At 34.9% G+C, this 144179-nt stretch overlaps 2 protein-coding genes and 1 long non-coding RNA gene across 3 annotated transcripts; 2 read left to right on the forward strand and 1 right to left on the reverse strand.

Annotated features, from left to right (window-relative positions):
* The first annotated feature begins 2572 nt into the window (after positions 1-2572).
* Positions 2573-6975, forward strand: LOC145037110 (SMAD/FHA domain-containing protein). Its single transcript, XM_078985682.1, has 12 exons — positions 2573-3041; positions 3375-3460; positions 3614-3693; positions 3823-3878; positions 3984-4032; positions 4132-4278; positions 4359-4454; positions 4541-4654; positions 4721-4851; positions 4938-5179; positions 5977-6714; positions 6795-6975. The coding sequence occupies exons 1-12, from the start codon at positions 2632-2634 to the stop codon at positions 6842-6844; spliced, it is 2199 nt and encodes a 732-aa protein (XP_078841808.1). The 5' UTR covers positions 2573-2631; the 3' UTR covers positions 6845-6975.
* Positions 6976-35964: 28989 nt separating this feature from the next.
* Positions 35965-112338, reverse strand: LOC145035859 (uncharacterized). Its single transcript, XM_078984361.1, has 13 exons — positions 111338-112338; positions 104678-104704; positions 104549-104575; positions 104421-104447; positions 104301-104327; positions 103359-103385; positions 90726-90845; positions 88470-88576; positions 54132-54501; positions 53286-53504; positions 51597-51706; positions 36265-36681; positions 35965-36163 (listed from the first exon to the last, which is right to left on the reverse strand). Exons 1-13 carry the CDS (start codon positions 112247-112249, stop codon positions 35965-35967), a joined length of 2589 nt encoding a protein of 862 aa, XP_078840487.1. The 5' UTR covers positions 112250-112338.
* LOC145033888 (uncharacterized) lies at positions 109520-110687 on the forward strand. Its single transcript, XR_013677763.1, has 3 exons — positions 109520-109598; positions 109677-109923; positions 110507-110687. It is a non-coding gene; the product is annotated as an uncharacterized LOC145033888 (long non-coding RNA).
* Positions 112339-144179: the final 31841 nt, after the last annotated feature.

Here is a 144179-nt window from a genome sequence, read left to right on the forward strand (position 1 = left end):
TTTAATTATATTTAACCTCTACAACATCTACTATAAGATTTATATCAACAAACTTATTAAACCCTTATAAATCATACAAAAATATATAGAGATCAACATACATTAGGTATACATAAACATTATTATCCCCTAAAACAAATCGTGTTGTAAAAACCATTGATGCGATAAAACTCATTTTCTCGACACTTCATATTTAAAATCACAAATCTCTTCAAACACATGATTTTTTCTATCACAACCTACTTGTATACTACTAATATAGTTATAATGTGTATAGATAAGAGGAAAATAAAAAGACATTATATATTAATAACCATATGTTAAAATCTCTTGAATGTGTAAATATTTAAATAATAACATGCATAAGTCTAATCTTTATATACAATTATAAAAGCTCAAAATAGTAATAAAAATATGCTATAAATGTGATGTTATATATATATATATATATATATATATATATATATATATATATATATATATATATATATATACACACACATAAACATTTTAGTCATCAATGACTTAGATAACCCATCTCCACGAAGTCTTTCTTACCTATTTTGCTTCTTGTCTTGATCTTTTTGGAAAAGAGAAAGAAATCCATCTTATCTTATTTTCCAAACATAATGAAATAGTATTCAGTTATTGTGCTTGGATTTGTTCATTATCGGTTAGTTGTCATATAATGAAGAAAATCATCTTTCGCTTACTTTTTTTTTCATATATAAGACAATATTACCTGTAAAAGAAAAATCATGTTAAAACAATAAAACAAATCTATGTTTTTGTTTGAAAGAAGAGCATGCATAATATAAAAATAGACCTTGAAAACAAATTTGTTATCTTCAAATAAATCATTTTGTTTGAAGCTTCCAATCTACCATATAATCACCCAAAAAATTATAAATCCTACCAAAATAATCTACCAATGTGAACTATATATATACCAAGATTAATCAATTAGTGTCATAAGTACCATTAAGTATAAAACTCTTAAATGGTAATTAAAAATCATTATTACAAAGAAATATGAAAAGATATAAGTTTCAAATCAATGTAGTGCTTAGAAAAATGCATCCATTATAAGATACATATATATATATATATATATATATATATATATATATATATATATATATATATATATGATATATGATATGATGTTGGATTTTGCATGTTTACATGGTGGATTACTTTGAGGTGGCATGTATTAGTTAGCTAATCTTTTTTTTTTTTTTTTTTTTTTTTTTTTTTTTTTTTTTAACTGAGAATTTGAGGAGTAGAAAGAGATGAAATTAAATGTTGGGCTTAGTTTTGGTTATACTCGAAATTACAAGGCCCATTATAAAAGTTTTCAGTCCATTGGGCCCATATGTGGGTTTACGGCCCAAAAATGATAAAGAAATGACTTTACAACCCAATAATATTTAAGAAAGTTGTTTACAGCCCAATAAGGCCCATGAAAACAATGTGAGACATTTTAGGTCTAATAAGGCCCATAAAAAGTCTTATGACCCAAAATGTTATACTTTAATGAATGTATGTCTAATTAGGGCCCATGTAAGGATTCTTGGCCCAAAATAACCAAATTGAGAGTTTACTGGCCCATTAGGCCCAATAAAAGGATCCTGATCCATTCTGAGTTTAAACCGGGATATTAGGGTTTCAAACTCATAGTAGAGTATTGAGATGTATTGAATTAGGTTTTAGACTTCACGAGTGAGTTCCGATTTAACTAGTTGTTTTTGGAATGATCATTTATACAAAAACTTCAACTTATGTTACAAGTTACCTTGGAGTTGATTAAATGAATACATAATTTTCTAGCCAAAAATACTAGTTGTGACATGATGACTTTTAAAACCCTATGGCACATGAGTGGGTCAAACTAACCAATAAACCCACACTTTGAACCATCATGTCGACAACACTCAAATCTTCAATCATTATTCAAGTTAGTCTAGGATACAATCTCTCTTGCTGGGTTTCCACAAGAGCAAATCATCATTTGGAACTTAAGGTTTTTGTGTTTGAGGATTGAAAAAAAAAAAAAAAAAATGCAAAAAAAGAGAGAGATGAAATATACCATTTAATGGATATATTCAAGTACATTGATATAAGAAGACCTACATACCAAAGGGCTTCTAGCCCAGCGGTACCCGGTGTTGCCCTCCCTCCTTGAGGTTGAGGGTTCAAGTCCCATCGTGGACATAGGTGGATTTAAGGTGTAATTTAAGAGTAAGTTAGATTTGCCGTTTAACAAAAAAAAACCCTACATGAAAAGACAATTTTGACTTCGCATGGAAGCACGTGTAAGTAACTAGCCAACATAAATTAACAAGGTGAGAGGAAAGGATCTAGTGATGCAAATGGCACAATGTTTCAAACTATCAAGGACTAACCATGCTCAAAATTATTCATAAGGACTTGAGGTGGTATTTTTTAACAACTATAAGGGCCATTTGTGTAATTTTCTCTTTTCTCATTAAAGAAAAGGGATATAACTTAAGGTACAACCGTTAATGCACAAGATACCATGCTTTGATGCAAATCTAACAGAAACAGAGGCCTAAAGCTATTTAAACAACGTTGGTCATCGCCACCTCCTCCGCTGCCTGAAACCCGAAAATGACGACCGACATGGGTCCTCCGCCTCCCCGTAACCCTACCCCCACCACCAACTCCGGTCAACCTCCATCGAAAGAGAAACCCACCAAAACAGTAGACGGCGTGAAGAAGACTCCTATGGGCCCTCCGCCTTCAATTCAACCTATTCCCCCAAATATCGAACCAGAGGAATCCGTACAACCTACAGAACCACCGCTTCCTGAGGATGATGCCGCCGCTGCACCTCCCAATTCCGCGACCGGTGAAGTGGATAATTCACCAGAGACTAAGAAGAAAGAGCAGAAATCATCAAGCAATGTCGGTGGTGGAGTAGCGGTTCCTTATACCATTCCTCCATGGAGTGAACCTCCCTGCCACAATTTCTTCCTTGAAGTGCTTAAAGATGGCTCTATAATCGATCAGTTTGATGTGTAAGTATCCTAGATGGCTCTATCATTGGCTCAATTCGAAGCGTAAGCTGTTCACAACGTTTTGGATTAACAACTTGTAGCCATTTTCAGCATAATAAACCTAATCGCAATAGCTTGCAAGCCAGTTCATATTGAGAAACTATAGCTTTACTGAGAATGTAACAGCTGTTGTTCTATCTCATTTTTATGGCTTAATCAGTGGAACAGTGGCTTCGCATTATGGATCAGATTCATTCTCAAGATCTGTGTGCACATGTGTTTTAGTTGCATCAAAATGCTTGCTCTGTGTTTGATTTTGATCTTGCTGAGTTATACCTGTTTGTTATTGACTAGGTATGAGAAGGGAGCTTACATGTTCGGGAGAGTAGATCTTTGTGATTTTATCCTTGAGCATCCAACCATATCTCGATTTCATGCTGGTGAGCATCAGTTTTTATCTTCCCTGATACAACAGATCCATTCTCCCTGCACCCTTTTGACCCTATTTTTGTTCTTTTCAATCCTCGATTAAGAAATCAAATCGTTATGATCTTGATAATATCAACTTAATCACATACTTCCTTCTATGCTAGTTCTCCAGTTCAACAAATCTGGTGGAGCTTTCATCTATGATCTTAGTAGTACACATGGAACATTCATAAACAAGAACCAGGTACTTAAACTTCCATATCAAGTTTTCAACTTCATACCTCAATACAACCAACTATTGTAGATTGTATGATGTGCATTCTAATCTTTATATGTTAATATTGTTAATTTGTTATCCCTTTTCACTAATTAGGTGAAGAAAAAGGTGTATGTGGAGCTCCATGTTGGTGATGTTCTTCGATTTGGCCAGTAAGTTCTTGCATTTTTATGCTATTCCTTTATCATTTTGTGTCACTTGTTTGGATTCATTACTCATTACATATTCTTTCCCTTTTTTTTCTTCTTTGGATACAGTTCAACTCGGTTGTACATATTTCAAGGACCAACTGACTTAATGCCTCCAGTAAGACCCTTCAACTATCTCATTCACTTGAAGCATATTTTCATTTCATTGCATTCTTCTTATAGAAGTTCATTAACTGTTTCTTGTTTATTCTAAAAGGAAAAAGACTTACAAAGTGTTAAACATCTTAAAATTCGACAAGAGAAACGTGACATGGAAGCTTCACTTCTAAGAGCAAAAAGAGAAGCAGCACTTGCAGATGGTATTTCATGGGGCATGGATGAAGATGCAATTGAAGAAAATGAGGTTTTTATTATTTTGAATTAAAAACACATGTGGATTTGTCTCAAAATATCATTATAACTAAAATGGAAAGTGTATTTAAGGATGATCTTGAAGAAATAACATGGCAAACATTCAAGGGACAACTTACAGAGAAACAAGAGAAAACCCGTGAGAAAGTTTTGAAGAGGCTTGAAAAGGCAAGTATACTTTTTTTTTACTAACATTTAAATTACCAAAACTACCCTTTTGTTTTCTTTAACTAAACTTCATGAATGGAATCCAGATTGCTAATATGAAAAAAGAAATAGATGCAATACGTGCAAAGGACATTGCACAAGGTGGTTTAACACAAGGGCAACAAACTCAAATTGCTCGTAATGAACAGAGAATGTCTCAGGTATGATGGATTAATAATTTAATACTATATATTAATATTATTCATTTTTTTAATGAAATTGCTTAGGTGGCAGAAGAGCTTGAAAATTTGGAGGAAACTCTGAATGAAAGTATCCGTGAAAGTATGGGTGCACGTGTTGGTAGGGTCCATGGTAAGAAAAAAGGAGCACCTGAAGATGATGAAGATGAATACATGAGGTATTTTTTATTTTATTCATGATTTACATTTTTTTTTTCCATTTTTACCCCTGAGTTGATTAAATGAGAATAACGTGATGTGGCAGTGATGAAGATGACTTCTATGATCGAACAAGAAAGAAACCATCAAAACAAAAAGGTGCAGAAGGTCAAGCAATTGAAACAGCAGATTCTCTTTTAGACAAAAAAGATGCAATCGATAAACAAATTGAAGAGAAGAAAAAATCAATTCTTGATGAGAAAAATAGATTGATTCTTGAGAATGATGAGGTGGCAGAAACTGGTGATGAGCTGGATGCATTCATGTCTGGACTCTCCTCTCAATTAGGTTTGTAGAGTTCTTTTGTTGGCTTTGAATCTTTTTGATTTGAACTGTGTTTGATATTTGTTGGACTAAGACTCCGACTGATGTCAGCTTTTTTGTCCCATCCAAAAAGGTGGGACAGGCACTGACAAGACAAGACAAGACTGTGTTTGACATGCATAAGACTGGTGCCGACACTGTTACGAAATTCAATTTTTTTAAAAATGTGGGACAGGAGTATCGGCTTTGATCTTACGTTTGTGAAAAAAGACGTTAATGCCCTTATCCTCATCATTGAAAATAGGCCTAGAAAGCTTGTCCAGTCCCATCATGAAGGGGGGCATTTTAGCAATTTCAGTTTTTAAAAAAATATGGGACATGAACATCGCCTACGATCTTATGTTTCTGGAAAAAGATGTTAATGCCCCTATCCTCATTGAAAATAGGTGTAGAAAGCTTGTCTAGTCCCATCACGAAGGGGGGTATTTTAGTAATTTCAAGCTTTAAAAAAATATGGGACATGAACTTTGCCTACGATCTTACGTTTGTGGGAAAAGACGTTAATGCCCCTATCCTCGTCTTAGAAAATAGGCCTAGAAAGCTTTATCTAGTCCCATCATGACAAGGGTATTTTAGTAATTTCAATTTAAAAAAAAATATGGGACATGAACTTCGCCTCCAATCTTTCGTTTGTGAAAAAAGACGTTAATGCCTCTATCCCCATCATTGAAAATAGGCGTGTAGAAAAGCTTGTCCAGTTGTCCCATCATGACGAGGGTATTTTAGTAATTTAACTAATTCTCTTTTGTCTTATCGTATAGTCCATGATAAAACAAACTCACTCCAGAAAGAACTCGACGCGTTACAATCAGAACTAGAACGAATTGTATACCTGTTAAAAATAGCGGACCCCACCGGGGAAGCTTCTAGAAGAAGACAATCTGTTGGACATGAAGAAGAAAAACAAAACATTTCAAAACCACAAGTTGCAACGACGAAAGTAGAAGTAAAAACACAAAAACAAAATTCATCTTCTGCTGATGTCACCACAAAACCAAAACAAGTAACCGCTGATGTAACCACAAAAGATCCTACACAAGTCAAAGAAGAAGTCAAAGCTAGTGTATATACTGTTCATAAGCCACAATGGCTCGGGGCTGTAGAGAAAAAAGAAACGAAAAAGGTCGCTGACGTGGCGGTTGTGGTGGAATCGGAATTGGAATCGGATGAGTTTGTTGACTATAAAGACAGAAAGGAGGTGTTGGGGCAGAAAGAGGAGGACACGGGACTTGAAAATGCCGCACCTGGTTTGATTATACGAAAGAGGAAACAAGTTGCAGTTCAAAAATCGGAATGTGATTCCAATTCCGATTCCGGAGTAGACATTGCGGCGGAAGACGCTGTGGCGTTGTTGTTGAAGCACACGAGAGGGATTCAAGCAACGGATGATGAAGAAGAGGCGGTGAAGAAAAAGGGGAAAAAGAAAAAGGTGATTGGTCCTGAGAAGCCTTCGTTTTTGAATAGTGAAGGTGATTATGAATCTTGGGTGCCTCCAGAAGGTAAATAAATAAATAAATAAATAAATTTGGTTTAATTTGGTTTAAGTTTGTGATGTTTGATGTTTGTGTTTGTGTCTCAGGTCAATCGGGGGATGGGAGGACGTCGTTGAATGATCGATTGGGATACTGATTATGAATGGTAATTTGTGGTGTCGTATAAGGGTAAAAATGTCATTTTATATGTGAGGTTAACGGATGAAGTTAGATAGAGAAGAAAAGTGTTGCAAAATTATATTTAAGGGTGAAATTTTAAGTTAGAAACCCAATGCGTAATTTTCGTATAAGCATAGGGACTAAAGTGTAGTTTTTATGTCTTGTTTCTCATTATAAATCAAAATTTTTACTATAATATAATGTCGTAAATTAACAATTTAGTTTTAGTTTAAAAAAATATATTTGTCCCATGGTTTTTTTCTTCACCAATTTGGCATTTATTACTTAAGGGAGTTGATATATCCACTTAGTTTTTTTCTGCATCCACTTAAAAAAAAAATTGTAATTTTCGTTTTATGCCCTTTTGAAATTTACCTTTATTAAAATCCAGTAAATTTATTTCAACTTTGAAATTGATTTTTTCCTAGATTTTGATATTACACATTATATTTGGAAACCTACTCCTTGTTCGATTTGTTTTATTTTTTCATTTTACTTTTATTCTTTTGTTTTATTTTTTCATTTTATTTACATTCTTTTGTTTTATTCTAATTTGGTATTATTTATATATATTTAAAATAAAATATATACAAATATCAGAATTAAAGTAAATAAAAAGTAAAGTAAAAAGACAACCAAAAAAAGGATGTAATTGGCCGATTGGGAAAACAAAATGGGTTTACAAAAGTATATAAAGGTTAAAACTAAAAACCGAGACAAAAATCAAGTTAATTAGCAAATAAATCACAATTAGAGGGTTTCAATAACCGGTGGTTTTCAAAGGGCATAAAAGGAAAACATAATTTTTTTAAGTGGATAGATAAAAAATGTTAAGCCAAAATATCAGCTCCCTTTACTAAATAGACTTAATGAGTGGAGGATTTAATTTACTTGATCCCTAAAAATGTGCTTAATGGGTTAATGTGAGAAGATTGTGCATTTATCCACGGATAGCTTCTTTTTACGTGTTATGGTATGCACTTATGTATGTATTAACGAACGGGTATTTAATTGTTCCCACTTAAAGGCCATAGAGTGTTCTAACAATGAAAGAGTGTTTTAGGGAATAGTTTTAGCTTCTTAAATGTAGTTTTATTTAAAAATAAACGAGTTTTAATTTTATAATTTAACATGCGTCTTTTTTGAAGATGAGCAAAGTCTCTTTAGAAGATGATTGAAAGTTTATTAGGAGGGTTTAGATCATTTTTAAGTAAGACACTATTGAAAATTTAAGTTGCCAACAACTCCAAAAATGTAATAATTTTTGTGATTTTGTTTTTCCAAAAGCTATATAAGGTTTAACATGTTATACTGTTAAGACGCTGTTGTGGATGTTTTAAACAAATAAATTATCGCTATTTGGTTGCACTAAATTATCAATGAGTTGAATCCTCATTGACATAACCTATTGGTCAATGTCTCTTTGCGTAAGACACACACTAGTCATTAAACACAAAATATAAAAATAATGGGTTTTGATTATTAAATAAAACTAAAATAACAATGAAATAACATAAATAATATTCAATAATAAAAAACGAATTCAGTTATGCTACGACTTTCTTAATTATGCAATCAATACAAACCTGATTATTTAAAATGTGTTCTATCTAAGCTGATATTGAAAACTATTAATTTGTACAATAACTGCACTCAATCTTCAAAATTCTTCCTAGTTCTCAAGGTAATCACGTTCACATTATGCTTTTCACCTTCCTCATTTTCTGGTTCACTCTGGTCTTCATAATTCTTCTACTTCTCAAGGTAATCACGTTCACATTATGCTTCGGGTTATTTTCGGTTTGCTCCGGTAGTTTACCTTGAGATCCCAATCGACTCATAGAAGTGGCAAGTTGAGATACCTGCTGTTCCAGATTTTTGATGCTTGATTTGGTTTCGTTTTGGAATGGGTGAGTGATGGTGGCTAGGATTTTAACGATATCTTCTAAAGCTAAGCGATAGTTGCCATATTGCTGATTCGAAGGCTTTTGCTGAAAACTCTGATGTTGAAAATTCTGTTGGTGCTGATTCTAAAAATTCTGCTACTGAAATCCAGAAGAGTGTTGAAATTGCTGTTTATATTGAAAATTATTGTTCTGCTAAAATTTTAGAGGTTGATTAAAAATTTTCTGCTAGTAACCTCCAATAACTTTTAATAGAGCAACATCTTATACTAGAGGACATATGTGAGTGGAATGTTCAGTTTTCAGGTAGATTCCACATGACTTTTTTGTAGACACAACTCCTCTTTTTTATTTATTTATTTTATATATATATATATATATATATATATATATATATATATATATATATATATATATATATATATATATATATATATATATTATTTTTGTTGTTGTTGTTGTCGGCAGCAAAATGCTTTCGTTAATTAAAAAATATAGGCTTCTAGATGATGTGAACTAACTTAGGGGTGAGCATTTGGACCAGACCGGACCGAACCTGGCCAACTATTGGACCCGAACGGTTTCAAAAAATATTGTGGATCGTGGACTGGACCAGACGAGGCTTATCAGGTCTAGATCTAGGTCAAGGTTTTCTCGTTCTTGGATTGGTACAACTTTACAAACATACAATACAACTTGTTAAAACGAGTTTTTGAGTTGATACAACTCGTTAAAACAAATATGTTTTGGGTTTGATACATTACAATTCATTAAAATGAATACATTTTTTCGGTTTAATACGTTAAAATGAATATGTGTTTGACTTTATCATATTTCATGCATAACTAGCTAACTTTATATATAATATTCTAATTTGCAAAATTAATTTTCCAAATAAAAGCAACTAACATTTAAATCAAAGTTAAGATTCTTAACACAAACATACAAAAGTAATTATCACAACATCAAAAATCATAGTTTAAACTTTAAAATCAATGCAACTAACAAACGTTATAATCTAATCTTCCATTGACATCTTCCTCATATCTTTGTCATCCAAATCTAGCATATTTAAAGCTTGTGTTATCTCTCCATAAACAAAAAATGAAAATATTGTTAGTATTTAATAAAAAATAATACAGTCTAAAAATAACTGAAATATTTCAACTTTTATATTCCAACTTTAAAGGATTGTAATTTATTGAAATATAACACCAAAAATGACAAAAGTATAGTCTAAACTCATTTACAAACTCTAAATTACACGTTGGAAAAAACCACATGTCAGTCCGATTTACAATGAGTGCAATATGCTTGTTTAAAGATTTTCACATAATATAAAAGTTTTAAAAAATAGTTGAAATATTTTAGCTTTGAAAACCCAACTTTGAAGGATTGTAATTCAATGAATACAACACCATAAACGACAAAATTATAGACTACACTCATCTTCAAACTCTAAATCACATGCTGAAAAACACCGCATACCAATCCGACTTAAAACGAATGATATATGCTTGTTTAATGATTTTCACATAATACAAAAGTTTCAAATAATAGCTGAAAAACTAAAATATTTCAGCTTTGATATCCCAACTTTGAAGGATTGTAATTCATTGAATATAACACAAAAAACGATAAAATTATAGTATAAATTCATCTACAAACTCTAAATTACACGTTGGAAAAAACTGCATGCCAATAAAACTTAAAGCGAATGAGAATATTTGTTTAACGAAAAAAATATTTTTTAAATCAGGTCCGAAACTGGTTTTTACCCAGAACCAGATGGACCAAATCGGTAAAAAAATCGAACTAGTTTGATGAAATCCTAGAACCGAGAGCCGGATCAGGGGTCCAAAAAATGTCCAGGTCCGGTCCACAGGTCCAAATGCTCACCCTAAACTAACTTCTTTGACACCCCTTGGCTGGTCATCATACCACTCTTCTTCATTACCAGAATGTTTCAAATCAATAGCAAGTTTTCATATCAGCTCCTGGATTTTGGTTGGTGTGTTAAACTGTTGCCGCGCACGATTTAAGCAAATAATATTTTCACTGCTTGGTTGCACTAAATGATAACACGAGGAAGCATGGTCGAATCCTTAAGGACACAATGTAATGGTCAATGCTTTTTGCGTATGGCACATACTAGTCATTAAAACATAAGATAATAAAAATGAGTTTTTGATTATTAACTAAAAACTAAAATTGCAGTGAAGTAAATTAAATGAAATCAGTAATAAAAACGAATTCAGTTCTGCTGCGATTTTCTAGTCATGCAATCAGCCCAAATTTGATTATTCAAAATGTGTTCTATCTAAGCTGGTACAGAGAAAAACTAACAAGCTATAGTATAATATCTTTTACCTAAGTTAAATTAACCAAAATAAGCTCTTCAGTTAACCCTAAGTTTTTACTCTCTAATTAAACAAGCTCTTAATTAAGATCATAAAAGTTGCATTAAGTTTTGTGTAAAATATCTAGCAATACTCAATACTTATCACAAGCTCAGAAGCATAAAGTTCTGAAAAGCATACTTATCAAAAACTTTGAAGGATTGTAATTCATTGAATATAACACAAAAACGACAAAATTATAGTATAAATTCATCTACAAACTCTAACTTACACGTTGGAAAAAATTGTATGCCAATAAAACTTAAAGCGAATGAGATATGTTTGTTTACATAATTTTTTTTTAAATCGGATCCGAAACTAGTTTTTACCCAGAACCGGACGGACCAAATCGGTTAAAAAACCAAACTAGTTTGATGAAATCCTAGAATCGAAAACCGGATCAGGAGTCCAAAAAATGTCCAGGTCCGGTCCACAGGTCCAAATGCTCACCCCTAAACTAACTTCTTTGACACCCCTTGGCTAGTTATCATACCACTCTTCATTACCAGAATGTTTCAAATCAATAGTAAGTTTTCATATCAGCTCCTGGATTTTGGTTGATGTGTTAAACTGCTGCCGCACACGATTTAAGCAATTAATATTTTCACTACTTGGTTGCAGTAAATGATAACACGAGGAAGGAAGGTCGAATCCTTAAGGACACAATGTAATGGTCAATGCTTTTTGCGTAAGGCACATACTAGTCATTAAAACATAAGATAATAAAAATGAGTTTTTGATTATTAACTAAAAACTAAAATTGTAGTGATATAAATTAAATGAAATTAGTAATAAAAACGAATTCATTTCTTCTGTGATTTCCTAGTCATGCAATCAACCCAAATCTGATTATTCAAAATGCGTTCTATCTAAGCTGGTACAGAGAAAAACTAACAAGCTCTAGTATAATCTCTTTTACCTAGTTAAATTAACCAAAACAAGCTCTTCGGTTAACCCTAAGTTTTTACTATCTAATTAAACAAGCTCTTAATTAAGATCATAAAAGTTGCATTAAGTTTTGTGTAAAATTTCTAGCAATACCCAATACTTATCACAAGCTCAGAAGCATAAAGTTATGAAATTTTAGTTTATATCAGAGTTAAACCCCAACACAGAACCAATATGCTACTTGTTACTTATTACAAGTTGACAAGAACAGTTACTGATTCTATTAACTGATTAACTAGAATGATTAAACCCAAGCTAGGTGATCAGACTTACAATAATTAAAAATCATTCATTAAGTTTAAAAATAAAACAACTAGATAGAAGCACACAATAAAAAACAAATATGATAACTCATCACTTGAAAAGTACGAGTCTATTGCAGAACTGAAAACTAGGGTTTTAGCCAGACATGGCTAAAAACGAGTCTAAAATGTCACACCCCAAAACCGGAACGGCGGAAAACGTTCGGGGGTGGAGGACGTCATGTAAAGTATCATAACAATGCAAAGTAGTAAACAAGAAACAACATCATCCATTGCATTAATAGTAAAGTTATAATACATGTGTGTTCTTTGTAATGTATTAGACACCAAAATGAATGATCAAAATAAATGACGAGTCTTGACTATACTCCGTCTTCTCAAAACCTGCCATCGGTACCTGTCTAGTGATGACCTGAGAATACAAGTTATTTTGAAAGCGTAGATCAACATTTAAGCTGGTGAGTTCATAAGTATTTATGTTAAGAGAATGCTTCTTGTTTCTTTGAATAGATGAATGTTTCCCAGAAAATCATATATTTTCTGTAGTACATGAAAAAGTAGTTTTGTTTGTATAAACTTGATCTGCCTGTAATTCAATGTTCTGTAATTGTACTTATGCTTGACTAATTATACACTAACGTATTGGTAATATCTTTTATATGAGTTATTATAACCATATTGACTAGATGGCCTGACCCAATGCTATGAATGCATTGAAAACTGTTGATAACAATTGTCACTCGTAGGCGTGTATGCCTGACTGTAGCTAGCAGCCTGAGTGTGGGATTGTCAATCCCAATATAGATCTACACACACATTGTTTCGATCCCCTACTGGAGATTCTGGTTATAATATCAGGACTTAACTATATTGTTTAAAATAAAGTAAACAACCTGTACCAAATGTCTCATAAAAAGTATATAAACGTTACATGTATTATAGTTATGAAAACCCAGTCATTCTGAAATGAATGATTGATAGTATGTTATTTACTAGTATTCTTAACTTGTTATTGAATAACTATGTACTTTAGTATACTTGAGTTGTGTAAAAATGTTCTATGAACCATAAGTTATACCTATAATAATTTATATGTACGTCCTGAATTGTACTGGGTATGAATGTAAACACATTGCTCAGCTTGTACAAAGGGTCAAGTGAATGATGAAACTAAAACTTTTAAAAGATGTTTCGTAATACATTTTAAAGAGTTTTCAAATAAATAATAATAACTTGATGTCAGTTTTAAATTATAAGAAATCATTTATTTGAAACACAGTTGAAGTGTATGAAATCCTTTGTTTGAAACATAGTTATAAATCACATGTGATTGATTATATAACTAACATGTTTTCTACTTGTATCCCCCCCATAAAAGCATTTAAATTCATTTAAAATATAAGTTAAGGGGTATGAACTCACATGTAGTGAGTGGTTTGGATGGAAGTGTTAGACAAGGTGCTAGGTGTCAAGTGAAGACTTGAACACACACAATGATCCTATTTAACATATAAAGACATATATGTGTATCTAATTAGTGATTATAACCACAATTAAGCAAGTATAAACACCCTAAAACGTGGAAAACACTTTGGTTCAAGTGTTAGAGGGTCATAGTGTTGCATCAAAGGGGTGTAAGGCATTGCTTTAGAGTTCACGGCCCAAGGACCAACTCCCATGGAGTTTACGACCTAGGGTTTACGGCCATAAAACCATGGTAACTCCTACCATTTCGAAGTTTAAGGTCTATAGCTCAAGTATGAAGGGTTCTAGTCCAATATCCAAAGACCTAGGAAGTAATGGTGGCACATATGCAACACTTAATGGTGTTTACGACCCAAGGTTGCCTTGGCCGTAAACCCATGTGTTCTTGGGCATTCTTGGTGTTTTTCAATGGTTTAACAAGTAATCTAAGCATATAACTAGCTAATAGGAGTGTACTTACTTATAGGAATCTCATAAGAGTGTTTAAGGTCTAAGAATACTAGTGTGCGTTCTTAGTGTTTCGAAGAAAACTTGAAGATCTATGAAAAAGAGAAGATTTCATGGATGAAATCATGTATAACAACTAGATGAAGTGTTATAACAACAAATATAGAGAAGAAACACTTACATTTTGGAAGATTGGAAGGAAGATGTTCTGATACTTGAGAGAGAATTGTGGTTGTTCTTGAACTTGGAAGTGAGAAATGAGGAAGGAAAGGAGTAAACTCATGCCTTAAGCATGAGTTCACGACCATAAGGGAGTTTACGGCCCAAACTCCCCAAGTTTGGCCGTAAACACCATGTTAAGGTGTTTAATGTTTGATTGATACACCAAAAACTCTAGAAGGTACTTCCTCTTGTTCGTTCTTTTGAAGAATTAAGATTAAATCAACCAAACGGACTCTAAACCGAGCTAAAACTTAGCAGAAATGAATTAAACTTTTTATTGAAGTGCTTGACTGCAGGGTATGTACAAGTAGAAATTTCGGGTTGTCACATAAAATAGTAAAAAGAGAAATCAAAATACTAATTCTTATTAAAATAACTGAGAGTCACGATCCATAGTCTTCAGATCTTTAGAAATTGCTGAGATCGGAGAGAATTTGCCTCAGAAATCGTATTCTTTATCGTCTGGAGCTTCAGGAATCGACTAGGGTTCAAACTGATCGGAGGGGATGTATTTATATGCAAATTAGAGCTTCCGGAGCAAGAAATTGAAAACCACGATCACGTTTATCAGAAAATGCGATCGTATTTTTTTTATATGATCTCATTTTTCCGAAATTTTCCTCAGATTGATTTTTTTTGACCAACAAACACCTCGACCACTTTATGTGATCGCATTTTTGGAGAAATGCGATCGCGTTTTGATTTTTTTCAAACACAAAAGTTGTCCAAAATTTTGTCTAGTGTCTGGAAAATTTTGAATCTTGTCAATTGGAGCTATGAGTCATAAGAGATGGTCAAAATACTGGCAAGGGGTCAAAGCTGCCGCAAACATCCTTTAGGCTTTAGAATATAACAATCTATCTTAGTAAGATCAATTCTATCAAATTTTCTTGATCAAAATAGCTTCCAAGCTCCATTTAACTCCAATGCTATATCAGACACATCCAAAGCTACTCCCAAAGTACTACTCCACTCGAATTATCTGAAGACAACATAAAAACATGAGTAGTACGGGAATTCTAACGAATGACATGAGCTGGAAATTATTTAAACTAATGACATGTAAATTTATAATATATGATGCTAAATACTAATATAAAACTACCCTAAAAGATGCATAAAATGGCATCTATCATGGTGTCATATTGCCTAAAGATCCACCATTCGAAGAACTTATCAACCATCTTTCCATGGGTGTCAATCCTTCATAGAAATACTGATACAACTGATAATCACTGATTCCATGTTGTGGGCAACAAACAAGGAGCTTTTTGAAAGCGCTCCCAATATGTGTGTAAAGGCTCGCGTTTTCCTTGTTTAATTGCAAGGATCTCTCTGTGAAGGCTTGAAACTCATGCTTCTTGGAAATATTTCTTTAGGAATAGTTTTGCGAGCTCATTCTAGGTGGTTATGGAGCCAAATGGGAGATCATAGAGCCATACTTTTTCCAAGTATTGGACTAAAAATAGGAGTGCTATTAATTTTATCTAGTCTTTTGTAATAGTATGTGGCTTCATTTCAAAGCATACTACATGAAACTCCTTGAGAAATTTGTGTGTGTCTTCAATCTCAAGGCCTCAGAACATGTGAAAGAGGTAAATCAACCTAGATTTCAGCTTAAAAATTTAGGCATCGGGAAAGGTAATGCAAAGAGGTTGCTGAGTAACCTATTGGGTGGCCCACTCTTTGAGAGTTTTCTCTTCGGGTTATCCTTCACTCATGGCTGATTTTGGGGAGTTGGGTTCTGAGGGTTCGAGTGTTTTTAATTTTTCAGAGGGTGCTTGCGAGTATGTTTTAAATGGGCTTTAGGAAGGTAAAGATGGTGGTGCTTTTCGGAATGATGAAAAGGTGATTTTTGGTTCATTCTACAAGGGACTACCTTGTGGTTCAGTTTTCTCCGAGGCTAGAGAAGACGATGAAGCAAAGAAATATGTTGAAAGTTTTTACTGAGTTGCTTATTTTTTCAATTTTCTAGCAGTCCTCTCTATCTCTGGATCAAACTCTGCTGGTGTACCTGTACAAAAAGATATAGGAATAAACTATTAGCAGTAACGTGTCCCTGAAAACGATGCCAATTTGTTAAGACGTTGCTGCGAGCTTCTTAAATAAATATATTATCACTACTTAGTTGCACAAAAAGAATAATACAGGGAAGTAAGGTCAAATCCTCAGGGATACAACCTAAAGGCCAATGCCTCTTTGCTTACAACACACACTAGTCATTAAATAGAAAATGTAAAAGGGGGGGGGGGGGGGGGGTATGATTATTAAATAAAACTAAAATAGCAGTGAAATAAAGCAAATAAAATTTAATAATAAAAAATGAATTCAGTTCTACTACGAATTTCCTAATTATGAAATCAACACAAACCTGGTTATTTAAGATGCGTTCTATGTAAGATGGTACTGAAAACTACCAACAAGATCTAGTAAGTTCTCTTTTACCTAGTTAATTAACCAAAACAAGCTCTTTAGTTTATCCTAACTTTTTACTAACCTAATTATACAAGATCTTAATCAAGTTAGAAAAGCAACATTATGATATGTGTAAAATTCCCAGCAATATTCAATACTTCTCACAAACTCGGAAGCATAAAAATATGAAATTTCAGTTTATATCGGAATTAAATCCCAACATGGAATGGATCTGATACTTGTTACTTATTACTAGTTTATCAAAACAATTACAAATGTCAACAACTAATTAACTAGAATGAGTTAATCATAAATTAGGTGATTAGGTTAAAAAGAACTAAAATCAAACATTTATTAAGATCAAAACTTAAATATCTAGATATAATCATACAATAAAAACCAGATCTAATGATTGATTACATAAAAGTACTAATCTTGTAGAACTGAATCTAGGGTTTAGCCAGACGTGGCTAAACCCTGATATAGAACAATGAAAAGAGAAATCAAATGATTGATTTTACTAAAATAATTGAGTTATATGATCCACAACCTTCAGATCTTCACGATGTGATAAAAAAATGTGCACAAATCGCCTCCAAAAACCGTCTTTGGTCGTATGGGAACATGTAGGGTATAAATGTATAAGATAAGAGGTATTTATATGCAAGCCATCAACGTCAGGAATGAAAATAGAAAAAAACACGACTGTGGTTTGGCAAAAACACGATTGTGTTTTTGTTTCGAGGTGTCCATAATTCCCCATTAATGAAGTACATTGTTAAATGTGACAAAAAGTGAAAAACACAATCGTCGTTATGGAAAAAAACACGATCATGGTTATGGAAAAGCACGATTGTGTTTTGTGTTCGAAGTCCCGAAACTTGATTTTTGGCCTAGAAAAATTGTGAAGGTTAAGCATGATCAAAACCACGATCATTTAATAGAAAACATGATATTGTTTTTCCTAAGACGTGTGTTTCGGACTGTAACACCCGTTTTCCAGATTGGATCAGAGTAGGGCAAAAAAGTGTCAAAGGCATGAGTTTTAGGAAAAATCATAGGTCACAACATGACCATGAGGAGGGAACGACGTGGCTAACCAAATGAAGATCACGTGTTTGGAGGGTTGTCATGACGTGATATGTATTTAGTTTGTTGGGTTTTGTATACTACAACATCCTATGTACCACATACAACCCTAAATGCCTTGAATCTATGTTTTTCATAATTATACATGTAATAGTGTTTCCAAAGCATTAAGCCTATGACTAGCATGCAATTGAGATAAACAATATAAAATACTAGTTAGGATGACATACCATTTGTTGTAGCTTGAAACCATGTAGTATTTGGCCTTAAAAGCTTAGCACCAAAAGTATGAATGCCTCAAATGGCTTACAACACACCTAGGACAAAGGTGACTCCTGAGAGAGAATTTCCATGCACTAAAACACCTCCATGAACTCCAAGATCTAGAAGTAGGCATTTTTAGGTTATGGAGCATATATTTATACGTAGGATTCCAAGGGTCATGGGTATAACCCAAATCCATACCCATGGGTTTATGATCTATGGTTCATGTGGCCCAACTCTTTTTGTATCCATACATAAACTTAGTCCAATATGGATCATAAGCCCAACACATATAAATATAACCAATTACCATAATTAGTCCTCATATATTTAATTAGTCTCTTTTGATCACTAAATTAATTCCAAACTAATTCTTGATCAATACTAATTAAATCATATGATTTCATATTAATATATTAAAACTTATAATATATTAATAAATCATATATAACCTCTTCTCAAAAGTCCATCCTAACAAATTGTCCTGATGATATGCAACCCAAATAGACCATGTTTCTCTTGGGTCGAGTACCTACATTTAACAGTTACGGGCTTAGACATCTATTCCAATATGGTCATGACGTGAAAAGGGCTACAACCTAAGCCCATGATATTTTAGGGTGTCCTTCATATTTAAACCCCATTAACTTGAAATTAGGGTTTATTATCAGCCTCCATCACTCTGAAACCTCATAAAACCCTAACCCTAATCCCTCTTAGTAGTTTTGGCTCATTTTGGTGGTTTTGGTGCTCTTTGAACTTAGTAGAAGGAGATTTGGAACAAGGATCAAGCAAGGAACACCATCTCATCTTTGATATCTCCTTCTGGACCATTTGTAAGGATTCAAGCTTCTACCTTTATGGTTTATTCTTTTAGATATAAGTTGTTTAAGTCTTATTTTGTTCATGGTTTTGATTTGAGTGAATGGATGGAATAAGTGGGCAACTTTATGGCCCTCCTGATTCCCTAGAGCATCATATCTCATGGATCTAAGAATTGGATGTGGTTTGTGAACCTAACAGGAGTTTATGGTCACTTTATTGCCTTTTCACCTAAACTGGATAGAGGACATGCATGGAGAATGCATACCCATAAAATTTTCATTTTAATAAACCTATAAAGTCCCTTAAAGTTTTTGGAAAATGGGTGTTGAAGACTTAATGAATTAAGGACTTAAAGCATTTAGTTATTGCCTCAGACTGTGGTCATGACGCGACACGAAGGATGTCACGACGTGATAATGGAGGCTTTTGAGATTATCTTATCCTAATGAGTTCACGACGTGACCAAGGAGGTTTCACGTCATGATGCCTTTTGATTGAGTTGTTCGTGACCGAGTTGGCGCATGACCGAGTTTGGAATTGAGCTGAGTGTGTTCTCACGACATGACCAAGGGATGTAAACTTGTGAGGTGCAACTGTTGGTATTTTTGGTTGTTGACTTTGACTTTAACTGTTGACTTTTTGGTATGATTGACTTTTGGTCAAATTGTTGGATTCATGGTATAGGCTAAGGTAGGACCTTGTATGTACTGATAGGTGTGTTGTAGCATCGATTACGTAGCATTGAGCTGATTTCGTGAGTTAGGTGAGTCTTTTCACTATACTATGTAGGGTGCTACTTGTTATTATGATATTTGCATGGAAGACCCCAGGGGCAGCCTATGGCATTTGTATGAAAGACCATGAGGGTAGCCTATGGCATTTAAGGCTCTGTTTCGAGAAGTTTCTTATTTCAGGATTGTGGGAAATAAATGGATCAAATGGAGGCCTTAGGTTCCAAGGAAATAGGGTTTAGACTCTATTGGGTGTTGATAATATGGGTTATGTAATCCAATCCATTGGTGTGTGTTGGAGCATTATAGGCATAGCGGGAAAAGCGATGCTTGGACTTCTTGCATGAAATAAGGATTTTCGTTTGAGAAGTTTCTAGTTCAAGATAATTAGATAATGTTGTAAAGATATTTAGTACCTTTTTGAGGATATAAGGATCGTCAAAATCGAAGCTCAAACGAAGAACTTATGGCCTTTAGAAGTTAGGTAGTTTTCGGGCAAGGCCTAGTATGCTAGGCGTACATGGTGTACGCCAGGTGTACTAGCTGGTTGTAATTGTGAAGGGATAACCTAGTACACTGGGCATACTAGGAGTACGCATGGAGTACACACTCAGGTTCCAAACCCTAAGTTGGGGGTTTTGATCCATATTTAAGCTCCTTAACTTACTCCAACCCTTTCCATTCTTAGCCTTCGTACCACCATAAACGTTCTCACTTGAACCCTAACCCTAGATGGAGCTTGGTGAGCAAAATAAGGTGTTCTTGTGTGCCTTTGAAGGAAGAAGAAGGTGGGGATTGTGCTTAGAAGCTTGAAGTAACCTTGAATCTGGAAGTTCTCTTTCCTCATTCATCTCCATAAGGTATAAAGTTTGTACCTTTATGCCTCTATTAGTAGATCTAGTTTAATGGTTAAAGTTATGTCCTTTTTGTCCCATGATTTGGTCCATTTGACTATGGGTTGTTCCTGGTCTTGTGAGGTGCATTTCCAGGTGTATAAGAGGATATTAAGTCATAAAAATATGATCTTGGCCTTATGCTTCTTTCCATGCATGCATTATGAAGTTTAGAAGGTTATGATAGGTCAGGGTTTTGGATTTGGACCCTTTCTAGCCATGTAATATCATAAATTTGGAAATGTTATGATTTAGGGAATCATCTAGACTTAGATCTAAGCTTTGGATAAAAATTCTTAATAGGTAAAGCACTTTATAAGAGAATGGGTTGCTGGGGGGTACGTTGGGTGTACCCAACTTGTACGCCATGCGTACCAGTTAAGGGTGACTATGTTGGGTGTGACTAAGTATGTAGGGCATACTCAGTCGTTTTGAATTTCGTTTACTTTTGTTTACTTTTGCGTATTAGGCTATATTTTGGAATTATAGGGTTTGGACCTTGTTGGGCCAATAGTCTTTTGATTTTGGGGAATTATAAGGCTTTGGGCCTTCTTGGATTGGGCCCATAATAGGCTTTAGGTGCCATTTAGGATTTTGGGCCATGTTGGGCTCTTGGAGCTATTGGAATGGGCTTTGGTTATTTGGCCAAGTGAGGAAAGGGTAAAATGATCTCTTACCCTGGAATTGGATAATTGAATGAGATTCATGATTTTGGGTTATAACTTAACTTACTAATTGGGTATATTTGATTGGTTAGCATGAGGATTTTTCTGGATCAACAGTTCAAGCATTTGTCTGGGACATTTAACCACTTCAGGTGAGTTTTCCTCACTGTACTTTCGGGTTGAAGGCATCATGTCACATCCAAAAATTTTACGCTAAATTTAAACTTTTTCCAATCATAAATAAAACCAAATAGTATTTGCTTACAAAAATGTTTTCAAATCATTATTCATCAGAGTGTCCCAATAACCAGATCATAAGGATGAGGAGCAACACGGTCACGCCTTCGCCTTGCTATAATCTCCTAAAGTACCTGAAACAATAAACTGAAAATTGTATGCCCGAGGGCTTAGTGAGCTACCCCCAAAATACCAATACGACACTGATAATACCATATCAGTAATAGATAATCAACAACATGCATACTGGGCCATTGGCCTGACTGGACCGCCCTATAGGGCCTACAGTCTATCTGAATCTGTCCTGAGCCTTCAGCATGACTAGACCACCACGTGGGCCTACAGTCTCCCTGGACCGCTTATAGGGTGTGTTGGCCTTCAGCACAACAAGACCGCCTCAACCCAAGCAACAAGCAAATAACCCATATGCATATAGATAACATATATTGGCATATACAACATCAAAAATATCTATTTCACTGATCATCAATCATAGAAATCTCTCATAACTAGAGCACCGACCTAGCAGGTCACTAACATACCCACCCCTACGGATCATAAGAGCATAGCATACTGTCTATCCTGATTCAGACCTAACAAGTCATAACCACATGTAGCATACATAACAAAAACAACTAAAGGGACGGCCTTGATGCCTTAGACCCTATCGATATAATGAGGATAACTCACCTTGCAAATGTCGACTCGGTAGATGAACCCCAACCCTCGGATCACTGTCAAAAACTCCACCACCTATTTCCATAATATAATCATGCCCATAAGTTCCTAACCTTTCAAGGTACCCCAAAAGCCAACTAATCAAACCCTGGTCCAAGTCAAAGTCATCAGTCAAGGTCAACAGTCCATGTTGACCCTAACTCACCGCTCGGCTACTCGCCGAGTTCCTTAAAGTACTTGTCCACTCGCCGAGTCACCGGAGTGACTCGTCGAGGTCCTTCGGTTTACGATCGAAACACTAAGGCCACTTGTTGGGTTCCTTCTTGCAACTCGACGGTTACACACGCATACATAAATTGGGGAAACCTAAACCGACTCGCCGAGTTGTTCAAACAACTCGTTGAGTTCTATGGCAATCTTCATCGGACTCACTAAGTTGTTCATCTATCTCATTGGGTCCAGGCCTATCTTCATATGACTCGCCAAGTCGACCTTGCAACTCGCCGAGTTCCTTCAGTCCTTAAGCCATACAGACTCTTTTAAGCTATGCAGTGGCTCCAAATTACATATCTAAGCTTCTAAGGCATGCATTTCATGTAAAGTTGCAAAATTTACGTGCATGCATGGCTAAAAAGGCTCTTAATGTCAAATCCAAGCTCATAATGGGAGTTTCATACTCAAGGAGGCTTCATACATGACCATGCTCAGAGCTTTATGACTCTAGAACCCAAGGAGGGTCCAGATCTGAAGTTACAACTTCATATCTAGCTCATATCCTAGACTGTAATCTCAGTCAAACCATAAAAACCCTAAATCTCAACCAAATGAGGTCTAGAAGGAAAATGAAGTAAAGGTGATGACTTGATACCTCCAAATGATGCTAACTGAGGTAGATTTCTGATTCCCACACCTTTTTTGTTCCTAGTATCTTGCCCTCTAAGTTGTTCATTTCCAAAAACCTTCTTTCTAAAGCTTAAGACACACAAGGATGAAGCACCACACGAATTAGGGTTTTCTGAGCTCTCAAACGACTATAAAGAGGCCAAAGGAGGCGTATGCTTCCTTAAATAGGGTGAAAACACGCGATCCCACCCTGCTGCTACTCGACGAGTAGGGTAACCAACTCGTCGAGTAGATCTTAAAACCAAATAACTTTCATATAAATCAATACCTGAGTGTAACGCCTGTGTTTCTGGGCCTGTCATTAATGTTGACATAATAGTCTAGGTTAACCTTTGTAACCCGTTTTGAAATAATAGAAGTGTATTATTTGAGTATTATGTGTTTTGTGGTTAATTGCTTAATTATGTGGTTTGATTAATTAAGAATAAAAATAAACGTCAAAATTTAAGTATAAAATAAACTTGATATCTTTGGATAATGTTGTAGTAGTTGAAACAAGGTTTTCGAAGATATAAAGAATGCCGAAATCCGAGTTATAACGAAGAAGTTATGACCTGTCGAAGTTTCGCGACAGAACCGGCAATGCTAAATGACGTGAAAAGTGAAATTTACGTTAGAGCGATATTTAGCCTTAGTGATCTAAACAAGAATCGAAGATCTCGTTGTTAGTATCGAAGCGATAAAAAGTTAGGCGAGAACGGACGTCAAACGAAGAAGTTATGAATTTATAACGAAATTTTCTGTCCCGGCCTATTAAAAATAAATAATAAAAATACATGTCAAAATTAGCCGACGGAGTCTAAACGAAAGTTGTGGAGCGTAGTCTCACCTTCGCGTGGATATAAAGAACGTCGAAAACGGAGTTCGTATGAGGAAGATATGAATTTTCGAAGTTTATTAAATAATTAATAATTAAATTTAATTATTAAATCTCGGTATTATCCGAAGGCGAGTCATCGGACTCATCCGAAGTATGCCCCGCGTACACCGAGGTATGTCAACATTCGCACTCGAGTTCTTCGGTAAGTAAGCAATGACGTTTCGGAGCAGTACGCCCCGCGTACTCCAAGGCTCCAGCCTCCTATAAATAGGATGCGAGGCTGCCGAGTTCCTTTGCTATTTTTCTCTCTTCTCTCTCCCGTTTTACCTCAATTTGCATGCCAGAAGTACCCCGAAGCCCCGGTAATATTCTCGAGCCCCGAAGCAAGTTTCGAAGCCCCGAAGATCCCGAGAAGTGCGATTTCCGAGCCGAAGCTCTGTCCGCGAGAAGTTCGATTTTTGTAGAGATCTTCCAGATCTGCTGAGGATTACTACTTCTACAAGCCGTAGTGCTATCCGATCATCTTCTGATCAAGTGAGTGTGTAGTTACTTTCTTCTAACGCATAATTATGAAGTATTTTATACGAAATACGTGTTATGTGTATAATTTTGTTGTTATGTGCGTGAATGTATATTCACTCTCTTCAATCTCATAGATCTGATTTGTTTTCTATGAAATACGTGTTATGTGGGTGTGCCTCATTTGTTATGTGAAATATGTATTGAATGAAAATGCTATACAGGTTTTAAACTATGTATAAAAATATATATTTTTATCTACTAATATGTTGGGTAGAACATGGGTAGATAGTTGGTGTGTAATAAACAGATGAGAGGCCTCGATGTTGTTGTTGTTGAACTAGTTATTCAGCGGAGTATGGATAACCACCACAGACTCCTTCTAGACAGTCCCGTGGAATGCTAGCAGGTTCATAACCTGTAGGTGTTGTGAACGATGTGTTCACCGGTGTACTCTATCCCCCTCATGGTTGCCTTTAGGATATCTATTGTTGAGGAAACCCCTTAGCAGTAATGTCCATCCCGATGAAAATCCTAGATTAGGTCCCTTGAGATAGATGTTGTTTTAGGGACGTAAAGTGAGGATAACGGGAATGGGTAATCGGGATAGTGACTGGTTGGTGAAATTAAATATAATTTATTTATTGTGGGTTGAAAACCCTATATGCTCACCAGGCTCCCAAGCCTGACCCACTCAGTTTTATTTGTATTACAGGAAATTAAATATAATTTATTTGTATTATTTCCGTACCTAATGCCAACGAAACTCTCCAAGATTGAGAGGTTTGCTAATGGACTGCCCGCCGACTTTGGTCCAACAGTCAAGATAGCAACTACTCTGAAAACGGTTGTTCGTGCAGCTAAGAATGTGGAGGCCCAGTAGAAGGAAAAGGGTCTGGAGAGGATAGAGGTTGGTGAAAAGAGGAAGTTCGATGGAACTTCACGGTCCAATAAGAAAAACAAGTTCTCGAAGTCTGGTTCGAGGGCAAGTGGAGGCGAAGCCAAGTGGTGCGACAAATGTAAGAAGAACCATCATGGAAAATGTGAGGTAGTGGCCACATGCTACAAGTGTGGAAAGCCAGGTCACTATGCCAATGAATGTACCCTCAATAAGAAAGTTTGTTATGGTTGTGGTGAGGAGGGACACATGTCGAGGGACTGCCCGAAGAAGAAGGAGGCAGCTAGACCCAACATTCCGCCAAAGCCAAAGGCGAGAGCATTCCAGATGACACTGGAAACCGCTAAAGATGAAGCTGATGTCGCTTCAGGTACCTTTCTTGTAAACAAATTGCCTGCCCAAATTTTATTTGATTCTGGAGCCAACTACTCCTTTATATCGCATGAATTTGGTAGAAAACTAGCTTTTCCTGTTGATAGGCTAGATAATGCCTTATTAGTCGAAGTTGCTAGTGGCAAGTTTGTACCTGTTAGCCATCGTATGAAAAACATCTTAACCGACCTTAATGGGAATAAGTTTCACGAGGAATTATTACTTATCGAACTTAACGGTTTCGACATCGTTTTGGGAATGGATTGGCTTAGCGCCAATGACGCCGAGATTTTATGCAAGAAGAAGATAGTGAAAGTGAACCCGCTTGGGAAGGAATCATTTATGGTGTATGGGGACAAACGCCGAGTGAATTCTGGAATCATTTCCCTAATGAAAGCCAGAAAGTGTTTGACCAGGGGATGTACATCATATTTAGCATTCGTGATTGATGCTAAGAAGGAAAAGAAGGTGATGCAGAGTATTCCTATGGTGTGTGATTATCCGGAAGTATTTCCCGAAGATCTTCCTGGATTACCACCTGATAGACAAGTGGAGTTCAGAATTGACTTGTTACCAGGAACCACGCCAATAGCAAAAGCACCTTATCGATTAGCACCGACGGAGATGAAGGAATTGATGATGCAACTTCAGGAGTTATTGGACAAAGGTTTCATTAGACCTAGTTCATCACCCTTGGGAGCTCCGATGTTATTTGTGAAGAAGAAAGATGGAAGTATGAGAATGTGCATCGATTACCGAGAGCTGAATAAGGCAACAATAAAGAATAGATATCCGTTGCCAATGATTGATGACCTATTCGATCAACTACAATGTTCGAGCTATTTCTCGAAGATCGACCTAAGGTCAGGATATCATCAGCTGAAAGTAAGAGAGCAGGATATAGAGAAGACTGCATTCAGAACCCGATATGGATACTACGAGTTTTTGGTTATGTCGTTTGGACTAACCAATGCTCCAGCAGCATTCATGGATTTAATGAATAGAGTTTGTAATCTGTTCCTTGATAAATCTGTGATAGTGTTCATAGATGAAATTCTGATTTACTCGAAAAGCCAGGAGGAGCATGGCAGACACTTGCAAGAAGTGTTAGAAGTCTTAAAGAAGGAGAAGCTGTATGCTAAGTTCTCCCAATGTGATTTTTGGATTCGTGAAGTCCAATTCTTGGGTCACGTGGTCAACCAAGAAGGGATAATGGTTGATCCAGCGAAGATCGAAGCTGTGATGAAGTGGGAACAACAGAAAAGTCCCACGGAGATCCGAAGCTTTTTAGGATTAGTCGGATATTACCGAAGGTTTATCCAAGGTTTTTCTTCGATTGCTAGTCCATTGACAGCTTTGATCCACAAAGGAGCTACTTATGCTTGGAGTGAGAAGCATAAAGAAGCATTCGAGAAGCTAAAGAAGAAACTATGCGAGACACCGATACTTTCTCTACCCGATGGAGTTGAAGACTCTCCGTTTATAGCGATGCATATGGGGTTGGATTGGGTTGTGTTTTGACCCAAAGGGAAAAGGTGACAGCATATGCGTCTCGACAGCTGAAAGAGCATGAAAAGAACTACTCGACTCATGATTTGGAGTTGGCAGCGGTAGTTTTCGCTCTCAAGATATGGAGGCATTACCTCTATGACACGAAGTGCAAACTTTTCACTGATCATAAGAGTCTCCAATATCTCTTCAATCAGAAAGAGTTAAATATGGGGCAACGACGCTGGCTAGAGTTACTCAAGGACTACGACTGTGAGATACTTTACCATCCCAGCTAATGTTGTTGCTGATGCTCTCAGTCGGAAAGTCAATGTTGAGAGAAAAAGGCCAAGAGCGTTCAGAAATGAAGTTGTCTCGACTATTTTGGAAAGTATAAAGAAAGCTCAAAGTGAAGCTTCTGAGAAGAATGACCGAAAAGAGGAATGTTTGGGCAAGACGTTGGTGTTCGGTGTAAACAGTCATGGACTAAAGGTGTTCCAGGATCGGATATGGATACCTAAGACAGGAGGAGTCAGAGATCTTCTGATGGAAGAAGCTCACAAGACCATTTACTCGATTCATCCCGGTAGCACTAAAATGTATAGGGACCTAAAACCCTACTACTGGTGGCCGACGATGAAGCTTGATGTTGCAAAGTATGTGGCTGAGTGTGTGACTTGTGCGAGAGTAAAGACACAACATCAGAAACCGTACGGGAGTTTAGAACAATTGTCTGTGCCTATGGGTAAGTGGGAAGACATTGCTATGGATTTTGTCACTAAACTGCCCAGAACAAAGAATGGTCACGACATGATTTGGGTGGTCGTTGATCGATTCACTAAGAGTGTGCATTTCATAGCAGCCAAGGAGAAATGGTCTATGGAGAAGCTTGCAAATTCTTATGTGAAGGAAATTGTGAGGCTTCACGGTGTTCCGTTAACGATTGTATCGGATCGTGATAGCCGTTTCACCTCGAGGTTTTGGAAAAGTTTACAAGAGGAAATGGGTACCAAGTTGTGTTTAAGTACAGCTTACCATCCGCAGACTGATGGCCAGAGCGAACGAACGATACAAACGCTTGAAGATATGCTAAGAGCATGTACCTTGGAATTCCTAGGTAACTGGGATGAACATTTACCGTTGGTAGAATTTTCCTACAATAATAGTTTCCACTCGAGCATTAAGATGGCACCTTACCAAGCTTTGTATGGACAAAAGTGTCGTACGCCGTCTTGTTGGCTTGAGGCTAGGGAAAAGCAGTTTATGGGACCGGAGATGCTTCATCAAACTGCTGAAAAGTTGAAAATAATTAGGGAAAGAATGTTAGCAGCTCAGGATCGTCAAAAGAGCTATGCTGACAAAAAGCGAAGACCGATGACTTTTGAAGTTGGGGATTCGGTTTTGCTTAAAGTCTCGCCGTGGAAGGGACTTATAAGATTTGGTAAAAGGGGAAAATTAAATCCAAGGTTTATTGGACCGTTTAAAGTTCTTCAGAGGATTGGGAACCAAGCTTAAAAGCGCGAACTACCAGAAGAACTGAATGGAATTCATAACACTTTTCATGTGTGTTATTTTAGGAAGTTCACGGGGGAAGTTCCCGACATGATTCCACTTTCGGAGTTGAGAATCGATGACAACAAAAGGTTGATTGAAGAACCAGAGGCAATTGTTGACCGAATGACAAAGAAGTTGTGACGCAAGATGGTCGAGTTAGTGCTTGTCCGATGGAAACACACGAATAGGCCGAATCTCACCTGGGAGACGGAGAGTGACATGATGGGTCGCTATCCGCATTTGTTTGTTGATGTGTGATTCCGGGGATGGAATCATTCTAAGGTGGAGAGAATTGTAACGCCTGTGTTTCTAGGCTTGTCATTAATGTTGATATAATAGTCTAGGTTAACCTTTGTAACCCGTTTTGAAATAATAGAAGTGTATTGTTTGAGTATTATGTGTTTTGTGCTTAATTGCTTAATTATGTGGTTTGATTAATTAAGAATAAAAATAAGTGTCAAAATTTAAGTATAAAATAAACTTGATATCTTTAGATAATGTTGTAGTAGTTGAAACAATGTTTCCGAAGATATAAAGAATGCCGAAATCTGAGTTATAACGAAGAAGTTATGACCTGTCGAAGTTTCGCGACAGAACCGGCAACGCTGAATGATGTAAAAAGTGAAATTTATGTTAGAATGATATTTAGCCTTAGTGATCTAAACGAGAATCGAAGATCTCGTTGTTAGTATCGAAGCGATAAAAAGTTAGGCGAGAATGGACGTCAAACGAAGAAGTTATGAATTTATAACGAAATTTTCTGTCCCGGCCTATTAAAAATAAATAATAAAAATACATTTCAAAATTAGCCGACGGAGTCTAAACGAAAGTTGTGGAGCGTAGTCTCACCTTCGCGTGGATATAAAGAACGTCGAAAACGGAGTTCGTATGAGGAAGATATGAATTTTCGAAGTTTATTAAATAATTAATAATTAAATTTAATTATTAAATCTCGGTATTATCCGAAGGTGAGTCATCGGACTCCTCCGAAGTACGCCCCGTGTACACCGAGGTATGTCGAAATTCGCACTCGAGTTCTTTGGTACGTAAGCAGTGACGTTTCGGAGCAGTACGCCCTGCGTACTCCGAGGCTCCAGCCTCCTGTAAATAGGATGCGAGGCTGCCGAGTTCCTTTGCTATTTTTCTCTCTTCTCTCTCCCGTTTTACCTCGATTTGCGTGCCAGAAGTACCCCGAAGCCCCGGTAATATTCTCGAGCCCCGAAGCAAGTTTCGAAGCCCCGAAGATCTCGAGAAGTTCGATTTCCGAGCTGAAGCTCTATCCGCGAGAAGTTCGATTTTTGTAGAGATCTTCCAGATCTGCTGAGGATTACTACTTCTACAAGCCGTAGTGCTGTCCGATCATCTTCTGATCAAGTGAGTGTGTAGTTACTTTCTTCTAACACATAATTATGAAGTATTTTATACGAAATATGTGTTATGTGTATAATTTTGTTGTTATGTGCGTGAATGTATATTCACTTTCTTCAATATCATAGATCTGATTTGTTTTCTATGAAATACGTGTTATGTGGGTGTGCCTCATCTGTTATGTGAAATATGTATTGAATGAAAATGCTATACAAGTTTTAGACTATGTATAAAAATATATATTTTTATCTACTAATATGTTGGGTAGAACATGGGTAGATAGTTGGTGTGTAATAAACAGATGAGAGGCCTCTTTGTTGTTGTTGTTGACCTAGTTATTCAGCGGAGTATGGATAACGACCACAACTCCTTCTAGACAGTCTCGTGGAACGCTAGCAGGTTCATAACCTGTAGGTGTTGTGAACGATGTGTTCACCGGTGTACTCTATCCCCCTCATGGTTGCCTTTAGGATATCAATTGTTGAGGAAACCCCTTAGCAGTAATGTCCATCCCGATGAAAATCCTAGATTAGGTCCCTTGAGATAGATGTTGTTTTAGGGACGTAAAGTGAGGATAACGGGAATGGGTAATCGGGATAGTGATTGGTTGGTAAAATTAAATATAATTTATTTATTGTGGGTTGAAAACCCTATATGCTCACCAGGCTCCCAAGCCTGACCCACTCAGTTTTATTTGTATTACAGGAAGTGGCGCAAGGGCGTAAGATGGATGAATCATCGAGTTGTTTTGTTTACAATTCTGTATATGTATATATTTGTTGAATGACTTGTAATGTTATCGTTTATGCTTTATGGTCTGTATCGGAACATGACACCCCGAGTTTTAATTATATAATGAAAATGCATCTCTTGATGAAATGCTTTGATAAATATTATTTTATCATGTTTTGTTTTGGGAACAAATTCCGCAACACTTTTAAATCAAAAGGATTTACTCTGAAATTATTTTAAAAAGCATAAATGAAATCAGTCTTTTCTTGCCATGATTTTGGGGATGTCACTCTGAGAATCGGGGATTTACACACCATGGCCTGTCCATTGGATTGATATCCCGATTTACCGTATGTTGTTATGCTGTAGAGATATGTTAGATATGTATCCTAGTTTATAGGATGTTGCTATGTGGTAATGATCTGTAGATATGCCAGTTTTCCTGTTGACTGATTATATGTTTATCTATTATGTAGATGTCAAACTATTATGTTGGGTTGAGGTTGTACTGCTTTGTGCTGTAGCTAACAAACCCATGATCATTCCTGATATAAGCTGAGGGCCCAATTGGCATGCCAAACTCTTATCGAGGGCTCAGGAGCATTCCGGATATGAGCTGACGGCTCGATTGACATGCCAGACTCGTACCGAGGGGCCGAGGGTATTCCAGTCTGATGACTGAGTGGAACTGTTGCATATTTAGTCTGATGATTGATTGTGTCGAGGGTATTTCATTCAGATGACTGAATGGACCCGTTGTATATTGGCATTCCGGTCCGATGACTGAATGGGTCGGGGGTAATCCAGCCTGGTGGTTGTGCACTCGTGGGTATTCCAATCCGATACTAATTGGACCCAAAATGCTTGTTTGTATATGTTATGTTGTGTGGTGGTACTTTGATGAAACTCACTAGGGTTCGTGCTTACAATTTCAGTTTATTGTTTCTGCTACTCCAAAGGATCGTGGGAAAGCAAAGACGTGATCATGCACATCTTCCTATTTTTACGACATTGGATCTTGGGAGACTCTGATTTTTAAATAATGTTTTGGAAACAATGGTTTTGTAAATACTTCTTTTTAGTAAATGAGTTGTTTTGAAAAGTTTAAATTTGTTGTAATTTTTGAGACGTTGCATGGCATTCGCATGAAAGAGCATAGTGGTAGCCCATGACACTTGGATGTTAGACTATGGGGGCAACCCATGATATTTTAAGGAAAGACCATGGGGGTAGCCCATGACACTTGAAATTAAGACCATGGGGGGCAACCCATGAAATTTTAGGGTAATACCATGGGGTAGCCCATGGCAATATATGTATGGTATGTGGTATTTTGGGGAACTCACCAAGCTTTGTGCTTATGGTTTGTGGTTTAAACATTTTCAGGTACTTCCACTTCCAAAGGGAAGGGTCCGACTTGATTGCATATCATCCCCATATGGTTTTTACGCATTGATTGTTATTGTATTACTCTGATGTTTGAAAAATACATTTTACTTTGATTGGTTTTAAACAAATGGTTGTACGAATGTGATGTTTTAAAAATGAAAAATCAACTTGGTATTTTTGGGATGTTTCACGGATGTGAAATCTTCAGTTTTAGTAAATCCAACCCATGTTCCATATTCCTCAAGTATTTTAGCTCAATTAAGCTCCAATTATGAATCCAAACTGCTTCTAAATCACCGCTCCACTCAAAATATCTGAAAACGACATACAAACATGAACACTATGGGAATTCTGACGAAATACATGAGCTGAACATTATTTAAACTAATACACACACAAATGCCTAAAATATGATGCAAAAATGCTAATACAGACTATCATAAAAGATGCATAAAATGACATTTATCAAATATCCCCAAGCTTAAACCTTAGTTACCCTCAAGTAATAAAAAGATTATAACACTCTAAATAGATGGAAATATGTAGATGAACTAAAAAGAACTTAGAATAAAACTAAAATAAGATTAGAGAAACTAAAAAATTAAACTTTAAGCTTTTAAAACACTTCACTCTTTTTTTTTCACATGATTAGACCTCACATCGAGGAAGCTCCAATGAAATCACTACCTAGACGACCATTATAATACCTTCCATGTATCCCAAAATTCCAAAGTTTGGAAGACCTACGACCGTGTGAACCAATAAACTTTATATAATTTTTATTTGAACTTTATACCTTAATTAACCATGTTCTAAACATAACATATTTTAGAATTTTGTTTCCTTTTTAATTGTAGCTCAAAAACCAAACTCAACCCATCCTTAAGAACCTTGTGATGGCTAAATCAGCTTTCATCGAAGCAGTCAGCCCTCCTATAGGGCCATAACTCTATGCTTTCACTTTTTTTTTGAGAGTATCATGTACTATAACACATAGTTCTTCTCATGCGCCAGATTTGTATGTGGTTTTAATCCCTCCGAAAACTAAAATTACTGTAATACCCTGATGTTTTTTTTCTTTCATTCTTTATCTATTTATATAACTAAAAAATAATAAAAAAACCCACCCCTCTATCTCTCTCTTAATAAAGGAACCCCCCCACACACAACTACACCCTATTTTTATCTCCCTCAACCCTTTACAAACACTAAACCAACCACCCTCTTCATTTTCTATGATCATCTTCTCCAACTAAACCAATTGCGTGTATTACTGTTTCGAGGTTTAGATCTCATTTCCATTATTCTTATAAGACATAAACACCATTACTGCTCTAGATACAAAACCATGGGCATTTTCCACACTTTCAATAGATAACTTTAAGCCAAAAAGTTATTTACTTTTAGTAGCTTTGGAACATTTATTAAGCACTACTAGATCGTACATTTCATATAAACAAAATTTATTTAGAATGTAACGTTCCTTTGTAGACAAGATTTAATAACTTATTGGCTAAAATGGTAATTTGTTTAGACCATAACATTGAATTCAAACATATACACATGAATGAAGGAAGAATAATAAATAATGAAGCAAAGTTGTAACGTCTAGCCTTGAAAATCTATGAAACAGAAGAACACTGTCCCTGGACTAAACATGCTTAGGTACTGGAATCGCCATCCATGGAGATATTATGTAACTCCTTCTATAGGAAAGCATTTCCTCCGGATGCGGCTGAGCCTTCCAAAATCATTTGGTGCTCTGTCCTATTAAGATCAGAGGCCAGAGCTATTGAATCGAACTCAGAAAAGAAAGGTCCTTGCAACATGCAATGGCTTTGTATCTTTAACAATCCAGTTCAAATGAATCTGAAACCAGGTTTGTCACATCTAGCTTTAAGTTCCTGGAAATCCTGAAAAAGAATCAATTTTTGTAGACATATTCTTCATGTCTAACCAATGACATCTATTTTTCATCTCCAAAAATTAGTTCTCCATCAGTCCATCTCGAAAACCTATTGCAAGAAGAAACCCAAAACACGAACACATACATATAATGTATCGATCGTCTTCCTACCACTGCCATTATTTGGCGATTGGCTAATGTTGTAGAAGGTGGCTTGAAGGGAACAAATGAGGTTGATGGTGGCAGTGCATCCACTAGAGAAAAAGAGAATTGAGGGCTTGGGTGCAACTTCCTCGATGCTCTTCTCCCAAATCAACTTCTGATTGCTTGATCTAATTTTGTTTCTATGAATGGAAGAGAGTGGGGGTGAGGGTTTTTCATTTCATCCGCTCAATTTCAATTTCCTTTTCTCAATTGCAAGTATGTTAGAGCTGTTGGATTCCATGGATTTAGAAAAAAATAGAAGAGAAAGGGAAATGATAAGATGGGTAGATCACAAACAACTATTTTAGTTGCAGGGAATATGTGTTCTTATTGTATGTATATGTGTTCTTGACGAGAGAGAGAGAGAGAGAGAGAGGGAGAGAGAGAGAGAGAGAGAGTGTGTGTGTGTGTGTATGTGTGTGTGTTTGTTTGTGAGAGAGATAGAGAGATAGGGGTGGGCCATTTCTACTTAAAATCTATTAAATAATTATAAAATATCAAAAACCCATAAAAATAGGGAAATAGGGTATAACAGTCTTTTTTACTTTGGACAAGAACCAAAATTACAAGCATATATGCCCAAAAGGACCATCAATCCAAAAAATTGAGTTCGGATAAAAAAACCGTAAAAAATTCATACCATAAGGACCATTTTTGTAGTTTTGTCACAAAAAAATGTTAACTTAAACTACACATACAATATGGTTTTGGAAGTGTAAGATGTTTTTTTTTTGAAAAGGTAAAATATTCACAATCTTCTTTTATATCTATAAAAAAGATATGGATAAAAAACTATAGTCTATTAAAAAAATATATTTGTTTTGTAAAATATGAGTATCGGTAGATGATTACTCTTTATTTATTTATTTATTTATTTATTTATAAGAAGATAACACTTAGTTAGCGAGTTGTAGCAAATAAAAGAAAAGAAAGTAAGGAAAGAAAAGAAAAGAAAGGAAAAGGGAAATAAATTTGTCTTTCGTGTTCCTGAGTTAGAGAGAAATGGAAGGAAAATTAAGCATTTTGTTCTTTCTCTCTAAATCTTCCAAATCGGAATGAAAGTTAGGAGGGAAAATGATCATTTCATTTCCTCCCACTTCCTTCCTTCAATGAAACACGAGAACTCCGATTTCTTTTACTTTCTTCTCACTTGCACTCATTTCCTTTATCTTCTCTCATTAACTTGAACTCGGGAACGTGGTGTTCGATTTTGTTTGAAGACATGTGGTGTAAATGCAAAATAAATGCATCATACTCAATTTATCCAACATCATTTTAGTTTAATTATAGAAGATATCACTTAAGACCTTACCTTATAAAATATATAAAATAGTACCATACATGGATCTCAAAACTTATAAGTCAAAGAATAACAATTCCATGTTTTTTTTACTGTGAAATGAAGATTCAAGCGGTTGGTATACAAAGAAAACAAATTAGAATACATAGACCTATTCTCCCAACAAAAGATATAAGATTTTATATAGGTCGAAACTCAATACCTTGTATGGTAAGCTTAGGGATCCATAAATATTCACATAGTTTATATTTGGTTATTCTGTCTAACCAAGTCATATGTATATCTATCATTGGGTGATAATCAGGGCATAAACTAGCAAATTTGGTCGTTATCTCATCTGCATTTGCATGGGGAAAAGCCGGTACAGATGTAGAATTCCTGAAAAATATGTATTGCTTAATATGTAATATAGAAAAATGAAATCTTTGTTATTATAGTGCACTTTTTGAAAGAATTGTTTTATGATAATTAATACATACCGTGGTCTAGAACTTTGGACCATCTGCTCATGATCATGTGTAATGAATTCCCCCAACCTCACCTCCCACCAACCATCTTCTCTCTTTCTTGGAAATTCTATCATTTCGGGTTTATTCATTGTGCCACATGATCTTAGTGCACCATCCGGTTCAATTATTGGGCTTTGAGGTAAACTCAAATACACAAATTTTTCTTGATTATACCTTCTGTGGTTATTTCGGAAATCATTATCACCACGTGGTAGTTTTAACATGTGTTGTTTGATAGTCACTCTCAATGGATTTTGCAAATGTACATGTATCTTGTACACGAGGTAACACGCATAAGTAGTCTTTGATGACAAAAGAGGACTCCTGATCTTGAATGACATATGTATGCCATATAGATTAGACTTCATTTGTAATACATGTCTGAATCTACACTTAACAACATGACCAATTTCAGTGGCATTCGAAATATCAAGATCTATTTGTCATATTGTAACTCTATGTGTATCGGGAATTATATGATCCACTCATGTGTTTATTTTGTTCTACTTCTTCAAATACTTGTATTTTGTAACTAGATACTATATATGGTTAAAAAACCATTAGATTTATACATAAACATATTAAAGTCTTTGTCTAACACTCCAATACTTCAAAATATTTAATTGTAATAGAAAGTACGACAAACTATACAGGGTAATGGATGTATATAAATAGATAGAAACGATCCCAAAAAAAATATTGGATTTCCTTAAATAACTCAGAGTACCAAACCTTCCAGTTTTGGATGATAGGAGTAGTTATCTGATAGACATATTTGTTATATTTATTTTTGGCTATTTAGGCATTACTTGTATATAGTATAGGGACCATATTATAAATTGTATATCTATATATTGAATTCAATACATGCAACTTTAATTCAAGGTTTCCACAATATCGATCATGGTATTACCTTAGGTTCTTTTTGTTTTTTTCAGAGAAAAAAACTCTACAGTCTGCAAACTATATTTGCATACCTCTACAGTAGAAGAGGTTGATCAAACGTCTTATGTCTGTAAGAATATAACTATTTACTTTTAATGTATGTATGTTGCTAAAATAAACTAAAATTTAAATAATATGAAAATGTAAACTTAAAAGAGTTTTTCAATATTGAAATTTAAATAGTTTTAGTGGTTCCATCAAATTCAGTTTTATTTCATTTCACTTTGGAATCATACAATTTATTTAAGTGATTGCACATTGGAATCATACACACCCTTTATTATTTATTCATAGACACCAACAAAATAATCAAATACATATTTTATCTTTGGCCAATATTTCTATAACAAATCATCTTTTGAACTTAACATTTTTTGACTTTATTATAAATAGTTAATAAATCTAGATCAAATTTTATGTATTATTTTATAACACGTTTAATGACAATAGGATAATTATATCATTTTTTAAATGGTATGTTGTATTATAAAAAAATGAAAGTAAAATGTTATGAATTAATGAATATATTTTATATTTTATGTATTTCATTATAGTTAAAATGAGAAAAAATTACAAAAAATAGGCATTTGAACAAAAGTTATTAATGATTTTAATAATTGTTAATGCTTTACTCTTAATAATTTAATTTTAGGCGCACAACATAATGTATGTGAATACAAATCTAATTATATCATTGATATAAAATAACTAAAATGTGAATATGTCTTTTTTAGGCTAGTAGGTGTCTGAAGATGGTAAAAGACTCCCCTCCGCATCTAAGCCAAGAATAAGACGTACACATTTTATTTTTGTCTACGGTCATCTAAAAAACAAACGATTCGCGAATGCTAATGTCCGCGTGACACATATAAAAAAAGGCCAAGAAGATCACAGACAAAAAATAAATAGAACCTTACTGTCTACAACATAGAATACATCATGGAACCCCAAATTTTGCATGTTTCTCCTTTACGACACTCTTCGATGAGATTCCGTAGACTCTTGTTGTTGCCATCGTCTTCTTGTTCCTGCCGTCGTTATTCTTATCTTGTTATCTTCGAGATCAATCATCAACACCACATGTCATAGCTGCTACTTGCGTCTCTTTACCGTTGCTGCCACAATGTGTCTTTACAATCATCTCAAAACGAAAACCTTCGTTACGACCAACCATGTCCACCATCATCTTTACCGCTTCACACATGATCATCCATCCTAAAATCGTTAGACTATTGATAATATATATTATCAACCTATAATTAAGCTTTTCGATTTTCTTTGAGCTATGTCTATTATATTAACATCGAACATCTCACCTGCATCAACTCCCACTGCTTGTCAATTGATTTTTGCACTTATTAATGTGTATTTCACAATTTTGATTTAAAATGTCCATTGATGGCTCAAAATACAAACTTTGGAGATGTATTTTTCTTGATATGGGCAAGGAAGCTATAAGATACATGGATATATTACTTGAAAGTCCCAACCTCAAGGTGATGATGATGATTGGGCGGCCATTACCTCATGTATTAAATCTTGATTTTACTCTACATACGATTCTAATCTCTTACAAATTATTTCAAGTGATAGCTGCACATCCAAAGACTTATGGAACAACCTTGATGAATTCTTCCTCAATAACAAGATGTGCCACATGCTACAACCTCAAGAACAATTTCATAACTCTTAGAAAGGTCCTTATTCAAATACTAAGTTCTTTCACTCCCTCAATAACTTAATCGGTTGTGACTCCAATATTGATGAAGTAAAACTGGTTATGCAAATTCTTTGATAACTTCCTCCTTCCTACCATAATATTATCGATGTCATCACTAACACAAATCCATTTCCATCATTCCTCGAAGCTAAAAACATGCTTCTGATTCATGAAGCGTGCGAATAAACTATTGATCCTTCTAGTGATGTTGCATTTTCCTCCATGACATGTTTATACTCCTCTACCACATTACACACAAAAAAATCAAAAAATAAGTTCGATATAGGAAAAATAACGGGGGAGTTGCTTTCAAGTGGGTAGTGGGGGGGGGGGGGGGGGTGAGGGGTAAGACTAACGTTCCTGCTAGCTCTAACTCTTTTTTAGGTACCCAAGGCATTTTGGCTCACTTTTAAGCTTACTTTGGCATGTAAAATCAGCATATAACTTCCTCACTTAAGCCATTGGGTTCTCAGAATTCCTCCCTAGATAGCACCATTATTTGGTCACTTTTAACAACCTCCTACTACAATATAGAATCAACAACAACAACCATTTTTTGCTCTCGATTTTCTACCACATCAACTATCAACCAACATCCCATTCTCTACGTTCCAGCAAAAACTCCCTCTACTACCTCTAACACTTTCACAACAATATTTCCTACCTTGAAGAAGCCTATTTATGCCCCTTCATCAACTATGCATAATCTCTATCCATAACAACGTTCATCAACTTCATTTGGAGGTCATGTTACTCAACTTTAACCATAAACATAAATAAATCCTACATTAGTTTTCATGCCATGTATGTAAGACCTCCACCAGATAACAACTACTACATGTGACAACTCTCAAATGACATTCAATCAAGGTAATATGTGCTCCTTAACCCCATGTACTTTTAAATTCATTATAGTTAGGTGTACTTAGCTGTGTTGACCAAGTTTGACTTTTGAACTTTTCTAACTATGACCAAGTTTGACCTAAGGGTATTTTGGGTGTTTTGAGTTGTGTTTGAGATTGGTCTCTATTTGATGTATAGGTAACATGTAGAGCTGATATTCAAAGTAGGGACCTATTCAACTATTTGTTCAGACTAAGATGTGAGTTTTCCTCACTGTACTTATGGGTCGAAGGCACCAAGGCCGGCTCATTGGATTGGTATCCTATTTTACTGTATGTTGCCATGTTGTAGTGATCTGTTTGATTTGTATCTTGGTTTATTGTATGTTTCTATTCTGTAGTGATCTGTTAGATCTGTATCCTGGTTTAATGTATGTTGCTATGCTGTAGTGACATGTTAGATCTATATCCTGGTATATAGGATGTTTCTATGCTATAGTGATCCGTTAGATATGTATCCTGGTATATAGGATGTCACTATTCTGTAGTGATCTGTTAGAGCTGTATGACTACTTGTATCTGCTAGCTATTGACTGTTATGGTGTATGTTGATATGTGATAGTTTACTAGGTTGAGGCAAAAATACTGAGACTGAAGGCCAAGGCACCCAGGGTGGTCCAAATAGACTGAAGGCTTGCGAGACGGACCAGTTAGGCTGAAGGCCCGGAGAGCGGTCCAGATAGGCTGAAGGCTCGATGAGGCGGTCCAATCATGCCGAAGTCTCTAATAAAGGGACAAATAGTCTATAGGCTTGTGAGGCGGTCCAGTCATGATGAATGCTCATGTATGCATGTTGTTGTTATGTCGTGTGGTGGTACTTTGGGGAAACTCACTAGGCTTTGTGCTTACGGTACAATTTATTGTTTCAGGTACGTTAGAGGATCGTGGGAAAGCGAAGGTGTGATTGTGCACATCTTCCTGTTTTTATGACATTAGATTTTAGGATACTCTGATTTGAATAATATTTTTGAAACATTGGTTCTGTAAACACTTTATGGAAGAAATGGATTGTTTTGAAAAGTTCAAATTTATGGTGATTTTTGGGATGTTACATTGTCGTTTACCTTTTACCTTATGAGTTGATTTCCTATGACGTCTTGAATTCCTCAAGTACAAGTCTTAGTGGTTTGAAGTAATATATTCTCTTTGTTGATGATTTTTCTCATTTCTTATTGGTCTTTCCAATTCCCATTAAGTGAAAAATCTAACATTTTTTATGTTTCAATTTTTTTCTTGCGTATGTTGTTAATCAATTCAAAACTAACATACAACTTTTCCAATGTGACTTCAGACGTGAATTTAACATCCAACCTATTCTTGAATTCTTTTAGACTAATGGAATCAAGATTCGTTATTTATGTCCCTAAATGTCTCAACAAAATGAGAAAGTCGAACGTACCATTCAGACTATTAACAACACCACTCGTACCTCTCTTCTCATCCTTCTCTTTCACCTAAATTTTGGGTAGAAGCTCTCCATTACACATATCACACTTTCAACTTTCTACTAACTACAACCCTTAAGTTTCAAACCCTGTTTGAAATTTTCTTTGGTTTCTTTCCTTTTACTCTCACCTCCATGTGTTTGGGTGACTCTACTGCCCCAAAATCAATGCCATTGCTGAGCATAAGCTTTCACCTCGCTTTACTGTATGTGTTTATCTTGATTCTTCGGTTGATTATCATGTATATTGATGTCTGGGTCTCATCGCACATAAGGTGATCATATCCTATCATTTGATTTTTTTTGATGAAACTCACTTTCCATATTATGATTTTCACCATCCTCAGTCTTTCTCTGCATGTGACTCTTTTTATCCCCGATGACGATCATTCTTCTAAATCTATCATTCTAGCGACCTACCCCTCTGAGCATATTGATTTGTTTCTTATTCCTCCTTCTCCCACTCGTTATAATTTTGTCTCTAGATCTTCTATGGAAGTTCTGATTTATTCGATACATTCCTATATTAGTGTTGCCATGGTCACTAGATCTCACACTAACTCCCATAATCTAAAGCATATATTGAACCTTTATACCATTAACAATGTTTCTCCTATTATCGAATTTACTTCTCAGGACATGTGTGATCCTCAATAACAATCAACCATGGATTTTCGATGTCATCTTTACAATCCAATCACCTTTAGGATATAGTTACCAAGCCTCCTATGGCTAAGATTGTTGGTTGTCGTTGGATCTATCCCCATAAATTGGATAACATTGGTTGACTTGATCACTATAAAGGTTGACCTATTGCGTAGGGTTTTCTCAACAACAGAGGTCATATTTTGATGACACTTTCAATCACTTTTTCAAAAAAGATACCATTCGTATATTCCTTAGCATTTCGATCTCTCATAGATGTCCTATCAATAAACTCAATGTTAATCCCTATAGTGACCAGACTGTTTACATGTGACAACGCTTGGTTATGTCAATTCTTAATTTTGGGGACATGTGTATTGCTTTTGAAAAGGCTTATATAGTTTATATAGTCCATTCTTTCATGGTACCAAAGATTTTGATGTCTACATATCTTCCATTGGATTGACTACTGGCAAATAAGACAACTCCCTATTCACTTATCCTCACAAGTCTGATATCATCCACCTTCTTTTTTATGTAGATGACGTGATACTCACTGCCTCCTCACCTTTCCTTATCACTAGGATCATGTCTCTTCTTTCATATAAGTTTCCCATGTCCGATCTGGGTTCTTTATTATTTTCCCTTGGCAATCATGCTTCTCGTAGTGCTTTTAGGTTGTTTCTTTCTTAAAAAAAACTTTGATTAGGACATTTTTACGTGAGATGACATGGCCACATGTAATCCTTACAACACTCTATATGGAACTACATCAAATCTTTTCGTTGATGGTGAACCCGTTCTTGATTTGACTCTTTGCCGAAGTCTTGTAGATGCCTTTCAATATCCGACCTTTACTCATCCTGATATTGCATATACAGTTCAAAAAATCTACCTCTTCATGAATTAATTGCATGTACCTTACCCTTTAACCATCAAATGCATCCTTCAGTGCCTTAAGGGTACCTTATTGCTTGGTTTTTATACTTGTCTTTCAGCTGTTGAGTGCTTTGTTAGGTACCTTAATGCTGATAGGGTTGGTTTCCCTTTAATGATTCGATCTACCAAGGTAGCAAATATGGTTGCTGAAACTGGTTGGCTAAGGAATCTTCTCCGTGATTTATATTGCCCTCCCTCTCATGCTATCATCGTCTTTGGTGATAATGTTATTGCATTGTATTTAGATTTATACCTAGTTCAACACCAAAGAACCATACATATGGAAATATATTTAAATTTTGTTAGGGAGTATGTTATGATTGGTCATGTTCATGTTTAAATGTTTCATCTGTCCATCAATATACATATATTGTTATAAAGGATTTTCGTACACAATTGTTTCTTGACTTCAAAGATAGTTTGAACATTCAAGAACCTTTTGATCCAATTATGGGGGTGTGTGATACAGATTTGTTATATTTATCTATGGATATTTATACATTACTTGTATAGTATAAGGATCCTATTATAAACCATATATCTATATATTGAAGGTAGTACATGCAATCGTAATTTAGGGTTTCCACAATATCGATAATTATCTTTTAAATTAGTTTTTTTTTAATAAATTATGTTTCTTTCAAAAAACATATTCAACTTTTAGTTAACAAATGCAAGACAAAATGATGGTCTTAAACTACTTGAAAAAGAGCCATGTGCATTTGAATACTATTTGAGTATCGGGAATTGCACCTGAAACGACCATCTGTATAGATACTACACGGTGTTACCTATAGATACATGCATGCTCATCGTAGCACATATTGTTGGTCTTATACTTACTCTTAACTCGAAGTGTATAAAGGGAGATAATTAGTTGGACCAATGCTCATGGGAAAACTTAAAGGGTGCATAATTTGTAGTTTTTGGGATATGATTTTATTGAATTTTAAAGCACGTTCGAGGAATGTAGAATATGTATGAAATAGTATGGATGACATCATTAAATAAGTATCCAAATAAATACAAATTAAGGGTGTAAACGAGTTGAGCCGATCTTGTAACATCCTAATGATGAGGTACTTTTAATTTTGACCCTATAATTGAATAATATTTTGTTTTTCCCTTTGAAGTTGAAAAGATTGCAAGATTGGCTATAGTGGAATGGTGGTAATTTTGGACTTGAAGTTAGTATGTTGGGTGTACGATGTGTATGTTGAGCGTACTAGGGATGGGCATATGCGCAAGACGTCTAAACCCTAATTTTATGGGTTTTGGCCATATATAAAGACCATTATAACTTCATGCTTCATAATCTCAGTACCCTCCCTCTGTGAAAAACTTATTCAAGCAACCCTAAGTGAGAATAGTCCATTTTTTAGCACATAGGAGTGTTTTGGAGGTATGTTTAAAGAAGAAGGTGGTGAGAAGAACTTCGAGCTTGAAAGCACTTTGGATCTGAGATTTCCTTCTTGTTTGCAACCTCTAAGAGGTATAAAGTTTTTAACTTGATTATTCCATCTTGTAGATCTTAGCATTTCACTCCTTTAATTCACCTTTTTGTCCTAAAATGAAGATTCTTGAGCATTGCATGTTCTTGACCCATTAAGTTGTCCTTTCATACCGTAGGAAGGGTCTTGATTCATAGCAATGTGGTCTTGATGGTTGGCTTTGCTCCATGAATTATATAAAAGGTCTTAATTGAATAAGATGTTGAGTTAAGCACTTATTGGACATGTAAATTCATAAAGTTGGAAACTTTATGACTCTTAGTGAGATTTTGGCATTGGATTTGCAATTGGATGCATTAAGTCGAAATATTAAGCTCTTAATGTGAAGCTCATACTCAAGATTGTTTAATAAATGAAACTTATAATTGAGCTCGTTTAATAAATGAGTAGCACAAAATTAGCTTAGGCCATTACACTCATATGCACTATTGACGTCAGTGGGGAAGACCAAGGAGCATGAAGAATCTTGGTGCTGGAGCAAGGAGGTTCAAGGTAAAGTTAAGATAAAACAAACTTGATTTACGGGGTATTTATTAATTAATGAGGACATAAAGAGAACCAACAAAAAAAGATACAATAAGGCTAAACGAGACAAGAGAAAAGCAATTGCTAAAGCAAATTACATGACATATAAAGAGATATTAAGATATATGCATGAGATTAGACATTAAGAAAAGGGAGACTGGTATCTACAAACTTGGATATATATATATATATATATATATATATATATATATATATATATAGAGAGAGAGAGAGAGAGAGAGAGAGAGTAAAAATTAGTTAATATAAGACCTAGAGAGAGAGAGATACAACCTCCTGTTACCTAATTTTTTAATAAGAAATATGAGGAAATAAGTTCACACAAGAGAGAGAGAGAGAGAGAGAGAGAGAAAGAGAGAGAGAGAGAGAGAGAGAGAGAGAGAGAGAGAGAAAGACATAGAGAGAGAGAGAGAAAGGTAAAGTGAGAGAGAGAACTTTGCTTATGTGTTTTTAATAGGAAAAATGACTCAAAATAAAAAAAGTGGCTATCTCTCTTTTCCTTCAGTCACACCTATTCTCAGTTCTGCTTCCAACTATCGAGCTTATACGTATACAAGATTGAAAAAGAGAAATGTCATATGATAATAGTATATGGTATATAAAAGGGAAACACACACATACATACAAACACACATATACATACATACATACATACATACATACATACATACACACACACCTACCCACACACATGCACACACACACACACACACACATATATATATATATATATATATATTGTTAAATGTAAGTTGAGAATTGAAGACCTAAAATAAGAGTTGGAGCATCCAAATATTCAATGGAGCATCTAGATATTGAATAGAGCATCTAGAACTCAATGGAGCATCTACAAATGAATGGAGCATCCCGATATTCAATGGAGAATCAAGATTTCAATAGATCATCTAGATTTTAATAGAGCATTTGGAAGCAGAATAGAGCATCTAGAAACTTAATGGAGCATTTAAAGGTGAGATGGAGCATCTAATAGAAGACTGGAGCGTTAGAAGAAGCACCATGCGTAAGATGTTCCATTGGTGATGCTTGGTGTGCTATTATACCACATGATGCACCATTATGTGCATGGATGGTTCTTATGTAATGTCTCTTAAGGTTGAAGGTTATAGTAGTGGTTGCATGGCATATTGTGATTACTTGACACCTTTTATGGGCCTATAGATTGATGAGTTTGACACATTAGGGTTTTAAGTCTGGTCCCTAATCTATACATAGGGATGCATGCTAAATCATTAACTGGTATCTTTGTATCTTGTATCCTTAGTGAGTAGGTCCAATCTCTGCTAAATTGTACTTGTAATCTATACATAAAAACTATTGAATAAGAATACTCTTTCCTCCTTGGGAATGTAGTTCACCTTGATCGAACCATGTAAATAATTTGTCTTTATATGTGTGGTTCCCTGAGTTATACATTTTACTTCCTCACAAGTGGTTTAGAGCTTGGCAAGTGGCATCAAATTTGTTCTAATTCTTGACAAGTGACGTCTGATTCATAACAAGTGGTATTATAGCTACTGTTTGTTTTTGGTTGATTGAATATGGCATATCACAAGTTAAATTTGGAGAAGTTAAATGGTTCGAATGATTTCACTTTGTAGAAGGTAAAGATGCAGACACTCTTAGTACAAGGGATTTGTAAGACAAAATTGGAAGGAGAAGCGAAACTGTCGAAATATATGACAGTTGAGAAAAAGATGATATTATTGAAAAAGTGCACAAATTTGTTGAGTTTTTAAGATGAAGTATTGCAAGAGGTTGTGGATCAAAAAAGTGTTATTGGCATTTGGGAGAAACTCTGTGAAAAGTATCAAAAATGTATCTAAAAAATAAGTTGTATCAAAAGTAATGTTTATATACTTTTAGGATGTTCGAAAGTACCTAAGTGAAGGATCATATGCATAACTTTAATAGGATCATCTTGGATTCACAAGGCGTGAATGTAAAAATTGAAGATGAATATCAAGAACTTATCCTTTTATGTTCACTGCCAAATTCTTATGAGAATTTTGTTGATACCATACTATATGGTAGGACGATGATTACTGTAAATGATGTGAAGTATACTTTGTTTTCCAAGAAATGAAACGAAAGGTGCCAGTTTGTGAAGATGTTTATGGTTCCATTTTATTCGAAGGCAGAGGAAGAACATCAGATAAATGTGGAGGTAATAGAGGGAAGTTATGTTCCAGATCTAAAGCTTTGGCTAATATTAGATGTTATAATTGTAAGGAAAAGGGCAATTTAGAAGAGATCATCCATTGCTAAAGGATGGGTATCACGAAGATGAATCAAACAAAATTAACAATGTTGATATAGTTCAAGAGATTTTTGATGAAGGAGATGATGGTGAAGTTTTGACTTAATGTACAACTAATTTTGTAGATGTTTGAATCTTGGACTCAGGAGCATCTCATTATATGAACTACATGCATGACTATTTAGAAGCTTTTAAATAGTGGAATGGAATAGTTAAGATGGGATATATAGTATCAAAGGCAGTGACACAGTGCATATTAAGATGCATGATGGTATGGTCAGGAAAAACTAGATTGCTGGTTTGTCTCGGATCTTCAAAAGAACCTGATTTCTCTTGGCACTTTGGAGAAGGATGGGCTGAAGTTTTTTGGTGAAGAACACTACGTATAAGTCTCCAAAGGTGCTCTGGCAGTTATGAAGGCTAAGCTGCAACACGAAATTTATTTTCTTGAAAGTTGCATGCTGAGAGGAATCGTGACTGTATCCAAATCTTTGGGTTAGTTTAATGATAAAACAGAGTTGTGGAACTATAGGTTGCGACAGATGAGTAAGAAGGGCATGAAAAGCTTGAGTAAACATGGGTTATTTAGTGGAGAAGTAACTAGAAAGGTTAAACCTGGTGAAGCTTGTGTTTAAGAGATATAACATAGGGTGTAGTTTATTTTAGTTCAACAATCAAGAAAAGAAATCCTCGAGTATGTTCACTCAGATTCATAGGTTTCCTCTCCAGTAAATTCTCATGATGGATGTCAATACTTTGTGCCTTTTATCGATGACTACTCATGGAAGGGTTGGGTGTACTTTCTAAAGACAAAAGACGAATATGAATTATTTGGGCGGTTCAAGGAGTAGAAGACTATGGTTGAAAAACAAACTCAGATCGGTTAGAATAGAAAATAGGTTGTAATTCTACAAGGCTTCTTTTGAAAACTTTTGAAAATTAGAAGGTATAGTGAGGCATCACACTGTATGACACACACCGAAACAAAATAGGGTTGCAAAATAGATGGAGTAAACATTGATGTAACGTGCTAGATGCATGCAAATATTTGTTGCTTTATCGGAGCAATTCTGGGTGGAAGTAGTAAAACAATTCTTGCTATCTGGCGAATTGATCTCCATCAACTATAATGGGTTGTAAGATTCCTCTAGAGGTATGGTGTGGAAAACCCTCTAATTATTCTGGTTTACAAATGTTTGGATGTCGTACTTTTGCTCGTGTGAATGATGGTAAACTAGAGTCGAGGGAAATGAAGCGCATATTTGTAGGATATACATATGGAGGTAAAGTTCATTTTCTATGGTGTATACATGAAGGAGAGACTCCAAAATTTGTTATTAGTATAAATGTGACCTTTGATAAATCTGTTATATGTAACTAGAGAGGAGGTGGTATAAGTGTTGCGGGGAATGACCAAGGTGCTAGCTAGAAGGTGAAGTTTCCAAGACACTTAATCTTCAACATTTGATCTAATAGGAGGAGGTTATAGGTGTTCGAAGGATCATCGTGGGTCTGGTATAGGGTTATTGTAGAGGATAACCCGCTTTTTTTTTTTTTTTTTTTTTTTTTTTTTGGAATTTTTACTCCTAAGACCGTAACTATGGTAACGTCAATAAAATCTAAATAAATTCCATAATATTATTTTATTTTTATGCATTTTCATTGATTTTACATCGAACCATGTGACGAATTTGTGTTATTATGATAATTGTGTGTTAATATATTCATCATATGTTGTGGATATATTCATTAAATGTTGTGGATATGAGATATGCAATTTCTTATTTACTGTAGGTGGAAGATTTGCTCAAGAGCTATCAGAAGGTATGCACATTACATGTAGAATTCCACATTGATTTCTTTTGATTAAACCGATCACTAAAACTCCATTACCAAAATTGCTAATTATAAGAAGTGGTTGATATCCTAAACTCCATGACTGTTCTTGATGAGCTTCTTTCTATCTCTAATGAAATTACAAAGGGAACATTAGTGTGATCTATAACCTCAAAAACACTATTTGGATCAACCATAAACTAATTTAGGAGATGTAAATTTAGGAATATGGTAATGTTAGAGTCCAAACTATGTTTCTCTTAAGGTGACACTAATAACATCCAATTTTCTGGACGTAAAATGGAAAATATTTACATATGTTGTCACATCGCGCAATACATTTTCAGTCTAGGTGTTTTTCTTAGAATTCCTTACTTGTAATAGCAGTGCACTTACATTGCTTCAAATATTCAGACAATTGTAAAGGAAAGACAATATCAAAATTACCTTTCTTGGGTTGAACTAAGCATGACCCTTGAAAGTACCTAGTGTGTGTGTGTATATATATATATATATATATATATATATATATATATATATATATATATATATATGAGTTTTGTGGAAAACCAATAACTAGGGCAACATATGCTAGAACCAATAATCAAATGACACATATCCATTTCTTTATTCACAAGTAATGTATTGTGGAAGTTATTTATGTAGTTACCCTAAAGTGATGTGTTGTCATGTTTTCATTGGTTCAAATATGTGTTACATTCTTCTTTCCAACTACAAACTAATGTATTGATTTTGATTATTTTTGTTTGAAAAAGATTAAGGATGGTAATTGAGTAGCTTTTGCTTTTTAAGAGGATACTTGGTTGGTAGATTTTCCTTTGAAGACTCGTTTTCCAAAAGTATTTGTATAGGATCCTAATAAATTGTGCTTGTGAAGTCTAAATTTCCACTTTCGACAAGAATTTCATACAATTTTCCATGTCCTTATAGATAATCTACTCACACTTATGTTTTAACATATTATATCATTGTGTGAAGTATAAAGTTTATAGAGCATGTCCGATCTAATGATAAATCTATATTATAACATAAATTATTGTGAGTTAATTATTCTATTAATTTTGATGTTTTATTAAATGATATCTTTAGTGGTCATTTTTCTAATAATTAATTTTTTTTAATGAATTTCATATATTAATCTTTATCCATATTAACTCCGTTTCAAATTAATTATCCACATTTAATTTTTGAAGTATTTATTTTTCAATATTGACCTTAAATATTTTTATTTTTAATAGATAATACTTGATGCAAAATATATGAATTGATTGTATTTTCATTTATAAGTTTTATATCAAGTAATGAAAACCTACAAAAAAAGTCATTAGGTCTTATAATCGATTTAGTCATAATATTTTTTTTATTCAATTAAGTCCACAAATCGATAATGGTATTCAATTTAATCATTTTACACGGTTAACAGGCCATCCAACTTTCAAAAATGACACTTTTGCCCAAATTTCAAATTTGATCTAAAATTTATACTTTTGGCCTAAATTTTAAATTTTATTAGAAATTTGGTAAAAAATTTACCCTTTTGGACTAGATTTCAAAATTTTATTATGAATTCATTATAACTTTAGTTTTGTATTTTTTTATTTTTATTATTATTATTATTATTATTAAATAATTTTTTTCTCAAAAAAGAAAAATCAAAATATGTTTTTTCTTTATAAGAACATATTTATAAAAAAACATATTCACATATAAGAATCTTATATTTTTTATATAAAAACTTTTTAATTTTTTTATACGAATCCATTATAGTAGAAAAGTTTTTTAAAAAAGTTTTATTTCTATTCGAATACAAAAAAGTTTTTTCAAAATTTTATAGGAATCACATAACAAATCTTATATCTATTCGTGTACAAACCAGTTTTTATATAGAAAATATAAGATTTTTTATGTAAAAATATGTTCTTTCTTTGTATAATCATGATTTTTTAAAGAAAAGACATCCGATTTTTTTTGAGAAAAAAATATAGTAAAAAAACGAAATTTAGGAAGAATTCATAACAAAATTCTGAAATCTATGTCAAAAGGGTAAATTTTGGACCAAATTTGTAATAAAATTTAAAATCTAGGCCAAAAGTATAAATTTTGGACCAAATTTGTAATATAATTTGAAATCTAAATAAAAAATGTAATTTTTAAAAGTTGTATGACCCGTTGACCGAGTAAAATAGTTAAATTGAATACGATTACCGATTTTTAAGACTTAAATTGAATAAAAAAAGATATAAAGATTAAATCGATTATAAAACTAATATGTAAGGACTTTTTTTTGCAAAATTGAAGAAAAATTTAAGGTTCAAAAGTCAAAATAATACAATTAATTTGGTGTGTGTATATATATATATATATATATATATATATATATATATATATATATATATATATATATATATATATATATATATATATATATATAGAGAGAGAGAGAGAGAGAGAGAGAGAGAGAGAGAGAGAGAGAGAGAGAGAGAGAGAGAGAGAGAGAGAGAGAGAGAGAGAGAGAGACCTTGATTCATTTTTGTGCCTAACTTTCAACTTGTCCTGATTGGAAGCTTGTATAGACTCTGGCGAAAGCATAAAACATTTCTTGCCATTTGATTTGGTTATCCAAAACCACTACAAATAAGTAGTTTTCAATTATATGCTACACATTACACTGTTAAACTGGATCTCTTATTCCTTTGCATGCTTAAGAAAAATGAATATATGTAACAAATATATAAATGTAATGTGCATATGTTTTTACTTGTGAAACAAAATATTCCTGCGACTCCCGAATTTTTTCCCGGTCCTATATAAGCATCATCGTAAAACGAATCTAAAAAACACATGAATATATGAAAGGTGAATATTTGCATTTTTTTTTCCAGATATATATATATATATATATATATATATATATATATATATATATATATATATATATATATATATATATATATATATATATATATATATATATATATATGTTTTTTTTTTTTTTTTTTTTTTTTTTTTTTTTTTTTTTTTAAATATTTGTACATATATGCATCTTTCGTATATGTAAATTTTTTGAGATTTTTTATGATGAGAATTGTATTGGACAAACTTAATGCATTAAGTCATTTAAAAAAAAAGTATAAACAATCTATATATATATATATATATATATATATATATATATATATATATATATATATATATATATATATATATATATATAATATATAATAATAATAATAATAATAATAATAATAATAATAATAATAATAATTCTTGCAAATTTGTTTGCACCAAATTAATTTGAAGGTCTATCTCAACTCAAGAGTTTTCAAATATATGTATACTTATGATTTTAAATTAAAAGTAATTAGTCAATATAAATCAAGAAATTTTTAACTTATGCTTATTAATTGGTAATATCTTTTATTTTCCATTCATTTATATATTGTAGCTACATTAGTAGTATGGTTTTCCTCATTAAAATAAATTGAATATATTTGTGATCAAATATGAAGAGGTTAAAAAATATATTTTTTTGTATCAATAATTATTGCAACACAATTTTTTTGGGATAATAATTTTTCTATATATCAAACGTGTGTTGATTTCTATATATTATTTTTGAATGATTTATAAGTGTTGAATACAGTTTTTTATATAAATGCTATATTAGATGTATTAGTGTTTTTTATGTTAAATAATATATATATTTTTCCATACTATCTGTTATTCTTTTATAAAAATGATTTTTTATAAAATAATATTTAAAAAAAAAAATTTAAAATGTATTTGAATTGACTTTTAAGACTTTCAAGAATTAAAAGTGAATGTGACAAAAAGATGAGATTTTATGATTTTTAAGAAAACTCATTTTTGTCCATGACAAAAAATTTCTATAAAAAACTTTTCTATTTTGCTAATTTTTTTTAACCTTTAAGAAAAATTAAAATTCCAAAAATTATTTTAAAAAAAATGCCGTACACCCCCATATGATAAAATCCAAGCTCTATAAATTTCAATATAATATATCAATTTAATTAATTTAAATATGTTATTGTGAAATTTGTGGGCCACACATTCTTTTACTTTACTGTTCTTTTTCTTCTTATAATCTTATAACTGTGGGTATCGATTGCCACCCTGTTAATTTTAACAACTTTGCTAACATGAAAAGTAAAAAGTTGAAAATGGATAGAGGTTAAAACACACTCACCACGTCCATATCACCTTCGATCTTGATATGGACTCCCTTAGTAAGCATGGAGAATGCCTCCTCTTTGGTTTCACCGATGAATAAATCTTGAAGCCTTTTCACCATATTTTTCCCTAAATATACGAATTGTTCATAGTCACTTGGCAAATGACGTGTCCATTCTATCTCACTTGTTAGAGGATTTTCCATATTTTGGTGTTTGATTATTTCATCTTCAAACTGTAAAAATGAATATTCTAGAATGATAAGACCAAATCAAATAAGTAAATCAGAAAAAAAAAAAAAAAAAACAATGAATTTTATCTTATTTTTCTCGGTAAAAATTTAATCTACTCTTAATTCGATCTATACGGTAAAAATTTAATCTACTCTTACCCGATGAGTCAGAAGCCATTTGATGATGTATTTTATATTATTATAGAGTGAAAATATGGTTCTAAGATCGCCTTATTTACAAATGTTAATACTAATAATATCCCAAATAAATAAAAAGGCCTTTGGCCGAAGGTATCATATTGAAAAGAGGTTCACTCAAGCCCCTATTAGTGTATCAAACCAATATTAATATATCCAAGGTTGGTGTGATATAGTCATATATCTGTCTTGGTATATCTAAAAAATTACCCAAAAAAGTGATTTAAGTATTTTTTTTCCCCATACTTATGTAACTTTGCTATTTCTTAAATTAATCATTGTCTTTCAAATAAACTACCAACTCTTTGCACGTCTTTATAATTTAACCGTACGTAGGCACATGTAAAATAATATTAGTAGGCCAAATGCATCAAGAAAAAACTCATGATCTTTTCATTAAGAGATGATCATATATATAAACATATAACATACCTTTTGTATTGGCAAAAACACAATACCTTCGACAATAACTTCATCGTCACCCAAAAAGTTAGCCAAACAAAATCCCTGTAGTGAAACATTGAATTCTACATCATGTTTAATACTGGTGGTTTGAAAGAGTTCCAACATCATCCATCCGTCTTTATAATCTCCGCAATATGATTTATAAGATTGACTTTGGTTGTTCAGTCTATACTTTAGACTCCTGATTATTGGATAGTCAGGAGAATATTTGTGTTTGCATCGGAGGTAAGCTGCATATGTTACTCCAGATGATAGAAATTGTGTTGTAATCTTCACTTGCATATTAAGCTTTGATGCATCAAAAATCTTGACTACCATCGGGAATCTGCTTGTTGGACTACATGCAACTACATTAGGTCCTTCAATAATATATCTACGAAATTCCTACTATAAAAAAGGAGTTAATTTGTTTTTGGATATAGATATTAAAATCAAGTACATACACATATTCATTACATACATATACAAACTCAAATACTCATACATATACATACATTATACACGTATACGTGCCCCAATAATGTGTGCCTACTAGCTAGGTGCAAAAATTTAAACATGAGATCATGAGCTCAAACCATTGCAAACTTAAAATATGTTGCGTGCGGAGGTTGAATTGCTTATGGTTGTCTAAGTAGGTTGATTATTGGAGTCAGCCGGAGCATGGCTAGTGATTGGCAGAATAAGTATGTGTACTTATTGGCAATCTGAAGGAGCGGGAATAAGTAGGGCTCCTTAATATAACAATAAGTAGGGTTTCTTATTGATAGTAAGCAGCTAACATTGCTTAAGTAGTCAACAAGCTCTCAAGCAACAAGACAAATTTTTTTGGAGGGCAAGTCTTTGCCTCGAACGTTCAGTGGGGCTTGTTTTGTTAGCATTGACTTCGGCCCATGACATTTTTTGGCCCATTAATATTAGGTCAACCACTCCATATATAATCTCATTTAGTAACCCTAATGTACTGTGCGGAAAAGACTTTTATGACATGACATAAATAATCTCTCCCTCCCTCTCTCTCTCTCTCTCTCTCTCTCTCTCTCTTTCCCTCTCTCTCTCTCACATGTTCGCCATGGACATAGCCGATCACCCTTATTGTGTGAATTGTGAAATCGGCGTGTCTTGTTCTTCTTGATATTATATTTATTACTCTGGTAAGATCCTTTATCCTTTGTCGAAGTGTTGTTTTAATAACCTAACAACCAATATCAGAGCAAAGGCAGAAGTGAAGGTTAAAATCGATAAATTTGAACCACACAAATTCATGTTCTGGAGAATGCAAATCGAAGATCATCTCTACCAGAAAAAACTACATCTACCAATAAGGGAAACAAAGCATGATGATATGGAGCAGGAGGACTAGGATTTATTGGATCGACAGACACTTGGAGTGATATAGTTATCCTTGGCAAAGAATATATCTTACAATATTATCGATATGAAGATCACCTACAATCTCTTGAAGATATTGTCCAATATGTATGTAAATCCCTCTGTTGCAAACAAGGTGCATCTAATTTGTTAGTTGGTAAATCTAAAAATGAAGAAGGGTAGCTCAGTGACTAACCATGTGAATGGGTTCAATTTAATCATATCAAGGCTGATTTTTGCTGATACTGGATTCGGGGATGAGGTCTTGGCATTGTTGTTATTATCATCTTTATCTGATAGTTGGTCTGATACAGTGAAGAAAGTTAGCAGTTCAGTTGGAGGTGCTAAGCTGACCTTTAAAGGTATTCGTGATCTAATCCTCGGTGAAGGTATTCGTGATCTAATACTCTTTATCTGGTGCATCGTTTCACGTCAGTTATTCCAAGAGTGTGATACAAAATTTTAGGCACTACAAAGGGGAGGTTTAATTGGAAGCTAACAAAATCTTGGATATGACAGGTGTTGGGGATGTTGTCCTTAAGCCAAATTTAGGTACAAATTAGACTTTGAAGAACCTCAAGTACATTCCATATCCGATGTAACACCCGAATCAGGTATGAGTTTATGTTGTGCATGTTTAACCTTAGAGGCTTGCTTTTGTGTTTTAGCTTTTCCGTGGCATGGTGGGTGGCTGACCACGTCATGATAATGCCACATCAACACAATGTGTTAATCATTAATCCCATGACATGTCGCCTCAGTGGGATCAAAACCGTAGGCCTTGGGTCTAGAGCCCTATTTAAAGAACGACGGGGTCATGGTTTCCCCCAGCTCCAACCTCCATCTCTCCAAAAAGAATTCCCTCAAAACCCTAGCCTCCTTTAATGTAATAAGCCTCTTTTTGTGTTTTGTGCTATTCTTAAAGGAAGATCATCAACCTTTGGAGATTGATATTGTTTCTAAGAAGTGATCCAACAGCTTGTGCATCTTCTGTACCTTTGCAAGTGTTCAAATTCCTAGCTTGATGGCTTAAACTTCATAGATCTAGTATTTTATGGAATTTTGAGTCCCTTTTGATGGTTTAATTGGAGTTTATGCAAAAAGTCTAGGTAAAGTTTGCAACTTTATCAACCTTGAGTGTCACTGGAGTGTTTTATCTATTAGAATGGTGTAGAACTTGCATGGAGTGTTTTATCTTTTAGAATGGTGTAGAACTTGCATAGAGTGTTTTATCTTTTAGAATGGTGTAGAACTTGCAAAAAGTCTAGGTAAAGTTTGCAACTTTGAGGCCATACAATGAATAAATGTCATATATTTATATTTTTGTCCTAAAATGGTGTAGAACTTGCATGGAGTGTGTATATTCATAAAGTTTTAATTTTTATGACTCATTTTAGTGTATTAAAGCCTCGTGGAGTGTTTGAGGCTTGGTATTAACGAATGAAGGACTTAAAAAGATTTGAGTTTTCCGGGTGGACCATAGCATGGCTAGGGGCTGACCACATTGCGGTGGGCGAAAGACTCATATTTGATCTATCTCTCATTACCACAATGTCATGGTAGGTTGTTACGCGAGTATTTTGCATTTTAGATACCACAAAATGGCTATGGAGTTGGCCACAGCGCAGTGACTAAGCTATTAACTTTGATTGTTGACTTTTGACTAAGTTTAACTTTAGGTCAATCTTTAGGGTTTTAGGTCATAGGCAGAGGGTTGATCTTTAAATACATGTTAGGTGATTCTTAAGCATGTATTCGCCTGTTGTGAGCTGTAGAGGTTTTTTTTTTTTGCTTTGTTTATGAGGTGAGTATTCTTACTGTGTTACTTATATCCAATGACTGTTTATAAGATGTTGATAGCTTAGGGTTGTTGATAATCCAAGTTGTTGTAAGTGATAGCTCAGGGTTTCTAATAATCTAAATGACTGCATGTGTAATAACCCATAGCATTGCTAATAACGTGTAAGTGTCTTATATATTTAGTTATGTTGTATGTGATACTCTTGGGAACTCACTATGGTTTGGCTTACATTTTTGGATTTAAATGTTTGAAGTATTTTTGAGGATTAAGGAAAAGAGAAGGTGTGACTGTACACATTACCAGTAGACTTCATGATTTTGAGAGATGCTATGTTATGATACTCTAATTTTGATTATGTGTTGTGAAACAATTACTTTTATAGCATTTAATTTTTATGAAAATGGATTTTATCTCTTTTAAAAATTGAAAGTTTCATCATGGTTTTTGGGATGTTACAAGTTGGTATCAGAGCCCTAGTTTGAGGGATTTGGATGCACACTCGTGTGATTCTAAAATCAAACTAAGGATCTGCGAAAATTTTACAACTATTTTTTCTTTAAAATTAATTTTAAGAATGAAGGATGCAATGTGTACAGTTAGCTGAAGCTCAAAGGAAAGTGATCCCCTAAAGTATCCAAACTTGTTATTTGCTGATATGCGAATTACTAGAACTGCATACTAGTGAATAGGCTAAGGATCCTCAGTAATTGCATGATAGAATTGTCTGATTATTGTGATGAGTGGTAGCCTAGGGGATTTCTTAGTCATGTTATTTGCAAATGATGTTATTGATGTGTGACAACCCAGAAAATACGTTGCCAACTGCCATTGGGAGCTAACATTATCAACAACATGTAATTGGAACCCTATATAACCATTCAATATATGAATAAATATATTCGATTTTGTCCTTAATTACGTCGACTAATGGGCTCAAAACATAAGTGCGAGAAAAATTGTGTCATGTTATAAGCATGTTAACATTTCTAAAATGTATGTGTTATTGAAATCCCAAAAATATCAACTTCTTAAAAATCCGACGAGGCATGAAAGTGATATGATTTTTTATAGTAAATAAAAATCCACCACCATTAATACTTACCACGTCAAAAACTACGAGGATAATGATTGAATGCTAGTAGAAGTCACCGAAAGGAGAAACATAGTACTACTTAAAATAGAAATTTTGAAACAAAGAAAGCCTGAATCGGAGCCCGCATAAGAGAGTTATGATTCTTATAAAATCATAACAATTATAAAATATAAGCTAAAATCAAAAGTTTGAATTTGCCAAAATGACCAAAAAGAGAGCTATAGTGTAGGTCGAGACCTACACGAATATATGAGAGTCGTTGAAAACGAAGTTCGCATGCGAGAGATAAGAATTTTCAAAGTTTAAAAATCGCCCACACGTGCACCTATGTGCAACACGACTTTCTTTCTGACACTTCAATTCCTCAGGATACAGATGACGTGACACCAAGAAAGGGAGACACGTGTCTGCTCTCAGGTTATTCACGCACAACTTGCATGAAGTGCTCTCCAAATCCCCCTATAAATAGCAAGCTTCAACATATCATTTCTTACACCTTAAAAAATTACCATTCTCTTTCTCGATTCTCGTTTCGATACCATCCAAGCGATCCTTGAGTCTCGGGCTTTCGACTCTACCTTACATGCATGGTTCACACTAAAAGGGTAACTTCACATCCTTTTTACGGTGGGGGGGATACATGTTATATCACAACTATTTTCATAATTTTTACTAATTGTATATCATTAGTTATATAATTATGCTTAGGACATTAGGATAATATTATGCTTGGTAGATACCATGCACGACTTTTATGTATAATATTATGTCTAGATGTTATGATGATGAAACATTTATGGATATATTTTACCTAGCTAGGACGCTAGCCAACCTATAGCCACCCTTTGGATAACTTTACACCTAGTGGTTACACTACCAAAATACCCAGCTAAACTGAATACTATAACTTAGTTTATATATATATATATATATATATATATATATGTATGTATATATAACAATAATAATAATAATAATAATAATAATAATAATAGTAATAATAAGTATCTCGTATAAATACAACAACAAAGAACATCATTATCGACCAATGGAGGTTGCACACAAACAAGTGTTAGATGAGACACAATTCATCTCTTAGCTAAATGACCTTTAGCTAGCCTCGGCGTATATTGATAAATCTTAAGTAAATGAGAAAAAGAATGGAGGCTGCACACAAACAAGTGTTATGATTGCCACTCCCACATATGGTTGGTAGCTATAACCTGACGGCAGGTCGAATTGGGCATAACTTTCTAAACTATTTTCGACATCAGATGAAGTGTCGTAGTTTTCAAGTATTATTCTATACAGTCACAACTCGATTATAGGAACACATCGTAATATTGTTAAAGATCAAACTACTACTCTTTAAGGGACGCCTCAAAAGGAGTGGTAGCATACGTAAAGTAAAAAAATAGTAAAATAATACTAGGATGGTATTTATATAGTGAGTATAAGAAACCAACTATTCAAGTATTCTAAGGAATAAAACACAAGAAAATAGGAAATTGTAATCTACATTTTTCCTATTCATAAACAAAGATCCAGATCTAAAATATAGGTGCGAAACTATCTAAACAACTACTAGGATAACCCTAAGAAAATAGTTTTGCATACCCAAAACCACTAACACAAGTTTAGGAATACAATAATGCTGACATAACAAACTCTACATATTATTTTAGAGAATACAAAACCTGTGGACTCACCAACATTATGTTGACCTTTTAAACCACATGTATTCCTAGGAGACCGATGGAAACAAAAGATCTTACAACAACTACTAAAGAGGTGACTAGCAGTCTACAAAGAGGCATATTTACCAAGATAAATCATTATGTACTAAATTTGGTTCCTTATGTAAAATAAAAAATGATAAATGGAAGTGATACGTATGTTATAAAAGTGTGTATAAATTCAAGTGCAATCTTTGTCTGTGAACCAACATCCTAATGTCGCACCGTACGGTGTTTCCGCTGCCGGACGAGGGTGTGATGGATGTTAGTGGTCAAGTGTATGCCCCATGGTTGTACATAATTAAGATTTTATAGTCTTAGAATACTTGATATGGCCTTAATTCTTGTTCCTTGTTTGGTTGTTGGCTTATGTGTGACAACCCGAAATTCTTATTCGTACGAACTCTACTATCCAACACTTCAATTAAAAGTTAAATACTTATCTGCTAATATTTAGCCAGTTTAAAGTCTGTTTGAGTATTTTAATTAATTATTCATGAATCGGACGGATAAAAAGAAGTGACTTCTAGTTAATCGGGAATGTAATGGAACGATCAACACCTTGAATTGGTGTTCACGTCCAAACAAAGAGAGTTTGGGTCGTGAACTCTCTTAGGGATGAAAACTCATGCCTTAAGCATGAGTTTACTCTCCATTCTACCATTTCCCTTTTTCCTAACTCAAGAACCAAAGCCATTCTCTCTCAAGTAGCATACCGTTCTTCACCCAATTTTCCGAAAATGTAAGTATTACTTGACTTGATTTGTTTTTATAACCTATCTCCTAGTCATTATACATCATTTCATCCATTCAATTGTTGATTTTCATTAGATCTTCAAAACACCAAGAACACCAAGAACACACACTAGTGTTCTTGGACCTTAAACACCCAATCGAGCTCCGATCTTGTAAGTGCACTTGCTATAGCTTCTTGTATGCTAAGTTTGATCCTTATAACACTTGAAAATCATCAAGAAACCATAGAACAAAGGAGTTTACGACCAGGGATGATCTTGGGCCGTAAACCCCTTTCAAGGTGGTAAGTTGGACCTTAGCTCCTTCCTATGCCTTAGGTGCCAACCTTGATCCTTCCTAGAAGTGTTTAAGACCTTAAACAACAATCAAAACAACTCCCCATAGGAGTTTACGGCTGTAATCACCTAAGCAAAGGGTCCTTAGGCCGTGAACTCTACTAGGTAGTGTTATTTTGCCCTTAATGCTATCCTAAGGCTTGGACTTGATCATTTGATGCCCAATCATGACTTGTAAGACCTCAAAACACAATTTGGCACTTAGTATCATGATTTTATGGCCATAAACTCATGGGGAAATGGTCATGCACCGTAAACTCCATATAGGGATGGTTCATGGGCCATAAACTCCAATGCCATGTCATACAACCCTTAGCTGCAACCCTTTGGTACCTGCAACACTTGAATCAAAGTGTTTCCATGACCTGGGGTGTCTTAACTTGATTAATTAGTTATTAATTGACTAATTAGATTACATATATGTTTACTATATGATAACTAGGGTCATTGTGTGTGTACAAGTCCTCACTTGACACTTAGCATCCTACATCTTCCGATCATCCAAACCACCAACTACAGGTGAGTTCATACCACTTAATTAACCTTTTAAATGTTTTTAAATGTTTATAAATGCTTTATTGGGGGGGGGGGGGGTGAATACAAGTTGAATCATGTTTAGTTATTCTATCAATCACATGTGATTAATAGCTAGCCTGCAAATGGATTTACTATACGTTAACTGTTTTACCAAACAGATTTCTTCAAATGAATTTCTTAAACGTTTTTATATGTTTAAAACTCTTTATTAAACTGTCTTACACACTGTATGTTTCCTTTTAAACTCTTTTACAACTGAGTTTCAAACAAAGGTCTTCCTTATACTTAAACTGTCTTATCAAACAAAATACTTTCAAATCGTTTTACAAACTGACATCAAGTCGATCTTTTCTTAGATATTAATCTTTTTCAAAGGTTTTACAAAACTCCTTTTATGCTTTTATATTATCAAATGCATGCCCATATATGTATAGTTATATAAGAAATGTTTAATGGACTTAGGAAGGCTAACTCACTCTATGTCCTTTTCCTCGTTGGGATGTGGCTATGGGGTATCGGTTATCCATCCGAATGTCATCTAAATATTAGTTATATATTATGTATACATATGTAGACATAAAAGTGCCTTCATGTCAGTTCATTACCTTTGGCTAGCAAAGGTATACCTTCATTGATACTTGTACATTACTAGTAACTATTATAGGTATAGTTAGGAAATACTATTTGTTATTCCTATTGCAAGGAATTACACCAGAGTCAGTTCATACATGAGTCTATACTAAATGCTATATGAAGAGATACACTTATATGGACACACTTACTTGAATACACTTACATGGATACACTTACTTGAATACACATACATGGATAATTTTACCTAGATACCTTGTTAAAAGCATGCCTGTAAATGTATAGTTACATAAGTAATGTTTAAAGGACTTAGGAAGGCTAACCTGCTTTATTTCCTTTTCCTCGTTGGGATGTGGTCTGGTAAGGTATCGGGTATCCGTCCGAAGGTCATTTAAATATATAGTTATATATCATGTGTACATATACGGACATAATAGTTCTGATCAGTCAGTTCAGTACCTTTGGGTAGCTAAGGTATACATTCATATATCCCTAGTAAACTATTATAGGTGTAGTTTAGGCTAATATATGATTTAGTAATTAATATGGATTTCGACCTAGCGATTCGTTGCGGAAGTCACCTTTAGTTCCAAATGTACAATAGGAACTACCAATCATATTATTACTTACTTACAGTGGGTCTCGTGAGAAGACTACTTACTTACTAGACGGGACTAACCATTCCGGCACCCAACTGTTAGCAACAGAGGTAATGAACATCTACGGATGCCTACGGTTAATACTTATACTAGGGTACCATTATGGGACTAACCATTCCTACAACCTGCTGTTAGCTACAGAGGACAATGATCATCTATGGACGTTCAAGGTTAATACTATTACGGTAGTCGCGATGTCGGGTTGATCCTAATACAAAAGGATAACACTTACATGGCTATATTTTCCTATTACTTTTATTTTGTGATACATTCACATAAACGATGAGGTAGACTATATATATTGTTAATAGTAGTCATACAAGGGAAAAACCAGCTTTGTTACTTTCAAAATAGTCTAGTCTTGGTAGAAGACTACTCTTTATACTAATAGAAATCATAGGGATTTGCTAGGGTATTCAAACGCTTTCAACTACTTTCAAACAGTTCATACTTATACAATCTTTTTCCAAATGTTTACAAGTCTTTACTTTACAGTTTTACAAATCAAAGACACATTAATACTTATGAATTCACCAGCTTTATTGCTGATACTCGCTTTCAAAATACTTGTATTCTCAGATCACAAATAGACAGGTACGACGACCGGTTTTTGTGAAGACGGAGAAATCAAGACTCTTATTTTATTTTGATTGTTCATTATGTTGTCTTATACTATGAAAGAACACACTTGTAACTAAAATTATACTATTAATGCAATGGATGATGTTGTTGCCTGTTTACTACTTTTCGTTGTTGTGATATATTACATGACGTCCTCCACCCCAGAACGTTTCCGCTGTTCCGGTTTTGGGGTGTGACAGATTGGTATCAGAGCATTGTTTATAGTGAATTAAGTATATCAACCCATAAAAGATATACTAACTATAAATACAATAGGATTAAAAATACTCTGACTAAGAGTTTATAATTTTAAATAATTAAATATTTAAGTAAGTATACATGCCTGCTACAAGGAAGCAATGGCAGGCCTGAGGATGTTAAATGGAAGGAGGATATGGACCATGAGATTCTTTCCATGTATGATAACCAAGTATGGAACTTGGTTAATCATATGTTTGGTTGAAAGACAGTCGGCTGTAAATGGATTTTTAAGAAGAAGACCGACATGGACGGGAAAATGCACACCTATAAAGCTAGGCTGGTTGTATAGGGCTTTACTCAAACCCAAGGGCTTGACTCAGATGAGACCTTTTCACCAGTAGATAAGATAAAGTCTATCATGATTATGCTTGCTATAACTGCTTTTAATGATTATCAAATTTGACAGATGGATGTTAAAACCACTTTCCTTAATGGGAAGCTATCTAAGGACGTTCACATGAGTCATCCAGAGGGTTTTATACATGATAAATTTCTTGATAGAGTGTCTATGCTTGAGAAATCCATTTATGGATTGAAATAAGCATCTCGTAGTTGGAATTTTTGCTTCCACAAGAGATTCAGGGAGTTTGGGTTCTCTAGAAGTGAAGATGAGTCCTATATATATATATATATATATATATATATATATATATATATATATATATATATATATATATATATATATATATATATTTGCCAAAGCTAGTGGGAGTATAGTGAGTTTCATAATTTTGTATGTTGATGATATACTCCTTATAGGAAACGATATTCCAACCTTGCAACAAGTTAAGTCATGGCTTGGGAAGTATTTCACTATGAAGGATCTAGGGGAGGTTTCCTATATTCTAGGAATAAGGATTCATCAAGATAAAAATAATAATCTTATTGGTCTCAACCAGAGTACATATTTGGACACAATATTAAAGCATTTCAATATGGAGAACTCATAGAAAGTGGAATTGCCCATTCGTAGTACTAGCAAGTTGAGTAAGACTTAAAGTCCAAGTACTGATGAAGAGATTGCTGACATGAGTCGAGTCCAATATGCTTCGACGGTAGGATCGATCATGTATGCAATGAAATGTACTCGCCTTGACGTGTCTTATGCTTTGAAAATGGTTAGTTGATTTCACATAAATCTTGTCAGAGCCCATTGGATTACATAGAAGAATATTCTTAAGTATCTACAAAGAAATAAAGATATGTTCCTAGTTCTTGGCGGCAGTGATACGTTAAGAGTGAGTGGTTACAGTGACACCGATTTTCAAACCGACCAGGACAACTTTTTTTCGCAATCTGGTTTTGTGTTCTTACTGAATGGAGGAGCGGTTACATGGAAATGTTTTAAACAAGACACGGTGGCTGATTCCATGTGTGATTCTGACTACATTACATCATAGAAGGAAGAAGCTTGGTTGAAGAACTTTATTGGAGATCTCGGAGTTGTTCCAACTATTCAAGAACCCATGGAATTGTTCTATGATAATGAGGCTATAGTTGCTTTGACCGAAGAACCAAAGGATCATGGTAGATCAAAGCATATTGACAGAAAGTACCATTACTTTCTACATTGGGTAGAACAAGGACACCTTCTGGTGAAGAGAGTATCTTCAGAAGATAATGTTGCAGATCCTTTGCAAAGGCTCCGAGCAGAGTCAAACACTACCAGCATGTGAGGAGCATAGGCTTAAGAGACGGTATTAGTTTTAGTAGTTAGGTGATATGTTTGAAACTTGTAACAAAATAAATGTAGTTAATTTAGTGAATGAATAATAGATAATTATTTATGAGTATCATATTGCCTTATTCAATTATTTATTCCTGTGTTTCTTTTTGCACGCTTGCACTTCCTAAGTAATTTGAATTATTCAAACTTCCATAGTTGTTCATACTTTTGGATGTAAGTAGTGAATTAAGATTGTCATCAATTGATTGTAGATTGTCGATTGAGGTTAAGACATTGCAATTTGAATTGCTATAATATTCATGGGTACTTTGAAAATAGGGATTCTTAATATTGGATAAACCCATGCTTAGCGATTACTCATGGATCTTTTCACAAGTACTTCAAATATGACAGTATCTTCTATTCTTAAAATAGAGATATTTTGTTCATTGTTTACAAATTAGTTATGCATTGGTTTGCTTACACATATCTCATAGATGGATGTTATAAAGGGTAATTCCATGTGCAATTTGATGTGTAAATTGTATGTCTATTTAGTCAATGTAATTCATTCACTTTTCCTTAACTAGAAAAGTGATACCATTGGACCCCTTGATGATTTGATGTTGACTATATTGTGCTGGGTCTAACCAAGACTAATTGATGGTTTCAATTTGAAGTCCAATTTAGTCTTTACAAAATGGGAAATCGGGAAGTAGAATTTTGTACAATAAGGTTGGTTATGATCCATGTCTGATGTGCATATGATAACTTGAAGAAATAAAGAATAACCGCTCACTTATCTTAGGGCCAATAGCTGATTTGAATTAGAGTTTAGCAGTGGCTTTGGAAAGCAATCTTTGTTATTTATTTCAGGGTTTATACTTATAATTGAAGTTACATAATTATCCAAGTGGGAAACTATTAGACTAAGGTTTCTAAGTCAATAACTAAATTGGTATAGTCTTGAATTAGAGGTAAAATCCTTTTTGGGTTACCTTCAAAACTAGTATTTGGATAAAAATGCTTTTGGAGGAAGAGGCTGAATTTCTAATTTATTATATGATTATTAAATTAGAATAAATAGTTTATTAATATATTATATGATTAATATATTAATGATAAATAATAATAATTAAACTGGAATTAATCATAAATTGATTATAATTGATTTTGGGATTAATTGAATTGATTAAAAGTGTAGGGACTATTTGGTTATTTATTGAAAGTTGAACAGGAAAACTCTAGAAACCCATGGGATGGGAGTGAACTAAATTTGGCCAGGAATAACCTAAAATTTTCATTCATGAGGCTTATGAAAAGAAGATAAGCTAGCTTGATTATAATATTAATTAATGTGGGCCTTATCCCCAAAACCCTAGCTTTAGTCTAAAGTTTCCTTCAACTATATAAACCCCTCCCTGGGTTTTATTATTTTCATCTACTTCTTCTTGCCTTCATAGAGCTAAAATTTTTCTCAAGCCACCTCTCTCCTCAAGACTTCTTCCTACTAGGGTTTTGGGTATAAGCTATTAGAGGCATTTATTCCTTTGGTGCGAGCTTTCCAGGAATTTGAAGTAGGATTCTACTTTGATTATTTGCAATAATAATCAAAAGGTATGTAACCCTAATTTGATGTGAATTTCGATTTCATAGCGTCTCTGTAAGGGGTATTTTTGATATTCATAGTTATTTGCTATTAATAGAGAAAACATAGATCATTTCTAGGTTGCATGTGAACTTAAGGGTTTAAGTGTTTTTCCGCCACATGTAGAACTTTTATAGCCTAGAAAACCCACCAGTGGTATCAGAGTCTCAGTTATCTATTTGATTGTTCACTTAAGTGAATTAATCAAATTAGGGTTTATGGAAATTAAACCCCAACTACTTTGCTGATCTAGTTAGAGGACTTCTTTCAAGAAGGGCTTGAATCCAATAAATTGTGTTTCCACTAGAATGGTGAAAATGCTAATGCTTAGATTGGTTACAGGAGCTTCTTTGAAAAGAATCAATCAATCAAGCTTGGACCCATGCTATTTAGAGGCCTTCAAGAACCTGTCCAGACTATCATCTTACTCCCCGGAGATGATTGTTTCTTTTAATATTGCTTCTTAGTTCGTATCGCTACAATAGATGAGGCCATTTCATTTATTCATAAACTCGTATGTAGTCAATGAACGGCACCGCTCGATTCTACTACCTAAGATGTCCCTCCCAGTACCTGCTTGAGTTAGCGTAAGAGGCTCATAAGACCAAGGAGTTAGCCACCTTCCTGGTGAGAGGAAAACTAGACCCAGAAAGGGATAGAGCTCTGAAATAGTGAACTGGGTGGGAACACAATCGATGTGTCATAAGAAGGCAGTGATGAAGTTGGTGATTGTCGCCTATTAGTATTAGAGATGAAGATAGAGGAATGCAAACTAGCTAACTCCTCTATCAGCGGAAAGAGAGAGAGCCAATACATGACAGGGGGAGAGGTGAAGCAGCTTTCTTAGATAGAGAAGGTTCATAGTCGAATCGCAAAATGAACCTGTCTGTAACGATAATGACTATATGCTTAACACACCTTCTGCTCGATCTTAGCTAATTGACCTTTTTTGAATGAGAATTCATCAAGCGGGGTGGAGGAATGGTTAACTCATCAGGCTCATGATTTGAAGACTACAGGTTCGAAACCTGTCCCCGCCTAATCACTTGAGATCTTTTTTTGGGTGGTGGAAAGATTTTTTATTTCAAAATTTTGTATTAAGACGGATTTGATTTCAAGCCTTCTCTTTTCTTTGCTTTATAGAATTTATCTTTCTATCTATCAGTGAAGACTGAATTTAGGATTTGGCAATTATTGATGGAATTCCTTCCTTCTTTCTTGAAGTGACAGAATTCTTAATTTATTTCAGGAATTTCTTTCAGATATGACGGAATTGAAATCGCCGTGAAATCTTTTAAATTTTGACTTGGCTAGGGTTTTCTAAAACCCTAGCCACTACCTCCCTATTTTTGAAAATTATATCCTTATCCCTAGTGTTTCTAGTTTCCTTAATTATTATTTTAATAGGAATTACAATTTAAATAATTAAATACCTGATAAACCCTATCCTTTTTCGAAACTTAGTAGGATAAGAGATTATGATTAAATTTGAATTATTTAATTAATTATTTAATCGGTAAATAATTATTTAATCCATGTATTTAAATTATTTAATTAATTGTTTAAATGGTAAATAATATGATTTAAATTTACTTAATTAATTGTTAAATTAAGATAAAAGATCAAATCTATATTTAGTTTTAAATTAATTTTAAACACTAGAATTTTAAAAAAGTTTTAAAATACACCTTATACTATATATATGATTAACATTTTAATATATATATATATATATATATATATATATATATATATATATATATATATATATATATATATATATATATATATATATATATATATATATATATATAAGACGACTCAGTCAAATCGCTAGTACGCCTCATTCACAGAGGTATACTATAAGGGGAATATAAAGAAGCGACCTATAAAATGATTGTTGAATAAGTGTCCACTCTCACCCACCACTCCCTTGTATTGTGGATGGTCGTTAGCCGAACGGATTTGATAGGATATTACCTCTTAAAATTATGATGCTATTAAAGTACTAGAACCTTTTAAATAAATCCCTACTCTAGTTACTTTAGGACAAAACATGAAGTGTATGAAAACAGACATCACACCTATATGTCGTTAGTGGAACGTGCGTTATTAATTGGCACGTTAATTTGGGACTATAAAGTTGAGTGATGGACGAATTGAAAATTATCATTGTTAATGGTGCGCATATGGTTTACCAACACATTAATTTGAGATGATAAATGACATCGAGGTTGTCAAGCGGGTTTACATGGTTATTCATATCTTATTTGTGATCACACGAGTCACAAATTTGAAGAGCATAATATTAGATTAAACATGCCATTGATAAGATTCAATGAATATCAAACGATCTAAGAGTTTCATGCTAGATTGAAATTGCTAAATTTGTATTACCTACCTTGATAAATTCAAATTTTGACTACGACATTCCTCTCCTTTACTGTGAATTATATTTTGGATCCTCCCCTTGAATATTTATTTTGGGTTAAAATATTAAGGATTTATATCACTAACTAAAAACTATGTATCTTTTTATAAATGTATGGAAATGGTGATCTCTCTACTACTCAAGTCGGCTCCTTCAACTCTAATTTCTCTCTACTCTCGATCTTGTCAAAAGAGAAGCTCATTGGCCCTAACTACATTGACTGGATGAGGAACTTGAACATGAACCTTCGATATGAGGGTAAGAAATATTTCCTCGAAAAGCATCTTGCTGAAATCTATGAATCCACTACTACTCCTAAGGAGATTGTCTCCTTCAAAAAACGCTCTGATGATGCCACAAAGGTTGCTTGCATCATGGTGGCCACTATGGTACATGAACTGGCCATGTTCTGTGAAGAATAATGGCCATACGAGATGGCTTTTAACCTTACTGGATAGTTCAACAAGAATCCGAGACAAGAGTGTTTCAAAGTGTTCAAAGCTTTCATGAAATGTAAGCTCAAGGAAGGAGAGTTTGAGGTACGTGATGGATCTGGTAAATTTGAATATATGGCAGGGTAGATGCTTGATGTGGTGAAGGATTATAACTATTAGATCTTCTATCACCCGGGGAAGGCCAATGTAGTGGCTGATGCTTTAAGTCGCAATGTGACTAGTGTTCCTATTAAAAATCTATTTTTGAGGATAAACATCCCTTCACCACTACTAGATTTGATTATAGAGACACATACCTAGGGGATCAAGGAGGAGAACTAATAGGAATGGGTTCCTGGTCCAGTGTTGTAGGGTTTGGATTCCAGTTTTTGGTAGGGTTTGACAAACATTGGTTAAGGAGGAGCACAAGTCTAGGTTCTTGATTCATACTGGCACAATGAAGATGTATTAGTATATAAGACTTAGTTATCGGTGGCCCTGCATGAAGAGGGATATAACTTGGTACAATGATAGGTGCTTGACTTGTCAAAAAGTCAAGGTCGAACACTAGAGGCTCATGACAAGCTGGAACCTTTAGAGGTTCCCTTACGGAAATGGGAGCAGATTACCATGGATTTCATCACGCAGTTACCAAGGACGACTAAATGGTTTGAGGCTATTTTGGGTGATCATTGACCTCCTGACCAAGAGTTCTCATTTTCTTGCGATCCAGGAGAGCTCTTCGGCCAAGAAATTGGCTGGCATCTAGTTCAAGAGGTTGTTTCTTGTTATGGTGTGCCTATTTCTATAGTTTCATATCGATACGTTCGATTTACTTCTAGGTTTTGGACAAGGTTCCATGAGGATTTGGGTACTCAACTGCATTTCAGCATCACCTATCATCCGCAGACAGATGAGCAGAGTGAGCATACCATTTAGGCACTTGAAGCCATGTTGAAAGCCTGCATCATTGATTTTGGAGGGAGATGGTATTCTTATCTTACCTTCGTGGAGTTTTTGTAGCACAACAAATATCATTCTTGGTGCACCTCCTTTCAAGCTCCTTTATAGAAAGAAGTGTTGGACCCCGATTTGTTGGGAAAGGTTAGACAGAGGCTCATAGGGAGCACTGAGGTGGGGATTAAGACTACATAACTTATTTATCAGTTCAGATAGAGATTGTAGACATCTTAGAGTTGACAGAAGAGTTATGAAGACCGATGTTTATCTGATTTGGAGTTTCAGGTCAAGGATATGGTGTTACTAAAGGTGTCTCTATGGAGGGGTGTTATTCATTTCAGGAAGCAGGGTAATCTAGACCCCTGATTCATAACACTATTCTGAGTGATTGATAGGGTGGGCAAGGTGGTGTGTCATTTGAATTTATCGGAGGAGCTCAACTAGATTTATAATACTTTCCATGTCTCTTAGCTTCAGAAGTGCTTAGTGAATGTTTCAACGATGGTGTCTCTAGACAACATCCAGGTTGATGAGCGCCTAAATTATGTGGAGAGACCGGTAGCCATCTTGGATAAAAGAGTAAAGGTCTTGCACAACAAGGGAGTGTCCATGGTAAAGACATAGTGGCAACACCAGAAGGGCTATTTGTAGACTGGGGAGCACTAAGAGGAGATGCGCGAGCACTACCCAGATCTGTTTGCATCTATGAACTTCAAGGACAAAATCTAATTCGTATGGGTGAGAACTATAACACCCGAACTAGGTATGAGTTTATATTGTGAATGTTTAGCATTAAAGGCTTGGTTTTGTGTTTTAGCCCTTTTGCAGCATGGTGAGTGGCTTACCCAACTGTGATAATCATTAATTTTGCGGTGCAGTGCTACAATGGGCTCAAAACCCTAGGCCTCAGAACATGAGCCTTATTTAAAGAATGAGGGGGATAGGGTCCCCCCAACCCCAACCTCCATCTTTATTAGAAACATTGTCATCAAAACCCTATCATCCTTTAATGTTTTAACATTTTTTTATTTCTTGTGATTTTTCTTGAAGGAAGATCATCACCCTTTGGAGATTGAGAGTGTTTCTAAGACTTGATACAACAACTTATGCATCTTGTAGAACTTTGTAAGTGTTCAAATTCCTAGCTTGATGGCTTAAACTTCATACATCTACCATTTTATGGGATTTGAGTCTCTTTTGATGGTTTAGTTGGAGTTTAAGGTAAACTTCCATATAAAGCTTGCAACTTTATCAACCTTGAGTGTCCGTGGAGGTTTTAATCTTCTAGATCTTGAGCTAAAGTGTGATTTGGAGCCATGCAATGAATAAAGGTCATATCTTTATCATTTTGACCTAAGATGGTGTAGAACTTGCATAGAGTGTGTGTATTCATAAAGTTTTTTTTTGAACTCATTTTAGTTTATTAAAGCCTTTTTTGAGAGTTTGAGGCTTGGTCTTAACAAACTAAGGACTTAATAATGATTTGATTTTTCCATGCGAACCGCAGCGTGGCCAAGGTATGATCACGGTGGAAAAGATGCGATGGAAAGCTGTAGTGTGAGTATTCTGACTTTTATATACCAGGACATGACCATGGAGTTGTCCATGACGCTATGACTAGATTTTTTACATAGGCCAATGACTTTTGACTAAGTTTTACTTTAGGTCAAACATTAGGGTTTTAGATTATAGGCTGAGGTTTGACCATTAAACACACATTTAGGTGGTTGTTGTGTCTGCCTTTGCATGTTGTGAGTTGTAGAGGTTTTCAGATTTGTTTGTGAGGTGATTATTCTTAATGTGTTGCTTATATCCAATTACTATATGCGAGTTGCTGATAACTCAGGGTTTCGAATTACCTAAGTTGTTATAAGTAAGTTGTTGATAGCTCGAGGTTTTTGATAACCCAAACAAATGCTTTTGCGTTGCTAATAGCTCGGAGTTGATCATAACTCATACGATTGCACATAGCCTACAATTGTCTTATATATTTTGCTATGTTGTGTTGTATGTGATACTATGGGGAACTCACTAAGCTTTAGCTTACGGTTGTAGACTTAAATGCTCCAAGTATTTCTAAGGATCAGGGCAAAGCGAAGGCATGAAAATAGACACCATCTAGTAGACTTCATGATTTTGAGAGATTCTATGTTATGATACTCTAATTTTGATTTTGTGTTGTGAAAAAAATTACATTTATGGCATTTAATTTGTATGAAATGGCTATTATCTCTTTTAAAAATTGAAAATTTCATGATGGTTTTTGGAATATACATGTGAAGAGAATGTTGATATCAGTATGGTAACTTGATGATGAGGGTCACCATGTTACTTTTAGTGATCATTAGTGGAAGGTAACTAAGGGAAACTTTGTGGTTGCTAAAGGTAAAAAATGGGGTACACTTGGCATGATGAAGGTTTTTTTACAATGAATCAAACACGATGGATGAAGCAGGGACATGCACTCTTTGGCACCAATGACTTGGACATATGAATGAGAAGGGGATAAAGTTGCTTGCCTCCAAAGGAAATTTTCCAAAACTGAAGAATGTAATAGTTGACTTCTGTGGCCATGTGTTCATGCAAAATAAAAGAAAGTTACTTTTACAAAGATGGGTCAACCACCCAAGGTCGGGAAGTTAGAGTTAGTGCATTCAAATGTATACAGTCCAACCTCGGTTTCTTAAGTTGGAGGCTCCAGGTACTATGTCACTTTTATTGACATGCACACAAGAAATGTTTGGGTTAATTTCTTGAAGAACAAATATGAGGTATTCAATTAATTAAAGAAATTAAGATCTGAGGTAGATAATGAAACATGTCTGAAGATAAAGTGTTTGAAATAAGATAATGGGAATGAATACAACAACAAAGGTTTGTTGATTATTGTGTTGAAAATAAGATTATAATTCTGAAAATGGTTCCTGAAACACCCTAACAAAATGGTGTGGCTAATAGAATGAACTCTATACTGAACGAGAAGGAAAAGAGCATGGGACTACATATAGTGCTAACAAAAATGTTTTAACCAGATGCGGTCAACATATCAACCTATTTAATCAATAGAGGACCCTCAGTCCCTATAGGGTTCAGAATTCTAGAATATGAATGGTAGGGTCATGAAGTTTCCCTTAGACACTTGAAAGCGTTCAGTTGCGTCTTTTATGTCAACATCAAGAATTCTGAAGGAGATAATCTTGAGGCGAAGGCGAGGATGTGTACTTTCATAAGCTACGAGTTATATGACATAGATTACCAATTATGGAATAACCAAAATGAAAGGGTTATTAGAATCTGTGATGTGGTATTCAATGAAAGTGCCTCATACAAGGATGATATTTCAATATGCCTCAAGAAAGAAAAGAAACCAAAAGTGAAAGATCAATTTGTATTTGATGAAATTTCAAATGACGACATTGTAAAGCTTATCAGCACCCCTAAGTTAGGTGAAACTTTAGGAAGCAATGGGAACTCAAGAAGAGGATGAGGAATTTGAAATAAATGGGAGTGACACTGAAAGAGAAGTTATGGACAATGAATCCGAAGCCACAAAGTCATCAACAAGTGGACTCCGCAGATCCACTCGAATCGGCAGACCTCTAGTACGATATTCCTCATCAACAAACTACTTATTGGCAAACAAAAAATGGTGAACTTGAATGTTATCTGGAGGATTTTATGATGAAATAATACATACATTGGAAGGAGGATATGGAAGAAGAATTGAGCTCACTTGACAAGAACCAGACTTGGTCCTTGGTCAAGTTAGCAGTAGGGAAGAAGGCACTGTAGAACATTTGGATGTTTTAGATCAAAGATGAGATAGATGGCAAAAAGAGGTACAAGGCTTGGTTGGTTGTCAAAGGATTCCAATAGAACATATGAGTTAATTACAATGATATATTCTCTCCAGTTGTGAAGATGACCACTATCAGACTATTATTGGCTATTATGGCTGTAGAAGATCTCCATCTTGAGCAGCTAGATGCAAAAACAACTTTTCTTCATGATGACATAGAAAAATACATCTACATGGAACAACCACATCGTTTTCCTACAGTGGGTAAGGGATATCTGGTGTAAAAGTTGAAGAAAAGTGTGTATGGGTTAAAGTAAGCTCCAAAACAATGGTACTTGAAGTTTGATAGCTTCATGCAGCAGAATGGGTACAGGAGATGTGAGATGGATCATTTTTGTTAATTAAAAAAGTTTAGTTTTCATACATTATTCTCTTATTGTATGTTGATGATATGGTAATTGTTTGAGCAAACATGTAGGAGACCAACAAGCTGAAAAACCAGTTGTCTACAGAGTTCGAGATGAAGTACCTAGGGGCTGCTAAGTAGATATTGGGCATGAGCATAGTCAGAGACAAATCTGCAGGTACTTTGAAACTTTCTAAAGTAAAATATATCAAGAAAGTCCGAGAGAAGTTCAACATGGATAATGCAAAACTCAGAAGTACACCTTTTGGGAGTCACTTAAATCATTCCCTTAAATAGGAAGAAGACAAGAAGATATAGGTAAAGTCTCTTATGCCTCATTAGTTGGTAGCTTGATGGATGAAATCGTATGCACCATACCAAATATTGCTCATGTAGTAGGAGTTGTGAGTCATTTTATGTCTAATCTAGGTAAAGAACATTAGGAAGGGGTTAAGTGGTTGTTACGCTACTTAAAGGGCACTTCCAAGGTTGCCTTATGTTTAAGAAGAAAAAGGGTAGTTTTGGAAGGTTTTGTTGATGCTTATTTGGGAGGCTGGATGGATTCAGGAAAAAGCACAACTGGGTATATATGTTTTTATAGTTGGAGGTACTAAAAGCAGTTAGATGTCCAGGTTACAAAAGAGTATTTCTCTTTTAGCAAAGAAGAAACGTATATGCCTATTATAGAAGCAAGCAAGGAGCTTATATGGTTGAAGCATTTCTTATCAAAACTTGGTATGCAGCTGGAAGATTGTGTACTGCATTGTGAGAATTAGAGTACAGTTCATTTGGAAAAGAATCTAACATTTCATAATAAGATAAAACATATTTAGATGAAGTATCACTTTATTTGTGAATTGATAATTGGTGAGACCTTGAATTTGAATTTGTGCATGACTTCAATTGGCCTTCCTAGTACCTGAAGAGTAAGTGTGGCCAGAGAGAGATGAGGGTTATAGTGTTCTTTTTTTGGATGGTAGCAAGTTTTTTTTATCAACCTCCAAGTGGGAGATTGTTGTGTCTAGAGGTTGAGTTACTTATGGATGTCCTTATAAGTAAGCTACATATTGGAGTTAGAAGGAGTAGGTCTGCTTATTAGAAGAATAAACAAAGCTGCTTATTGGCAATCCATAGGAGTAGTTCGAATAAACAGGGTTGCTTACTATCAGAACAAGTAGGGTTGTTTATTGATAGTAAGCAGTCAACCTTACTTAAGCAGTTAACAAGTGACCAAGCAGCATGGCGAGTTTTCTTGGAGGCCAAGTCTTTGACTCGAACGTTTAGTGAGGCATGTTTTATCAGCATTAATTTTGGATCGTGATGTTTTTTGTCCCATTATTATTATGTCAATCTCTCCATAAATAGTCTCATTTATTGTAACCTTAATGTATTGTACAAAAAATCCTTTTACGACATGAAGTAAATAATCTCTCTCTCTCGCTCTCTCGTATTTGCAGTGGTCGTAGCCGATCATTTTGATCGTGTGAACCATATAAATTGATTATGTGTTGTTCTTTTTGATTTTGCATTTATTACTCTGGTAAGATCGTTTGTTGTTTGTTGAAATGTTCTTTTAACCTAACAAAACATTGTTAGTGTTTTAAAATTGGCGTCCTGCGTGGACCTTGGACGGGTTGATGTGGGTAGCTTATATGATGTATGTTACCATTTTCATACATATATACAAACATTCATAGACACATACACGCATATACATCATGAATATGTACATATATACATACATTCATACATGCATGCATACATCTTGTGAAACTATAACTCCTAGAAGTCTTATCAACCCCTTTCATTAATTTTGACCTAATAGATGCTATCAAAGAGCTTTCTTTTCTCCCAAAAGGTACTCATAACTCCTAGAATTCTTATCAACCCTTTTCATCAATTTTGACCTAATGGATGTTATCAACCCCTTTCATCAATTTTGACCTAATAAAATTTAATGTTTGTTATTTTGGTTTTTTTTTTTCAAAAAAACTAGTTGAAGAGCTACCTTTTAGATGAAAAAATAGATTTTAAATTGAAAAGTAGTTTATGCATTTACTATACCATGTTTATGAATTTACAACGTTTTCTAAACTTTTTATTTTAATATTAAGAAAATAGCAGTTGTGGCGACATTTTAGATGCGACATATTAGCAGCGATAAGTGAGCAATCGTGGCGACGCTCATAAGGCGACATTAAGTGGCGAATTTTGAGCATTATGAACGAAGAATTAGCGGTGAATTTGTCCCTTATTGCCGTTTAATCTTGTAGTGGTTGGTGAGGGGGAGAGGGATGATGGCATGAAGAAAGGTAAAATTCTAATCCAACAATAGAGATTGAATAACACCATTATCTATTGTTTCATTTTTCTCTTAAATATTAAATAATACTCCAACGTTGAGTAATCATAAACCATAGAAGATAAATTACTCTAAAAGCAAGAATTGTGATTTTTCTATTTAGGATATGAATTTTAGTTAAGATGAGAAAATATCCAAAAGCAAAAGAAAATTGTAAACTACAAACCTATTTTTTCCCCAAATTTCACCATTCACCTCTAATCGGCGTGAATGCAATATAGTGGTCACATCCTTAATTATGGCCATATCAATCAATGTCTAAGGACTGAATTGCTCTGTTGAATTAGCTTATGTTTCGGTTTTGGGGAAGTACCAATAAGTTTGACTTGTGTCAACATTTTGGTTGTTGACATCATCAATGATATGCTTTGTCTTTGCTATGTTCTTTGTATGGTTTGAGGTTTCCCCATTGAAAGTTATTTCCACGTTATAATAATATGTAGGCTTGATTTTATAGGCATTGTCACTTATACTTTTCAGAAAATAAAAGGCTCAAATGCCTAAGGATACCATGTCCAAAAACAACCTACTAGAAGCCTCTGGCTATGTAAGTGAATACAAACATGAGATCATGTGTTATGTAATATCCACAATTTGGGGTAAGAAATTTTTGGCCTTAAAGTATGAAAAATATTATTAATATATTCATATTTTTTAAATGTGGAACCAAGATTAGAATAGTAAACAAATATGATGATTCACGATGGAAACTACCCTATATTGATAACTAAGGGATGACGGAAATTAAAAGTTTAAAGCTATGTTTGTATTTATATCTTAAGTGTTATCAAATGGTGGAAATTGGTGAGATGTCATAATTATTAGTTCTTTATGGGAGGTAAGTAATTTATAATTAAGAGTTTTGGGAAGTAATGAATATACATAAGTATATAAAAGATAGAAAATATTAAGAAACAAGAAAAACCATCCATGGTGTTTATACGTATTTAAGAGAGAGAGAGAGAGAGAGAGAGAGAGAGAGAGAGAGAGAGAGAGAGAGAGAGAGAGAGAGAGAGAGAAAGAGAGAGAGAGAGAGAGATAAAGAGAGAGAAAGAGAGAGAGAGAGAGAGATCATAAAGGAGGACTAACCATTTTCAGATTCGCACATATTTGAAAGTGAGAGATCCAATTCAGAAGCTCTCAGCTAGTCATCGTCGTAAATGATATAAATGGAAGGCAATCTTATATATGAATGGTTATTTGGATATTAATTTTTGGATTATGGAAATGATTTGTATCAGAAAAATGTTTAAGATGTTTTGACTCCATCCCTAATAGTGAAAGCCCTTGAAATTGGTTTTTAAGATGATATGAGAAGGGCGTGTTTGGAAAAAATAGTCGTTAGCTGGAAGCCGGTAACGGGTAGCTGGTAGCACGTAGCACATAGCGGGTAGCTGGTAGCTATAACTTTTATTTGTTATATGAGTGTTTGGCTAAAGTACTTGGAAGCATTTGAAATATATAAAATTACATAAAAGGACAAATGTTTAAAAATAAATAAATATATAAATATACTTTTAAGGGAAATTACGTAAATTGATTTCAAAAGCTCAATAACTTTTTGTTAAACGCTACATGAAGTATCTTTTAGATTTGGAGTGTTTTGTTTAAACTAAAAGCTAAATGCTCATATTGCAAACGAAGCTTTTTGTTAGAGCATTTTGTAAAAAGCTAAAATCTAGAAGCTCCCAAATTCTTCCAAAAGCTCCATGCCAAACACACCCGAAATTAGAATATGTTGGATTAAGTGTGTAAGCCCATAACTATTTTAGTATGTACTTGACCCGATTGTGAGTATGGTCCTTTTGGGTTGCCTTCACCGTAGAAACTCATAGGATGAATTAATGACAAAGAGGATTAATTATAATTTGTTATTATTTTATAAGAATAATATATTAAAAGAGAAATCATATTGTTTAATTCATATTAGTCAAGAATTAATTAAGAATTAGTTTTGTGACTAAAAGAGATTAATTAAATAAAGGGGACTGATATTGTAATTATAAGATAATTTCATAAATGGGCTAATGGACTCCATAGAAGTTGGAGTGGACAAAATCTATGGGGAAACCCATAAGAATTCGTCTAGGGCCTTTAAGGAGGGAGTCCATGGGCTACTTGGAGTTTAAATGGTCAAATTAAGGTTTCCTTGTTTGATAACCCTAATAGCCTCACTATATAAGATACCACTAAGGCCCCAAAAAACGTGTGGAAGTGATCTATAAGGGTTCTTAGACGTTTTTGGTGCCTCCTCCCTCACTCCTTGTTTATCTTGTTACTTATGGTGTTTGTGACTCCATTAGAGGTGCAACATTTAGGGCACTAAGCTTTCAGAAGTCAATTACAAGAAGGATTGAGATTGTTATTGCTATATAACAATCAAGGTAAGATCTAAACCATAATTCATATGTTAATTTGATTATTGTATGATAGATCTAGGGTTTATGAGCTTTGGATGATTATTGCATGTATATTAGACAAACTAGATCCAAAGCTTTACGGTTTACATGTACACCATAAGATTGATGTAGTGCTCAAAACCCATTAGTGGTATCAGAGCCTAGGCTATTTGTTTGATGTATTTGATTTTTTACATGATTATTCAAAGTTGTAAATCAAAAAATCTTGTATCTGGAGGCTGGGCTCACCGAGTCCATATGTGAACTCGCCGAGTTCACTGGCAACTCAACGAGTCCATGGTTGGCTCGACGAGTAGGAGTATCAGATGCCATATTTTTCGGGGTTTTGAGCTGTTTTGGCTTGGGATTATTACCAAAAACATTTTTTATTGATAAAATCCAATTTTTATTGATATTATGTGATTATCCTTACGAAAATAGTAGATAATTGTCAAATTAATTAGATAATCATTGTCTTATGTGATAGACTTGATTTATTTGAATTATTTGATGGATTATCTTGCAAGAAATTGAATTAGGTCATATTTAGATAATCACTAATTATTTGATCAATTGAATTATTTGTAATTTTATTTAGATAGTTTTGAAAAGTTTCAAAACTTGTCCTCAAGTTTTGGAATTTAAAATTTTTGATTAAAAGTTAATTTTGAAATATTTAAAATCTAAACCCTAATGTTTTGAAAAGTTTCAAAACTAATCCTCAAGTTTTGGAATTTAAACCTTTTGATAAATGTTTAATTTTGAAATTTTTTACATTCTAAAACCTTAGTTGTTTGAAAAGTTCAAATTACACCCTTATAGTTTTATTAAGTTAATTAAATGTATAATTAAAAAAGACTTAATAAATCCATAATGATATATATTTAATTAAATTAAAAGTATAGTTTTATTAAATTAGACCACCTAGTATTTTAAAAGTGTAAAATACACTCTTATACTATATATAAAATTAAAAGTCTAATATTATATATATGAGTAAAAGGTCAATCTTACCGTTAGTGGGCCTCGTTCACGAAACGGGTTTCTAAGGGGTGTTTAAGGAAATTGCCTATAAAATGACGATTGAATGGGTATCCACTCTTACCCACCGCACTCTTGACTAGTAGAGGGTCGTTAGCCGAACGAGTAGGATAGGACACAACCTTCCATTATAAGTATAAACTAATACGAAGTAACTAAACACTTTTATAAATTCTCAAATCTTAGTTACTTTAGGAAAAATGTGGAATTGGCGCTAATCCATGAAATTGCACATTGCACCTTTTTGTCGATTAGTGGAGCGTGTGTGGTTAACCGACACACTAATATGGGAGCAATGAAGGATGACAATAGGTAGCTTGATGTTTATCATAGATCAATGGAGCGTGTGTGGTTAACCAGCACATTGGTTATGTGATTTGTAACATCAAGAGCACCAAGCTAATTTGTATGGTTATCCACACCTTGTTTGTGATCCTCGGCATCCCAGTAAGAAATGAAGGGCACAATCGAGATTTAAACATGCCATTGAAAATTTCAATGAATCTCAAAAGATCTAGGAGTTTCAATTCATTTAAAACTTATATTTCCTTTTCCTTTTCATGGTGGAAATTGGTAAATCATCATTTACCTACCTTCAAATGTTCTGAAATTTTGATTATGACATCCCTCTTCCAAATTGTAGAATATTGTGTTGGGTTCTATCCTTAATATCTCATTTAGGTGTTTTATTAAGGACTCAATCAACTAACTTGAATTTTCTCCCGTTTTGTAGATGTCAATGTCTGACAACTATGGTCTTCCTGAATTCGTTGGAAATAGTTTTCCATTTAAAGATGGTGTTCCACAATTGGATTATGGAAATGGAAATCATTATTTACTTCCTCCACCTCTTCCAATAATTCTTCCTGACCCACATGTTTGAAGACTTGAAAAGTTAAAGGTCACTCAAGCCTTATTGGCGAAAAGACACGAAGATGGAAAGTGTGTATGTGCACATGCCTTGGATATGAAGTTGCATATTTATAGATTGGGAATGTTGGGCGTCGATGTCTCGGAGAAGTAGGGTGTTGACTTGGTTCTTCACTCACTTCCCAGATCATATGGTAAGTTTATTAGAGAGTACTATATGATAGGCCATGACGTGACCCTCATTGATTTGACTTATTTGCTTATTGGTGCTGAATCAGAAATGATTTGGTGCACTAGTCAAGCAAAATTGTCTGGTAAATCAATATCCCGACCTTCTATGGGCCACGACAACATTGAAAGTCCAGAAAAGTTTTCTCTACGCAAGAGAAAGGCTGAGTCTGAGATAGTCTCGTGTACCATTCTAGAAGAGTCAATATGTTTCTACTGCTAAAATAAGGGGCATTGGTTACGAAGTTTCCCTGACTACCTGAGAGATCTAAGAGATGGGAGAGTCAAGATGTATGACTCAGCTTCAGGTAGAATCCACTATCTAACTCTATTAAGTTCCTATTTGGAGATTCTAAATACATGATGTGATAAGATTACATTTGGTATTTTGTAGGATTGAAGAAAAGAAAGGAAGCATAAAGGAAGAGGTGAGCTAAGTTTGATCGCGAAGAAATGGATTTCGATCGTATGGTTCGATGATCGGAATTTTTAGATGCTACTTAGAGAGTTATGATAGATTGCTTAGGAATATGTAATAGCATAGTTTTCATTTGAATTGCATTGTAAGGACAAGTTTTTTATGCACCTTTTATAAATAAAATATTTTTTTGTCTTATTTATATATTTCCTTGTAATGGCGTATATGAAAATTGATGTTTGTGTATTTATATTTTTAGCAATGTTGAAAATGGATGTGATTCTTAGTTATGTTATTTGTGGTAATGTCGAGAATTTTCCAAATAATGAAAGATTCTTGTCGCCCGAGTTTCAATTAGACAGAAACTTGGAATCATATGAATTGTATTGTATGATGAATGAGAACCTTCATATTTGGAAAATTAAGACTAATTCCTTGACAAAGAGTCAAGTGAAGGAATAGGAAAATTGGTACACAATGTTGTGCACTAGTCAAGTCCACCACAAAGAACAATAAGATTATTCTTCATGATTTACTAAAAGTCTAGTAAATATGGTTATGCTTACAAGATTAAGTATAATTCTAAATCATTGAAAAGTTTCAATGAAAGGCAGAACGAATAAGAAGAATCAAATAGGCAGAAAGATCAATGTTTCTCCAATCTGAAAAGATGGGAGAGTACTTTAGTATCGTGTTTCATGATCATCTTGTTGATTATGAAGCCATATCACAATTATTCCTCTAAGGACACCTTAGTGCACTAGTATGGCTAAGAAGAGGAATCAGAAATTGTTGAAATGGTTAAATCAAAATGGGATGAGTCATACTTTGATCCGAAATTAAGTCTTAGAGTCATACTCCAAGATTGTGACTTGAGTGACACATCTGAAGAAGTTTTTAGCACACTCATCAAATATGGAGTAGAAAAATGTTTTTCTTACTCTTGCATGTTTGAAATTGCTAAGTTGTGATGTCTCGGATAAGACAAAGACCAACCAAGACTAGTTGTGTGTAGCGTTTGTTTTGATGAGAATCCTCACTAACTCTTGAATATTTGTTTGTCAAAGAAATGTTTCTTGAAAAGAGAATCTTATATGTCAAGAGGTCTGTGGGAGTCTAAATGATCTTGAAATCTTTCAAGAACTAATCAAGAGTAAATCTAGTTAAGAACTAGCACACGACTTGAGGTTTGTCACCTATCGTGTTGACATATTCATGTTTCTGTGCCATTCCAGTTTGGTCAACTATGCATGCAAGTTATATGAGTTCTCAATTGATTGCATAGAGGAAAAACACCCTGATCAATGGAAACTACATTGATAGGTAGGGGTGAGTTTCTAAATAACTTGGAAGCAATGGTGGGACCCTTGATGGCAAGAAATTAAGAATGAACAAGTTCTGTCCATAAGGCTTTGGATTTTTCACAAGCATTATCTTGTGATGATGGTTATGAAAAATTCACATGGATAAGAACATTTACACCATAAAATCTAAGTGTCATAAGGTTTCTCTCCGCTTCATGAAAATGATTGTGAGGAAACGCTTTCACTAAGAAAGATTTTAAGGAGATAGTGATTGTGTAAATTGCATTCTCAAATTCGATTATGATTACGTTATCCCTCTTCATAGTTCAAATTGTGAGATTTAGCAATTAGTTTGAACATTTAAGACTTATTCATATAAATTTTAAAATGGTTTAGAAACACACATGAGCTTTCTAAAGGAAAGTTGCATGATTTTGAGAAACTTGGATAAAGGTTTATCGAAGCATCTCGTATTAGAAATATGAACTTTGGAAGTCAATAAGTATTGCTTTCTAGAAGTCCATCTGTTTTCTGGATACATGTCAAAGCTAGTGGGAGCATAAATGTTATGTTGGTATGAATATAATAATTATGTTAGTGGGAGCATGATTGTTATTTTAAGTGTTGAAATTTAGCAATATTAACTATAGAAAACAAAAGTTTCACTTTGCAAAGTTTCAGGGGTTGAAAAGTTGTTTTGCTATAATTAAAGGAGAGAATATTATACTTTATTTCAAAATCTAAAAGCTTAGATCGAAAATTTTAATTGAATTTAGTCGAAGGACATAAATGGATGTTATGTCAAAAAGATTCAACATAGAGGAATTCTATATATGACAATATTATAGCAAGAAACTGGTAAAGTATCACATTTTTCATTATGAATCGTGTCCCATACGCTTCGGGTATAGGATCGATTGCATATGTTGTAATATTTGAACGTTCTAAATTTTCCTAATGCCCAGGGCATTAAGAAGGAAAAAGGACTAGAACCATATTTGACTAAATTAATTAAACAACTGTCAAGGCCAATCTAAGGTTCGCCAAGGATTGGTCGCTTGTGGACAGCTGAAAGTATAGTAATGGATGGACCATATTGACATTATTATAAATAGATAAGATTCTATTTAGATTGTTTCCATATTGGAAAATATGGAAATGTTTCCATATTGGGAGTTGGACCTGAAGAATCTATGTATAGATAAGAAACTTTCATGCAAAAAGGATGTTCAAAGGAATGTACTTTGAATTTGAAACTTCATATCTTTGGAATCGCCTTGTAACAATTCCCAATAAAACACTTTGTAATTTCATTGGAAAAGTATTGGTGACTTTTGTGCAATAAGATTACAAAAGAATCATTGCATAAAATTTAAGAATCTAACATATTCGAATAGTGGGAAGAATTTGGTATTCTTACACTAATGATAAGGATTAGGAGTTGTGAAATGAGTATCATTGGAAATGTGTTCAATTGATCTATTTCACAAAATAAGGACCATAGGTAAACATAGTGTGCATGCTTAGAGCATGAGACAACCGTTGTTATAATTCAAGTAATAAGTTAGTTACCTAAAACATTATACAATGAATAATGAGTAATAAATATGGTGATTAAATAAAGGTGTCTTATTTATACTCAAAAGTTTCGGGTCATATAAGATTAAGTAATACTCTTGTGTTTCACTTTGCAAATTTTGACTTCCCGAATAATAAGATTATTCAAACCATCCACAGTCGGTAAATACTTTGGAAGTAGGTATTGAAGCTAGACTGTCATGAATCCATCTGTAGATTGTCTAAAGTGTTTAGACATAACACAAGTTTGCTGCAGAGTTCATGAGTGCTCCTATAAGATTAGAGTATTGGATTAAACCCACGCTCGCTTGGATCGCTTCATGGATTTTATCACGAGTGATTGATGAGACGATAATATCTTATATTCTTGAAGCCGATACATGTGAGTTGTATTCTGCAAGTCAGTTGCACATTGATAATATGTAAACACACCAGTAACTTGGTGTTATAAAAATATTGTTGTGTGTGATTTGATGAGTAGGTACAAGCAAGCATTTGAGTCGAAGTATATTCGTTCCTTTTACCCAAAGTGGGATAAAAGCGATATCTATGGGTCCCTCGATGATTTAGTGATGACACCCCTAAGTGCTTGGCCAAGCCGAGACTAAGTTGATGTGTTTAATTGTAGTATGTTGTCAGTCGTCATAAATCGGAAATCGGGAAACAACACATGAACATACAGTATGATTAAAATCCATGTCTCAGTTCATATGATATTTAGAAGGGAGGAACATATGATCCCTTAGCTAAAGGACGTCTTATTGATAAGATCAGAGTTGACAGCGGCTATTGGAAGCTACGATTGTTGATCAGGTTCTGAAGTCATATGTAAAATAGTTATTAGACTTATCCAAATGGGAGACTGTTGGATTAAGTGTCTAAGCCCATAAATATTTGGATATGTGCTTGATGCGATTGTGAGTATGGTCCTTTTGGGTTGCCTTCACCGTAACAACTGATAGGATGAATTAAAGAGAAAGAGGATTAATTATGATTTGTTAATATATTATAAGAATAATATATTAAAAGAGAAATCATATTATTTCATTAATATTAGTCAAGAATTAATTAAGAATTAGTTTTATGACTAAAAGAGCTTAATTAAATAACGGGGACTGATATTGTAATTATAAGATAATTGCATAAATGGGCTAATGGACTCCATAGAAGTTGGAGTGGAGGAAATCTATGGGGAAATCCCATAAGAATTCGTCCAGGGCCTCTAAGGAGGGAGTCTATGGGCTGCTTGGAGCTTAAACAACCAAATTAGGGTTTCCTTGTTTGATAACCCTAATAGCCTCACTATATAAGAAATCACTAAGGCCCTAAAAACGTGTGGAAGTGATCCATAAGGGTTCTTAGACGTTTTTGGTGCCTCCTTCCTCACTCCTTATTTATCTTGTTGCTTATGGTGTTTGTGACTCCATTAGAGGTGCAACATTTAAGGCACTAAGCTTTCAGAAGTCAATTACATGAAGGATTGATATTGTTATTGCTATATAACAATCAAGGTAAGATATAAACCGTAATTCATATGTTAATTTGATTATTGTATGATAGATCTAGGGTTTATGAGCTTTGGATAATTATTGCATGTATATTAGACAAACTAGATCCAAAGCTTTAGGGTTTTCATGTACACCATATGATTGATGTAGTGCTCAGAACCCATCATAATAATGAAAAAGGGAAAATTCTTAGAGTTTGTACGAACTTAGGATACAAAGTCATCGGTATAGGAGTCTATATAGCTTATACATGGAAACTAAAGTATTAGCAAGTAATGAAAGATGGTACAAATCATAAGAGGACGTCTACCATCTGTATAAGTATGGGTACACCAAGTATATCCTCGTATAACACGTACGAAGCCCACTAAGGTAAAGGTATTTTGTAAGAGAATTATACGACCTATTTAGGTTTATGTATGACCTATAAAGGGTTGATATAACATGTACATCTTTTATATATTATGTATGTTTTATTCAGTGAAGAATATTATGAAAAAGCTTCATCTATGTAGAGTATAAGTCTTATACATGTTCGTAATGACTCAGAGGCAATGGGAGGATCATATAGGAATATAAGAGAATTTTAAAACATGATGTATTTAACGATTATAAAGTGTGATTATTTTGACTCCTCAATTAAAATCGAGGTTAATAGATAATATATTTCTAATCACATGTTCACGAAGACATTTTATTTATATCTCACACACACACACACATACATACACACACACACACACACACATATATATATATATATATATATGTGTGTGTGTGTATGTATATATGTATGCATATGTGCTCATTCATAATGTTTTTGATTTAAACAAAGGATGTCTTTAAATAGTTAGTGCTTGTAAAGACTCATGAAGTGTGGCTTAAATTATATACATGTTGCATTCATTCATATATATGAATATAGGTGAAATGATGATTGTGGTTCATATATTTGGACTATTTACGGATAACGAAATTTAATATGGATGATGATAATGTTCATATTTTAGAACATCAACATTAACAATGTGCACTTTATTCTTACAAACCGTTATGGGGACATGTGGTCGTGGTTCTCGTGTTACCTAATTTCACGATCTTATAATTCATTTATTTCATGTCAATGTTTTGTGGTAACTTAAAAACACATGACCATCCAATATTTATTAATGATATCATGTTTAGAATGTCATATTCTACTCTTCTCATAACCTTGTCCAAATTTAAAGCAACACTCTTGAAAAAAGAGATATAGTTTGCTTGTGAGAGTTTTATATTTAAGGAACAATTTCTAAAATGTTGTTACATTAACCACTTTTAGAGTATGTTGTACGGGGGAGCCAAATTTACATGTTGCATTGCACTTGATTACTTGATTTCCATGTTTGTTATTATTATGACATTGTTTTCTTATTCTTAGGAGTTTAGAACTTATTTAAATTGCACTGGATATTGTTGTATAAGAGAGCCTAAAATTTAAGAGAAGAGATATAACCTAGATTCACGTAAGGCGATCACTTCATTATTTTTTGGATCTAGATGCATGAACTTCATTGCAGATATCATCTCTTGATACTTTCCATTATCATCTATGGAAAACCACTGTATATGAACGAAAATATTAGCAAATCAAAATGTTAACTTTCAAATGACATATCAAACAAGTTTAATCAAGATAAAAATCAAGAAAGATTAGATCAAATAAAAAATTATAAGAAAGCATATATTCAATAAAAATGGGTCACCTTTAAATCCATTTCCTCCTACCTTGACCCTTCTGTAATATATATTAATCTTGCCACCCACACTAATTGTTTCATTAATATCATTCAAAATTGAATTTTTTTGGATGACAACAAAACAAGTTAAACAATTTAAACAAGTATCAAACAAACTTCGGTGAAACTTGCGGAAATAAGCTTCTGAAAAAACGTAAATACAATGTACACAATAATTAACGTGGTTTGGTCAAGGTGATCGATGTCCACAAGAGAGAGAGAGAGAGAGAGAGAGAGAAGGTTTTATTAACTTTCTGAAACTATTACAAGTACTAAAAATTTTATCTCACTTTGAACTCTCACTTTTCTAACAACTAACAATGATGGGGATATAAACCTACTTATAGACAAACATGGAAAGCCCTAATTAAGTCTGATCTATAGTTAGCTTATAAAGGGGATGATCTAATATGAAATTGTTGATGATTTCAAGGTAATATAGGATGAGACTAATACAAAATATAGCAGAGGAAGCTTCTTTATTCTAGAGGAAAAACTATTCAAGGGAAATTATTTATGCCACCTAAAACTTCTATGAGAGAAAAAGTAATCAAAGACTTGTATGTTGGGGGATTAAGAGGATGTCTCGACGTAGATTAAATAAATGTTATAGTCAAGGAGACATAGTTTTAGCAACAACTAAAACAACATGTTTGTAGATTTGTCCAACGCTATATGTAGTTACAAGAAGGTAAAAATAAGGCTCCAAACATAAGCCTTTGTATGACCTTGCTAGTTTCCTTTGGACCATTGGAAAATGTTTATGTTGACTTCATTATGGGCCTTTTTAAGACCTAAAAAAGGGTTAGATTCTTTTTTCGTGGTGGTAGAATTGTTCTCAATGGTTGCCCACTTCATACATTTCATGAAAATATTTAATGTTAAGTAAATGGGAAAAAAATCTTTTAGGAGGTGGTTTGTTTACGTGGGATGCCCAAATCCATAACCTCTAACAGGGATAACAAGTTTTTTGGCCAACTCTTGGCAAACTCTTTGACAATATTTTGGAACATAACTGAACTTAGGAGAACTCCCACCCATTGTCTAATGAGCAAACCAAAATGGTGAATTGCACCCTCAGAAACATGATCTAACCCACAACCACAAATATGGGACGCAACCCTCGTATAAGCTGAATTTTCCTATAAAATTTCTATATGCAATTCGGTTAAGATCTTAGTATTTTTTGTAGTGTCTATCACTTCCCCATGATAAGTGGTGTATTGGGTTGATTGTCCAACAAATAACAACAATATGAGAAATAATTTTATTGAATGCATGAATACTACCCATGAAGAGATAAGGGAAAAGATTTCCATATCTAATGATAATTACAAGGCAACAACTAACAATCATTATTGTCCCAAAATATTTCAGGTGCAAGATTAGGTTATGTATAACTTTGAAAGGCGCGATTTCCAGTTGAAACATATATTATGATTAGTCACCAAAATTATGGTTCATAAATTTTTTTGAGGAAGATAAATTATAATGCCTACATTGTCGATATCCGAGACTTTTAATGTTGCATATATCTATAAGCACACCCTCAAGAAGAAGCTTTTGCGCTAAAAACCGAAAATAAATTAAATTAAATGTTGCACTAAAAACCGAAAATAAATTAAATTTTTTTGCTTAAAATATTTTATTTTGTATATTTGAAAAAAAATAAGTATATTTTTATTTTAATACTTATTTATAAAAATAATATTCTTTTCTATAAACAAATCTTTATATTAAGCCATTTTATTATGTAATGATTAGTTTTATTTAAAGTAAAATATAAAATAATCATGAGGGTCTAATATTATGTAATAATAATTAATAAAAAGATAATTATTTGGTAATAATTAGCTTATTTTAAGAAAAAAATTAAAGTAATTATTAAAGTAATTATTAAGGGATCTTTTAAAAAATAAAAATGATCAAAATAACCGAACCCATTATAAATATGTAGCATAAGATTAAATTACCACATTTCCCTCATCGACAAGGATTCCACTACAGACACGCGAGTATAACTCATCAATGGTAGCATATAATGGAGGATTAAGTGCCGTCATTTGTATGGATTTTATAACTGCATAATTCCTCTGCAATTTAACAACGTGAAAATAAGTTAACTTATCTAGCATAGTAGATAATCTAAGATGTTAAATTCTTATAGAATAACAGCAGGTTCTTAACATAAGGATAAAAACAACATCTAATATTGTATAAGAGATCATATACACAATGTTTCTTAAATGAATTTTTTTTATTGGTTATAGTAAGCAGCTAGTGAAAGAAACATATAATAAATCATATACATAATCTTTTATCTTCTGTATCAAAAGGCAATTTACATTTCTTTTTCGTGTACAAACGTCGGTAAACATATGACTTCAATACCATAACAATGTTCATAGTTCGAACTGGTCAATATAATTAATAGTAAAAGTGTTTCATGGGGCATTTACACTTGTTGAAAATTTTAAATATTCAACTTTCAATTTGTTACAATTTTATTTCGATTAATCATTAACTTTTTATGAAAACATAATTAAATAGGTTACATGTTTTGTCATTATAACTAAAAGTGTAACCATTTTATATTGTTGTGTCGGTCACTCATTTTTTTAAGAGTTTAAGCGCTTAATTTTTAGTTTTTGTTCTATTCTTGTGAAAACTAGCATAAGCTTTTGTCTCTGCAATGGATGTTGAGTGGTTGAAGAATGAAATTCCACATAGGAGGTTCATGGTTTTAGCCACACGCACAATATTACTAGTGTTCCGTAATTAACATCTTATGTGGGCCTTGCGGATGTTTAACATGGGTCTTTTAGATTGTGTCGTTTACCATTTTTTATAATAGCTTTTGTAATTTGTGTCATTATGTACATAGATTATAATTATGATAGTTATTAGTAAGATGTAGCTATATTAGTCCTACCTGTTTATATTAGTCCTACTTCTTTATGAATATAACTATAGTAACATGTAGATATATTAGTCCTACTTGTTTATATTTTTATATGTGTTTATCCTTCTAATTAATGGGAAATCATTTCACATGAAATATTCTAGATTTAATTTGTATGAGCTATATGGTCTCCCATTGAATCTTTCTTTTCCCAGACTAACCCTCGTTTTCAAAAACCTCACCAAACCATACACACACATTCTCTCTCTCTCTCTCTCTCTCTCTCTCTCTCTCTCTCTCTCTCCCTCCCCCTCTCTCTTTCCCCCCCCCCCCTCTCTCTCTCTTTTGTTTGCATGTATATATTATTCACTCTTATGTTTCATCCTTGTTGTATGACCCACAACAATAAAACCTATAAAATATGTTTTTCTCATCATTGGTTTATAAATGTATTGAGCTAGGATGCATAATGGGAGTTTTTAGAAACCCATTGCATGCACTTTAGTATTTCCAGCCAACTCAACAATACCTCCACTCCATTAAAGATGATGATGTTGAATGTCATAAATTGACTATGTGGTTAAAATATGGATATTTAGGATGATAACTCAATCTTTTATAACTACTATTCTTAAGAAGGGTGCAACTTCTTGTTCCATTTGGTTAAGTCTTGAAGAACTATTTTGGGAAAACAACAATGCATGTTCCATTGAAATGGACAACGAACTCTAGTAATTTTTTCTTAGTGATAGGTTAATCACTTAATAAAGCCAAAATATGAAACTTCTCTCTGATCCTATAATATTCAATTTCCAGACATGCATTATATTGTTTAAGTGCTTTAATTTTGAGTTTTGTGGGAATTAGGGTTTTGGTAGAAGCACTTCACACCCCATTTGATTAATGAAACCCTAATTGCTTAGGCCTTGAGCCATATATAAAGACATTATCTCTTATGTATGCCTTTTATCAACCTTCATATCCCATAGATCGAGAAGTTCATCAACCTTCTAAGCATATGTTGGACCAATTGGAGTGTAATGGCATGATTTTTATCCTTCCATTTTAGACATGCAAGACTTTGGGTACATTTTGAACCAACTTGAGATCTAGAGTTAGTGTAGGGTTTGTTTAATGCATCCAAATGGATAAAGTTGGAAACTTTATCTATTAAGAGCATTTTTTGATGTATGTGAGAAGTGTAAGTGCTTTAGTTTTTAGGGATAAAGCCTTTAAAAATGAAATTAGTCTAGACATTAGGGCACATCGCCTACCAAGTTTCATGGCATGCTCTTTGAGCCAAACACGAATAATTTTTTGTTTTGTAGGGCGTAGCGTTTCAATTCAAGGTCACGACATGCCAGACTATTGACTGTTGACTTTTGACTAGTTTGAATTTTGGTCAACTTAGAATGTTTTAGTCGTAGACTAAGGTTTGACCTCTTATTTTTATTTAAGTTGTTTGTGTTTATGATTCGCTCTAATATGTGAGTGTGAGGTTGTTCTGATCATTTTTTGAGGTGAGTCTTCTCATTATACTGTGTGTGATATTGCATGTTTACTGTGGTAGATTGGATGAGTATTGTTATGGTATAATTATGTATTTTGGTTGGTTAGTTATTTTCTTAGTAAGTGTTGATCCTAAGGGAAGTTGGCTATAAGCCTTCAGGCCATTAGGAAGAACAATTGGAAGTCAAATAGTTCTTTGGGATGAGGGATTTGTGTCTATAGACCCACCCAGGTTTTGATTATAAGTTGGCTGGAAATCCAACAAGTCTTTGGAATAAGGGATATGAGCCTACAATTTCACTAAGGTGTTGACTATGAGCCTTGTATGCATTATGTAGGTAATTTGATATATGACATTTTGGGGAACTCACTACGCTTTATGCTCACAGTTGTGGATTAAATGTTTTTAGGTAGTTCTGTTGATCGTGGGAAGGACCCAACTTAACATTATGGTGTGCACATCATTGGTATTTTACATTTTACACTTCCATTACTTTTGATGATTCTGATACATAGGATATTATGTCTTGGTTTTATGGTTTAAAATAACATGGTCTTTCTAAGGTTTAAAACATATGTGCTTATGCTACTCACACATACCCACTCCTTATAAACATACGATCTTCCTATATAGATCTATGATTCCTACCCAACCGCTATCGTACATATTCTTTATACTTTCTACAAAGCATCTACTCTTCCTTTGTTGCGTTTTAATTTCTCTTCCTCTCACACTAACGTAAATACCACACCTCTACCCCTACCCGCAGCCCAACCAACTCATACCCATTACCCTTCCAATTAGCATTCGTCTATATTGAAACCCTCCTTAATGAGGCAAACTTATTGTCAAATAATTCTAACCATATCTAGAGGCCGTGACCGCAACTTCTAACTCACCATATAATCACTTGTGCCAAAAGTGGTTTTTCTAAGCCTTTACATATCCTAGATATCTACAAAACTACTGGATCACCCATATCATGGCCTATTTTTGTGCACTTAATGACTCAAATTTAGCCATTTCCGTACAAGAAGAGTTTAATGCTATTACTGTTAATAGTAACTTGTTCTTAGGACCCAATGGTTAATACTGTTCTGTAACGCCCTGATTCTGGTATGTTGTTTAATATCACTGTTTATTCAAGTTTCAAAAGGGACTCGATGAGTCAATAGCCCGACTCATCGAGTAGAGACAGGATTTCGAGCACATTTAAGTTGGAGACTCGGCGAGTCCATATCCTGGACTCGATGAGTCCATCATTCTGAATAAAACCCTAAATTCCCGGGTTTTGCACGCTATTTAAGCCATGCTATGAGCCCCAACCTCGTCCCCTTCACCCTCAGAGCATCATTTAGCAAACCCTAACCTTTCCTTGAGCATTTTGAGCATTTATTGTGTGAATCTTGAAGTTTTGGAAGAGAAGAAGGTAGCTAGATCCAAGGGAGTAGAAGAAGGTCCAAGATCTTGCATCGATTGTAGAGTTATTGAGGTAAAAACCAGATTCCCTCTGTTGCTATGATTGATTATCCTTTCTTGAATCATATTTAGACCATTTTATACATTTGTTAGCTTATTTATGGTAGAAAAATCACATTAGGGTGATTGGACTTCGGGTCTAGCCATGTTTCAGTCCCAAAGTCGTTGATCTAACACCTTTATGGAGCCTTTTTGCTGGAAAGCCCTAGATCTATTCCTTTAAGTGTTTTTTTAGCCTTAAAGTCCATTTTCATGCATATGTACACATCAAGTTGGAAACTTTATGTGGTAACTAAGCTTTATGAACACAAATCTATAAGTTGTATGCATTAGATTTGAGCAGAATCATCGGAGTAGTGTTGCATGCAACCAACTCAGCGAGTTGTTCTTAAGAATCGGCGAGTCTGTTCGCGAGTCCCCGATTTCTTCTCCTTTTATGTGTCATGCTGAGTGGAATCAGTGAGTTATGGGTGGACTCAGTGAGTCGGAGACCAGACTCATTCATGAAGGGACTCGGCGAGTCAATGCCCCGACTCGACGAGTCCAAGGAAATCTTCATACCTCAAGAACAGACTCGACGAGTCACAGCCAGAGTGTCATGTGTTAAAGGAGGACTTGACGAGTTGTTCATACAACTTGGCGAGTTGGATGCAGATTGACTGAGTGTTAGTATCGAAAAGGAACTCGTCGAGTCTATGCCAAACTCGACGAGTAGTAGTGAACAGAAGCAAGAAAGTGAGAGTAAGGACTCGACGAGTTGGTGACCCAACTTGACGAGTCAGGTTAATTGTATGTTGACTTTGACTAATAGGTTGACTTTGACCAGGGGTAAAATAGTTATTTTACCCTCAGTGTAGTTATCAGTGATTGATTGAGTGTACTTATGGAAATTGTAGCCAGGGAGATACCAGAGCAGCAGCAGACAGTTTCTCGAGCAGTTCATTCAGCAGCCAGATTACGAGGTGAGTTTCCTTCTAGTAGGAACGGGTCTACGGCCACAATACCGGCCTGATTAGCTAGCAATAGTTTCCGAACTTCGATCCGATGTAGCAGATAGTGTGTTTGATGCCTTCGTGGCCCAGACATGATTTATGTGTTATGTGTTCCGGGCTATGGCCTGATGTAGTATGCAGTATATGTGTTTATGCTAGATGATATGTGTTATGCTAGTTGATATGTGTTTATGCTATGCTATGATCAGTTAGTTTCGGACTTCGGTCCGATGCAGTTAGTTCCGGACTTCGGTCCGATGCAGCTAGTTCCGTACACCGGTCCAATGCAGGGGACAAGGTCCCAGTCAGTTCCGGACTTCGGTCCGATGTAGTTTCCGGACTTCGGTCCGATGCAGTGGGCAAGGCCTAGTATGTGATTTATATGTATTGTATGTTATGTGGTAGTTTGGGGGAGCTCACTAAGCTTCGTGATTATAGTTTCAGTTTTAGTTTTGGTTTCAGGTACTTCCACAAGTAAAGGGAAGAGCTTAGGTTGATGGCATCGCACACACCACAGTTTCAGTCTTTGTCCTAGGAGTTTGTTTTGATCTATAGTCTGATTTGATACAGTTCTTTCACGACATTTTATTATGATTTGAGCTATTTGACGTATGGTTTTATGATATGACGTTCAGTATATGATTTTTATTATTATTAAAACAAAAAAATTTGGATCGTATTTTTGGATGTTACATGTTCCTTATATGTGACTTTTCATGAAGAATTATAGGGCATATGGATCTCTTAACATCTATAAAACAATGCTTGTTGCAAATCATAAAATCTAAAGACTCGACATAAACTATCTTGATACTTTTATTTTGACCTTAATTCGGTCATTATACACATTGTCCTTAGTTTTCCATATTAAGGGCATGACTTGTACATCAGTTGGACATCAATATCATTTTCCATCATGGCTATATAAGTGAAAGAATTTATATGGTATCCTTCTATGTCAATGTAAGCATGATAAATATATTCCTGAAATGGAAAACATGCTCAACTACAATCCTAACACACTCATATTGATACACAATCAAAGATTGATCACTCTGGTGAACGTGTCATTAATCTCAATTTATTTCACAACCTTGCCAAGGCCCTTCAAGTACTTGTATTCACATGATCATACCTTGAAAATGTTTATAAATAGATATGCCTATACATTTACTAGCCCTGCAAACCTCACTCCATGCATTGAAATGATTCTTGTGCTATGTTTAAGGAACTTTAGATTTCAACATCTACGTTTATGTATTAAGCACCACTTATATTATTTCATACTCGATACCGATTGCGGGATGTTCCACCTCATGATGCTCTAACATGACTTTACTCCCCTTTATTGAAGCTACCATCATGTACTGTGATAATGACATAGCGGTTTACCTCACCAACAACTCAATGCATTACTAAAGAATGGTGTACGTGTAGATTGACATCCATTTTGCTTGTAACAAAGTAGCCATGAGCCAACTTTGAGTTCTATGTGTGCCCATCAATCTTCAACGTGCCAACATCTTCATAAAGGATCTTCCTACACCGCTTTTAATAGAACTTGGAGACAATTTGATTGTCTAATCTCGAAATTCTATTCAAATTATGGTGGATATTAGTGTAGATTTATGTTGTATATTAGTATATTCATATTTATATGTATTAGTCCAGTCCTTTTATATCTATAATTAGTAGCGATGTTGATCTTGTTTGTAATAATTCCATGTAAAATATTCTAACCTTTAATGCATTTGAATTTAATAGTGATGTTGATCTTGTTTGTACTAAATATAATGTTGATAACATGTATCGAGATTGAAAATCAGTAACAAAAACACCTAGGGCGTGTTCGGAAAAACTAGCTGGTAGCGGGTAGCTTTTGATTTTGGAGCTTTTTGTTGAAAGCTAATTCATATAGCTTTTAATTTTGGAGCTTTTTGTTTATGCTAAAAGCTAAACGCTCCTATCGCCAAACGAGACATTTCTTTTGAACTAGCGTTTTCTTAAAAGCTAGAAGCTAGAAGCTCCCAAAAGCTATGTGCTGAACACGCCCCTAGGGCGTGTTTGGCAAAAATAGCTATTAGCTAGAAGCGGGTAGAGGTTTGCTGGTAGTAGGTAGTTGCTAGCGTGTAGCGGGAAGTTGGTACTTTTATTTGTTATATGAATGTTTGGCAAAAATAGCTGGAAGCTTTTGAAATATATAAAATTACATAAAATAACAATTGATTAAAAATAAATAAATATATAAATATATTTTTAAGGGTATCTATGAAATTTGATTTCAAAAGCTCATGAGTGTTTTGTTAAATGTTACATGAAGTAGATTTTAGAATCAGAGCGTTTTGTAAAATCTAAAAGCTAAAAGCTCGTACCGCCAAACGAAATTTTTTGTTTAAATTAGATCGTTTTATCAAAATCTAAAAGTTAGAAGCTCCCAAACGCTCCGTGCCAAACACACCCATAATGGTTGTATTATCATCTATACCCTTCAGTTTTTTTCCCTTACTTTGGGTCTTAAAGTTAATCCCTCAAAGGTCAAAGATTATACTCCATGGAGTAGGTGTTTCATTCGAGGAGGTTAACGGTTTAGGTTGTTTCTAGTTGTCGAAAATAATATATTTGTATTTAGATTATGAGAAATCTCCAGAAAATTTCTAATATTTTACCTTAATTTATGAAAAAAAAACCCTAAACTAATTTATTTTTTTTTTTTAAATTTTATGAAAGAGCATAAATTACCGGTAAAAATAACAATTTAACCACTTTTTTCCCGGTTTACCGTTTTAATTACTTACCTAGTTCTACTAAAATCTCATTATTTTACCCTAATTTATGAATAAGTTCAAAACTAAAATTTAGTTATGATTTAGCTATTTTTTCCATGTAACATACATTTTACCAGTTTCGTTGATGACTTGGACGTCTAGTCATTAAATAAGATGATAAGATGAATATGATGACTTATATAATGATAAATTTACCATAATATTCAATATTCATCTCATCAGTTCATTTATGAATATGTATCTAGGTCAACAATGAACCGATAAAATGTGTGTTTACGGAAATTTTTTTTTGGGAAATGAGCTAATGTCTGATGAGATGTATATAATGTGTTATATAAGATTAGATAGACAATTTAACATTTTTTTATAAACTTAAAAGATAACAAAGATGTTGCTAGTTTATGTAATTATTGCAGTCTTTGTTGGATACATTTTATATTCCAAAAATATACAATACATAAGGATATCAAGTTTTATGGTAAATATAACATTATATAACACAACATATTCAGCTCATCGGCTCATTTAATGACTAGACATCCAAGTTTAGCATTGAAACCGGTAAAATGCATGTTACATAGAGAAAAATATCAAATCATCACTAAACTTTAGTTTAAGACTTATTAGTAAATTATGATAAAATAATAAGACTTTAGAACCATTGAAGTAATGAAACCGGTAAACCGGAAAAAAATGATCAAATCGTCATTTTTACTGGTAATTTATGTTTTGTCATAAACAAATTTTATTTATAACTTTTTCGTAAATTAAGATAAAATATTAGGACTTTTATGAAAATTTCATTTTAGACTATTCCATATCATCAGCTAACAAAAATATAACACTTATTTATATTTCCATTTATAAGATATATTTATTTCTTTATAACATTTTTAAAATAATGAATGATCATCGATTACAATCATGACTTAGAATGTATGCTATTAATTGGGGAAATTTACTTATTAAAATAATTAATTTTTAGGTTTGTTTATATAAGATGTAGTCATGTGAAGGTTATATATATATATATATATATATATATATATATATATATATATATATATATATATATATATATATATATATATATATATATAGGGTTAAGTTCAAATGAGAACATTATTTAACGTGAGAACGTGAGAATATTACTTTATGTTACTATTCTACTATGAATTTTGTATATACAACGATATACTATTATTCATCAACAAATATACGAACAATCACGCATTAATATTCACATTGAAATTTTGTATGTATAACTTTATGACATTATTCATCACCGAGTATAAGAACAATCACATATTTAACATTCACATTAAAATTTACTAAATTACTACATATATATAAAAAATTTATAGTAGAATAGCAATATAAAATTGAAGATATTCATATTATAATTACTACAATACTATACATATTAAATTTATAGTAGAATAGTAATATAAAGTAGTCTTCTCACATTAAATTGTATTCTCATTTGAACTTAACCCTATATATATACATATATATATATATATATATATATATATATATATATATATATATATATATATATATATATATATATATATATATATGAAGGATTTATTCATTTTAACAAAAATGAGGTCCTAAAGTGAAGACAAATTACATTCTATTAGAGTAAGAATGCCCCGCAAACTTAACCTCTCTTTCTTTTCATTCCTTTGCTTTTTCATTTGTACAAAAGAAGAACCCTTTAACACTTAGGCACCCCTTAGGCTTTGGGTTGTGGTTGACATTTTGCTCGGCAAGCTCGGTATACACCATCCTTCGACGGTGGCATGCCAAGGGTGGCATAGGTCAACGACATAAATGTGTCGAGGAAGGAGAGGAGCCAACGGCTATTTTGCATTTTTTTTAATTGTTACCTTTTTAACCCACATATTCAAATTTTATTTAATCATTTTTTACGATTAAAATTCACCAATTTAAAAAAAAAAAACACCTAGCCATTAGAGTTTTAAAATTCAAATTTTAAAAATCTCATTGACCTTCTATAAATATATCCATGTCTTCGAATTCATTCCACACCAACCTACAAAACATCAAACCTCTTGTAATCTTTAAGATTAAAAAATAACTTCTCCTAACCAACAAAAAAAACTTTTAAAAAAATAAGATAAATGTTTCAATTACTTCATCAATCAATTTGTCATCTTTGGTGTATCGACCTCAACTTGAAGCACCCATATACTCACCACTAATGATTCATTATCCCGAAATTGTTTCATATTATAGATATAGAGCAAACCAAACCCAATTTCAATCTCCAACCCAAATTTCATCCCAACCCCTTCCAATCTGCAACACAAATTCCGTCACGACCCCAATTCCAATCTTCATCTCAAATTCTATCACAACCCCAAATTCCATCAGAATTGCAATTTACATCCCAATTCCAATATCAACCAACTTCACATCCTGAATTTAACCCGTTCGAAACAATGAAAGAAAATATTTTCCAGTCTATTGCATCGGATTCAACGAAATCCAAATATCCACCCCTCACTCACACCGACCCTCTACCACACAACCCTCGAGTCGAAAACAAGAAAAAAAAAAGGAGGGACAGCAACAAAAATTGTCAACAAATGAAGAAAAGGCGTTAGCAAAAGCATGGGTTGATGTATTGGAGGATCCTATCATTGGAGATGACCAAGATTGAGAAACTTTTTATGTAAAAGTGTGGAAAATTTTTATTAAGCACACGAATAGAGGTTCATGCCGAACAAAAGTTCAAATATATTCAAAATGGAGGAATACGAGCAAATATGCAATGGATTTCAATGGTGTCTATGTCAACTTGAAACGATCTTGGGCAAGAGGTGCTAATGATGCACAAATCCTATCTAAAGCTCAAGAAGTGTACCGTAAGGAAAAGAAGAAAACATTCAAAAATATTAGTTTTTGGAATGTTGTGAAGTTTATAGAAAATATGGCTAAAACAATACATGTCGGAAGACTTTACAGGTAGTTCAAAAAGAATTAAAACATCCGAAAACTCCCATAGTCAAGCATCAGATACATATATTGAAATAGACCTCAAAGATTACGAACCATATGATATTCTGATGTCAAGTCGTCCTATAGGAAGAGAAAGCTCAAGGATGTCGAAGGTTCTTCGGTTGTGGAGAAAAGAGAGGGGCTCATGGAGTTAAATGAGCAAATCCTAAGAATGTTGCAACTTGTGGAGCAAAAAGAAAAAAAATCGTGAGTGGAAGCTAATGATGAAAGACGTTTCAAAATTACCCGAGTGTCAATGTCAAGTAGAGGATAAAATGCAAGAGGATCTTATGAAAAATATATGAGTTTGACAAGTAGTATTAAGTCACTTTTTAAGTCAAATTTTTTAACGTTTAATGTTAAGTTTAGTATTGAGTAATTTTACGTTTAGTTTAGGTCAAGTTTTAAGTAATATTTCAAATGTTGTAGCGTTTTTTATTTTAATGAAATGTTTTTTATTTTAATGATTTATTTTAATTTAAGAAAAAATAAAATAAAATAAAATCAATCTTGACCCAACCCTTGAAAATAGCATGTCATGTATAGCAAAATTGACATGCATACAATTTATGGCTTTGAAGATGATGTGGCAGCATGACCTGTCTCCACTCCTTCGAACCTTAATGGGTGAGGAATGAAAAAATGATCGGTGAAAAGGGAAATAAATTCATATAAGGGTTGATGTGGCGTTTAGATGTCATGAAAATTGAAATATATATTAATTTTCTTTATTATATATAAATATTGTCATCGGAATTTAATCATAACAAGTTATCCTTATATAATATTTGATTTATTGTTTAATATGATAACAAAAATAACTACATAAAAAGGTATTTAAACTTACATTAATGATAAATATATGGACTTCCAAATTGTTGATAATAAATAATTTCCATAACAAATATATATCAACATAACAAATATATATCAACAAAACATATGTTATTCATAGATATTCATTAGTTTAATTGGTATATTTGTATGCTATTATGAATAACATATGTTTGATGTTATATTTGTTATGTATTTAACATTAGGATTATTGAGTATGTGTCACTACTAGAAAACTGGACAATTTCCGACGGCCGTATTCATCGGAAATTCGTAGGTAAAGCCGATTTCCGATGGAATACTGACATAATTAGGTCTGTTATAAATGCCCCGTGGGTATTTTTTTGTGATGAAATACCGATAAAAATTTCTGACCGATTTCCAACAGACAACGACGACCATTTGTTGGACCTCTTTGACCAAATTTTGACGCAATACTGACGGATACTATTCGTGAAGGATTACCGATATAAACTTTTTTGTAATGGATTACCGACATATAGTGTTAGTGACGTATTACGACGGAACCATAAGTGACGGATTACCGACAAAATCGTAATTGATGGGTTACCGACGGAATTATAAGTGACGACTTACCAATGGATTCTTTTTGGTGACAAATTACTGGACGGGTTTTCTAACCTTTTCGTTTGTGACTATTCCATCACTGCTCCATCCGTAAAATGATTTTTTAAAAAGAATAAAAATTAAAAAATATAAAATTCCAGATTATTTTTTCACATAAATGCAAAAAGTAAACTAAAGTGAATACTTAAAAAAGAAATACAATCATAAAGTGTCACAAATTAGTGTTTAGTGTTTCTATGTTTGTCAATTCCGTCATTATTTTCCGACAAATTCACCAAGTTTTCTAGTAGTGTGTTTTAGCCATTTTATTAAAAACATATAATCTTATTAAGGGATTTCGACAATCGGATTTGGAGTATGTCTTTAAATATAGATGTGAAGAAAAAGTGTATCGTTCATTATGTATAAGTTAGCATATATAGAGATGGATAAAACTCCAAATTTTCAACAATATTCAACGTACAATTCCATATAAAAAGGCATACCTGCAAGTCCAAAATATCGCCATGTTTCTGTGTTGCACCAAAAAAAAATTTATAAAAAACAATGAATTCCTTTTATATATATATATATATATATATATATATATATATATATATATATATATATATATATATATATATATATATATATATATATATATATATATATGAGAAATTAAATATCCTCCTATTTTTTATTCATAATTTTCTTCCTACCTATTTAAGATGATGACAAATGTACAAAATTAACATCTCATTCAAATTTAAATTAAATTAAATGACACTTGTCACCATCTAAAATAAGTAGGAAGAAATTAAGTATAAAAAGTAAGAAGATATTTAATTTTTTTTTTTCTCTCTCTCTCTCTCTCTCTCTATATATATATATATATATATATATATATATATATATATATATATATATACATACATACAATGTATGATTATGACAACATATGTTTCAACCAATAAAAACATGACAACACATTATTTTAGAATAAATTACATAAATAATTTCTTACATATATTACTTATAATAAAAAATTAAGACAGATTGGTTCTAGAATATATTGCCCTATTTATGTATTTTCTATTGAATATATATATATATATATATATATATATATATATATATATATATATATATATATATATATATATATATATATATATATATATATAAAATACATATCTATTTCTTTATTCATAAATAATATATTGCATAAGTTATATATATATATAGTTTAATCTAACATAATGTGTTGTTATCTTTTATTGGTTTAAATATGTATCTTTATAATCATGCATTTTTTATAGAACTTTCCCGTGTGTGCATATATATATATATATATATATATATATATATATATATATATATATATATATATATATATATATATATATATATATATATATATATATAAAGGGAATAAGACAAAAACATACATCGAATACCAATGCTTCCACAACTTCCTGTTCAACCAAATAAGTGATAAAAATTGTATGAGTTTATTTCGCTATATAGACACATAGGGAAATCCAACTTTTCAAAAAACTCGAACTTACCTCCACTCGCAATGTCTCCACAAGTTTCTGTACCACCAAGAAAATTTTTAGAAAAATGATTGAGTTCGTTATACTTAATTTATCATATAGACACACAAAAACTCTTCGCTTCAATAATGTGTACATACTTGTATTTCCAGTGCTTCTTCGAGTTTCTGTGCCACGAAACATTTTTACATAGAAATTCATTAGTTGATTATATAGAATTAAGAAGATAGACTCAAAGGAACATCTTAATTTAACTCAATATAACTTACTCGTAATTCAAACGCTTCCTCCGATTCCTGCAGCACCAAATAGTTTTTCAGAAAGTTGTTATGAGTTTATTCTTTCTTGTTGGGTAATTTAACACATATAATTGGACATGAAAGAACATAATTCTTAACACACTTGATTAGATTAGGAGTAGGATAGTTTGTTGTTTAAAAAAAAGTAGTATATATATATATATATATATATATATATATATATATATATATATATATATATATATATATATATATATATATATATATATACACACACACACACACACACACATGAGAGTGTGTGTGCACGCGTACACACGTGTGTGTCACTGTTGAAGAAATCAATCATAGCGGTTGATTCTTTGTTTGGCGGCTTTGAACCGATTATGATTATTGATTAGCTGCAAGGTTAATTGGTATTGGTCAATACCAATCAAAATTGGTTGTTGACAAGCGCACACACACACACATGAGAGAATGTGTGTGGGCGTACACACGTGTGTGTGACACTGTTGAAGAAATCAATCACAGTGGTTGATTATTTGTATGAGGGCTTTAAACCGATTATGATTGTTGATTAGCTGCAAGGTTAATTGGTTTTGGTCAATATCGGTCAAAATTGGTCGTTGATACAAACACACACTACCTTTTTTAAACAACAAAATACCCTACTTGTAATATAATCCTAAACACCACTCATGTCTTCTAATGAGACTTGAACCTATGACCTCTCAATTGAGAGAGTTACTTCTTACCGTTAGGTCCAAAACCCTTTAGTATACACACACACTACCTAATAAATGAAAATCTCCACATGCCACGTGTCAGATTTTTAAAGCTTATATTTAATTGGAAGAGATTTGTACACAATAATTTTTTGCAATACACAACAATATATGCATCATAAAGTTGTACAATACAATACTTTAAAACACAAATTATTGTGTATGGAAAAAAAAATTATGTACGAATTAGTTCCCATATTTAATTTTCTAACTTTATTTTGAAGGTGACATGTGACAGCCTTAGCCTCACAGATTTTCCTTTAATTACTTTGCTTTTTTTACTCTATTGATTCTGTTTTAAACTTTTTAAATTACGTTTTAATAGATGAAGATTACCAATTCACCCCATGATTTTAGCCATGATCTTAACTCCCAATTAACATCTGTTAATACTTTTGATTTTTTTTTCCCATTTTCAATTAAATTTACATTTTGACAAACGTCAAATCATATTTCTATAAAGCAAATTTCAAATTTATTAAGTTTAGGCGTTGATCTTATAAGTTCCAAAATCACGAATAGTGTTGGATAATGATAAGAATTAAAGTAGAAAATAAATAAATAATTAATCCTAAAAAACACATCTACAAAATCTTGATTCCCCATGACTTCATCTAGCTTTTTACTAATACTGGTTGGTGCTTCAAGATTTTGGTTTCATACAAGTTTTTTCTATTCTAGCCACTTACATTTAAAAAATCTTTAACATTTATTCTTTTTAATTGTTTTTTTTCTTTTAATCAATTCCTATTTATATGATATTTTGAGTGTAACTTTAATAAAATACACTATTAGTAAACATTTCCAATCTACAGTATATATACTTTCATAATAGTTAAATCATATTTAAATAATACATTTTTATATTTTCTCGTATTTTAGCAATATAGTTTGATTTTCAAATTGTCAAACACTGTAATACATGAGATTATATAACTAAAAAATTAGTTGGATGTATATTACATCTAAATGATGTATTTGTTATTATTCTGTCTTGAAGATACAATTATCTAATGTCTTGTATATTTTAATTATCCAACATTTTTAGTTTTATCTTTCACTTGAAATATACAATTTCAATCTCTGCTATAATAGTTGAATAAGCTATTTAGTAGTTGTAAATTTTAACTATCTAATGTTTATAAATTTATATTTCACTTAGAACTATAATAATTGATCTAAGTAGCATAGTCAACTAGTTTATATATTATTTTTTAATTTCAATTGGAATATATATATATATACACACACACATATATGAGAGTGTGTGTGCACCGTACACACATGTGTGACATTGTTGAAGAAATCAATCATAGTGGTTGATTATTTGTTTAGTGGTCTTGAACCAATTATGATTATTGATTAGCTGCAAGGTTAATTGGTTTTGGTCAATATCGATCAAAATTGGTCATTGACAGTCGTTGTGGGTATATATATATATATATATATATATATATATATATATATATATATATATATATATATATATACACACACACACACACATACACACACATGAGAGTGTGTGTGCGCGTACAAACGTGTGTGTGACATTGTTAAAGAAATCAATCATAGTGGTTTATTATTTGTTTGACGACCTTGAACCGATTATGATTATTGATTAGCTGCAAGGTTAATTGGTTTTGGTTAATATTGATCAAAATTGGTTGTTGAAGTCCTTGTCGATATATATATATATATATATATATATATATATATATATATATATATATATATATATATAACTCTCTTATAAGGTGCTCCATTAAGACCATCGGAGCACCGTCGGTCGTCAGACCATCACATGATTGACTGGACCACCATTAGAACAAACAAACCACTGATGGAATGTTGTCTCTTTACTCTCGACATATCTGTTTGCGCCTTTTGGTTCACCTCCATCAGTTTACTCGTCGAAAAACACCAACCTCTACGTCTCCTTTTCCTATACGACCTTCCTCCACCTATGCTCTTCCTAAACCGCCTCTCTCTACTAAATCTATATCGAAATGTTACCGTATCTAGGGATATAGTGCGAAAAGTCACCAAATCTGAAGAAAAGGTAACCAAAATTGTCGCTCTGATTTCTGAAGCAAATGTAACCATTAGATGTGAAGAAAAGGTAACCACTAGATCTGAAGCAAAAAGTCACCAAATCTAATTTCTTTTTTGATAGTTTGTTTGATTAAATTCTTCTAAAAGGTTTCCTCTCTTGATTTGTTTGATTATATGCTTCATATTTGTTAAACATCTTTGTATTATTAGTTGCACTCCATCTATTTGATGGAATGCATGTAAAGGTTTTACCTATTGTGTTTTAGGGTTTCGAGTGAAGAACATAATAATAGTGTTTAATCACATGTGATTAAATACATATAATCATATGCGATTAAATACACGAGACTAACTATCAAATCGAAACTGCGAAATGAGTTTTGTCCATATAAATCATATATACTTAAATACATATTATCATATGTGTTATTGGTTGCACTTCATCTATTTGATTAAATCTCTGTAAAAGTTTTATCTATTCTATTTTAGGGTTTTTAGGTAAAGATTGTGATAATAGGGTTTAATTACATAGGATTAACTACATATTATCACGTGCGATTAAATATATAGAACAAATTGTTGAATCAAAAATATGAAAATGAATCGTGTCCGTATAAATCATCTGTGACTAAAATACATATAAGCATGTGTGATTAAATAGATGAGAACACATATTAAATCAAAAACAACGAAACGAATATTGTCCATGTAATCATATGCGATTAAATACATATAATCATTGGGATAAAATACACAAGAAAAACTATTGAATCGAAAATGTGAAAGCGAATATTATCCATTTAAATCATACGTTATTATATACATATAACCACATGTGATTAAATACACGAGAAAAAAATTAATTAATAGAGAACGTGAAAACGAATATTTTACATATGAAACATATATGATTATATATATATATATATATATATATATATATATATATATATATATATATATATATATATATATAAAATGATTAGTTGTCATGTCATGAAAAATATACGCGTAACAGGAATATTAGTGGTTCATATATTAGAAGTTGTATATTCCAATTTGAATGTACGACCACATACTATAGAATAACTATAATATTAAAAAATTTGATTGTATTTAAATTAGGTATATTGATACTCATAACTAGTTTTTAGAGGTTACAAAATCATTAATTTCGATATAACTTGTATACTTTAGATAAACATTAGAAAAATAAATAAAAAGTAGCTTGACATATATCACTTCTAAAAAAAGGATCATGCTCCTACTAAATTTTGCTAGTAACTTTTTCCCTCAGAAGTTACTATGCATTTCCAAGGGTTTCCTGGAAATTATGTAAAATAGTTTTCCTTGGAAACTACTATGCATTTCTTAGGGATTCCTAGAAAATTCGAAAAATTAACAGTTCTTCGGAAATCCCTTGGAAGTTCCTATGCATTTCCTCGGATATAGACATACACATCTGATACCGTTGAGTCCTGGTGACGCTAGACATTTATACAACGGTTATGTTGGCAGTAATAGCAATGTTAGTTTTTTTGATCCAATGGTTGATTTGGCGGGGGTATATCAACATGCTAGTGGACAGGGGGGATAGCACAAGACCATAATGACTTGTTCCTTGATGGTGCTGAGCCTCCTCCTCAGTCATAGGTCATTTATAACAACGAATGGGAAAAAGTTTGTCGTTGTAACATTTACATTGATCTTGTTTATTCATGCTATAGTTATACTTATTTGGTTATTTAAGTATTATTGTAGGTTTGGAAAAGGTGAAATCCATTGACGAATCATCTATAAGCTATTTAGGCATATCGGCAACTCGATGAGTCATGAAGAACATCAAATCGACTTGGTAATTTAGCTAATCTTATTTATAAATTTTAGTAAGTGCTTTTACTTTTACACAAATTACAAAAATTATACTTTGTTCTTTATGTAGGAAAAGAAATTGAGGTGTCCACGCAACATATTTGCAAATATTTTGTTATACCTACCTTACTAAGGAGGACAAGAAAAAGTTTTGGGATGGAGAGTACGATAACATTCATGATTTGAACTTTTGTACATCTAAAGCGAAAGAAGCATTAGTAAGATATCTTTATCATTCTTAGATAATTGTCTCTTAAGTTTTAATATCTCAATCTTGTTATTTTGATAAATTGTAGGTCGCATGTGAAAGAGGCATGATTTAAAGGTATAGGGAGGATATGACTCAGCATCTAGGGGATGATGCTAATGTGTGGATGCATGCACAAGAAGGAAGAGGCCGAGGTAATCATATATATGGGATATGTAATTCAGATCTTGATTTCCTCGTTATAGGACATTTATCATCAAAGGTGGGAGCTTCACTTCATTTGCTGACTACGAGCGGTCGCAAGAATGAGTACATTATGATAGATAATAAAGAAAGTATGTTGCTATTATGAATTATAAAATAAAGTATGTTTTTTATTATGGATAAAAAAAATTAAATATATTGTTATAGTGAACTAAGAACATTCTCTATATTGGTTATAAAATAAAATAAAATTTGTTGTTGTTTTGGTGAATAACTGTGGTTCTTGGACTTATTTGCCTTGAGATTTGTGACCATTTTGCCCCTGGTTGTTATTTTGGATTCCTATTATTGATTGGATTTCAGCTGTTGTTGTTTTTGTTGCCTATTTGATAATGGTGTTGCAGTTGATATATGTTCGTTGGCTTTTGTCATTTTGTTGTCGTTTTTGAATGGTGTTGTTCATTATTTGGCTTAGCTTACTTCTAGTGTTAGCTTAGTTGGTTTTTTGGAGATTGTTTTTGTTGTTCATGCCTTGCTTGTTGCATTTTGTTGAGTCTAAGTTTTGTTTGCTTAGCTTCTTATTTTTTTTGTGTTTAGTTTTGTTTGCACTTTTGTTTTTTTTTTTTGCTAGCTTCTTGCTAGCATTTACTTTAATGTTATTTGATGTTGCTCAAAAAACTAAAATTATGTATGATTGTTTTAACATTTATTTAGGTCTGCGAGTTGGAAGAAAGGCAAACCCAAATGCAAACCCAAACCGAACGACATCCACAATTAGAAGCGCAAATGGTTGAAATCTTGATACAACTCCGTAATTACAATCTACATAATGGTAGTTAGTTATTGTTGAAAACTCTTGTATGTTTCTTAGATATTTTAAATTATATTTGTGATTTTAGACGATTTTTAAACTTGTTTGTTAATAAATACATTTGCAATTTATTTTCGTCTTTGTGAAATGTATCTGGTTTTTTGTATTTATATTTTTTCTGCATTTTGGATAGAAAAAATCTGGATTTCTGTGTGTTTTTCGAGGTTTGTTTACTTGTGCACATTTTATCAGAAATCCCTAGGAAATCACTAGATTTGTTTTCACAATATGTGACAAAAGCATCATAAAACTGGATCATAGAGATTCCTTCGGAAATTCATAGGAAAACATTCCCTCATAAATCCTCGGGATAAATAAATCTCCTCGAAATCCCTAGGAACTTGCTCCCTTCGGAAATCTCTCGCAAATTTTCCCAGAAGAGGCTTTGTAGGAAAGTCCTCGATATTTCCTACAAAGATATTTTCTCGGAAATGTTTCCGAAAAATCCCCCCGAAAACTTTTCCTACCATGGTTTTTCCGAAGAAGTAAATTTCATTGGAAATGCCTAGAAAACATCTATTTCCAAGGAGTTTTCTTGGGAAATTTTCGTAGGAATAACTGCATTTTTCTAGTAGTGTATTAAGGTTGTTATTCTGACATAATTAGCATAAATTAAGGTTGTTGTCCTAAATTGGTGTCTGCAAAAGTATTTTTTCAGAAATATTTTAACTTACATGTAGTTCCAATGCTTTCTCAAGTTTCTGCATCACTAAATTCATTGAGGGTCGTCCTTTCTGATCATTATGCAAGCATCGATATGCAATATCCGTAAATTCTTTCACCGATTCCGAGTCCATGGAATCAAGATCCATAATCACATTTAAGTTTCCTTCTTCGTAGCAGCGTAGGGCTAGTGGGACTAGATGTCGTTGTTCGCCAATTACATCCATGAAGCACATCCTACCACATAATACTTCAAATAATACGACGCCAAACGAATAAACATCCGACTCTTTTGTTAATATCCCTGTATTAATGTATGCTGGATCGCAGTAACCATGAGTGCCACCACCATTTGTAATCAGGTAAGTCTCATTCTCATTCGCACGACCTATTTTCGAAAGCCCAAGATCACCAATCATAGCTTTCCAGTTCTTATCTAAAAGAATGTTTGCACTCTTTATATCCCTATGGATAACTCTGTGATTTGCTCCTACATGGTTATGAAGATAATCCAAACCACGTGCTGCATCAATGCATATATTGATCCGTTGCATCCATGTAAGTGGACACGTGGTATTAGACTTATTTAGGTACCTATCCAAGCTTCCATGCTCAGCGTACTCATAAACAAGGATTTTTTCATTTCCTTCTTCGCAATAACCAAGAAGTGAAACTAGGTTCGGATGTTTATAACGAGAGAGTAAGTTAATCTCTGTTAAGAACTCTTTAAGCCCTTGACCAGAAAGGTTGATAAATGGTAGTCGCTTTACAGCAACAGTGGTAAGATTACCGGAAAGTGAGAGTTTTCCTGTATAAACAGGGCCATATCCTCCTCTTCCGATTATGGTTGTGAAGTTTTTGGTGGCTACTACAATATCTTGAAAGGGTATTCTAAGGTGCTCTAACTCTTTAAAGAAAGACATTATATTTGTGTGGGAAGAGGAAGTAGTGAAGAGGGAAAAGATGAAAAGCAAATGATGATGAGAAAGGATGAAGTAGGAACGTTGATGTTTAGAAGGGGATGGATACGAACGTAAACAAAGATGAGACCAGGTTAGCTGGTATTTAAAAAGAAAGGCCGGCCAATTGTTCATGATTATTATTTGTTTTACACTGTTGTTATATTATAAAACAAATTATGATAAAGTGATAATAACGCCTTTTAGACGAATAACTATTTTTAGTGTGGATATATTTTTGGGGAGACAGTATCTCTAGTTATGTTAAAAAGAATTATGATAATAATGCATTTTCAATCCTAAGATGGTTTGCGTTTAAAAAAAACCAAAAATAGTTTCCACGCTTCGACTTTGTTTGACTTAGTTTTGGTTTGCAAATAAAAATATGTGACTGAATGCCCACGCTTTGTTTATATATCATAAATCAGTTAACGTAAAGATGCCGACTTGCCGGCTTGTTTTAATTACAATTAAATGGCATTATCATAATTGAATACCAATATACAATTCAATGCATAGGATTATAGATTGGCAAAAGTAACATAAGACCCAGTAAGGACTTGCCGGCCGGATTGTTGAATTAGAATGGAATTGCATATCATAATTGAATACCAATAAAAGTGTTTACCACTTCTTTAAGTTTATTCTTAAGGGAAGAGTAAAAAGTAAAAACCATCCATATAAATTTAGAAGTGATATTATCGAGTTAAGGCATCTTGATTGAGAATAAAGCATTCCCCCTAAGGTTTTATTTTAAAGATGGTAACGCACTACTACTTAAACTATATATATATATATATATATATATATATATATATATATATATATATATATATATATATATATATATATATATATATATATATATATATATATATATATATATAGAGAGAGAGAGAGAGAGAGAGAGAGAGAGAGAGGTTCAGTTTCATTTGATACCATTCTAATTTTATGAGACCGTGAGATCAAATCAAAAATTAATTTTAAAATGCAAAATAAATGGAAAAATCCAAAAATTCTTTTTTTAAATATTATTTTCTGAACTTGATTAACTAAAAAAATAATATTAAAATTAAAAAAAAATTAAAAAAAAAAATCCCGTTTTTTTTTTTGAAAAATACGTGAAATATTCTAAATAGAATATTACACTGACATATTCTAAAAAATAATTTTAAAATGCAAAATAAATGGAAAAATCTAAAATTCTTTTTTTAAATATTATTTTCGGAACTTGAATTAACTAAAAAAAATATAAAAATAAAAAATAAAAAAAAATTCTATTTTTTTTTTGAAAAATACATAAAGTATTCTAAATAGAATATTACACTGTACATATTCTAAAAATAATTTTAAAATGCAAAATAAATGGAAAAATCAAAAAAATTCTTTTTTTAAATATTATTTTCGGAACTTGAATTAACTAAAAAAAATTAAAATAAAATAAATAAAAGAATAAAAAAATGCGTCTTACGGTCTCATAAAATTAGGCCGTCTCACATGAACCTAACCATATATATATATATATATATATATATATATATATATATATATATATATATATATATATATATATATATATATATAGGTTCAAATGAGAACCATAAAAAGTTAAAGAACCATAAGAACCACTATTTTTACCTTATAACTTAAATCATATGATATATTTGATCAATATAATCTCACAAGAAAACTTTTCTCTCACCTTTCTCTCATCTCTCTCTTTCTCTCTCTTACCTTCTACCGTTGCCGACTACCACCACCAACACCGGCACAATCGTCAGCACCGTCGTCATCGCTGGAATACAACAATCTTCAGATTCGGAACCGCCGCCTTTAGATCTGAAGCATTTACCTTCAGATCTGGTTCATTCGCCTTCATATCTACAACCCCCGACTTTAGATCTGCCATCACCATCGAGCGCCGCCTTCAGATGTCCAACCACCTCTAGATAAATTCAGATCTGATGTAGATATGAGAATTTGGTGTTTTTATACAAATGTTTTGTTCCATAACTCTTGATCTAATTTTTTTTCTCTGAAATGTTCCATCACCGACGAAAATGTTTGTCAAATTTGTACCAGATCTGTTATGTGTCACCTCTTTCCCATGTATAACTCATTTTCATCTTTGTCTCTCTTATTTTTGGTCAAAACACCACCAAATCGACATCTGTTCTGATGTTTTTGTCCATTTTCAGGTTAGATCTGGTGTATGTATGGTGTTTACATTGATGGTGTTTACAAATCTAATTTAGAAGAAAATAATGGTTGCGATGCTGGTATAGGTGGTTGGTGGCAGCGTGTGGTGGTGGTAGTAGTAGGGTTTGAAATTTTGATTTCTTTAAGTTTGTGAATTAGTATAAAATGGTTTGTATTAAATTGTGAATTTTGTGAATTAAATTACGAATGGACTGTATAAATTTGTAATTTATATAAGTTTTGTGTTCAAATATGAGAGCATATAAGAATGATAATATTATTATGCAAAAATTATAATTTTGCCCTTTTTGTATCGAAAAGAGAGAAAAAAAAAGGATTTTCACATGCTAAACAAAAATATCATGTAAATATTTATTAACTAATGGGGTTCTTAGGTTCTTAATCTTTTATGGTTCTCATTTGAACCACTCCCTCTATATATATATATATATACACACACACACACACACACACACACACACAAGATGAGAGAGAGAGAGAGAAGTAAGAGTTCATTTGAGACAAACATAATTTTGTGAGATCAAATGTTTTTAGTGAAATTTTCAAATATGCAATATATTCTAAAATTATATGTTTTAGAATATTTCAATATAAAATATGTTAAAATTATTGTTTTAAAATATTAGAATATTTCACTTGAAAAAAACGGTTTCACGGTCTCATAAAACTAGGTCACATGAACTTAATATATATATATATATATATATATATATATATATATATATATATATATATATATATATATATATATATATATATATATATATAAGAAATGATCATTTGAGAATTTATAGTTTTCTGAGATCACGAGAACTAAGATTAGAACGTTATATTAAAATTTTTAATGACCTAGATGAAAAATTAATGGCAGATTTGTAATTATCAACAATTTTAATGGTATCTTAGACTTTTTAAAAATGATTTAAGAGGTATATTGGAAATAAAATATATCATATCCTAGGAACCAATTTAATTAATTAAGAAAAAAACATTTTCAATATTTTTCTCACGACTCCATTTATCTCTCTCTCTCTCTCTCGCTCTCTCTCTTTCAAACACACACACACACATACACATCTTAATTCTTCACGCTCTGCCATCAGAATTTGTTCTTCATTATCATCATTGATAAAGAAAAGAAAGTAAATTGCAAAACAGTTTAATCAAAATAGCTCTTTGATTAATGAGAAACTTGCTCAAAACTCAATTGTTTACAATTGTTATCTTATGCCCTAACACGGCTATAATAGTGTTTATATAAGATCTAATAACCGACTTGCTATTAGATTGGAATTAGGAAACATGACCAACTTGCAATATTATGATTGCTTGGCCTCCAAGGTCCTACGTGACTTAGGATTCCAACAATCACCCCCCGAATCTCTAAGTCCTTCTAGAGAATTCTTCAACCCCGATCAAGCTCCGCATTTCTTTGAACTTGGTTCGAGCTAATGGTTTGGTAAGAATATCTGCCCTTTGTTCTTCACTAGGAATGTACTCCACCTCCATTTGTTCTTTTTCAACACAATTACGAATGAAGTGAAACCTCGTGTGAATGTGTTTAGTTCTTCCATGAAAGACGGGATTCTTCATTAGTTCGATAGCCGAATTGTTATCAACTCTAAGAATCACTTTCTCTTGTGTTTTGTTCATGATTTCTCTAAGCAAATCTTGAAGCCATATTGCTTGACATGCACTTGCTGTGGTTGCCATGAACTCCACCTCGCAAGATGATAAAGCAACAGTAACTTGCTTCTATGAACACCATGTAATTGGTGATGACCCGTAGTAGAAAATGTGACCGGTTGTGCTCCTTCCATCATCTGGGTCAACATTGTGACTACTATCACTATAACCAATAAGTCGCCTTTGTCCTGTCCTCTCGTACTTGATTTCGTATCCCGTTGTTCCTCGTAAGTACATTAGAATGTGTTTGATTGCACCACCATGCGATTCTTTTGGACTTTGCATGTATCGGCTAACAACTCCAACCGCATATGCCATATCAGGTCTTGTTTGCAAGAGATATCTAAGACATCCTACCACCTTTCGATATTGTGTCGGGTCGATTTTGGGTTCATCTTCGACCTTTGACAATTTGTTTCCTGGTTCCATTGGTATGTGGGTTGGATTGAAATCATGTAAACTGACTTCTTTTAATATGCGTTGAGCATATGCTTCTTGGTTTATAGTAATCCCCGATTCTTCTTGCTTAACTTCAATGCCAAGGTAATTAGTCAATCTTCCAAGATTCAACATCTCAAAGTTCTTGGACATCTCTAATTTGAACTTCTTGATCATGCTCAAATTTGTACCTATGACAAATAAATCATCAACATAAATTGCTAAAATTAGCAAGTTAGATCCTTCACTTTTTCGGTACACCGATGGTTCTTTCATGCACTTTTGAAATTTCATACTCTTCAAAATCCCATCAAGCTTCGTGTTCCATGCTCGAGGTGCTTGTCTTAGACCATATAGTGCTTTTGTAAGGCGATATACTTTATGCTCGTTGCATTTCTTTATATAGCCTTCCGGTTGTGATACGTAAACGGTTTCTTTTAATTCTCCATGTAAGAATGTTGTTTTAACATCTAAGTGGTGAAGCTCCCACCCATGAGTAGCTGCTAAGGCTATAAGAAACCGAATGGTTTCAATTCGAGCTACCAGGGCAAACACTTCCTGAAAATCAATACCGGGTTGTTGCACGTAACCTTTAGCAACCAAGCTTGCCTTGTATTTATTAATGGTGCCATCTGCATTTTTCTTCAATTTGAACACCCACTTGAGTCCAATTGGCTTCACCCCCATAGGCTTGTTCACAAGAGTCCAAGTATTAATTTTTTTATCGACTTGATTTCCGCATCCATGGCCTTGACCCATTCTGGTTCTTTCTTCGCTTCTTCAACCGATACCGGCTCGTCATTGGTTGTTAGAAGGAGTTCTTCGAGATTGTCAAGATCAAGCTCATAATCTTGAAATCGTCTTGGAGGTACTCTTGCTCTCGAAGGTCTTTGGTTTGCAGCTCCTTGTTGAACATTATTATTTACCGGATTTAGTTGTTCATTATCTTTTACTTTCGCTCCGTCTCCAATCTCATAATCCGATTCAATTGGATCATTGTTTACATCATTTCCTTGGTTGTTGTTCACATCTTCTCTTGGATAGTCCCATGGTATTATGAATGAGCCCGATTCTTCATTGTTGGTTCCTGCTTCTTTAATCCAATCCCACCCTTTGCTTTCATCAAAAATAACATCTCGACTCACGATTATTTTTTGTGTTACTGGGTTAAATAACCGGTAAGCTTTCGTACCCGGTTCGGAACCAACATGTACTAGTGGTCTTGATCTTGCATCCAACTTCTTTACATTAACCGGTTCAACTTTTGCATGTGCTAGACACCCAAATATACGAACATTTTCTAAATTTGGTTTTCTTTTATACAACTTTTCATATGGAGTTGTATCACCAAGGACTCTTGTGTAAACTCGATTGATTAGTTTTGTTGAGTGATTTACCGCTTCTCCCCATAAGTAGTTTGGAACATGCATTGCCTTCATTATACTTCGCGTCATGTCCATAAGATTTCGGTTTCTTCATTCCACAATTCCGTTTTGTTGTGGAGAGTATGGGGCGGTGAGATGGCGTTTGACTCCATTTTGTTCACAAAAAGAATTAAACTCGAGAGAGGTAAACTCACCTCCTCGATCACTTCTAAACACTTTCAAAGGCTTTCCAATTTCATTTTCCACCATAGCTTTGAATTTTTTGAAGTGTGTAAATGCCTCACTCTCTTCTTTTGTGAGATAAATCCACATAAATCGTGAAAAATCATCAATTAGTGTAAAAATATACCTATTTTGACCCGTGGTTTCCGGCGTGATCGGACCACATAAATCACCGTGAACAAGCTCCAATGGTTGTTTCGCTTTGTATGTCGTCATGGTTGGGAAGGACTTTCTTGTTTGCTTGCCGACTAAGCACGATTCACATAATTGATTCTCATGATCTAATTGCGGTAACCCTTTGACTAAACCCTTCTTGGACATCTTTTTCATCGACTCGAAATTAATGTGCCCAAGTCTTGCATGCCATCACCATGCATCTTCACTTAGTCTCGAATGAAGGCAAATGGGAACTCCAATTTGTAATTTTATTTTATAAAGGCGGTTTGGAGTTCTTTGTACTTTCATTAATAAGCAATTATCGGCATCGTGCATGGTCAAGTAGTTATCTTTCATTCGAATATCACACCCGACTTTGGTTGCTTGTCCGAGGCTTATAATGTTGTTCTTGAGATCCGGTATGTAGTAAATCTCCGTCATCAGCCTTTGTTGACCCCTTTTACGTTGGAAAAGTATAGCACCTTTTCCCTTGATTTTTACACACGAATTATCTCCGAATTTCACCCTCCCGATTATTCCTTCATCAAGCTCGGAGAAAAATGACCGGTTTCCAGTCATGTGATTTCTCGCTGCATTATCCAAGTACCACACATCTTTGTCTTGTGAGTCGTATCGGGACGGTATCACCTTTTCTTCGTTTAAAAATACGGTCTCATGTAAAAATACGGTCTCGTTGGCATCATCATATTCGGCAAAATTACTTTCTTCTAATTTTTTAATTTGGTCCGGGCATTGAGACGCGAAGTGGCCTGGTTTATCGCACCGATAACAAATGATTTTGGATCGATCCTTTTTTGTTTTATTCTTATTTTGGTTATTATTATTGGAATTGGGCCGATCAGAGTTGGACTTGGTTCCTTTATTGGGCTTGCCACCTTGCGAGACCCGATTTACATACTTGGATCCACTTGATCCATTCGTTCCATTAGACCCTCCTGCCCCGTTACCTTCGTTCGCCTCCTTCCCTTGTGTTCTTCGATTGCTTGAACCTGCACTACTTGAAGACTTTGTAAACAACGCCTTCACTTGATCTTCTTCGCCGTCGTCCTCCTCTCTAATCCGTTCTTCATACGCCTTTAACCGCCCTACTACATCTTCAAAGCCAACAGTTTCCAAGTCAAGTACCTGCTCTAATGATGTGAACATGTGGATGAATTTTTCCCTTGGTAGTGATTTCAAGAATTTCTTCACTATCCTTTGTTCATAGATCGATTCACCTAGTGCGACTGCCTTGGATGTAATTCCAGATAGCTTTCCCGTGAAAGAGTTGATCGAATCTGACTCAGTCATCTTCAATCGATCGAAATCAGACATTAAGGTCTGTAATCGTGCCTCTTTCACACGGTCAGCCCCCATGGGCCTTGATTTGATTGCTTCCCAAAGTCCTTTGGAAGATTCTTGTTCACCGATTTGGATTATGAGTTCTTCAGGTATCGATTGATAAATTAAACCTATTGCTAAATCATCTTTGTCTTGATTTTTTGTAGTTCCAGGTTCAATTATCTCCCAAGCTTTGTGAATCTTTAATACTACCTTCATTCTCATTGACCACACAGTGTAGTTTGTTGACTTGAGCATAGGACACTGAACAGAGGTTGATCCAATTTCTTTCACCCTCACCGAAGCCTCTCCATCCCCCCTAACATGTTGACCTACTAATCAACAGGTAAGAATTGATCTCACAGCTTCTTGTTTATGTGCTCTGATACCAATTAATGAAAAGAATGTAAATTGCAAAACAGTTTAATCAAAATAACTCTTTGATTAATGAGAAACTTGCTCAAAACTCAATTGTTTACAATTGATATCTTATGCCCTAACACGGCTATGACAATGTTTATATAAGATCTAATAACCGACGTGCTATTAGATTGGAATTAGGAAACATGACCAACTTGCCATATTATGATTGCTTGGTTTCCAAGGTCCTACGTGACTTAGGATTCCAACAGTTGATTCATCAATTACCTGATCTTCCTCTTCAATTGCCCCAGAGAAGTTGAACTCGGAACTCTGATTCTCCTTTCTGAAGTCAGATATGAGTTTTGGCTCTAAAAGCGTCGTTCACTTCTGGTGGTTGTGGAAGTTAAAGTGTTACAACTCTAATCCTATCCTAGCCCAAACAACCATAATCAATTCTCTCTCACATTGATTCATTCCCCCCCCCCCCCAAAGCACCAATATTCGACGACATCACGATGAATATGCGGTCAACACGGTCATCATCTATGCGTTTAGGTCATGAACATGTTCAGGTCTCGCAATGGAAGCGGTCGGAGCTATAACAACACCAACCTTCCTAACTTCTTTCATCACCACCCCTCGTACCACTAGAGAATGCTTCAATTTCATGTCCAGCTTCCATGATAGTAACCCTGGAAGAAAGAAAGGGTGAAATATTGAGTCGAATCGGTTCATTAGGTCAGGTTTTGAGAGTGTAAGGTTGTTCTGGTGGGTGGGGGGGATGAAGGCTAGGGCAAGATCGTTGATATATTGGTAAATAACTTCTACGTCGTTGCTCATTGTTAGTTACTTTCCTCTTCCCAGTTTCTTTACAAAATGTTCGAATTTAGATACATAAATTTATATTATGATGTTATTCATCTAAAGTAAGCCCCGTCCATTTCAATGTTCTTAAATATATTAGGGAAGAGCTAAAGTCGAACATATCTCTCTGAAGTCAATAAATTCATGCTTCATCATGTTTCTTTTAATGATTCTCAATGAGGATACTATGTGTGTTATAAGAAATGGAGTTGTAGTCCATCTTCTTGGACTTTTGTTGTTATTGTAAATTAAGCATTTTTTTCAATGATTTAGCTTGATTTTGTTACTTTCTTTGGTTCTATATTCCATTATCTATTTTTCGTATATTGAATAGTTAAGTGGATTGAGAATGTTTATTGTGTTATTGTACAATTCGTTTGGCTGAAGATTTTTGTTTAATTTGTCTAAACACTCCATGTTCACCATCAATCATATACTTGCGATTTTGTTGCAAACTAACTATTATACATGTAAAATGCAAAACATATTCAACCTTTCATAAAATTTATGGAATATGGAACTAGTATGATCCTATTTGCAACTCCTTAACTTCCAATATTAGCCTTGGAATTGTCCCAAAATCCATATTCAACCGAAGCCCTTGTCATTCATTAACCATCATATGGTAATTAACCCTGTAATTCACATATGAATTACATGTGATTCACATGTAAATCATATGTGATTCACATATGAATCACATGTAATTCATATGTAAATTACAAGTGAATCACATATGGATTATATGTGATTTACATGTAATTCACATATAAATCACATGATATTCACATGTAAATCACATATGAATCACGTGTAATTCACATGTCAATCACAAGTGAATCACATATGTATTACATGTGATTCACATGTAAATTACATGTAATTCACATATGAATTACATGGGATTCATAGGTAAATCACATGTAACTCACATATGAATCATATGTAATTCACATATAAATCACAAGTGAATCACATATGAACTACATGTGATTCACATATAAATCACAAGTAATTCACATATGAATCACATGAGATTCACATGTAAATCGCATGTAACTCACATATAAATCAAATGTAATTCACATGTAAATCGCAAGTGAATCACATATGAATTACATATGATTCACTTGTAATTCACATATGAATCACATGAGATTCACATGTAACTCACATATGAACACATGTAAATCACACGCAAATCACATATGAGTTACATATGATTTACATGTAAATCACATATATATTATGTCTTTATGTACACATGCATTTTATGTGAGCGTTCATCGTTAATTATTTTTTATTTTTTCTTGTAAGTTTCCCATTTGAATGTTAAAGATGCAATCACAAGTGAATCTTAAAAGATACAATCACATGTGAATCTTAAATGATTTATACGTATGTATTTTTGTGAACGTTCTTGCATTAAGCAATTTTCTTTTATATTCTTGTAGATTTGGAAGAATTTTGGGAAAATATTGAAGAGGTGAAAATAATAAATTGAAGAAAATATAAACATCTTGACACGAAGACATGAAAGAGATTTGAAATTTTATAGCATTTTTAGTTTTTTATATTTTATTTTGTATTGAATAAAATATTTGTATTATAGTGTTTATAGATTAGTAAGTAAAAATGTGTTTTTTTTATGATTTACTTATTAATATTATAGTATAAGAAATATTTATACATGAATGTGAAAAAAATATACATCTATATGCTTTTAAAACGTTGATTTTTTTGGTTAAAAAATTATAGTTTTTTTTTTTAAAAAAATATTTTAGTTTTTTTTTTAATTTACTAAGTTTATAAAATTTACTATTTTTGTAAAAACTGTAGTTTTTGAAAAAGAATGTTTTTTTTTTCAACTTTTTTTTTTAATAATTTATGTTTTGTGAAAAAATTAAAAATCTACAATTTAAAAAAAAACGAAAAAAATTATTTTTATAAAAAATTATGAAATTTTAATTTAGAATGTTAATTTGAGATCTTTTTATTAGTATTTCCAATAATATAAAAAGTTAAGTGGGATTTAGTAAGATGACAATCATGCCCTTAACGATTTAATGTTAATCCAACGCTCCACCTTTAAATCTTGGGTTCTCAGAAAACTATGAGTTTTCAACGGATCTCATCCATATATATATATATATATATATATATATATATATATATATATATATATATATATATATATATATGTATATATATATACATATATATATATATATATATATATATATGTGTGTGTGTGTGTGTGTATGTGTATATATTAAGATTGATGATCCGGAGAAGGGCCCCACTGGAGGATGGGCCTCAAGCGATTTAGCATAGACCTTAGGTAGACTTGGTGTGAATATCTGCACATTGGTATCCGAATGAAACATGCAGAACTTGAACTTGCCCCATGCAAGCTTTTCAAGAAAAATATTGATTTGCAACTCGATGTGTTTAGTCTGTTGGTGTTGAACAAATTGTCAGGCATAAAAATAACATTAACATTATAACAGTACACTATAGTGGTTTTGGTAAGAGGAAAGTGAAGTTCCAATAAATCGTTGTGTAACCAACATGTCTTGGATTGGACATTAGCAAATGTTCGATATTTAGCCTCGACACTAGATCAAGGTAATGTGGCTTGGGATTTGAGAGATAACTCAATATCCAAAAAATACAGAATGCCACCCATCTTAACTGAACTATTAAGAAGTTTATGAAACAACCCCTTATGTAGTTCACATTTAGCTTGATGTAGTTTTCCAGATACTTTTAAAGGGGAGACCATTATGGTCTATCCCTTATATGTATGCAATTAATATAAAAACGATATATATATATATATATATATATATATATATATATATATATATATATATATATATGTAGAAAGTGTGTGTGTGTGTGTGTATGTGTGTGTGAGGGAGAGAGAGAGAGAGAGAGAGAGAGTGAGTGAGTGATTGCAGGTTACAAAGAGACATAACAAGAGCAGTATTGGGAAAACAAAGGTCGCCAGCAAAATCCCTAATACATCTTCTATCTCTAGAAAAAAAAAGACGAAAGTGTTGCTTCTTATGAATTTGGAACTTGATTATAAAAGTACACTATATATGGAGCTTAAAAGCTCCAAGGAATCATAATTATGTGATGGAAGAATTTATGTCACACCCCCGAACTTGTGACAACCAGAAATTTTCCATTCTAATCAAACCATTTCAATCCAATAGAAGTAGAGCAGTTACAATGAAAATTCAGACTTAGAATATAAGTTTGGAAGTTTTAGGGTTTTACACCAAAAAGGGGTATTAGGAGAGTGGTTGCACTAGGATTTTGTGCAACGCTGTAAATTCCATTTCCCTAGATCATTAGAATCCATTCCGAGAATAGAAATATTTTCTGCCAAAAATCTCAGGACTATAAATAGAATTCTGAACCAAATTGGTTCATTAGTTGAATTCCATTTAGAGAAAAGCCCATTTCTCTCTCACGGATCTTCAGGTTTTCATCCCAGATTGTGAATCTACTTCCCTAGATGTGTTTTAATACTTGTTATATGCTTAATAACATTATTTACATGTCCAAAACACAAGATCCGGGAACTTACGGCCCAAGAACGTTCTTGGGGTGTAAACTCCAAAACAAGGCCTAAAGGCCACCTAGTCCCATTTCCTTGTTAGAAAACTAGTTAAGGACTTATTGTAGGATGTTTTGAGGCTAGAAACCATCCATGAACATAAAGCTTTTGGAGTTTACGGCCCAAGAGTTTCTTGGACCGTAAACACCATTTTCAAGGGCTTAAATGTGCCCTACTTTCCCCAAAGGCTTAGGCTTCATTTTATACATGTACAATAATGTGTTTAGAACCTAGGAAACATAAGAAAAGCACAATTATTGAAGAGTTTACGGCCAAGAATGGTTCTTGGGCCGTAAACTCCCATAAAGGGGTCAAAGGACACCCTAAACACTTCCTAAGGCCAAGGGACAATTTGGACAAGTACCTAGATGAGTTATGGACTAGCTAAAACATTTAGAACCCCATGTTTGAGGGAGTTTACGGCCCAAGATGTTCTATGGCCGTAAACTCCAAGAAATGGTACCAAATGGTGCCATAAATCCTCCTAAAGCCAAGTACTAAAGCCTAGACTTGCTCCTAGAAATGTTTGAGACTTGAAAGCACCATAATCAACCTCCCAAGGGAGTTTACGATCGTAAAATCCAAGGGAAAAGGGTCTTTGGGCCGTAAACTCCCCAAAGGAGTCAATATGGTGCCCAAACACTTGTATATGCCTTGAAACAATTCCCACTAAGGTTGTAGTAAATGAAAGTACAATCCCAAGCCTTGGTTGGGAGTTTACGGCCAGGAGCTTACTCTCTTGGGCCGTAAACTCCAAAGAATATTGTCTTTTGAACTTAAACTCACATTAGGGGAATTGCACTCCTTGGTTGCAACCCTTTAGCCTCCTAGCACTTGACCAAAAGTGTTATCCTCGCGCTTAAATGTTATTACTTGTATAATTAGTGTTATAATCACTAATTATTTATATACATATGTTTTCATATGTAATTAGGATCATTGTGTGTGTCTAAGTCTCCACTTGACACCAAGCACTTGTCCGATCCTTCCGTATGATAACCGTCCGTTCAATTCCAGTCACTTACTGCAGGTGAGTTCATACCCCTTAACTAATGTTTTAAACTCTTTTTAAATGTTTTATTGGGGGGGGGGGGGATAGAAGTAGAATCATGCTACTTATTATGTCAATCACATGTGATTAGTAAGTAGGATTATATTACTTATTACATCAATCACATGTGATTAATATACAACATTCAAATGATTTGGCTACTCATTAGCCGTTTTACCAAACAGTTTCCTTCAAATGACTTTTTTATAAACATTTTATATGTTTTAAACTCCTTTTTACACTGTACAACTTACTCCGTACATTTACTTTCAAACTTTTTTACAACTTTGCTTCAAACAAATGTTTCCTCATACTTAAACTGTTTTATTAAACTTATGCCTTCAAATTGTTTTATAGATTGACATCAAGTCGATCTTTTCTTAAAATAATACTTATATTTCAAATGTCTTACAAAACTTATTTGTGCTTTTATATTATAAATTGCATGCCTCTATATGTATAGTTATATAAGAAATGTTTAAAAGACTTAGGAAGGCTATCCACCCTATTTCCTTTTCGTGCCTTGAGATGTGGTCTGGTGGGATATTGGGTATTCGTCCGAAAGTCATTTAAATATTAGTTATATATCATGTGTACATATATAGTCATAAATGGTCTTTCCAGTTAAACATATGCCCTTGGGTAGCAAGGGTATACATCCATGTCCACACGTACCACTTAGATTACTAGAGAACTACCATATGGGTAGTTCAAGAAGATACTAGAACCATTGCTAGAACGCGATATCATACAATGAGTCAGTTCATTCATGAGTCAATACTTTCTAGAACTTTCAGTACATTACATATACAACTATACTAGGACGAGAACATATACAGCTATACTAGAATGATTACATTACTATACTTGCTAGGTAGAGAGAACACACATTACAGCTAGCACACGTAGAACATTACAGTACACTACTGTACTATTACATGATCGCTCTTACTTGAGTACAATTACATGATCACACTTACATGAGTACACTTACATATACATAGAATAGACGTCACTAGGTGCTATAGCACGGAACCAGTTCAGGATCTAACTATACTGATGAATCACACCGCAATTGTGATAGTTGTATCGAGTATACATGATCATTCGGTAATGTGGATGCTCACGGCTTGCATTCATGCAGGGGTCGTGGGTAGGTCCCCAAATCCCTTTGATAGGGGAGCGTATAGTTTGGGATCTAGACATCACATTATACCTTATCCCTCAAATAAGGCAGTTGAGTACCGATGTAGTTATTTATATTAAATACTACAGTACTTGGAAGTATTACCCTAGATTTAAGGTAATAGGTACGGTTGTAGTTCGGCACTACACCATAGTACTACATTGATTTTCCATTACATATTTTTAGTGATAACCTCACTTAAACATTAATGTACAAACTATATTTTTGGATAATGATAGTTATACTTTGGAAAACACATCCTCTTACAAGAGACACACACAGAGAACAGTTAGGTATTGGTAGAAGACACCTTCATATACTAGAAGGAATCATCGGGATTCTAGGGTTTTTCAAACGTTTACAGTTGCTTCATATACATTTTCAAAACTTACAGTTCATATACATTTTCAATACTTACAATGCGTATACATACAAATACTTACATTTCAAATACATACAAGTATTTACATACAAATTAAGACACTAAAATACTTATGATCTCACCATCTTCAAAGCTAATACTCGCTTTCAAAATTACTTGTATCCTCAGGTCATCATAGACAGGTACCGATGCAAGGAGAAAGGAAGATGGAGCTTGTTTCAAGACTTATCTTTCATTTTGATTTATGCTTTAGTGTTTATCAAAATTTGACAGAACATATTTGTATAATAATTATATTATTAATGTAATGGATGATGTTGTTGCTTGTTTACTACTTTACATTGTTGTTGATATTATACATGACGTCCTCCGCCCCAGAACGTTTCCGCCGTTCCTGGTTTTGGGGTGTGACAGATTGGTATCAGAGCATTGTTTATAGTGAATTAAGTATATCAACCCATAAAAGATATACTAACTATAAATACATAAGGGATTAAAAAAAAATACTCTGACCAAGAGTTTATACTTTAAATAGTAAAATATTTAAGTAAGTATACGTGCTGCATTCATACTAAAATCAGTGTCACTAGGACAGTACAAAAGAATTACGATTGTTGGGCAACACAAGTAGGCTTAGAGACATATGGTCAAAACTGGGAAGATATAGCCTGATCACCTATATTATCCGAGGGTTGACTAGCATGTGCCTAAGTTTAAGTGTGTGGTTGCAACAATGCTAAAATCTTACCAACCCTACCACAATGAGAACAATAGAACATAACATTAAAATTTAAAATACTATAGGAGTATTTAGTGTTACTAGAAGTACTTTATACTTGAGAATTTAAAACGGGATCTTCATTACTAAGTTGATAGTTGCTAAGTGGATACACTAAGGCTATATGTAATTAGGATGTTATAGACTTAGAATCTGTGATAATTTTGCCTTAACCTTATTCTGTGTGAATTTGGAATTAAGGTCACTTATCCGAAGGTCTATCCTGTTTAGATCACACATAGCTGGTATGCACTTCACAAATAGCGATGAAACTAATGAAGGTTTTCTAAATAATTATCTAGATAGTTCGTCTAATAATTATTGTCTTAACCTAAATTCTCGCATAGAAAACATAGATGGACTCCATCCCCTCGACAACCAGTACCTTCCAAATGAAGTCATAGCTGGTTGGTTTGGAGAATAACCAGAGAATGATCATCCTTTTCCCCTTGAATGATCACCATGATGAAGACTTTTCGTATGATGCTAACTCCGAAGTAGAGGTTGAAAACCTATCCTGAGCAGCTCCCTTTCCAATTCCTAACCCTCGTCCGGCTTTTCGTGGCCCGACCCTGAGTGAGTGGAACGCTTAGAAACATGGAGCCTAGGACAATATCAGTTTATGCCATTTGATGGCGACTGAAGCTTTTACGACTTGAGCAATGGGGGCTCAGCAGATAGAGTCTTGCAAATCTTGGTCCGCAGAGTGGCCCGAAATGAGATTCAAGGTAGGACAACCCTACATCATATTACATAAGTAGTCGCCTATGCTAGAATGCATACCCTCCACACCATTCGTCTAGAAGATGCACACGAGGGATCAGAGAGAAACCATGAAACCCTGTTGCAAGCACTGGCCGAATCACGAGCCAAAGTCTTAGAACTCCGAGTACGCCAGATGGGGTTCGAAAGACACCCGTTTGACATGGAACGTCAATTGGTTGAACTACGAGTTCACCAGAGGGATGATCGTCGCCAGTAGTAGACGCTTTATTTTATTTCCCTTATAAAAAGGAATCGTATTTTTCTGTCTATGCCGGATGTGGCATTTTCTATGAAATTATCTTGTACCGTGAGTACTTTAGTTAGGTCTTTATGCTGTCAGGAACTATCTTTTGTGGATATGATGTAAGACCTTTACAAGGTCATTTTCCAGAATCTTTACATCGTGAATATCAAAGATATTGACAGCCGGCTAACTTCTGTGTCATTCTTCATTTAAGTACTCTTATCATTCTTTCAATAGAGTCTATCTGAATCATGCTATAGTCAAGTCATTGGACTATAGCAAGTTAGATCCGGAGACACTTCCAAGTCTCTTTCAGTGGTTGGATCTTGTTATTCACCAACCCACGATACCTCAACTCGAACGACAAACATCTTGAGACCATTCTACGAACTTACTTCCACCCATGACTAGGACTGCATCATGGGGATGTAGGTCGAACTTTCGAGAACATACTTCTACTCTTTACATGAACAATCTAAGTACATCAGGGTCAACCAGGATCACTCACAAATTCCTTATGTTCGTATTACAGAATCATGTCGTCATCCAAAAACGATCAGCTGAGCACCGAAATCCCTACCCTCCATATCGACGCCGCTACATTACAAGCTGCAGTAGCAGCTGCTGTGAAAACTTTCCTTACACACATCAACTCAGGCAACACCAATAGGACTGAAGAGGGACTCGAGAGTTTAGATGGTAGTACCAAACCGGGAAACCAACAATGAAACGACCCAAAAATTTTGTTTTTCAATGTAATCAAAACCATAATCTGAGTATCATAACATAAAAACATACGCGATGTATCCCAAATCATAATAAAATACTGTGCGGAAAAACTGTATCATACTATATCAAATCAAGACAACTAAAACCATCCCCAGGATAAAGCTAAGCTGTGGTGTGTGCGATGCTATCACCCCGAGCTCTTCCCTTTGCTTGCGGAAGTACCTGAAACCAAAACTGAAACTGTAAGCACGAAGCTTAGTGAGCTCCCCCAAACTACCACATACCATATAGTATCATATAAACACATATTGTGCATGGCCCACTGCATCGGGCCGAAGCCTGGAAACTGCATCGGACCGAAGTCCAGAACTGACTGGGACCTTGTCCCCTGCATCGGACCGAAGTCCGGAACTAACTGCATCGGTCCGAAGTCCGGAACTAACTGCATCGGACCAAAGTCCGGAACTAACTGCATCGGACCGAAGTCCGGAACTATCTGCATCGGACCGAAGTCCGGAACCGACTGGGACCTTGTCCCCTGCATCGGACCGAAGTCCGGAACTGACTGACTGAACATGGCATAGCATAACACATCATCTAGCATGAACACATATACTGCATACTACATCGGGCCGTAGCCCGGAACACATAACACTTAACACATAAAACATAGCATACAAATCCTGTCTGAGCCACGAAGGCATCAAACATACTAGCTACTGCATCGGACCAAAGTCTGAAAACTACTGCTAACTGAACGGGCCGGCATTGTGGCCTTAGACCCGTCCCTACTGGAAGGAAACTCACCTCGTAAACTAGCTACTGAGTGTGTGGCTCTGGAAGCTAACGGCTGCTGCTCCTATATCTCCCCGGCTACAAGTCCATAAACACACTCAATCAAATACTAAACACTGCACTTGGGTAAAATGACTCTTTTACCCTTGGTCAAAGTTACTCTCATTTGGACTGACTCGCCGAGTTGGGCCACCCAACTCGCCGAGTCCTACTCTCACTTTTCAATCCTACTCGCTGCTACTCGTCGAGTATGACATCGACTCGACGAGTACCCTCTTGATCCAAGAACTCAGACAATCTTCATCCGACTCGCCGAGCCGTATGAACATACTCGACGAGTTGTTCTTGATCTTAAGAAGATTGCCTTGGACTCGCCGAGTTGTATGAACAACTCGCCGAGTCCCTCCATTACTGAGTCTACCTTCAACTCGCAGAGTCCACTCTCTAACTCACTGGTTCCACTCAACACTGCTAAAAATGAAGGAATCGGGGACTCGTGACTCAACTCGCCGAGTCGTTCTTCCCAACTCGCCGAGTTGCCGCCATGCAACTGTTTTTCACCCGATTTTGCTTGAATCCAACACATACAAATGATAGATCTGAGTCCAATAAGCTGGTTTACCACGTAAAGTTTCCAACTTTACGTGTACAACACATGAATAAGGGAAAATAAGGCTAAAAGATGCATAAAAGGGATAGATCTAGGGTTAATATGCAAAGTATCCTCATAAAGGCAATAGATCTGGACTATGGGACTTCTCAATGAATAGATCCAAGGTTATCTCGACTTATTAGGGCGTTCATGAAAGCACAAGGCTTGGAACAAGCATCAACTAGTTCTTAGAAGAGTTCTAATGGAGGTTTAAAGCATAAAACAAGAGGGGAATCTGAAAATACCTCCAAATAACTCAGATTTGCCCTTGGGTCTTGCACAACTCTTCTTCTCCTTGCTCCTTTCTTCTTCTCCTTCTTCAAGCCTTCACAAATCACACAAAATCACTTATAAACTCTCAAGGATGAACTAGGGTTTTTCTCACAGTGTTCTCAGGGTGAAGGAGGCAAGAATGGGGCTATAAGGTGACTTAAATAGTGGGCAACCCGGGGATTTAGGGTTTCACCCAGATGGATGGACTCGCCGAGTCCGGGATATGGACTCGCCGAGTCTCCAGCTAACACGTGCTCGGAGTTGCGACCCTACTCGGCGAGTCAGGCTATGAAATCGCCGAGTCTCTCTTGCAAATCTTTAAAACAATTACTAATAAATTAACATACCGGGAACGGGTCGTTACAATTCTCCCCCACTTATCTCAGACTTCGCCCTCGAAGTCTGCTACGGCTGGATCTGCAAATATCTCCGGGTAGTGCGCTCTCATCTCCTCCTCAGCCTCCCACGTCCATTCAGACCCTTTCCGGTGCTGCCACTGTACCTTCACTAGCTGAATTACCTTGTTCCTCAAAGTCTTGGCCTTCCGATCCAGAATCGCGACCGGTCTCTCGATATAATTCAGGCTGCTATCAACCTGAATATCCTCTAGGGGAATGATTGCTGACTCATCCACTAAACACTTCCTCAACTGCGACACGTGGAAGGTGTTATGGATCTGACTAAGCTCCTCAGGAAGATCTAACCGATAAGCAACCCGACCCACCCGGGCCAAAACCCTGAAAGGACCAATAAATCTGGGGCCCAATTTGCCCCTCTTCCGGAACCTGATGACACCCTTCCAAGGTGAGACCTTCAGAAGGACCATATCTCCCACCTGAAACTCCAAGTCCGAACGCCTCTTGTCAGCGTAGCTCTTCTGCCGACTCTGCGAAGTCTGCAGCCTACTACGGACCTGTTGGATCAACTCAGTCGTCTTGAGCACCACTTCTGTGCTCCCGATGATTCGCTGACCGACCTCGCCCCAACAAATCGGGGTCCTACACTTCCTCCCATACAACATCTCAAAAGGAGGTCGATCAATACTCGCATGATAACTGTTGTTATACGAGAACTCCGCTAACGGAAGATACGTATCCCAACTGCCCCCAAAATCTAGAACACATGCCCTCAGCATGTCCTCAAGAGTCTGAATCGTCCTCTCGCTCTGCCCGTCAGTCTGGGGGTGAAAAGCGGTGCTGAAATGAAGACGAGTACCCATCTCGTCGTGGAACCGCTTCCAGAATCTGGATGTGAAATGGACATCTCGGTCTGACACCACCGATACCGGCACTCCATGACGTGCCACAATCTCTCGCACATAGATATCGGATAACTTTTCCGCCGATATACTCTCCTGAATCGGAATAAAATGGGAACTCTTCGTCAACCGATCCACTACTACCCATATCGAATCCACTCCGCATGCGGTCCTGGGAAGCTTGGTGACAAAATCCATGGTGATGTCCTCCCATTTCCACACGGGAATGTCTAACGGCTGCATCTTGCCGTGAGGTCTCTGGTGTTCCGCCTTGACCTTCCGGCAGGTCAAGCATTTCTCAACATACCAAGCGACGTCCCGCTTCATGCAGGGCCACCAATAATCAGGTCGAAGATCTCGATACATTTTCGTCGCCCCTGGGTGGATAGAAAACCGAGACTTATGAGCCTCGTCCATCAATACCTGCCGCACTCCACCCCAGTACGGTACCCATACCCTCCCATGAAGCGTCAGCAAACCCCGACTGTCATAATCGAACGAAGCTACTCGGCCCACTATCCTCTCACACTTCTGCCTCTCCTCCTTGAGGCCCTCCATCTGAGCCTCCTTGATCCGCTCCAACAACGGAGTGATCACTGTCATCCTCATACACAGATCTCTAATAGGGGCCGCCGACACTTTGCGGCTTAGGGCATCGGCCACCACGTTAGCCTTCCCTGGATGATAAAGGATCTTACAATCATAATCCTTCAGCACGTCCAACCACCTCCTCTGCCTCATGTTCAGACTCGGCTGATCCATAAGATATCGCAAGCTCTTGTGATCCGTGTATATAGTACAATGGACCCCATAAAGGTAATGTCTCCAAATCTTGAGGGCAAACACAACTGCCCCCAGCTCCAAATCGTGGGTAGGATAATTAGCCTCGTGAGGCTTCAACTGTCTCAAGGCATAAGCTACCACATGGCCTCGCTGCATCAATACTGCTCCCATACCTGTGATCGAAGCATCATAATAGACTACGAAGTCCTCTACTCCGTCTGGCAAGGTAAGGATCGGAGCCTCGCACAATTTCTATCTGAGAGTCTCGAACGCCGCCTGCTGCTCAGGCCCCCAACGAAATACCACCGACTTCTTGGTTAGTCGGGTGAGCGGCACTGCTATCTTGGAGAAGTCCTGAATAAATCTCCGATAATACCCTGCCAACCCTAGGAAGCTCCGAATCTCGGATGGAGACTTCGGGACCTCCCACTGCATCACAGCCTCTATCTTGGCCGGATCTACCAAAATACCCTTCTGGTTGACGAGATGACCAAGAAACTGCACCTCGCGCAACCAGAACTCACACTTGGAGAACTTTGCGAAGAGTCTCTCCCTTCTCAAGGTCTCCAACACCTCCCGCAGGTGCTCCTCGTGCTGCCCCTGTGTCTTGGAATATACCAAGATATCATCTATGAATACTATCACCGACCGATCCAGCATCGGTCTGAACACGGCTGGGGCATTGGTGAGCCCAAATGGCATCACCACGAACTCATAATGACCATACCGGGTCCTGAAAGCAGTCTTCTGTACATCCTCATCTCTAACCCTCATCTGATGATAACCGGAGCGTAGATCGATCTTGGAGAACCAAGACGCTCCCTGAAGCTGATCAAACAAGTCATCTATCCTCGGAAGTGGGTAACATTTCTTCACCGTTACCTTGTTCAACTCCCGAAAATCAATGCACATACGATGCGACCCATCCTTCTTTCTCACAAACAGGATCGGCGCTCCCCAAGGCGAACTGCTTGGCCGAATGAAACCCTTGTCTAACAGCTCTTGCAACTGTGTAGACAACTCCTGCATCTCAGGGGGAGCTAGTCGATACGGTGCTTTGGCTATCGGAGCCGCACCAGGAATTAGGTCGATTCTGAACTCAACCTGTCTCTCAGGAGGTATCCCCGGCAAATCCTCGGGAAATACATCCGGGTAGTCCCGAACAATAGGAACATCATCAATCGTCGTCTTGCCCTTCTCCCGGGCATCCAAGACGTAAACTACAAAACCGGCGCAACCCTGCTGAACATAGCGCCTCGCCCTTGCGGCGGAACAAAAGGTCGGTCCTCGCTGGGGCCTCTCGCCCTGAATCACTATCTCTCCCCCACTGGGAGTGTGAACCCTCACTAGCTGAAGCTCACAATCAATCACCGCCCCATTGGGGCTTAGCCAATCCATACCCACAATAACTTTATTCCCTCGCAGGGGAATAGGAACCAGGTCCACTGAAAACTGCTCATCAAATATCTGAAGGGAACACCCTCTATGTACTCTGCCGACCCTCACGGTCCTATCATCTGCTATCTCAACCTCTAATGGACAATCCAGCTCCCCTGGAGCTCTGCTAAATCTCTTGCTAAGCGCAAGCGATACGAATGATCGGGTAGCCCCCGAATCGAACAATACCAAAGCAGAGATGCCGTTCACCGAGAACGACCCTAAATAAAACATATCATCAAGTAATATTTAAACGATAATGATAATTAAAAGGTGAAGGAAAGATACATACCCGTCACTACATCAGGAGTCGCTCGCGCCTCCTCTGCTGTCATCTGAAACGCCCTGCTCTTCGCCACTGGCGCATCAGATCGGCCCTACCGGCCATCCGTAATCCTCAAGGTGGCAGGGGCAGGTGCAACCACCTTCCCTGCTGCAGCTAAACTGGGACACTGGGACTTTTTATGTCCCCTCTGATTGCACTGAAAGCAAATCAGATCTGATGCTGTAACCGCAGTAGCAGGGGCCGTACAATCCCTGCTCAAATGCCCAATCCGACCGCACTTGTAGCAGCCGGAACTCCCTACCTTGCATGCCCCCTCGTGCAATCTCCCACACTTGCCACACCGACCGTGGCTCTGCTGACTCCTGGACCTGTGATCTGAAACCTTGGGCTTTTTGCCCACACTGCCTGAACCCGAAACCGCCTCCGGTTTCCTCTTCTTCTCCATCTCGAGATCAATCTCCCTCTCCCTAGCTCTAGCAATCATGTCGTCCAGCGTTTTACAACTGGACCGACTCACAAACATGCGGATATCACTCCGCAACATCTCATGATAACAAGCCTTCTTCATCTCCTCATCGGCTGCATACTGAGGAACAAGAAGAGCCCTCTCCCTGAACTTGGCGGTGATCTCCGCCACCGTCTCTGTAGTCTGGGTAAGGTCCTGAAACTCCCTAGCTAGCTGCTGCACCTCAATGACCGGTGCGAACTCCGCCCTGAACCTAGTAGAGAAATCAGTCCAGGTCATGGCATCCAATGCTGCATCATCCCCGATGGCATGTCCAACCTCCTCCCACCAATCCCGTGCCCTGTCCTTCAGAAGACAGGATGCCAATCTGACCTTGTCCCCCTCGGGACACCTGCTAGTGCGGAAAGCGTTGGCCACATCCGCCAACCATCTGGTACTTGCTATGGGGTCCCGCGCCCCATGATAGTCTGGAGCTCCGCATGCCCTGAACTCCCTGAACGTAAGTGTGCGCGACCCCATCATGGCCGCCATCTCAGCACGAAAACCACCCAATCTCTCATCCATCAGCTCTAAAATACCCTCCTTGATCGAACCGAAGATCACAGGAGTCTGCTCCAGTATAATGCGGGTAACCTCAGAAGAAAGGAACTCTCTGGTCTGCTCATCCATCTGCCCGACCTCCGGGCCTGATCCCGATCCTGATCCCCCTCCGGCATCTGAGCTGCCGACTGCTGGTCTCGAGCGCAAAACTACCATTCTGAAACATATCGTAACAACATCAAAACACTGGAATATCACAAGGGATCATGATACTACTACTAGCTTCCTGGTCTTGTCTTGGCGTTCCTTGATTCGAGTACGGATCCTCTGCTTTCAGTAGTACGGGCCCATACTACCTTCCACATCTATCCGTACTTTCCTCAAGGACTGCCTTGACTCCACCAAGTCACTTCTACTACTGCTATTCTCTGCTACTCTCATCCTAGGCTTGCCCTAGGGAAACCTCAGACTTAACACAACTGGTCCTCAGCTGCTGAAGGTCTCCTCATAATGCCAATTAGCCACTACCTAAACACCATCACATGTGATGAGGATCAGATAATCCTTCAAGTAAAAGACCCGTCCCTATAACGGTTGGACTCAAACAAGAGCTGCGTAATAGGGCCAGTTCCAGCACTCTGGGATTATTCAACCCTGACCACATGTGGTGTGACGTGTTCACCTAATGGCTAACTCCCATCACTCAGATTCCCACAAAGCACGAAGCAAGCAACATTCGGACAAGGGAAACAGACTCAAGCAAAACTATTCTCGTAACAAGAAACTGCACTAGCATAGGATGCTAAGCTCCCACTATCAGGCATAACCTAATCAGGCTATCCTACTGCTGTCTACTCAATTCTAGCATGCAATACTCATAAAGTTGTAATACATAAAGCAGGCACATAAGGCATTCTCCTAGCTCCTTAGTCCTATTTTAGCATGCTGTTCTACTGAAACTGAAACTGAACAAATAACTTGTATGGGTAATTTGGGAGTACTTACTTGAGCTCGGCTGATCGCATGCACACACCTCTATCTCGTTAAAAAAAACGATTTCTTTCCTTCTAAGTGCTTTCAAAATTCTTTTTGTAAAACGTTTTTATTTATTTATTTATTTTTTTTTAAAAAATAAAATCTTTTATTTCCCTTAGTTTGAGTTCAGATACATCCGGAAGTGTATCCGAATCCCTCAAACCAGGGCTCTGATACCAACTTGAAACGACCTAAAACTACGACCCAAAAATTTTGTTTTTCAATGTAATCAAAACCATAATCTGAGTATCATAACATAAAAACATACGCGATGTATCCCAAATCATAATAAAATACTGTGTGGAAAAACTGTATCATACTATATCAAATCAAGACAACTAAAACCATCCCCAGGATAAAGCTAAGCTGTGGTGTGTGCGATGCTATCACCCCGAGCTCTTCCCTTTGCTTGCGGAAGTACCTGAAACCAAAACTGAAACTGTAAGCACGAAGCTTAGTGAGCTCCCCCAAACTACCACATACCATATAGTATCATATAAACACATATTGTGCATGGCCCACTGCATCGGGCCGAAGCCCGGAAACTGCATCGGACCGAAGTCCAGAACTGACTGGGACCTTGTCCCCTGCATCGGACCGAAGTCCGGAACTAACTGCATCGGTCCGAAGTCCGGAACTAACTGCATCGGACCAAAGTCCGGAACTAACTGCATCGGACCGAAGTCCGGAACTATCTGCATCGGACCGAAGTCCGGAACCGACTGGGACCTTGTCCCCTGCATCGGACCGAAGTCCGGAACTGACTGACTGAACATGGCATAGCATAACACATCATCTAGCATGAACACATATACTGCATACTACATCGGGCCGTAGCCCGGAACACATAACACTTAACACATAAAACATAGCATACAAATCCTGTCTGAGCCACGAAGGCATCAAACATACTAGCTACTGCATCGGACCAAAGTCTGAAAACTACTGCTAACTGAACGGGCCGGCATTGTGGACTTAGACCCGTCCCTACTGGAAGGAAACTCACCTCGTAAACTAGCTACTGAGTGTGTGGCTCTGGAAGCTAACGGCTGCTGCTCCTATATCTCCCCGGCTACAAGTCCATAAACACACTCAATCAAATACTAAACACTGCACTTGGGTAAAATGACTCTTTTACCCTTGGTCAAAGTTACTCTCATTTGGACTGACTCGCCGAGTTGGGCCACCCAACTCGCCGAGTCCTACTCTCACTTTTCAATCCTACTCGCTGCTACTCGTCGAGTATGGCATCGACTCGACGAGTACCCTCTTGATCCAAGAACTCAGACAATCTTCATCCGACTCGCCGAGCCGTATGAACATACTCGACGAGTTGTTCTTGATCTTAAGAAGATTGCCTTGGACTCGCCGAGTTGTATGAACAACTCGCCGAGTCCCTCCATTACTGAGTCTACCTTCAACTCGCAGAGTCCACTCTCTAACTCACTGGTTCCACTCAACACTGCTAAAAATGAAGGAATCGGGGACTCGTGACTCAACTCGCCGAGTCGTTCTTCCCGACTCGCCGAGTTGCCGCCATGCAACTGTTTTTCACCCGATTTTGCTTGAATCCAACACATACAAATGATAGATCTGAGTCCAATAAGCTGGTTTACCACGTAAAGTTTCCAACTTTACGTGTACAACACATGAATAAGGGAAAATAAGGCTAAAAGATGCATAAAAGGGATAGATCTAGGGTTAATATGCAAAGTATCCTCATAAAGGCAATAGATCTGGACTATGGGACTTCTCAATGAATAGATCCAAGGTTATCTCGACTTATTAGGGCGTTCATGAAAGCACAAGGCTTGGAACAAGCATCAACTAGTTCTTAGAAGAGTTCTAATGGAGGTTTAAAGCATAAAACAAGAGGGGAATCCGAAAATACCTCCAAATAACTCAGATTTGCCCTTGGGTCTTGCACAACTCTTCTTCTCCTTGCTCCTTTCTTCTTCTCCTTCTTCAAGCCTTCACAAATCACACAAAATCACTTATAAACTCTCAAGGATGAACTAGGGTTTTTCTCACAGTGTTCTCAGGGTGAAGGAGGCAAGAATGGGGCTATAAGGTGACTTAAATAGTGGGCAACCCAGGGATTTAGGGTTTCATCCAGACGGATGGACTCGCCGAGTCCGGGATATGGACTCGCCGAGTCTCCAGCTAACACGTGCTCGGAGTCGCGACCCTACTCGGCGAGTCAGGCTATGAACTCGCCGAGTCCCTCTTGCAAATCTTTAAAACAATTACTAATAAATTAACATACCGGGAACGGGTCGTTACAAACAAGCAGTAACAGTCGCTGGCTCGCAAAGCCGAAAGACAGAGAACAAGAAACGAAAGCGTCAAGCCCAGAAAGAACGCAAGAAATCCCATAAGCTGGCTATGCAACCGCAACAAGTGGAAACCCCTGCCATCCCAGTTCCGAGCAGGCCATACGAGGGAAAACTCCCGAGGTGTGATACTTGTGGTTTCCATCATCATGGGAATTTCCATGAGATGCAATGTTGCAATTGCCTAAGCATAGGGCATCATGCTCGTGACTGTGGAGCACCGAAACGACCCATCACTCAAGTCCCTTTCATCGGGACTAACCCTACACACAAGATGAGTTATAACGCAGAACGATTTAAGAAACAATTTTCAAGGTGGAGTAACGAGGAGGGCACTCGTGTCCACATAACTCTGGCTAAACACTGCAATCCCGTCGCCAAAGCTAGTACTACCTAGGCATGCCACCGATGCGGGGAAGTAGGGCACTTCATGAAAGATTGCCCAATAGCAAAGAACTCTGGCACAGATGAGAGAATTCTCAGGATCACAGCTACAGGAGAGCCTGCTCCAGAACCACGTTATATATAAATTAGGCGTTTTGTTGTAACAGACTTATAAACTATCTAGAACTAGTGCAACTAGAGTCTTACCTTTTGCAAGATCCTATCTGTATAAGGACTCTCGTGCTGCGTATACTTGTCTTTTGTAGTATACCTTATTCGCAGCAATAGTCTGGTGGTAAACCTAAAGTACTGTAACTCTGTTCATGGTTGCACGGTTGTGTTTTGTCTGTAAACGTCTTATGTTCAAATCTAATGTCTTTAAGTTTCGGTATGATTTCGACATTATCATACGACTCGATTCAATTTGATCCTCATGAAAACAGCTTCATACGTACACCTCTTTCTTCTAGATCACTTTTCCAGCAAAATCGTCACATCAGAACACCGAAGTACTCATGCCAGGAGTACCTATTAGTTATTTTCTTTCCGAAGAAATCCCCGAAGTACCACTTGTGTAGTACGTCAAGTTTAATCCAGGGATTCATGCGGTTGATCTATCATTGAAGAATGTATGCATAAGAGTGATATATAATCAAGGTTCTACAGGTTTAGAATTGATGATTCCACTTTAAATTCTTTTTCCCCAATGGGAGGTGAACTTAAAGAAGAACCAGTTATGCGACTACCTTTTCAACCTTAATTATATATGACTCGTATGCATGAAAGGGTGATTGTGAAACTAGGTATGAATTCTAATATGAACTTCAGGATGGAGAACTGCCTGAGTACAAGTACTCACATCGCCATGAGAACATGCATAGAACCCAGTACGACTCCCGTAAACAGGTCACCTTATAGTTTAAACACCCTAGGAGATACAAGAAGAGTTTGGACAACTTAGCGAACTACACATAAATAGAATTAGAAGACTAGGTTCCTCACCCTAGAGAACCTCGGTCATATTTTTCCAGAGATCGACGGATCGCAATGCATGTACCTCGGTTATCGAGGACTCCATCGAGATTTTTCATTAGAAATCGTTATCTCTGCCGCGCATCGACAAAGTAGTTGAGCAAACGCAAAGAAAGAAACTACTTCCAGGAATGGATCCGGGATCCGAATATCACCAGTTCGAGTGTTAGGGAAAGATGTCCGGAAGACTATCTCCTGAACTCGATGCGGACACTTCGAGTCCGTAGTGATACCCTTCGGATAGGACCAATACGCCAATAGCTTTTATGAGCTAAACGAGTAGGGTACGTCTTTCTTACCTGGATTAGTTCGTCATTTCACCATGTAATGACTTACTTATCTACCCTTGTAGTAAGAAGGAACCCATGGGAAAACATTCCCTTCAGAGGAACTTTTAGCAATGTTCTCAAAGCACGAGTTTTGAAATTGAAGAGTCAAATTTCTAAGACCCACTATTAAGTAGTGTGGGAAATTTTGAGTACTCTTTCGATTTGTCAAAACCGTAGAGCATTTATCGAGACCAGAGACGCCGATAGTCATTTACCAAATTATAGGTCTTACCGACCTACCGCCTTAGTTCATTTAGAACTCCTCGCAAGCTACAGAAACTCGTACGACTTTGACCCAGCAAGGGGTAGCCTTTGACTGGGAAGTTACGCAAGAAAAGGAACTTTTGAGATTCCAAGTGAGTGACCAAGTTCTTTAGAATAACTCACTCTGGGAATGGCTTAATACGCTTCGTGAGGCGTGGAAAGCTAAATCCAAGTTAGACAGGACCTCTGGGATTCTTATCGGAATCGGTCCTGTGCCTCGCACAAACTAGACCTACTCCGCGAACTCAGTAACATACTTTCTACTCTTCGCATCTCGATCGTGAAACTATACCTTTCCGTTAGGACTCTTGCAAGTCCACTCATCGAGATCCTCGCCTTCGTATTAGAACCGTAGTGACCCTCGCCGAGAGGTCAAGCGGATGAAGAAACGCCGTCGCCAGTTAGTGAAGGTTCGTTGGAATGCTAACCGAGAACCCGATTTCACTTAAGTGCGCTAGAACCAATCGATTAGGAAGTTTTCTCCTCACGACTCGATCATTCGTGCATACTTCCTTGCCTAAATTCTAATTTCGGGACGAAATTCCCTTTAACAGGGGGATGATGTGACAACCTGAAATTTTCCATTCTAATCAAACCATTTCAATTCAATAGAAGTAGAGCAGTTACAATGAAAATTCAGACTTAGAATATAAGTTTGGCAGTTTTAGGGTTTTACACCAAAAAGGGGTATTAGGAGAGTGGTTGCACTAGGATTTTGTGCAACACTGTAAATTCCATTTCCCTAGATCATTAGAATCCATTCCGAGAATAGAAATATTTTCTGCCAAAAATCTCAGGACTATAAATAGAATTTTGAACCAAATTGGTTCATTAGTTGAATTCCATTTAGAGAAAGGCCCATTTTTCTCTCACGGATCTTCGGGTTTTCATCCCAGATTGTGAGTCTACTTCCCTATTTGTGTTTTAATACTTGTTATATACTTAATAACATTATTTACATGTCCAAAACACAAGATCCAGGAGCTTACGGCCCAAGAACGTTCTTGGGGTGTAAACTCCAAAACAAGGCCTAAAGGCCACCTAGTCCCATTTCCTTGTTAGACAACTAGTTAAGGACTTATTGTAGGATGTTTTGAGGCTAGAAACCATCCAGGAACATAAAGCTTTTGGAGTTTACGGCACAAGAGTTTCTTGGACTGTAAACACCATTTTCAAGGGCTTAAATGTGCCCTACTTTCCCCAAAGGCTTAGGATTCATTTTATACATGTACACTAATGTGTTTAGAACCTAGGAAACATAAGAAAAGCACAATTATTGAAGAGTTTACGGCCAAGAATGGTTCTTGGGCCGTAAACTCCCATAAAGGGGTCAAAGGACACCCTAAACACTTCCTAAGGCCAAGGGACAATTTGGACAAGTACCTAGATGAGTTATGGACTAGCTAAAACATTTAGAACCCCATGTTTGAGGGAGTTTACGGCCCAAGATGTTCTATGGCCGTAAACTCCAAGAAATGGTACCAAATGGTGCCATAAATCCTCCTAAAGCCAAGTACTAAAGCCTAGACTTGCTCCTAGAAATGTTTGAGACTTGAAAGCACCATAATCAACCTCCCAAGGGAGTTTACGATCGTAAAATCCAAGGGAAAAGGGTCTTTGGGCCGTAAACTCCCCAAAGGAGTCAATATGGTGCCCAAACACTTGTATATGCCTTGAAACAATTCCCACTAAGGTTGTAGTAAATGAAAGTACAATCCCAAGCCTTGGTTGGGAGTTTACGGCCAGGAGCTTACTCTCTTGGGCCGTAAACTCCAAAGAATATTGTCTTTTGAACTTAAACTCACATTAGGGGAATTGCACTCCTTGGTTGCAACCCTTTAGCCTCCTAGCACTTGACCAAAAGTGTTATCCTCGCGCTTAAATGTTATTACTTGTATAATTAGTGTTATAATCACTAATTATTTATATACATATGTTTTCATATGTAATTAGGATCATTGTGTGTGTCTAAGTCTCCACTTGACACCAAGCACTTGTCCGATCCTTCCGTATGATAACCGTCCGTTCAATTCCAGTCACTTACTGCAGGTGAGTTCATACCCCTTAACTAATGTTTTAAACTCTTTTTAAATGTTTTATGGGGGGGGGGGATACAAGTAGAATCATGCTACTTATTATGTCAATCACATGTGATTATTAAGTAGGATTATATTACTTATTACATCAATCACATGTGATTAATATACAACATTCAAATGATTTGGCTACTCATTAGCCGTTTTACCAAACAGTTTCCTTCAAATGACTTTTTTATAAACATTTTATATGTTTTAAACTCCTTTTTACACTGTACAGCTTACTCCGTACATTTCCTTTCAAACTTTTTTACAACTGTGCTTCAAACAAATGTTTCCTTATACTTAAATTGTTTTATTAAACTTATGCCTTCAAATTGTTTTATAGATTGACATCAAGTCGATCTTTTCTTAAAATAATACTTATATTTCAAATGTCTTACAAAACTTATTTATGCTTTTATATTATAAATTGCATGCCTCTATATGTATAGTTATATAAGAAATGTTTAAAAGACTTAGGAAGGCTATCCACCCTATTTCCTTTTCG

This window comes from Lactuca saligna, chromosome 3 (genome assembly GCF_052625555.1).
Source record: "Lactuca saligna cultivar CGN05327 chromosome 3, ASM5262555v1, whole genome shotgun sequence".
NCBI lineage: Eukaryota > Viridiplantae > Streptophyta > Magnoliopsida > Asterales > Asteraceae > Lactuca > Lactuca saligna.

Bases quoted from the DNA above. Each gene is read 5' to 3' on its own strand.
- LOC145037110 (XM_078985682.1), top strand. From the start codon at position 2,632: ATGACGACCGACATGGGTCCTCCGCCTCCCCGTAACCCTACCCCCACC. The intron at 3,042-3,374 runs GTAAGTATCCTA...GTTATTGACTAG, and splicing joins ATAATCGATCAGTTTGATGT to GTATGAGAAGGGAGCTTACA. The intron at 3,694-3,822 runs GTACTTAAACTT...TTCACTAATTAG, and splicing joins CATTCATAAACAAGAACCAG to GTGAAGAAAAAGGTGTATGT.
- LOC145035859 (XM_078984361.1), bottom strand. From the start codon at position 112,249: ATGTCTTTCTTTAAAGAGTTAGAGCACCTTAGAATACCCTTTCAAGAT. The intron at 104,705-111,337 runs GTAAGTTAAAAT...TTGGTGCTGCAG, and splicing joins AGAAAGCATTGGAACTACAT to GAATCGGAGGAAGCGTTTGA. The intron at 104,576-104,677 runs GTAAGTTATATT...TTCGTGGCACAG, and splicing joins AGGAAGCGTTTGAATTACGA to AAACTCGAAGAAGCACTGGA.